The 121896-nt window shown below is 39.4% G+C and overlaps 11 protein-coding genes and 1 non-coding gene across 12 annotated transcripts; 7 read left to right on the top strand and 5 right to left on the bottom strand.

Moving 5' to 3' along the window:
- Positions 1 to 1011: 1011 nt before the first annotated feature.
- LOC130181447 (otoraplin-like) lies at positions 1012 to 2316 on the bottom strand. The gene is made up of 4 exons (XM_056395672.1): positions 2105 to 2316; positions 1797 to 1936; positions 1445 to 1555; positions 1012 to 1311 (listed from the first exon to the last, which is right to left on the bottom strand). The coding sequence occupies exons 1-4, from the start codon at positions 2217 to 2219 to the stop codon at positions 1288 to 1290; spliced, it is 390 nt and encodes a 129-aa protein (XP_056251647.1). The 5' UTR covers positions 2220 to 2316; the 3' UTR covers positions 1012 to 1287.
- Positions 2317 to 4054: 1738 nt separating this feature from the next.
- gtpbp2a (GTP binding protein 2a) lies at positions 4055 to 14400 on the top strand. The gene is made up of 12 exons (XM_056395011.1): positions 4055 to 4467; positions 5702 to 5728; positions 6158 to 6342; positions 6549 to 6657; positions 6782 to 6979; positions 7310 to 7484; positions 10639 to 10858; positions 11042 to 11177; positions 11288 to 11346; positions 11454 to 11625; positions 11961 to 12125; positions 12276 to 14400. The coding sequence occupies exons 1-12, from the start codon at positions 4270 to 4272 to the stop codon at positions 12456 to 12458; spliced, it is 1827 nt and encodes a 608-aa protein (XP_056250986.1). The 5' UTR covers positions 4055 to 4269; the 3' UTR covers positions 12459 to 14400.
- On the bottom strand, positions 8441 to 8523 carry trnal-cag (transfer RNA leucine (anticodon CAG)). Its single transcript has one exon. It is a non-coding gene; the product is annotated as a tRNA-Leu (tRNA).
- On the bottom strand, positions 13411 to 19473 carry polh (polymerase (DNA directed), eta). Its single transcript, XM_056395010.1, has 10 exons — positions 19246 to 19473; positions 18541 to 18675; positions 18170 to 18402; positions 17870 to 18048; positions 17655 to 17758; positions 17398 to 17517; positions 17042 to 17165; positions 16830 to 16895; positions 16515 to 16687; positions 13411 to 16410 (listed from the first exon to the last, which is right to left on the bottom strand). The coding sequence occupies exons 1-10, from the start codon at positions 19380 to 19382 to the stop codon at positions 15444 to 15446; spliced, it is 2238 nt and encodes a 745-aa protein (XP_056250985.1). The 5' UTR covers positions 19383 to 19473; the 3' UTR covers positions 13411 to 15443.
- Positions 19474 to 19568: 95 nt separating this feature from the next.
- LOC130181680 (uncharacterized) lies at positions 19569 to 28980 on the top strand. The gene is made up of 18 exons (XM_056396047.1): positions 19569 to 19760; positions 21107 to 21436; positions 21548 to 21877; positions 22199 to 22337; positions 22743 to 22834; positions 22919 to 22953; positions 23633 to 23719; positions 23859 to 23927; positions 24051 to 24101; positions 24932 to 25022; positions 25272 to 25592; positions 25735 to 26034; positions 26213 to 26327; positions 26570 to 26667; positions 26788 to 26822; positions 27072 to 27128; positions 27445 to 27516; positions 27710 to 28980. The coding sequence occupies exons 2-18, from the start codon at positions 21124 to 21126 to the stop codon at positions 27752 to 27754; spliced, it is 2250 nt and encodes a 749-aa protein (XP_056252022.1). The 5' UTR covers positions 19569 to 19760; positions 21107 to 21123; the 3' UTR covers positions 27755 to 28980.
- Positions 28981 to 31009: 2029 nt separating this feature from the next.
- LOC130181164 (CMRF35-like molecule 8) lies at positions 31010 to 34164 on the top strand. The gene is made up of 8 exons (XM_056395012.1): positions 31010 to 31613; positions 31774 to 32073; positions 32269 to 32332; positions 32584 to 32681; positions 32828 to 32862; positions 33098 to 33154; positions 33317 to 33391; positions 33590 to 34164. The coding sequence occupies exons 1-8, from the start codon at positions 31214 to 31216 to the stop codon at positions 33650 to 33652; spliced, it is 1092 nt and encodes a 363-aa protein (XP_056250987.1). The 5' UTR covers positions 31010 to 31213; the 3' UTR covers positions 33653 to 34164.
- Positions 34165 to 34313: 149 nt separating this feature from the next.
- Positions 34314 to 39591, top strand: LOC130181165 (uncharacterized). Its single transcript, XM_056395013.1, has 9 exons — positions 34314 to 34460; positions 34700 to 35020; positions 35175 to 35474; positions 35617 to 35674; positions 35970 to 36070; positions 36213 to 36247; positions 36518 to 36571; positions 37539 to 37619; positions 38353 to 39591. Exons 1-9 carry the CDS (start codon positions 34415 to 34417, stop codon positions 38413 to 38415), a joined length of 1059 nt encoding a protein of 352 aa, XP_056250988.1. The 5' UTR covers positions 34314 to 34414; the 3' UTR covers positions 38416 to 39591.
- A 152-nt stretch (positions 39592 to 39743) lies between these two features.
- On the top strand, positions 39744 to 42387 carry LOC130181679 (CMRF35-like molecule 5). The gene is made up of 6 exons (XM_056396046.1): positions 39744 to 39922; positions 40166 to 40330; positions 40482 to 40781; positions 41015 to 41123; positions 41393 to 41490; positions 41612 to 42387. The coding sequence occupies exons 1-6, from the start codon at positions 39877 to 39879 to the stop codon at positions 41653 to 41655; spliced, it is 762 nt and encodes a 253-aa protein (XP_056252021.1). The 5' UTR covers positions 39744 to 39876; the 3' UTR covers positions 41656 to 42387.
- Positions 42388 to 42935: 548 nt separating this feature from the next.
- Positions 42936 to 45894, top strand: LOC130181600 (CMRF-35-like molecule 4). Its single transcript, XM_056395918.1, has 8 exons — positions 42936 to 43497; positions 43655 to 43954; positions 44189 to 44297; positions 44567 to 44664; positions 44823 to 44854; positions 45316 to 45363; positions 45508 to 45570; positions 45725 to 45894. Exons 1-7 carry the CDS (start codon positions 43263 to 43265, stop codon positions 45523 to 45525), a joined length of 840 nt encoding a protein of 279 aa, XP_056251893.1. The 5' UTR covers positions 42936 to 43262; the 3' UTR covers positions 45526 to 45570; positions 45725 to 45894.
- Positions 45895 to 46439: 545 nt separating this feature from the next.
- On the top strand, positions 46440 to 52614 carry vdac2 (voltage-dependent anion channel 2). Its single transcript, XM_056395758.1, has 9 exons — positions 46440 to 46597; positions 47971 to 48042; positions 48160 to 48209; positions 48911 to 49063; positions 49186 to 49238; positions 50279 to 50506; positions 51115 to 51265; positions 51353 to 51410; positions 51622 to 52614. Exons 2-9 carry the CDS (start codon positions 47976 to 47978, stop codon positions 51711 to 51713), a joined length of 852 nt encoding a protein of 283 aa, XP_056251733.1. The 5' UTR covers positions 46440 to 46597; positions 47971 to 47975; the 3' UTR covers positions 51714 to 52614.
- A 1219-nt stretch (positions 52615 to 53833) lies between these two features.
- LOC130181501 (neurofilament light polypeptide) lies at positions 53834 to 57261 on the bottom strand. The gene is made up of 3 exons (XM_056395757.1): positions 56135 to 57261; positions 55888 to 56012; positions 53834 to 55548 (listed from the first exon to the last, which is right to left on the bottom strand). Exons 1-3 carry the CDS (start codon positions 57035 to 57037, stop codon positions 54243 to 54245), a joined length of 2334 nt encoding a protein of 777 aa, XP_056251732.1. The 5' UTR covers positions 57038 to 57261; the 3' UTR covers positions 53834 to 54242.
- Positions 57262 to 58556: 1295 nt separating this feature from the next.
- LOC130181517 (catechol O-methyltransferase domain-containing protein 1-like) lies at positions 58557 to 61671 on the bottom strand. Its single transcript, XM_056395781.1, has 7 exons — positions 61515 to 61671; positions 61296 to 61414; positions 60486 to 60591; positions 59672 to 59790; positions 59131 to 59185; positions 58906 to 59039; positions 58557 to 58787 (listed from the first exon to the last, which is right to left on the bottom strand). The coding sequence occupies exons 1-7, from the start codon at positions 61567 to 61569 to the stop codon at positions 58635 to 58637; spliced, it is 741 nt and encodes a 246-aa protein (XP_056251756.1). The 5' UTR covers positions 61570 to 61671; the 3' UTR covers positions 58557 to 58634.
- Between the last annotated feature and the right edge of the window lie 60225 nt (positions 61672 to 121896).

Here is a 121896-nt window from a genome sequence, read left to right as displayed (position 1 = left end):
AAGAGGTGAGCTGTTAAGAAGGTCTGGCCTGGAACACTTTGATATACTTCAAAGCAACTGAGCTTTGAGCAAAACCGCAGGTGCAAAAATAAAGCTAAATTATTACCATTCAATTAATTGCCATCTCCTATTTTCATATACAGAGGAAATAAGCATCATCACTTAATAAAAAACACTTTAAGCAATTTGTTTTGTAGATTGCTGTCATTTTAGTTTGATGAATGTTTAAGAAATAGCAATGTCAAAGAACTGACAGAGAGACACGAGTCATTAGTCTGGTTGGAAAAAAAAACCTCATCACTTCTAAGCTTCCTTGCAGATGAAGTCCCACATAAAAAAAAAAGGAAAAGGTGTGTCTCAGCTTTTTTTTTATGTATGAGTGTTTTACCAGTGTTGCTGTAGTCACTAGAGTTACTAAGTTATCTCATTTATCATAGATTCATCTCATTCCTGCTGCGCAATATATCACCATAACTCACCTGTATAAAAACCCCTCATCAGATTTATCGCAGTTAGTTCAGAAGGGTTTGTATAGCACAGTTAGTGTCTCCATGTGTTTTAGAATGAGTGTCGAAGAGAACAGCGCTATGGGCACATTTGTTGGCTACAAAATTAAAAAAAGAAAAACGATAATGTGTTAGCATGACTTGTTATTGTAATTGTGGTATTGAATGGATTTCATAAGCAAATGTGCTATTGTGCGATTATTTCCCTTGAAGATTGCATTCATTTAAAAAAATTTGCCTGCTGTTTTAGAATTAATCATAAACTTGCTGTGTGAAATGCAGATGGTTTGTGGTGTAACAAAAATGTTTCTAACAGCATCAAGAAACTTTGATTCTGCAATCAAAGGCTAAAAAGGCTATATCATTGAATTTGATGATATAGTTACAACAGGAGAGTCGATATGTCTGCAGATATGTAAATACAACTGCAATTACCAATCATGAAAAGTCAAAGTATTGATCTGGGAAACAAATTCCTACCTTTTCAAATAATCAACATTCTGGATTGATGTGAGAAAAAGGTTTATTAAGCAAAGTGGCCTGTAAAGACAAAGCAAAGGCAGATAGTACTAGCTCAGTCAACAGTAGGGGTGTCAGACTGCGGACTTTGAGGGGCTGAATGTGTCCCAGGTTTTCATTCCAGCTGGAGACAACACCACAGGATGTAATGGCACATCGTCTGGCACGCCGGCTCAATAGAAGAACAGTCTATTCTTCTTTATAAAAGCCAGAGTTACTAAGAGCAAGATTTGAGAAGAAAGAGGCTTCAGTCTGTTATGCTTTAATCACAGTAGAAGTCCATGCCCTGAAAGAAAGGCAAAAAACAAAATGCTAAATAAAATGAGATACTGTAGGTGTTGACCACCACCTATTACTCCAAAACAAGGAAAAGAGAATGAATAAAAAATATGTCCTATAAAATGGATGAAAATACTCACAGTTGTGGGAATCTTAACTGTGTCTTGTGTAAACTTGTGGGTCTCCTTCAGCACAGTTGCAGGGAAGTATCCAATGATGCCCATCTGGTCCACATACCGCTCGCTGTAAACCTGCCAGTGAAAATAACATGGCCTCTCTGAGATATTAACAGGCATCACATTTAACCTTCCTTACTAAAATAAACACGATTTAAATGCTTGTTCATTTGAGATACAATGAAATATTAACCAAAGACCAGAAAGTTCACATTTGTTTGTCCCAGCTGCTGCACATCCTCTGTGCGTTTAGTAACTGATTGCAGGTGTACAGTGCTACACTGCTAAATAACACGTAACAAAAATATGCACATACACTTCCAGACCAGAAGACTCCAGCGCCCTCCTCTGGTACGAGTTTAGAATACACGTAAACCATCTGACCCTTCTTGATGTTGATGAATCTGCAGTCAGGAGCAATGAAGTCATCCAAAGCTGTGGCCATGGAGAGAACATCTGATCAAGCACAGAAAAAAAAAGAGAAAAGGAAAAGCATACAATGAAAAACCTGAATATTTTAAGAGTTAACAAACACATTGCATTTTATTGCATGATTTTAATACATAATGCATTTCAGGACACATTGCATGCTCTCTCATGCTTCTCTTTCATGTTGTGACTTACGTGAGCATTCTGCATCTCCACAAATCTTGTTGTCTGCTAACTTATCCATGATGACGGCCCTCGCAGTCTGGTGCAGTAGTCCCACACAGAGGAGGATCACCAGTGGATAACTCATGCTGGCCAAAAGAGTAGAACCAAGGGAGTGTTGTGTGTGTTCGTGTGGATGTGAATGTGGACGTTTGATGGAACTTAAGGCTGTAAAAATCCCAAAACACTCAGCCAGGACTGAATGGGCTGAGCCCCTGCATCAGAGGTCGGCTGGCCAATCAGTGTTGAGTCTCTTTCTGGAACTATTCATTTCCCCACAAGGGAGTTGACTGACTTTTCTTTTTTTTTAACTACTCAAATCTTAGTCTCTCTGCGGGAACAAGCAGTCACAGTTCATGTGAGCTGTGTCTTGAGCTCTGTAAACTTCATGTGTACAAACACAACATGGTGTTCTTTCAACAGGTCTTTGAGTGAGTCGCATATTTTTGGACAGACTAAAAAGTCCTGTGGAATAAGCAGTGTAATAACTTCCAACATATTTTATGTAACTACAAATATAATCTATAGATCGTTTTGTGTAAAAGTGCAACTAATCTAAAATAACTGGAAAATGTTGTGCTGACTTACATTCAGCTCTGATGATCCTTTCATGTCACTCTAAGGGCTTGAGATAAAATATATGTCAAACTAAATAATTTAAATAGAAAAATTAGAAAATTGCAGACATAAAGATTTAAAAATAAACAAGCCCAGGTTTATACAGATTACAAGAAATCCCTCTGTACAGGATGTTGGGAAGTACACTACTTGAACCTGAAGAGCATAAGAATGATACCACCATTAACGACACATATGTGAATAACACGAGGAGCAAATGTAATGGAATGAAGTTTGCTGGTGACAACTGTTTCCCCTTGAAATCTAGCTTAGATCTGACTTTAACACATTTGCAAAACAAAGAGTCTTGAATAAACATTTGCATAATAAAATGGAACCAAACTTAGTCTAAGTAACATTTTCAAAAAGTCTGCACAGTTAGGAAATGGTTTAACAGACTAATGGAGTGAGACCCACTTTCAAATGGTGTCAAAAACTATGGACAATTTTGCAATGCAACCCTTCATGTCCTCTCAAGTAGCCCCAAAAAGTTTCGACCCGTATAGGAGTCATATTTACAATCAAACACCTGATGGCACTCTTGTCCCCTAGCTGTGGTCAATACATTGCACTACTCAGAATTCTGTTTAGTTGGTTGTTTTTGTGAAGTGAAAAAAATTATGTTCTGGCATAACCAAATATTTGTTATGTGTTTTTGTGGGAATTCCATGGGCTAATACTTTACTGTAATGCTGTATAAGAGATTAGGTAGAGGCATAGGCCTATTGTTGGAAAAGCCAATATAAACTCAATACTAAGGAATAATAACTTCAGTCTTTAAAGATGCAATGAATACTTTAAAGAAAGCCACATCAAACTGGTTGCAATGTCTTAATGGCGAAATAATGAAGCAAAACCTTATAATACGCCAGGTATCATTTGTGGCTATTAATGATTTTTTTTATTATAACACATTGCTGAATATGAGTATACAATTGAAGAAGTATTCTCCTTTAAAGCCTCTAAATACTACCGTATAGGTCAAATTCTATTCAAGGATCTAAATGTCGGTGATTTATTTTTCGCCTTGTTGCATCAGATTTTGTGAACGATAAGCTTTCTAAAGTCTTTGTAAACAAGCATGTAATTATTTCCTTTTCCAACTGAGGGAAAGCACTGCAAAACTGTATCTGTGTGTACGCTGTTATAACCTAGGTGGCTAGGCGGGCGGTATTTAAACCTACATACAATCTCGCGGAAGCCAGAAAGCAAAGAGAACCGCCCGCTTACGCTCTACGGCTGTTTAAATCAAGCACATCCTTTGTGACGTCTAGGGTTGTGACGTAAGCACGCTGTCAACTCAAAGCGATAGCCTCGGACGGTGCTGTTATTGTTCGGTTTGAAGAGTTTGGGGGTGGTCGGTGCTTTGGTTTTACTTTAGGGGGCCGTAAGCTACCACTGGCAGGCAATTACACTCAAATGCAAACACCTGCTGACCTATGTCAGGATACATTTGAGCGACATAGCATCATATTTATCCAGGTAGTGGTAAGCTAACAACTTAGGTCCCAAAGTAGCTGATGGATGCGCGGGTATCGGACTTATTCGGCTCAGGAAATGGACACGGCTCTGGATCTCCAGGTGTCGCCTCTAACGTCAAGCCGGGAAATGGCCATGGCGTAGCTCCCAAAAAAGCTGGTGCTAAAAACAAGAAATCAAAAGCTCGATTCTCTCGCACCTTCAAACCAAGCAATAACACCCCATATCTACCTCCAGAGGTAAGGAAGAAAATACGCGCACAATTTCCGCTAGCGCAGCATTATTTACGACCCAAAGCAATGTTCGCTAATAACAATGCTAACTTAAATTGGTGTTTGTATGCATGTTGTGATGTGTTAGTAATAACGTAGATGTCGTAGCATTTCCTGTCGTCGGAGTGAGCCTGACTCCTATTTGAACTTGCAGTGACACGTAGCTAGTCGGGAAACACAGCGGAAAATGAATGAGATGCTTACGTTCGGCTAACATTAGCAATCTAACATTTGATGTTAAATTAACAGTTTTCACAGTAGTTTTAACAACACCAAGCCAATGTGTGTTCAGTGAAAAGCTGCTTGCTATAGCTGGCTGGTGTTTTACTAGCTAGCAGAAGAGGAACAGCTGTGTTTGTAAATATCTAGCAGGGGGCGGGGGTATCCTCGGTCAACCCATCTAGCTAATGTTATTACAGTCTCTGACATATACTCAGCGAAGGACTGTTTTTTACACTGTAACGAAAGATTACTTTGATAATTTGGGGTTTTTTTATGTTTTTTGTTAGTTCTTTTTTTTTCTTTTATGTTTTTTGTTTGTTCTTTTTTTTTTTTTTTACAGTTGTTGCCTAAACTGAAACTTAACTAAGTTAATGTGACCATTATTTTTTTTGGAAACGCCAAGGAACGAACTGTGTTGACCTCAAGCTAATGAACTTAACCCTCAGCCAAATAAAAACCGTTTAGGTTCAGGATTGAATTGTGTTTTTAACAATAATACAGGTTAATGCAAGTTCATTAGCAATAATCACCACGGTCAAAAACTCCTGCCCTGTTACTGGACAAGTCTCAACATATCCCATGGCTTCAGTTGTTGTTTTAGATGATCTCTAGCATATAACCAGCTCCACTCTCTTTTAGTGATGATAACTGTTTGTATACATTTGAGATATCTGTCACACTTGTAGGAGTAGTGACTAGTTAACTTTAAATATATATTGACTCCTCCACACAAATTTATTTTGTCTTATATCACATTAAGTGGCTATGTATTAAGGCAAGTAAAGCAGTTAGTTGGTTTGTATAGCTCGCAGTGACTACCTATTCACAGTAGTGCACTGACTGCTCATTCAGTCAGATTGCCTTTCTTTGTGTCTTTTAACAAATCAATAGCTTGTTGTTTCACTTCTCTGTAGTCTGACAGCTGTTGTTTCTGTTCTGTGTCTGTCTGTCTCTCTTTGTTTCTCTCCTTGTCTCTTAGGCTGAAGAGGGAAATATAGAGTACAAGGTAAGCAAATTAGCTGCCATGTCATGTAAAGGACCTTGTTGTGTTCAAAGGATATTTTGGTTTCCTTCAGAATGAACTAGTTGCTTTAATATAACAACGCCTCTCTAGGCCAATCATCATTAACATAAGCTTCCAGTAATATATAGGTAATATGTCAGAATTTTTAAGTGCAGTCTCACATGGTCTCCGATGGAAAACCAACACTCCATTGGATTAGCAGGAGCTTTTTTAGTCTGTGAACAGCTGCTTCCCACACCATATCAACATAGCCTGTATAGAAGATATTTATTGCCTCAGTTCTAAAGTAATCCCCTAAAATGCTACTTATTTACATCAGAATTATTTATTTACCATTGACTAGACCCATTTAACTGTCCATGATCAAGGTTTAAGTTCATCACTGATGTCTAAAGTCTCTCCCTCCCACAGCTGAAGCTGGTGAACCCCACGCAATACCGCTTTGAGCACCTGGCAACACAAATGAAATGGAGACTGCAGGAGGGCCGAGGCGAAGCTGTCTATCAAATAGGTGTGGAGGATAATGGCATGCTGGTGGGACTATCAGAGGAAGATATGAGGGCATCACTGAAGACACTCCATAGGCTTGCAGAGAAGTAAGTGCAGAAAGTGTCATTATTTACTTTTTATTTAGACATTACATCTATTATCCCAGTTTTACAGTCAGCTATTCCCCCTTAAGCCTAACCAAAGTAATGGTAAACAAAAAATGTCAGTCTTTAGAATGCATAAGTGGAAATTTTGTAATTACACAATTTAAATACCACACTTTTTTTTTTTTTTCCTTTGCTTTTTTTGACAGAGTTGGAGCTGACATCACTGTTCTTCGAGAGCGAGAGGTTGACTATGACTCTGATGAGCCTCGTAAGATTGCTGAAGTTCTCATTCGCAAGGTGCCAGATGACCAGCAGGTGAGTGAGGCTACTCTGAAGGCATGCTGCTTTTTGGCTGTTGTTCTTTTGCTGCTGATCTGTTCATTTTTAAATTCTCAGCCTTTTTTTAAATTCATTTTTTCCCATGGTATTTTTCCCACAGTTCTTGGACTTGCGAGTAGCTGTACTGGGTAATGTGGACTCAGGCAAGTCCACTCTGTTGGGTGTTTTGACACAGGGTGAGCTGGACAATGGACGTGGAAGAGCGCGGCTCAACCTCTTCAGACATCTTCATGAGATCCAGACTGGACGCACTTCAAGCATCAGCTTTGAGATCCTTGGCTTCAACAGTAAAGGAGAGGTGAGAAAAGATCCAACTCCAGTGAAGATGTGTACACTAGTTATATACTCTTTAATATTTTGTCAAAAATATCAGTATAAGTTAATAAATTATGTTATGTTTATTATCACACTGTTTCCTTATCGAGATGTTCCAATAGATGAGACCAAAAAATATGGTTTTTCGTAATGATGTAAAGAGGAAAGAAAATTTCGCACAATGTAATGTTAATGCCGCAATGTATTATTCATTTAACTACTGCATCTGCAAGTGACTTGTAACTGTTATCTCGCCTGACCTATACTTTCAAAGTAATAACTGAGGAATATGTTGCTGTTGCTTTTCTTTTAGGTTGTGAATTATAGCGAGTCTCGAACAGCAGAGGAGATTTGCGAGAGTGCCTCTAAAATGATCACATTCATTGATCTGGCGGGTCACCACAAGTACCTAAAGACCACCATCTTTGGCCTCACCAGCTACTGTCCAGATTTCGCTATGCTGGTCGTGAGCGCAAATACTGGCATTGGTGAGTATTGATTGATTGATTGATTAATTAAATTTTCTGCTTATTTGATAAGAAGTTGCACAACATTGTAGGTCAGTTAAAATGTACTCGTGTCTCTATGTGTACTTTTTCCAGCCACCCACTTGACTGTTCCGATAAGAGAAATTGAAAGTAGCTCTGTCACAGGGACAATGGCTTGTTATAGACTTGCAGGGCCAGTCTGACAGCAAGCCTATGTTTGTGTACACCACACCTCCAGACTGTAGTAGTAAGCTTGACCAGCTTTGGGGTAGCAAACGTGATATCTGAGCTTATGTAACACACCACCCTCCCAACCACAGCCGCTTTACCCCCCTCCCCCTCAATCCTGCCTGCCACTACTTGTCTCAAAATATCTCAAATACCATCCATTCATATCAGAGTCCTCTGACCCACTAGAGGTAGTTCTGCGGTTGATCTCGTGCAGATTTGGAAAACCCGACACCTGCACATGGGTAAGTGAGCTACTGTGTATGTCAGCACTGCTAACTTTGCAGAAAGGACATCCACCTGAAGTTATGCCCCAAATACTTGCAGACTTTAATCTTTGCATAATTAAGTAAGGCCTGTTGATTTCTGAGATGAAATAGGCTGATTTCTTTTTTTTTTTTTTAAATGAAGCAGATCAATTTAGACTGCATTCCACTCACGTTTCAAGTTTTTGTGTTTCCTGCTACAAGAAGATCCTTGTAGCAGGAAACCACACTGTGTTTACCTCGTGCTCTGGTGGCGAGACAGAGTGCGAGAAGCTTGTACAACAATACTGAGATCAAGGAATGACATACATTGAAACCTGAGCTGTTTAAACTGGTGGGACAGGCTGGGCAGTTCTTTGCTTGTGAAGATATATTGTTTGATTACTTTTGTTCCTGTGAAAGAAGAACAAAATTGTCTTTAGTTTGTAGGATTATAGTAAAAAAAAAAAAAAAAAAAACTTCTGTCAGAAGTGGGATTCGAACCCACGCCTCCAGAGGAGACTGCGACCTGAACGCAGCGCCTTAGACCGCTCGGCCATCCTGACATATCAACACAGCTGTTAACCCTGTCAGATGACTGGGAGGAGGAGGGGTTTTGACAGCAAGCGGGTAGGCCCAGATAAACCCCCCCTGATAAAACCTTGTGACCTTCTCTAAAGAGTATCTGTTTTTGCTGCATTTTTGAAAGTAGTAGGTGTAAATAACATCATATTATGAGGAAATCTATAGCTTTGCTTTCCTTTTGGAAATGGCAAGGAGGCATGTGGAAGAAAAATTAGGCAAACTAAAATCAGCTGCTGTTAATGTATAGCTCCTAGTTCTTTTGTAAGTCATTTTGAAAACACACATCACTGAAACCCAGGTCCTGTGTTTGGGAGTTTGGTAGAAAACTTTTATTTCTAAACAATGTTATCTTCAAGTGTTGAGTTTTCCTCACCACTACAAACAGCCAAATTATTAACAAGGAAACATAAGTGATGATTTCTGCCAGTATTTGACTTAGTAGATAAACAAGCAGCAGAAGGTTTAAGAAAATTCAAGGCACAGCCAAAATATAATTAAAAGGTTTTTGAAACTGCTATGACTGGTTTGTTTTTACTGTTTTCAGGCATGTGAAGAAAGACCAATCTGTTGTTAGGGTACCTTTGACTTCAATAAAAAAGAAGTATTTTGTTTCATAATCATTTAGTAGTATTGGCTACCTCCAAAAGAAAATTACACCCACTGCTGTGAAAACTGGTCATTAAAGTAATTATAATATATATATATATATATATATATATATATATATATATAGACAGGGGTTATTTGAAAATAGGTTTCAAAGACGCTACAATCTGAAGTCTGAGAATGAAGCACAACCTGCAATGCTACACATCTTTTAAAGACTACAGCGTAATACTCTTTAATTCATATTGATTTATGTGTGATTCTCTGTACTCGTACTGTAGTCATTGCTGTGCTTGTGGTTGTCTGTTCTAAAGTGGGGCGTGCTGGGGGAAATGGGGTCAAGAATGAGGACCACCATAGCTACGCAGCAGACAGAAAGGGGACATAGCGTCTGCAACCCGAAGAGCTCCAGCTTTAATTATGAAACAGAGTAATGGATCTGTGTAATGCATAGGCCTCGTCTTGGGTTGTATCTGTGACAAGCCAAAAACCCCAGGGGGAGGGAATCTTCTCGTACCATTCTGTAATACATTAAATATTTTTGACACTTCCTCTTCACTCATCATTATTTACACAGGACGAGGAACTTTGAATTTTCATTTGCACTGTTACTTTGGATGCATAGAAAAGAACACAACTGGCAAAACGATCTGCAGCTCAGCTGACAAGGGGTCAGGGTATTTTGAGTCTCTGTAAATGTGTTATGGGTCAGTACCCTTGAACCCCCTGATTATGTAGGCTTATTGGAGACCTATATCCTATATCTGAGACATAATTTACTATACATATATATTGCTTTTTCTCACGTGCTGGCTCTGTTTACAAAGAAACATGATCCACCAGGCATGTATGAGATCACCCGGTTTAGAGTGGGTCTTACTTGGCATTCTGGATAGCCTAAGCATCAGTGATATAATTACTGTATGTGGTTGAATATTTCCTACCCTGCTATCCTATCTACTTCCTCTGATGCCATAATATTCATACGTCATGGGAAATTCTACCTGGCCTTATCAGTTCGCTTACGTGGTTTCTTGACCTTCAGACTGACATTAGGTCACGGCTTAAAGATAAGCAATGTTATCTTAGGTCACAACTGTCCTTCCAACTGTGAACTGAGGACTGCCATTGTGTTTGTACACAAGGTTTCTTTCTCTGCCTCTGACTCAGTATTGTATTTGATATCCTGAGTATCATATGAAGCACTGTCTAGTCATGTTATTTCCATAAACATCAAATAAACATTGGAGGTTTGAAGGCATTACTTTGTGCATCAATACTGTGCACTCTGCCAATGTTTGTTTAAGGAAGTGACTTTATCCCTTCTTGCTTATTTAATGCAAATTTCTCTGGATAGGAGCATCATATTGAATACATCAAACAAACATGGCCTTTTTGTGCTTGCATGTGAAAGCTTTTCATGTGAAGCAGTTCAAGGCACGATGTAACTGATATGTAACTGACATCCTTTCCTTCTCACCCATATCCAGCTGGAACGACACGGGAGCATCTTGGGTTGGCCATGGCCCTGAAGGTGCCCATCTTCATCGTCATCAGTAAGGTGGACCTGTGTACACGGGCCACTGTGGAGCGCACAGTGCGGCAGTTGGAGCGTGTCTTGAAACAGCCGGGCTGCAACAAGGTGCCCATGGTTGTAAGCAGTACGGACGACGCCGTCACAGCAGCACAACAGTTCGCCCAGTCACCCAAGTATGAAATAATTACATATACATAAGTAAATGAGTTTATGAACCTGATTCTATTTAATGTTGTAGTGTAATGTTGTGTAGTTAGTTCTGTTGTAACAGGACAGGGCAGAAACTAGCTGATGATGTGTGATATGTCTGTGTGTGTTTGCGTGTCCTGATTATGTGTTTGTGCTCTCCCTGGTAGCATCACACCCATCTTCACCCTGTCCAGTGTGTCTGGAGAGAGTCTAGACTTGCTCAAGGTCTTCTTCAACATCATCCCTCCTCTTAGCAACAGCAAAGAGCAGGAGGAGCTTATGCAACAGCTAACTGAGTTTCAGGTAGGCCTGAGATGAAGCGTGTTTTAGGCACGTCACATTCTTCCTCATGCAGCATAAATATATAAAGTCTTTTGACGCTGTGTTTGACAGCAGTGTACATCCTATTACAGGTGGATGAGATCTACACAGTGCCAGAGGTGGGGACTGTGGTGGGAGGTACTCTGTACAGGTCAGTGTGTTTAAATGCTTACTTCATGTTCTTCCATTCAGCTTGTGTTTTTTTGTTTTTGTTTAGCATGGACTCTCTCTGAGTCACTATTCTCTTTGATTGTGCAGTGGTATTTGCCGTGAGGGAGATCATCTTGTAGTAGGGCCCACAGACTCGGGCCAGTTCCACAAGTTGACCATCGGGAGCATCCAAAGAAACCGCTCGGCATGCAGGGTACTCAGGGCCGGCCAGGCTGCCACACTCGCCTTGGGAAACTTCGACCGATCACTACTACGCAAGGTTAGTCACTTTATGTTTGTGCCAAATTTAACTAACTTATTTATTATCTAAAATTATTCTAACTCGTATTTTTCCTCTATACCTCTCAGTATTTAGAGGAAGTGTGTGTTCCTCGTATTTTCATGAAAATAAATGACTGATTTGGTGCTCACCCATTTATATGGAGAAAGTAGAAGATATCAGTAGTTGGCATAATGTAGCAGACAGAAACTCAAAAAGGTTCTTCACATATATATTTTTAATATTATGTAGGTCACTATAACCAAAGAACATGTTACACACTGAATTCTAATCTATTTGTGTACAATGTCTTGTGTGTGTTTTTGCACTCACAGGGTATGGTGATGGTGAGTCCGGAGATGGATCCTACCATCTGCTGGATGTTTGAGGCTGAGATTGTGCTGCTCTTCCATGCCAAGACCTTCCACAAGGGCTTCCAGGTTACTGTGCACATTGGCAATGTGAGACAGACAGCCACTGTGGCAGCTGTGTATGGCAAGGTTAGTTAATCCACTTAGCTACAACTGTCTGAAAATTGCCCTCTATTTCTAAAACCTGGGCTTGTTATATCCCAATGTGTTACCTTAAGCAGATGATGTCCAACTATTCTTAGATTTCTTTTATTCTTATGCTACATCATTGTACCACAGGAGGAGCTGAGGACGGGAGAGAAAGCAGTGGTTCTCTTCAAGTTCATCAAGCACCCAGAATATCTTAAGGTAGGAGCTAAGGTGCTTTTCAGAGAGGGCGTGACCAAAGGTATCGGCCACGTCACCAAGTTGCAGCCCATCGCCCAGTACCAGCCATCCCAAAGCGAGGATGAGGAAGGCTGAAGTTTTTCAGACAACCACAACAGAAAACACCGTCCCACCCCAAAACAAGGTGCTTTACAAACCCCTCCTGCTCTCTCCAAAGGCTACTCTCCCCCGTTCCCTGCACAGTAAACCCCTTTCACAGGATTTTGTTGTGTTATCACCTTTTTCTAAAGCCTTGTTGTCACCTTCTTCATCCTTTGTCCTCTCCAGCCTTTTAAATAGCTGATGATATTTTAGTCTGTTTTCTGGTGAGGTTTAAAGAGTGTGACTTTTCATGGCACTAATAAGAGGAAATTCTCCAGCCACCTCTGTAACACATTCAAAACAACATCTACCAAAGTGATATTGAGTGTCAAGAACACATAGTTGCAATGCACGGATCAATAAGTGGCAACTAGTAATATCTAGGTTGAAGTGCTGCCTGCACAGTTTACACCTAAATGCACTACCTAACACACTTCGAAAAAGATGCACACACACTTGCACTGAAACATAAATGCCAGTGTTGATATACCTTTGGCAGATAATTGTTTACAAACTCAACAGCTGCAAGTATGAGATGCTTGGACATTAAGGTATTACCTGTTTCACCAGTGTCATTGTTGTCATCACCTCACAGCAGCTTGTCTGTGATACCAGCACAGTGCCTGACTAATAACGACAAACCTCTGATCTCACTATATTTGAATACTCTTACATCAATATCCTTTTCTTAGTAACTACTAATGAATTGTGTGAGATAAGTGTAGAAAGCAACAAGATGCATTTGTGGTTCTCAGACACATCTTGTCAGTCGTATATAAGCTTAGCCATCTTGCTTCAAGCTACTATTACTGACACAGGCACTTTATGAAGGTAAAGGAGAGCATTGCGAGGTATGCAAAGATAGAACTTGACTCAATTTGTATGTCGGCCTGCCAAGCTAACTCACATTGGCAATCACCTTATAACTGTCACATTTGTCTGTGAGAATTCTGTTTTTTTTTTTGTTTTTTTTTTACTCACAAATAATGCCTCACGATAGTGCAGTGAGATGGTAATGATCTCGCTGCCTATCTTTTAAGTGCTTTAGTTACTCAGGTCAGTGTCAATATTGTATTAGACAGCATTCCACTCTCACAGAAGTACTTCAGCGAATGTTTCTGTTGCTGACTTGGGGGTGAGGGGTTTCTCCCAAAGAGATGTGTTTGATTATGCATTATATAGTATGTGAAGCTGCCAACTGATGCAGCTTTGTTTAAAAGCAATTGTTTGTGGTACTTGATGTCGTCTCTTCACTTAAGTTACTGATGACACTAACTTTGAAGGGGTTTAACACAGTGCCTAATGGGGCTACCGTTTGAGTAGCCTTCCATTATACCCCAAAGTTTTACAACTTAGTAAACAAGAACATCTACTTAAGTCGGTGCTACTACTAGAAACAGTTTTTAATATCTAGAAGACGACTTTGAAAATGAATGTTAATTGCTACTCTGTTTCAGGCTGTTGGCCTTACCATCTGTTTTATCATTGCATGTTGATGTGATTTATACACACATTGTTGTCCCACTTACATCAGTGATACCGAGGACAACTGAAATGTCTGCCCTGTTTTGTTGCACCCACTTTGTTGTGCACAGTTTGTGTGCATTCAAAGATAGGAAAATTTAGAAAGCATTTCAACCAAAATATTTTATAGCATTTATGAAGTTATATCAGGGGTTAAAGTTTGTTTTAATGCATTTGAGAAGTATTTTATAGATTTCTAGAAGTTCTCGATTTTACAATTCATCCAAACACCTTTTTCACCGTTGCAGTCTTCTTAATCACACCAACGCAGCTTCACTTTTTTGAAATCACATTAAGACCTGTGTTCCTTTTAACTGAATTTTGATCATTATTTGGGTGAAATGCAATATTTATGTACAGATCCAATTTGTGTATCATGATGTACATGAATAAAACCTTTATTGTCTCTTTGGCAGATGTTTCATTTTGTTGTCTTCTAAGTAAAACAGAAAGTTACTCAATATTTTGAACCATGTAATACATCCAGTTAGCCATGACTCACAACACATGATAAAGTTTCATTTTCCTGCTACAGCTCCTCCTTATCTGCTCTCTAGCTGATGCAAGGCAACGCAAGAGTAATTTACTCCTTCAGCTGCCTTTCAACGCTCATGCACTACAGGAAAATCGGCTCACCTTTGTAGAGAAGTGAAAACAAAACAGGATGACACGGCCCTTAATGCTCATTCTACTGACAATAATATTAAAGGTCTCACAAACCCCTGGCTTTATGTAATGTATATCATTAAATCGTAAAACAATCAGGCAGATGCTTTTGTGTCACAGGACTTAGAACAAACATTTCCCTTTATAAGTTATTTTTCCCTATGTAGTTTAAATTCTGAAGTTAGTGGTCCCATGTTGTACCAATTTTATAGAAACTTCAGTCTCTTAGACAGTTCTGCAGGCCTTATCATCAGTGGGACTGGTGTTCTGTGTATGTCTGATTAGCTATGGTGTCTTGCCACAACTAAACAGAATGAAGAAATTTTACCAAACATTTTTGTTTTAATCCCTGAGACCACAAACTTTCCATTTGCATTTAACAGTATTTCAAATATATACCCTCTTGTCTTACAAACCATTTTCTGTATCTCTTGAGTTCACTAGAAAACTTCATGCTGACATTTGAGTGTGGACTTCTGCTTTATAATCAACTGACTAGTGGCATCTGCTGGCATGTCAGAATACTACAAGATAATAGACACTACTACACAATATAAAAAACATCTTTAAATAAAAAGCATATACAACACAAACATTCTTACAATATAAAGCTCACTAACCTCAATCATTTAAAGCAAGTCCTAGTGTGACCTGTAACAATATGGCTTCCCATTCTTTGAGTAAATACAAGAGCAAATCACATTGTCTTTACACATTTGTGTTATATACACACACACACTACCTGAAATTTGTATTTTATTTAATTTAAAAATGCTATTAGTCACATTTTCATTTCCTCTTGAAAAAAGAATCCAGAGTGCCCGTACTGCCACCTTGAGAGCAGTGTCTTTTCGGCTGGGGTCCTGACTGGCCTCTGGTTTTTGTCTTGCCCCTGGAGGACTGGGCTGTGCCTGCTACTCCCACTCTGAGAGGAGATGCAGAGGAAGAAGAGGAGGCAGTGGGGGAGGAGGTAGAAAGAGCTGCTGAACTCGTAGAGGAAGAGAGTGAATTCTGGAGGTCCAGGGCAAAGTGATAATCATTGTGTTCAGGCATTTCCCAGACCAACACCTCCTGGCCACAGCGTTGACACTTTAAGAGGTCTTCTCTGGACACACTAGGACGATTGCGATTTTCCTCTGCATTAATGTCCAGTTCATCCTTTAACTCTTCACATGGTGACTGGTGACATGTAAACTCTGAGCTATGTTTATCCTGCAGGCCTGACCCAAGAGCAACAGTGTCTTCCGAGTCTTCTTTTTCATTGACTGTTGCAGTTGATGTCGTTGATGCTGAGGCGTGGGAGCTTCTCTCAAGACTCTTCTTGTGGAAGAAAGAGGAAATGCCAGGATGGGGGCTGGATGAACCATTCTTACAATGAGGGGAAGGTGGTAAGGAAGAAAGAGGGCTATTGATACCTGACTCTTCTTGACTACCAGTTGCAGAGGGTTTGAAAGTGATGGCTGAACATGGGAGAATTCCTGTGGATCTTCTATCTTCATCCTCCTCCTCATCTTCTTTTGTTGCTTTCTGTCTTTGTTTCTCAGATGCCTTTTGAAAGAAGGACTGAATAGTGCCAGGTTGTTTGCATGTTGAGTTATTTTTCAGTTCAGAGAGTGGCTGTGTGGTGGACTGAGTGGTTGAGAAAAGGCTCTGGGTTGAAGTGACATCACTGGAAAGGAAACCAGCTATCCCTCCTGCTGATGGAGCATCACTGAATTTGCTGGCTGAGAGGTGTAGCAGGGTGAGGGGTGGAGTCCTGCGGACATGATTTAAAAAAAAAAAAAAAAAAAAAAGTGTCATAATCACAGAATTCCTTCAACCAATGACTTTAAATATTTAATTGTTTTATCTTATTATTACCATGTAGCCTGGTGGCTTCCTGCTGTGCTGAGACTCTTGATGATGGCAAAACTGTCACTGGATATTTTGGTCGCTTCATAGCGCACTAAAGCACAACAGCGAGAAAAGCTGCTCGGCCTCTTATCCCCAAGCTGACGTACACCAACTGTCAACAATTTAGCCACTCGACCATTCTGTAATGCGATGAGAAATCACAGCCACTAACATCAATCCCAGTTATATTTACTATAGATGGCTTCAATGTGAAACCCAAAAGATAAAGTTGTTGACCCTACTGTAATAAGGGCAAAGAAAAAAAACAAAGTTTTTTCTCACCACTTCTCTGTCCTTGGTCAGCCTCTCCTCCAACTCAAGAGCAAGTTGATGAAGCCAGTACTGTACCTACACAGAGGTTATCAATAATCAACATGAAAACAATAAAATATTCTTTCTAAATTTCAGTCAAAATAAGCCTAAAAATCAAAGTCAGATTAATACGTTTCCATCCCTGATGTAACACAGGGGTGGCAGAGACTGAGGGTCTGTACCTGCTCTTTTGTAGCCAGTGATGTCTTCCCAGGGAAGTTTTTACTGCAGCCGATGGACTTAGGTAGCTGTCTGGGTTTTACTGCTTCAAACTCAATCCCCCGACACAAGTCATACAACCATTGGCTGCAAGGCAAAGACATTCAGAGAGATGAATGCACTTGGTAATTAAGTATAAAGACAATATTAAGAATTTAAGTCCAGTTTATTTTTGGAGCAATTTGTCAAACAGGTTTGTCTTTGTAAGGAAATGTCAATTCCTTTTAAAAATATGATGATGTCATACTAAGCAAGACTTCTGTTTGCCAGTCATCTTATGAGACTTTTGACTTTTAAAGGAATATCTAGCTTGTCTTACCCTGTTTTTTCTCCAAAGTGCTGTCCCAGTTGGGCCTGAGAGAAGCGAGTCAGATCTCCCATGTTCTCAATTCCCAGAGTTTCAGTGATGGAGGCACCCAGCTTACCCCCCAGGTTACGGCTGCATAGATGAAATAAGCAATACATGAGTTCAGTATATTGCTAGTCACCTTCTGTTTTTAAACTTCTATGTCAGATTATGTGATTAAAAAATGTGATGAATACATTCTTTATGACAGAGTAATACTTTGAACTCACATCTTGCTGATGGGTAGAGAGTTGAAAAGTTCTGTTACAGAGTCCAGAGGCAGAACAGTTTGCCGGTTAGGTTTGTTCAGTCCACAAGCTAGCTTGGCTAGTACCTAGAAAAACAGACAATTATCTGTGACCATAGCAAAAATAATTATTGCTCTTTAGAGTATTGAACTAGCATTACACTATACCAAGAACAGAACAATGAGAGGTTTTCGTACCTTATTGTGTGATATCCCTGCTGAACAGCGGAAGCCTGTGTGTTTCTCCACGGCTGCTCTCATTTCCTCGACAATGAGTGCCCCCACAGTCAGCTGCAGATCTGCAGAGCTATGCTCCCCTGATGGAGGGGCAGGTAAGGATGCCAGCCACTCCTGGAGACCTCTGGACCTCAGCTCCTCTGTAGACAAACATGATGCTATTAGTGGGATACATCCTACCAGAGTTTGTGTGGTGCGCTTCCTGTGTCCAACACTGAAATGATTACTCGAGTAATCAGTTAGTTTTTGGTTATAGCCTACCTTTATCCAAGACAGCATCCTCTGCAGATGTATCCTCTTCCTGTGAACTTTGTGGGTACCCCTGGATGTAGGTTGTCTTCAGCAGGTGAGGCTCTATTTGTTTGTCCGTCATGGTTTTCAGCCGCTGCTGGACTGCAGCAGTCAGGTCCATGTAGGCTTCATCAATGCTGGCTCTTTCGATCACAGCAAAGCGAGACATCACCTCAATCACCTCCACACTTGCCTCCCTGTAACTACACAAGGAGTGAGTAGGTTATTTATCTTACAACTGGTCATAGGAGTGGAGGTATTAAAATAACAGATCAACCATTAATGCTATCAAAGACAGGAAGTGCAAGTGGTACATAGTACATACCAATACCAGCACTTACTGTGTTAGATCTGCCTTGCCATGAGACTCACGCACTCGTGCCACCTGGAGGTCTGGGCACAGTTTCTTTGCATCGTCCACCCACATGTTCCTGGTGACACCATGGGCCCTGGCCTCATAGCTCACAGCTATGATACTAACAGAGGATGATATTTAATTAAGAACCGTAAGAGCATGTTAACATTAAGTCCAAAGTGGTTATCTGTGGGAGATTAGGGCGGGTGAGTTGCCAACACAGAGACGGCCATTTAAATGGTCGATGCAACTGAACAGACACAAGTCGAGTATAGTGTCAATGTAAACACAGTGTGTGCTGAAGAGAGAGAAGTCTTTGCAGTCACAGTTAAGTCTCATGCTGCCAGGTCACAGCATCGACTGGAAGGTGTAAAAATCATTGACCAGGAGTCGGTGGACAGCCAAATCAAAGATGCTATTTACATCTAATGCCAGAGACCATCATTGAACCGAGCAGGAAATGGGGTTGCATAGTTAGTATGATCCCATCGAAGTTTCATAACTTGGTCACGTGATGGCATTTGACTGCTGTGGGTAGAAAAAGCTAGTAAATGCACCTTGAGTTCAGATTTTTTGTCAGACTACCATTTCTAAGTTAGCTAAGCAATGTCATCTAGCTATCCAGAGGCTGAACGACCGCGGTTTCAGTTGCATTAATCATAAAAACAGTATCTCTGTGTCAGAAACTCACCTGCCTCCTTTCCACGTCTTGTACTGGGCCACCACACAGGCAGTGTTCCTCAGAGCTGGATTCAGCCTCTGCTCCACCTGGACGTAAAAACAGTCCATGTCCACCAACGCCACCACTCTCTCTTTTCCATACTCCATCCCTGGAGAAGGAGCGTCGGTCAGCGAAAATAAAATAGACACCAACTGTGGATGCTCACTGAGGTTGAACCGGGCGCCGAAATATAGATGTTTCCGTTACTGTCACTTTCTATTGACGTAGACATCCGAATTTACATAAAAACGTCATCTAAAGTCGACGAATGCAAAGTTACAGGTAGGCCATTATGTCGGCCATAGTGATGAGGTCGTTTAACTACAGCTAGTAACAAAAAATAGTAAAGAAGTTAATGTTTTCACATTTAGGCTTGTACAAAACTCAGTTTGGACGCTTGGCTCTTAAGGAGTGGGTTAATAAGTGCGTTAATTTCTTATCATAAAGCTACAAACCTTAGCATGTCTCGATTTTACTGGATTTGGGTAAGTTTGCACATCAACCACAACAACATTTGTTAGATAGAACTATATTTGTCAAACAAATTGGGGTTATTCCTCATCCTGAAATTCTGTAAGAAAAAAAAAAAGACATTGTTCTAATTGTTGAAATTTTGACTCTATTTTACTTTTATATTATTTAATCATGTGAAGAACTGTGTTTCTTACTAAGATGGTTACTTAAGAAGTTGTACTTATTCCCAAATTCCTTCAATTAGATTTAAAATTTCTGCTTTATGTTAGGGACAGTTAACATTAATTATAAACAGTTTTAAACATCTTCATCTGCAACCCTTTTTCAGCTTTTTAATTAAATTGTCATGTATAAATCCAACGGTATAATGTTTACTACAGGCAGAAAGGAAGTAAATGAAATTCAGTTACTGCTTATGGAGTACAGTGCTGCTATTGCCATCCCTATCTTTCAAGAGTTTCCCTTTGATAATCACCATCAATAAAAGTTTGATTTAATTGTGTTATCCCAAAAGTGAGGAGCTATAACCAGAAAGCAGTAACATTATTTATTTATTTATTTTAAGAGAGAGAGAGAGAGAGAGAGAGAGCATGGGAAAACTACTGCCCTTCACCTAATGTTAAGTTAAATTATTGACATAATATAATTATAACCTACATTTGGTTTCTGCTATAATAGTACACATGTGGCCTCCACTTTCTCATTTAATAACATGCTAAAATGGTTAAAAATATCACTTATTTGAACATATTTTTTCATATTTGTTGGTCAGGCCCAAATTTTTTTTATTTTGTAATCTGGATAACTTTCCTGTCAGTAGGGTTAGCCTACAAAATTAGCAGTCTGATGGTTTGCGTGAACAGGATTGCATGGAATGTAGTCATATCCCCAGCCTTCTGTATTGTTTCAGTCTGCACCTGGCAGGGCCAAAAGAAGTGTTAAAAATGAGGAAGGAACTTAGTTAGTTACCCACAGTGATACTGAAAGAGCTCATGCACTTGCAATATTAATGCCAGTATGACTTCGCCATATGTTTCTCACCTTATAATACTTGCTGGACTGATGGGTAAGTCAGCTAAGCCTTAATAAGAATAAATGATAGTCAGATTTATGATTAAAACAATATAATTGGTGTTGATATATTGATGTCCATTAATAAAATTTGAGTTATACATTTAAAGTGACAACAAGGCACCAGTATTAATCATAAATATTGTATTAAAGTTAAGTAATGATAATAATTTGTAACAGATGTGTTATTTAGCTGTGACGCATGTGTAACCTGAAGCTGATGGTGTTATACTCAATATATCGGAAGCCATCACCATTGAATAAGTGTCTGCTGTTGTTTTGTCAGGAATTCACTGTGGAATTATGACAGTGAGTGAAGTGTCAGTCAAGACTGGAGGCTCCATCTCTATCCCATGTCTCTATGAGCCTCACTACAGAAACCATGTGAAATACTTGTGTGAAGGACATTTTTTTATAGTTTGCACAATAGTAGCTCAAACAGACCAACCAAAAAGCAGTTCAGAAAAGTTTTCAATCTACGATGACACAGACCAAAACATCTTCACGGTATCAATTCATGATCTGACGCATAAGGACTCTCATTACTGGTGGTGTGGTGTGGAGATTGAAAAAAACAGAGATGTTCGACAATACTTTCATCTGTCAGTCACCACAGGTAAAATCCCTTAAATGTTTTAACACATTTGAAATCCTTTTTTTGAATTTGGCGGGAGAAACACATTGAAACTTATTTCCTACTTAATTTCTTACTCTTGTTTTTTTCAAGGTATGTCAAGTCTGTATGTGGACCAACAGAAAATTACAGCATTTGAAGGAGGAAGTGTGACTGTTGCGTGCCACCATAAATATCCAAAAGTGACAAAGTGGTGCAGACTGGGCAGGAACTGTGTGACAGATCAGAGCAGATCAATAGATGGAACACCAGTGACCATCAATACAAGTGTCCCAAATGTTTTCACTGTGACTATGAGTGAACTGACAACAGAGAGCAGCGGCTGGTATTGGTGCGTCAAAGGAAAATTACAGATGCCGGTTCTTGTAACTGTTCATGAATTAACCTCAACTACTACAACTACAATGAGCCCCAGTACAGCAGGTAACACAAACAAAACCCTAAAATAATACTTGTCTTACAGTATAAAATCTATTCATGTCATTTACCTTGAAAGTCTCGGAGTTAAAGTACAATAATCCACAATATACAGTGTAAGAAATACCATGATATCATAGCTCTGTGTAACAATTATCAGTTCAATTTTCCATATGAAAAATGAAATACCGAAAATTTTATTGTATTTCGTAATGTTCCATGTTCCATGTCCAATGTTTTTTGTTTGTCAGATGAATGTATAGATTTTAAAGCCAACTTTCTTATTGACAGATCATCATTAATTAACCTGAGTTTTCACATTAATAGACTTCACAGGGACAATTTCAACCACTCACCAGCATTCTTCCTCGCTCATGAGTACTGAGCCACAAACAGCTCGTCCCACAAACACCATCATATCTGAGGGACCGAGAGACAGAGAGACCCTGCAAGATGAACACAAGAGGTGTGTATCCTTTACTTTATTTTACTTCAACAACTTAACTGGGTTCAGATCTTATTTCTGCATATGTTTCCCTCTCCACCCTTTGTGTTTCCTAATACTAACAAACAAATATGCTCTAATTGCAGTCACTTTAAAACACTAACAAACAACAAATGAGCATGGAAGATTATTCTGTCCATTCAGTCTTGACCACAGATTATGTTGTTACATCTAATAAAGCACATCATTTTCTTCCATGCAAACTCTGTAACTCAAGATGAAATAATTTGCATTTTTTATTTGTTTTAGATTTACAAAATAAAGCTTATATAACAAAACAACATTTTAATGCAGTGGCTAATTTCAGGCAACATTACGGCTTTATGTCATTTAATTAAATGTAACTTTAATCCACATCTTCTATAGGTCCACTAAATTGACAGTTCTCATCACCATCCTGGCCTTACAGCTGTTGGTTGTTCCTGCTGCCTTTTTTGGATGGAGAATGATAAAATGTCGTAAGTCTTTTGTAAACTCTGCTAAAACAAATCCAGGTATAAAATATCAGTTATTCTAAAATATCAAAAATTCATGTGTTTTAGAAAAGAGCAAACCTGAGGGGCCTGACATCACTGTGGTAAGATATAACCATGTATTTCCCACTATTAGTTTGGAATAAATACATGGTCACCTTCACTTACATATTTCTTCTTTGCTTAGTAAATAAAACATTTTACAGTATACTCCAAGTTCTCCTACTTAAAATAAGCAAGATAATAATGAGATCATATAGATAGTTACACTATTTAAAAAAAGGGCCTGTCCAAGATCACACTTGATGTGACCCATCAGATAATACGATACGATAGGGTCAACAATGGAAGAACTGTTAATATGTGACCCTTGTAGATACAAATAAACTATATAATATTAATATATAATAAATATTGGTATCAAAATCAAATACAGTGCAGTGACTTTTTCTCCTCCTACAGCTTCAATGATGATCTAAACTTCACAATCACAAACTATCCACCTTACTTAACAAGAATGTCCTAACATGATTTTAGATATCCTGTATATGAGTGCTCTTCACATGAGTAAACTCCAGACCATGTAGATAAAAATAGCTATACTTGTATTATAAGATGGCTTTGCAAGTATTGAGTATAACACATACATACGCTCTACAACAGTTAACTTCTGTAAGCAAAATGACCAGTCCAATAAGCAACCAGTTAAACAGGGTAAAGCAAATAAAAGTGACATAACATGATGAGATGAGATTAATGCCATATTTCAATTATCCATCATAGTGTTCAGAAACCGGGAGAGATCCTGAAGTGCTCTATGCTACTGTTGTTCATTATCAATGTGTGGCACCCTGGAAGAAAGTAAAACTGGTGAGTTAATCTACTTTTGTTAAAGACAGTCATAGAGAAGAGTGCCTAAAATGCATATTTGTCTACTTTTGTATTTATTCATTGCCCCCCCCCCCAAAAAAAAATGTATCACTTTAACTATTTACTGTATCTCATCCAGCAGAACCATATGCCCGAGGAGACCGTGCTATACAGTTCCATTGTAATAAAAGATAGTGTGCAACAAATGGTATGTAACTTATTTTAAACTCATGACCTTTCATACGTCAGTTAACTGTCAATAACTCAGGTGGATTATTATTGTCGTTATCATTAGTACGTAATTATTCAGGATCTCTTCTCTGCTTTTTAGGCTGAACCAGCTGATCGAAGTGATAATGAGCAAGATAGGATGAGAGAACATTAATTTTGCAAGTATGACGACATTGATAAAGTCATCCTGATGTTCGCTTTATTAGTTGTACCGCACATTGCCTTGGATTAATCAGTTAGTCAGTCCTGCATTGTGATCTGGAGACTTTTGGTCACAGTATTATTCTGTGCAAATCTGCACACATACAGTGCATCAAATATTTTTGAAAAGATAATATGAATAATATGTCAAAGATAACATAAATATATGTAATATAACATGTTTTGATTTTCCCACTAGTACATGCTTAAAAGTAAAAGAATTCAAAATGGCAAGTGTGGAAGAATGGTGTTAAGACTCTGTCTTAATCTGTAATGTAGGGAATTTGTTGCTGTCCATTTGATGCATTGAAAGCAACAGCTGAACCATGAATAGTTTGAAACAGAAGCCACTGAAACTGATCAAAGAAAGGAAGTGGCTCTGTGACTAGTGGTTGAACTCCCTCTATTCTCAATTATTATTCAGAAACAGCAGATTCAATGAGTGCATGAAAGGTATGATAATAATAATATTTTTCCCTATGTTTGTGTCTTACTTGTGATTTTTAAATGATTGTAAAAGATTTTGTAACTCAGGTTTCAAAAGTTTTAAGTAATTGCTGTGTACAGTGCTCAAATGTTCAAAGCATAAAGTAACAAGGATTTTCTTGATGTTTGTTTGTTACTTGTGATTTTCTTTTTCAATTATTGTAAAACATTTTGGAACTTTCAAGAGGTTATGCTCATAAGGTAAAGTAACTATGATTATGTGCGTCATCATCAAACCAATTCATGTAACTGCCTTAAAAGGAGGAGATTAAGAAGCTGCAATTGTGTATTTAGAGAAGTCAGGAAGTAAAGAAGTGTTATTTTGTCGGACTCACCAACATGACTGTTCATCTCAGCTTTCTTCTCATCCTCACTGGACTCACAGGTCAGTCACAGTCACATTTTATTTGTACTGACATTTAAGCTGGTCCTGTAAGATGATGATGGCATGAGTAATTTTTGTCATTAAATATCAGTCAAATTAGTAACACACAAGCTTTTTAATTTAATGACATTTGGAAACAATTGTGTATAATCTAAAACAACTGCAATAATGCAATAATATAGAACACGTAATATGAAAGAAGAATATTGCTAGATATGTAATAAAATGCTGCATTTGTTCTTGCTGCAGGAGTTCACAGTGTAACCACAGTCAGTAAAGTGTCAGTGAAGGCCGGAGATTCAATCACCATCCCATGTCTCTATGGCTCAAAATACATGAACAACGTGAAGTACTTGTGTAAAGGATATTACTGGAGCTCCTGTTCATATGCAGTTAAAACAAACCAACCACATAGTTCAGGAAAGTTTTCAATCTCTGACGACAAAAACCAAAGAATCTTCACTGTGACTATAAAAGATCTGACGAATACAGACACTGATTACTGGTGTTTTGTGGAGATTAATGGAGGGGCAGATTATAGACAGTATTTTCCCCTGTCTGTCACCACAGGTAAGACACCCTTAAAGCACCTTTAAGCACATTTCTATTATTTTCACTTTTGTGAAAAACACTAAGGATGGTCTCATTGTTTGCCACAGAGACTGATTAAGATTCCCACATTTTTATATTGAATTTTGTTTTTTCCCCAAAGATACACCCAGCCTCTCTGTGGATCATCAGGAGATTACGGGGTTTATAGGAGAGAGTATAAACATCAGTTGTAACTATAGAAACTCTGGAGAAAGGAGGTGGTGCAGGTTGGGCATGAACTGTGTGACAGGGTCATCAGGATCAATAGATGGAACAAGTGTGACCATCAGTGCGACAGTCCCCAATGTTTTCACTGTGACTATGAGTGGACTGAAGACAGAGAGCAGCGGCTGGTATTACTGTGTTAAAGGAGAATTACAGATGCCAGTTCATGTCACTGTTACTGAGAGACCTACCACTAGTAAGTACTATATTATGTAAGCATTAAATATATATTAAATAAATTAAAATTAATATTAAATAAATATTTCTCAAGCACAGCCATGTGTAATGTTTTGATATATATGAAATATAGATTAAATGTTAGGATTTCATTATTGTCATATTCGTCTATTTGTCATTGTCTTCTTTTGTATTAGCCACACTTGCCACAACAAGAGATGTCACTACCTTATCACCCACTTCTGAGCCTGTGAGTATCACCCCTACTTCTGGAGATGAAGTGTCTACCACAGATCAGCATGAACAACCCGGGTGAGAAGTTAAATATAAAGTGTTAAGAGAACTGTGGCCATTCAATTTAAGAATCTCTGTACATGTTTTTTTTGTATTACATAATAAATAAGATTGACTCTCAATGGCTAAGGTATACATATGTGTAGATTTGTCAAATGTGTTTGTAGAATCACATGATATTGCAGTATTGTTTGAACAAGAGCATTCTGTATCCTAATTCATTTGCATTGTGTGTTTTTATAAATTCATTTACGCTCCAGTGTTTCAGTTGCCCTGATGAGTTTCGTGATTTCTCTGATTTTGTTGATCTTCATTGTAATGGTGACCATTTTCGTCTGGTTCATGTTGAAAAAGAACAGTAAGTCAATGCTGGACTTTGACAAATCCGAGTCATTCCAATTTTGTATGTTAATATTTATTTTTTAATATAAGCTATTGTGTGTTTACATTAACTGTGTGTTTACTGTTTCACATTTAGAGCAGACCAAAGCAGCATCATTATCCATGACAGAAGTAAGATATGCTTTTTTGCTTTTTTCAGGAATATAAATAAGGCTTTAAGGATCCACAGTATGAAAATGAACGTGTCATGGTTATTGTGTATTTAAACCTGGCCGATTTGACCATTTTAAGCATAGTAGATAAAATCTAATATTGTTCTATTGTAAATCAAGTTTCACTGGAATTGTATAAAGAAAATGAAATGGGGAAAAATGTGTCTTCTTTGCAGTCCTCTGACATTTCTTTGCTCTTTCAACACAGGCTGAAGAGGAAGCAACATACGGCAATACTGAGAACATGAGGAATTATTCAAGACAGGTAATCCATGGTAACATTCTGAGAATCTACTATCTCTTTTCAAATCTGCAGGGTTGTATCATATTTTGTTAAATTTTTTTTCTGTTCGATAAAATACATTAAATCATATAATTTTGTCCTAGTGGATTTCTGTTATTAAGTAAAATGTAATTTGTATAGTGCACAATACAAGTACACTAAACAACATGTAGGCTAGGTACACTCAAATGTAATATATTATGTCACCATTCACAAATGCAAAACAAAAAAAAAAATTCTTAAAAAATTAAGTGTTTCCAGTTCTCTCGGTCATATCTGTCTCTTCTTCTGTACCCAGTCATATGCTGAGGCTGATGTGGATGTGATATATAGTTCTGTGGTTATCACGAGGCAACAAAGACAACAAAGGGTAAATTTTAAGAGAATAAAATCTCATGCTGAGATACTGTCACATACAGTACTGTTGTTCAGTGGTTTCTTTCCATGTTATTGATGGTCTCATTCAGTGTTGCCTTTAAATTGTCCACATTTCTCAAACTTACAATTTTTATTTCTATTCTTCTTTCCTTGTTGTAATTCTTACTTTTTGTTTTTTCCAACAGGTTGAAGCAAATGATGAAAATCTTACATATATTAATCTGGCTTAGAACCAGCACGGCTTAGCATCCATTACCCCAAAGTTACCCAGAAACTTCTCTCTACTTTCTTTAATTTAGACGCTTTACACCTTTATTCTCTTCTGCAAAACATTTCAAAGAAGCATTGACCTATTGGTTTGCCAAGAATTGGACAAGACTACTGAGGTTTTCTAAAACCTCACATTGCACATACAGTAACTTTATTGTTCGACACAGCCTTCCAACACACTATAAAAAAGTGTGTGTAAAAGGCTGCTGTGAAAAACAGCTGTGAATTTTTAGTTTCAATATCTAACCCTGTGAGGTAGGTGGTTGACAACATCCCAGGCTCGAACGTGACTGGACACTTGTTGCATGGGACCCACAAACCCGGCCACAAATTTTGCATTAATTCTGTGCTGTACGTAGTAAAGGCATAAAAAAAAAAATAAAAAAATGCAGCTGTGATCACTCAAATCAAGTGTTTGGTTTTAATATTGTTTGGGACGTTAGACAACCAATATGCACAGTTGTATGTTAAAAGTGTCTATATTGCCCAGACATGCACATACTGTACACGCATATACAAACACAAAGCTTGATTCTGCAGAACAAATGCTTTTATGTAATTGCTTTTATGACTTGTCCAAAAGAGAATATGTCTCATATTGATTTCATGTCTTGTTTTAAACTCATATTTTATATTTTATGTGATTAGGTTATTCTTCATTAGCACCTCTAAGAGCATCAAAATAAACTAAACTTTATCCACAAGCCGCCTTTAGACTTCACTTGAGACTAAGTACTTGATAGTGTGTAATGGAATGCTGACTAACTTCCTGTTAGCTATTTTGAGCTGAATTAAAACCTTGTCTGTGATTCTGTAGCTGTCCTCTCTCTCAGTCACCCAATGTGTCTACACAACTAAAGACTATCCCACAGCTAATGATACAGTGCATTCATGACAGAGCCACAGCAATGATCATACTGTATCCCATCTTTAAACAATCTTTAAAAAACCTCCTCTTGTATTTATTTTTCAATCAGCCCATAAACCTATAGTTGGACCCTATAGACCCTGCAGCTCCATCTGCTTGGTGGTTAGACTGCTGCTACCAAGATTTGAGAAATAAACACAGTATAATTTACATCTTACATCTCATAATTAATTTATATGTACAGTCTATGATATAAATTCAGTTGCCTGATGTGCGTTATATCCAGTGGAAACATTATTTTCAATTTTATGTTGATTCAGTTAAATACCAATGCCAGTCAACGATGCATAGTACAATCTGATGGTAAAAACCCACTGGTTGATGGTGCTCAAATAGATCTACACTTCAGTGATTTTGCAATTTCACCACAGACCTGGTGAATTTGACCCTTATTTTCATTAAATTATTAAAATTTAAAAGATTTTTAATTTTCAAACCCTAGCTTTTTTGCCTTGTTGGTCTATTCCACATCACAATTTTCCTACATGGCTATGAGAGCCGATTCACTCACATCCACGGAAAATTTACATTGGCATTTACACCTACTAATTTGGCAGACGCTTTTATCCAAAAGCGACTTACAAGTGAGGGACATCACTAAAGATCCAGTGCAGTAGGAAACCTTGGTGTGAGTGCTAAATACTACATCTATTTGATAGGTGCAAGGAGATAAAAATACAGAAGTGCACCAAAAGTGCATAATAAGTGGTAGTTAGGCATTTTAGAGACGAGAGACGAGAACAGTTTGCAATTGTCTTGTTTGGTTGGGTGGCAATGCCAGACGACATTTCTTGAGGGAACACAGTTGGTGAGAAGGAGCATAAGGCTGTATAATTGAGGTCAAGAAGATGGGCACAGACCTAGAAGTCACTCTAAAGGCAAGCATGAGTAGTTCGGGAGGCCATGGGTAGCCAGTGTAGGTCGATGAGTAGCAGAGTAACATGCCCTTTTAGGCTGACCAAAGATCAGACGGGCTGCCACATTCTGGACCATCTTCAAGGGTTTCACTGTGCACAAAGGAAGGCCTGCCAGAAGAGCACTGTAGTAGTCGAGACCATGTGACCAGTGATAACCATGGCCTGGACCGAGCTGGATGGCGAACTGAATCAGGTAAGGCCTGATTTTTCTGATTTTGTAAAGAGCAAAGCAGCATGACCGGGAGACCGATGCAACATGGTTAGAGAAGGATAATTGGTCATCAAACATGACACCCAGATGTCATGTGACCTTGGCTGTAGTAATGGATGAAGAGGCAGTTTTGATATTTATATCGTGATGAAGAGACGTATTTGCCAGGATGTCTAGGAGTTCAGTCTTCAAATTTATTTAATTTTCCATCAAAATTGCTGACCTTTTGCAAAAGACACACAAACCTGGCAACACTGCAGAGACCGTATCATTTAACCCTGTGTGGAGTTAAATGGTGAATCGTTTGAAAAAGTGTAGGGACAATTATAGGGACAATTCAGTAGCACCTTGCCACTGGTAGTGTGTTCATAGATCTATGTGATAGGACTTTTTCACAGTAATGATGATGGCTGAATTCCCTTTTGCTGATTCAGTTTCAGGGTCGTGTTATCATTCATGCTGGCTCACTGTCACTCTGTCATGACTTACTGGGACACTTGAATGGAACAGAGCCATTGTCAGTGTTATTACTAACACCGGCCTTTTTGAACTCAAAATGTCTGCTGTGAAAAAGCCCAGTGTTTCAAAATGATCCATTCTAAAGCAAGAGTTCAAAAATATGGGCCAAGATCAGGTTGTGACAGACGCCAGTAAAATTTACCAAATTACAGAAGTAGCTTTCACCTAACTGCTAAGTTGACATCTTGCCGTTCAAGACTGTGTTAACTCATAGAGAACCTCGTTTAATTTTTCATGCCTCATCCTCCTCCACATACCAGTATTACCAAAATAACTCTAATTTCCCACTATTCCTGATTATCTAATGTTTTTATTTATTTATTTGATCAGTGATCACCAGTACCTTTCAGTGTTAAATGTTAGATTTGTAGTTCCAGTAGGACAACCACCATCTCACTATAATGGATGGATGGAACACTTTCAGTGTACAATGCTCAATTGTAATTATATACCCAAGACAACAAGTGGCTGAATGCAATATTTATTTCATCAGCCAACTTACATAATGTAACTGTTACACTCAGGAAGAAGAGGTTTTTTCAAACAGATACAATCGCTTGTTGAGTGAAATTAGGAAGTAGAAAATCAGCCTTCAAGTGCACTGGTTCATATTGTTTAAACGCTCACTTTCCGACATGGCTGTTCATCTCAAAATTATTTTCATCCTCGTTGGAGTCACAGGTCAGTCACAGGGGTGATGCTAAAATTGTTTTTAAATGTGTTTATTAATCTTTGTGCTCCTCATGTCAGATGATAATGACCACAATTAAATGAGCCTTGTAATAACCTACCCAGTGTTTAATTCATAAATTGTGAAGCCAACGATAATTTGATATGAATATCTATGACTTGCAGGCAAAAGGAAGAAAGATTATGGTTGCTGAGTGTATCTGTTAAAATACTGTATTGTGTTCTTGTTGCAGGAGTTCACAGTGTAATCACAGTCAGTAAAGTGTCAGTGAAGGCAGGAGATTCAATCACCATCCCATGTCGCTATGGCTCAGAATACATGGACCATGTGAAATACTTGTGTAAAGGATCTCACTGGAAGTTCTGTTCATATGCAGTTAAAACAAACCAACCACGTAGTTCAGGAAAGTTTTCAATCTCTGACGACAAAAAACAGAGAATCTTCACTGTGACTATAAAAGATCTGACGAATACAGACACTGATTACTGGTGTATTGTGGAGATTAATGGAGGGGCAGATGATGGACAGTATTTTCACCTGTCCATCACCACAGGTAAGACACCCTTAAAGCACCTTTAAGCACATTTCAAATCCTTTGTGAAATTTGTACAATGTAGAATAAAAACACTAAGGAAGGTCTTAATGTTCGAACAGTGACTGATTGTTATTAGGATTCCCACATTTTTCTATTGAACTTTGTTTTTTCCCCAAAGATACACCCAGCCTCTCTGTGGATCATCAGGAGATTACAGGATTTATTGGAGAGAGTATAAACATCAGTTGTTACTATAGAAACTCTGGACAAAGCGGGTTGTGCAGGTTGGGCAAGAACTGTGTGACAGGGTCATCAGGATCAATAGATGGAACAAGTGTGACCATCAGTGCGACAGTCCCCAATGTTTTCACTGTGACTATGAATGGACTGAAGACAGAGAGCAGCGGCTGGTATTACTGTGTTAAAGGAGAATTACAGATGCCAGTTCATGTCACTGTTACTGAGAGACCTACTACCTGTAAGTACTATATTATATAAGTATTAAATATATGTTTGTAAAAAAATTCTCTAGTAAGTATTTCAAGTAATTATAAATTATAAATGTATGTCAAATACAACTATTTGTAAATGTTTGTTTGTATCCTAAGATAAATTAGAATGAATTATTATTATCATATTACTCTTCTAATGATCGTCCTATTTTGAATTATAGCCACACTTGCAACAAGAGGCTCAACCACCTTATCACCCATTGATCCCGTTATTCCAGAGCGCAGGTGAAAAGTCTTTCCATTTACACGCAGTATTTTAACTGTGGCCATTCAATGGTCAAATAATGCAGTCCTTATAAGGGAATCTCTTTATATATACTCGACTATACTTATATGGAGACTAAGATTTCTAAATGATAATTTACATATAGAACTCTAACATTAATAGATTATACTTTGTATAGTAGTATTGTTTAAAGAGCTGAATATTTACCATAACTAATGTGTAATGTGTCCTTAAAATGTATATGCTGCAGTGCTTCAATTAACCTAAAGAGCCTCATCATCCCTCTGAGTGTGTTGATCTTCATTGTAATAGTATCCTTGTTCATCTGGTTTATGATGAAAAAGCACAGTAAGTCTATACTGAAACTTGATAAATTGAATTCTTAACAAATATGTTTGTAATTCTTGAATATTTTCACTTTAAGTTTGGATTATTGTGCATTGTCATTGAAGGTTGAGAGTAATTAATAGGAGTTTTCACTGTTTAACTTTTAGAGCAAAGCAACGCAAAGTCATCAGCCATGACAATGGTAAGATATGCTGAGCCATTTCCTAATATACATCGATATATATATGTACTCTTTTTGTATGATGCAAAATTTAACATCTCAAAAGCTGTTAATTTTGGTTTTCTCTTATCTATATATTCACAATTTTAGCATACATACATATATTCCATTATATATACTGTAGTTGTGGTGTAATCGATGTATTCCTGAAACAAAGCTGAAATGCTCTGACATTTGTTTTGCTCCTTCAACACAGGCTGAAGAGGGAGTAACATACTGTAACGTTGGGTACAAGAGAGAAACTTCAGGCCAGGTAACCTTAACCAAAAAAATTATTAAATAATACAATTACACTCAAAGACACAAAATCTAACTCTTATTATCACCAAGTGCAGCTGAATAAAACAATTTGAAATCCATAAAAATCTCAAAGTGTTCCATTCTCTGTTTAATGTCTGTCTCTCCCCCCACACAGAGATCACATGCTGAAAGTGACATGGATGTGATGTACGACACTGTGGTTACCATAAAACAACAAACAGCGAAAAGGGCAAGTATTAAAACAAATGAACTCATTTGCACATTGATCCTCGTGTCCTCTATGTCAGTGGTTTTAAATCATTTTGTTCATGGTCTCAGTATGTAAGAAATTACTGCCCTTTAATTGAGACACTTAATTTGTTTATACATTTATTTTTATCTTTGCACTTCCTTCCTAATTGTCATATTTTTTTCTGTTCTAAAACAGGTTGAAGCGCAACATAATGATGTTACATACAGTACTTTGGCTCCGACCAGATCAGTCAATTAGTAGACAGTTTATTTTTTTAAGACTACGGTGTTGCAATTTGTTGTCTGCTGTTATCATTTTTGTGATGAAACTACTTCCTTCATTTTTGTCACTTTTTAAAAAATTCTTCTGCATAGCTGCAAAATGTTACAACTACGCATTGACCTATTCGTTTGCCTAATACTCAGCAAGACCAGCGACAACATGTATCTTGGTTTCATTGTACTTTTTGTTAGATGCAAAGCTCACATTAATACATATTCTTTTCTATACTAATCTTATAAAATACAACTGACTGTGGCCAAAAGCACAAGCTTGTTACAAATGTTACAATAAAAGTAAGAAGAGAAAAAAAACCTATCAAAAGTCATATATTGAATACAAGTAAGATGTACCACAACAGATGCATAAATAAGAAGTGTGAAAGTGGAATGATGTTTTCGTTTGACTTTTAGAAAAACATTAAAAAAAATCTTATTATTCAACTGTAACTACCTCCATATTTTAAATAAATGAACACATTTCAGTCCATACACCTGGAGTGCTGATCTTTCCTTTTGAAATTTTGTATTCACTGGGCCTTACATCCAAGTCTACAGTAAACTATTTTCTGAAAGTATGCTGTACATAATCATATCATAATCAACTAACCAATGTAATGCAACTTCCTTGCAATGAGAGGAAGGCAGAAGTGTTCAATTTCTAAATTTAGAAAGCTAAGGAAGTAGTTGATCAGTCTTGCCGTGAACTAGTTCATGTTGTTTAGTCTGCTCACTCACCGACATGGCTGTTCATCTCAGCTTTCTTTTCATCCTCACTGCAGTCACAGGTCAGTCCCAGGAATCATTTTATTATTGTGTACATATCTTATGTGAGAAGATGATACTAATAAAAACTGTCACTTATACAAGTAATTGCCTCCTGTATGTAATTCATAGATTTTGAAGACGATAATGATCTAATATGTAAAACAAAAGCTAAAATAATCTAATCTAAAATATGCAGATTACATGAAGGAATAATATTGTTCGTAAGTATATCCATTAATACTATTTGTGTTTGCTACAGGAATTCACAGCGTGAATACAGTCAGTAAAGTGTCAGTGAAGGCAGGAGATTCAATCACTATCCCATGTCTCTATGGCTCACAATACATGAACAACGTGAAATACTTGTGTAAAGGATATTACTGGAGCTCCTGTTCATATGCAGTTAAAACAAACCAACCACATAGTTCAGGAAAGTTTTCAATCTCTGACGACAAAAACCAAAGAATCTTCACTGTGACTATAAAAGATCTGATGAATACAGACACTGATTACTGGTGTAATGTGGAGATTAATGGAAGGGTAGATGTTGGACAGTATTTTCACCTGTCCATCACCACAGGTAAGACACCCTTAAAGCACCTTTAAGCACATTTCAAATCCTTTGTGAAACTTTAACAATTTGGAGGAAAAACTAAGGAAAGTCTCGTTTGCAACAGAGATTGATTGTTATTAGGATTCCCACAGTTTTCTCTTGAACTTGCTTTTCCCCAAAGATACACCCAGCCTCTCTGTGGATCATCAGGAGATTACAGGATTTATTGGAGAGAGTATAAACATCAGTTGTTACTATAGAAACTCTGGAGAAAGGAGGTGGTGCAGGTTGGGCATGAACTGTGTGACAGGGTCATCAGTATCAATGGATGGAACAAGTGTGACCATCAGTGCGACAGTCCCCAATGTTTTCACTGTGACTATGAGTGGACTGAAGGCAGAGAGCAGCGGCTGGTATTACTGTGTTAAAGGAGAATTACAGATGCCAGTTCATGTCACTGTTACTGAGACACCTACTACCAGTAAGTATTACAATTCAAAAAGTACGAAGTATATATTTATAAGTATTTCTCAAACACAGTCATGTGTAATGTTTTCATTAGATGGAGAAAACATTTTCATTATTGTCATATTATTCTACTAATCATTTGTTCTTGTTTTTAGCCACTTCATCATCACCCACTCCCAAACCTGTCAATACCACCTCTGATTCACTTCCCAGGTCAGAAGTCTTGGCATTAACATAAAGTATTTAGAAAAACTGTGGCCATTTTACAGACAACAAAAAGTCTTATAAAGAATCTCTATACAAGTTTTTATGGATACATGATAACTTAAACTTATATGATGAATAATATTAACTGGGAACTAATATATAAGACTAAGATAAGATATATCTGTTTTACATGATCAGGATGATGAGTAGACTTTAGACTATATTGTTGTACTGTTTAAACAAGGGCATTTTGTTTATTTCAATTCATTAATGCATTGTGCTGTTTGAATTTATGTTGCAGTGTTACAGCTAATCGAAAGGGGTTCTTCATCCCACTGAGTTTGTTGATCGTCATTGTCTTGGTGATCTTGTTCATGTGGTTTACATTTAGAAAAGTGAACAGTAAGTGTGTGCTAAATCCAATAATGCCAAAAGTATTTGCTATTCATATTCATAATATTTTTTGTTAAATGTCGACTCCTGTGCACTACTATCAATAAACACTGAAAGTCAGTAAAAGGAGATTTCGTTGCTTCACTTTTAGAACAGACGGAAGCAGAATCATCAACCACAGCAACAGTAAGATATGCTGAATCCTTTCTTAATATGATATTTTACAAATAACTCTCCTTACAAAGAAGGAGCAACAAGTCCTCCATCCAGTGTCACGCTCTGAAGCTGCAGGATTACAATATATCACTACAGATGAATGTCTAATAATTATTTTACCTAAAATACATCTTGATAATTAATACCATCTTTATATTTTGTTTTATAGGACAATAGTAATAGTTCTGACTTCTGAAGTTATTCATTTTCAGTTTGATGTTTGGATTATTTTTAACACAGGCTGAAGAGGAAGTGAAATACAGTACTATTAAACACAAGAGAAAACCAGGCCAGGTAAGGAGCTTTATGAAAATAAACTTTGTTTCACTTTTTTTTTTTTTGTCAAGCAAGCATCTAGTGGTTTAAAAAATAGCCACAAATGCACACATCAGAAGTGTAATTCCTCATGTTGAGAAACTCGGATTGGAATTGGAATCTGATGAAACATTTCACTTTACTGTGGTTCTGCTTTTGTGAATTATGCAACTGAAGGCTTGTACAAAAATGCATGAGAAAAATACTAATGTTACTCTGTTGTTCTTTTTGAACTAATAATACTGATATTATTGGCTCAAAAAGGAGTTGATTATGATAATAAATATAATAAAACATATCCCTGATACAAAGACAAACCTTTATGATCCATTGCATCTAAATCTCACAAGGGAAGGCTGTGTTCTCCCAAAACAGAGGTCTGATGACCCTCACTTACAGCAAAAGGAATTACTGAGTATAGGCCGCAGAATTGTAATGTACCATTTTGGATGGACATTAAATATTTGTATTACATCTTGTGCAATTTTGAGATTGTGGATTTTTGTTGAAGAGAAAATAGTAACCATTACCAGAACTTCAATTCAGCATTATTGTAAATATCCTAATGGTAATTCCTCTGATCACATGTTCCCCTTAAAAGGGAAATTAAATAGTTCATGCTTTTTAGTTTTCAAAAGATGGTCATGTTCATGTTATTAATTAACATTAATAATTGTGTAGCCTTACTGTAAATTACATCTGCTTTGCTCTTTCTTCAGGCTGAAGAGGAAGTAACATATAGTACTGTTAAGCACACAAGAAAACTTTCACACAAGATAGCCCTCAACCTCTGAAATCATAACTTGTATATCACACAATATAAGTAAACTGAAGTACATATTTAACTATAATTTTGTATCTTTACCATGTAAATTTCATAAAAGAAAAACAGGTTAAACTGTTGAATTAACGTCTGTTTCACATCCATCTCTTCTTTCTTCCCCAGGGGTCAGATGCTAAGAGTGATGGGGAAGTGATGTACAGCTCTGCGGTTAAGCCTGCTGTAAAACAACAAATGGAAAAAAGGGTCAGTTTTAAGAGATCCAGGCCCAAACTCACATAGTCAAACTTTTTTTTTTTTTTTGGGGGGCTTTTATTGGACAGGATAGTAGAGAGAGACAGGAACTGGGGAGGCAGAGAGAGGGGGAATGACATGCAGTAAAGGGCCGTCCGATGTGGGATTCGAGCTGGGGCCTGCTGCAGCGAGGACTGTAGCCTCTACATATCAGGCGCCTGCTCAACCCACTGCGCCACTCGACGCCCCACATAGTCAGTTTTTTTCTTTTTTTTTGCATAATTTTTTGCAACACTAGCAGCATGGCCCTACAGATGGCAATGTAAGTCTGTCTGTCAGCCAGTCCACCACTTTTGGTCCAGACTGAATTGTCATAAAAGCTATTGGATGGATAACTATGAAATTTGGTACAGGCACTCCAGGTGCCAAGATGATGAGATCTACAGATTTAGATTCTCCCCTGACTTTTCATCTAGAGCCATCATAATATCACAATATACAGTTTATGACTTAATACCTGCAAAACTAATGACATACTAATTAGCAAATGCTTCAAAAATTATGACGGTGAACATGGTAAACATACCTGCTAAACGTCATCATATTATCATGCTAAAGTTAGCATTCAGCTCAAAGCACCACCATGACTAAGTATTGCCTTACAGAGCTGCTGGTATGGCTATAGACTCTCATCTTTGTTCTTTCTTCCTAATTTTCTTTTTTTTCCTCGTCTGTTGCCCAACAGGTTGAAGCAACAGCTGAAGATGTTACATATAGCACATTGGCTCAAAGCAAGCAAAACCTGTAAATATTAAGCCATAACTAAATCTATCCCACAGGTGTATCATATTATTTTTAGATGTTGTTGTCATGGTTTTGTTTGGTTATAATGTAATTTTTTCATTTTTCATTTTTAAGTTTTATACCCTCTTCTTGTTTTTGATCCTCCTCCGCATAATTGAAAAAGGAAAAAAAAACAATGTTTGACATGACCATTGACAACACTGCTGTATTACTTAGTAAGCCTCACAATGGTAAATAATCACAACTTATACTTTAAAGATGTTAGTGTGTACTTCCTCTGTGCTTAAACTTATTTATTTTTCAATATTTGAACTGTCTTCATAGCCTGCTTTAATGTGTTTTTGCTCATATTGCATGATAAGAGAATACGTAATTATTAAATGTAGTAAATGAAAAAGACTAAAAGAACAAACTTACAGTAGGCCTATTGTGTAGTAAAATGAGCTGGGGAACAGTTGAGTCCTGAAGTGGTGTAAGAATTTCCTGTCCTCAAAGTGATGTCAAAGTGTGTCTCCTTTGGTTACTGAAAGTTCGCAAATAGAAATCACTCATAAAAATCTAAATCATTTTATTTCTACTCCTTTGAAAAGCCACAACGTAATAACATCTACCATTGTACATACTATAATATAGAACTTTCCTGTGAAAAACGAGCACATAGGTCGTTTGTGCAGCAGGTTATAATGACCCATAGTTATGCTTTGTTAGTGCTGATCGTTTCTTCTAAAACTTTGTTTCCACTGGACCTTGCATCTACGTTTACTGTAAACTTTATTCTGAACCCACATTGTAACTGCATAGATATTTATGTACATCACCTAACCAATACAATGTGACTGATTTATTTTCATCCACACTGAACTCAAATATATAACTTGTGAATCATACATGCTTAAAAGTCAAGAATTTAGAAAAGTAAGACTGGTATTTGTTGCTGTCAGTTTAACACATTGAGCCAGAGCAAGAGCAACAGTTGAAATAAAAACAGTCTGCACCAGAAGCCACTCAAGCTGACCAAATACAGGAAGTGACTTTCTGACTAAAGTGGTTTAACTCCATCTATTATCAGTGAGAATTCAGAAACAGCAGATTCAATTACTGATTAAAAGATATGACAATAATTATGCTTCTTTGGACAATGCTACACATTCGTGTTTTGAGGCTTACACTTCATTATTGTACAAATAAAATTTGACATTTTTAAAATATGTCTCCATGGCTGTTATTTTAATCTAAAAGATTTTCTTGATGTTTGTTTGTTACTTGTGGTTTTCTTTTTCAATTATTGTAAAACATTTTGGAACTTTCAAGAGGTTATGCTCATAAGGTAAAGTAACTATGATTATGTGCGTCATCATCAAACCAATTCATGTAACTGCCTTAAAAGGAGGAGATTAAGAAGCTGCAATTGTTTATTCAGAGAAGTCAGGAAGTAAAGAAGTTTTATTTTGTCAGACTCACCAACATGACTGTTCATCTCAGCTTTCTTCTCATCCTCACTGGACTCACAGGTCAGTCACGGTCACATTTTATGTGCATTGACATTTAAGCTGGTCCTTTAAGATGATGATGAGTAATTTTTGTCATTAAATATTAGTAAATAAGTAATGCACAAGCTTTTTAATTTAATGACATTTGGAAACAATTGTGTATAATCTACAACAACTGCAATAATGCAATAATATAGAACACGTAATATGAAAGAAGAATATTGCTAGATATGTAATAAAATGCTGAATTTGTTCTTGCTGCAGGAGTTCATTGCGTAACCACAGTCAGTAAAGTGTCAGTGAAGGCTGGAAATTCAATCACCATCCCATGTCGCTATGGCTCAGAATACATGAACAACGTGAAATACTTGTGTAAAGGATCTCACTGGAAGTTCTGTTCATATGCAGTTAAAACAAACCAACCACATAGTTCAGAAAAGTTTTCAATCTCTCATTTCAAATCCTTTGTGACATTTGAACAATGTGGAGGAAAAACTAAGGAAGGTCTCGTTTTTTGCTATGGAGATTGATTGTTATTAGGATTCCCACAGTTTTCTCTTGAACTTGTTTTTCCCCAAAGATACACCCAGCCTCTCTGTGGATCATCAGGACATTACAGGATTTATTGGAGAGAGTATAAACATCAGTTGTTACTATAGAAACTCTGGAGAAAGGAGGTGGTGTAGGTTGGGCATGAACTGTGTGACAGGGTCATCAGGATCAATAGATGGAACAAGTGTGACCATCAGTGCGACAGTCCCCAATGTTTTCACTGTGACTATGAGTGGACTGAAGGCAGAGAGCAGCGGCTGGTATTACTGTGTTAAAGGAGAATTACAGATGCCAGTTCATGTCACTGTTACTGAGAGACCTACTACCTGTAAGTACTCTAAATAAACTAAAAAGTATACATATAAAAGTATTCAGTGATAAATATTTGTGATTAGTTACAGCCATCCAACATGTTTTGATTTAATTCTGTTATTAGCAACAAGAAATCATAAACACTTGTGAAGTTAAGCAACCTCTTAATTGAATGCTAATATGAAATTGATGTTTGAGTTCATTATTGTGGTATTCCCTCCGGTAGTCAATGTGTTGTTTGAATTATAGGCGCTCCAAGAACAACAGAGTGTCCAACTAACATATCGCCCACTCTTGAACCTGTGCATCAGTCTTCTGTGTTCGCAAGCAAAGATCCTTCCACAGTTCAACAGAACAGGTCAGAAGCCTTCACATTAACATACAATGTTTAGAACATTGCCATTTTATGATTTTAAAAAAATAAACATGTAGGGAATATAAGGGAATCTCTTTCTTAAAGACATTAGATGAGATGTTGATATTAATTGTATGAACTCAGTATTTTCTCAAACTATTACAGTATAAGCAAGATGAGCAGACTTCAGACAACATTGTAGGACTTTTTTAACAATAGAATTCTCTTTATCTTACCTTATTTGCATTGTGTGCTTTAAATTTATGCTGCAGTCTTTCCATTCACCTAAAGAGTTTCATCATCCGTCTGAGCTTGTTGACCTTCATTGTTATTGTGGGCTTGTTCATCTGGTTTATGTTCAACAGATACAGTAAGTCTATGCTTAATCAAATTCATGTCCAACATTCCAGTTATTCTCACATATTTTGTTTGAAATGAAGACTAATGTATATTTGTTTTTTTTTTTTGTTTTTTTACTGTTTCATGTTAAGATGGAACCAAAGCAGATTCAACCGGATTCCTTTGTGGTTACTGAAAGTTCAAAAATAAAAATCACTCATGAAAATAAAAATCATTTTATTTCTCCTCCTTTGAAAAGCCACAACCTCACAACATCTACCATTGGACATACAGTATATTATAGAACTGTCCTGTGAAAAACGAGCCCATAGGTCGTTTGTGCAGCAGGTTGTAATGACCCATAGTTATTCTTTGTTGTTAGGCGACATCTAGTGGCCATAATAAATATGACAGGAGCAAAGGGGAAGGTGCAGTGACGTAATATAAACACCAACAAAGTATGCGTCAGGAGGAGGTTTGGTTGCATGTTGTTATTATTGTAACCATGACAACAAAGATCGTCTAATGTTAAGGAAGAACTTATTTTAACCCAAATCATGATCTTTTCCTAAACCAAACCAAGTGGTTTTAGAGCCTCAACCTAACCAAGCCATGACCGTTATTATAGTAACCACAGCCAGTAATCGGATGTTTAGGTTGAGGACTTGTTTTGTAGAAGTGTAATTTTGAATCTACTTCATGACAGTAGACTTCAATGCTTTATGATTTCTATTAGTGTTGGATATACATATGGGCTAAAAGGTTATATGTCGTGCTATTGTCATGTTTTAAATAAATGAACGCATTTCAGTCCATGGAGTGTTGATCTTTTCTTCTAAAACTTTGTTTCCACTGGACCTTGCATCTAAATCTACTGTAAACTTTATTCTGAAACCACAGTGTAACTGCATAGATATTTATGTACATCACCTAACCAATACAGTGCCACTATTTTATTTTCATCCTCACTGAACTCACAGGACTGTCACCTAACTCAAATATATAACTCATGAATTGAATCATATATGCTTAAAAGTCAAGAATTTAGAAAAGCAAGACTGGTATTTGTTGTTGTCAGTTTGACACATTGAGCCAGAGAAAGAGCAACAGTTGAAACAGTTGAAACAGTCTGCACCAGAAGCCACTCAAGCTGACCAAATACAGGAAGTGACTTTCTGACTTAAGTGGTTTAACGCCATCTATTATCAGTGAGAATTCAGAAACAGCAGATTCAATTACTGAATAAAAGATATGACAATAATCATGCTTCTTTGGACAATGGAATACATTTCTGTTTGAACTTTCAAAAGGTTATGCTCAAGTGATTATGTGCATCATCATCAAACTAAATTCATGTAACTGCCTTAAAAGGAGGAGATTAAGCAGCTGCAACCCGTAATTTGTAAAAATAAGGAAGTAGAGAATAAGTCCATCAGTGCAGTAGCAGTGTTATTTTGTCTGACTCCACTCACCAACATGACTGCTCATCTCAGCTTTCTTCTCATCCTCACTGGACTCACAGGTCAGTCACAGTCACATTTTCCGTGCACTAACATTTAAGCTGGTCCTGTAAGATGATGATGGCATAAGTAATTTGGAAACAATTGTGTATAATCTAAAACAACTGCAATAATGCAATAATGTTTAATGGACAGGTAATATGAAAGAAGAATGTTGTTAGCTATACAATAAAATGCTGCATTTGTTCTTGCTGCAGGAGTTCACAGTGTAACCACAGTCAGTAAAGTGTCAGTGAAGGCTGGAGATTCAATCACTATCCCATGTATCTATGGCTCAGAATACATGAACAACGTGAAATACTTGTGTAAAGGATATTACTGGAAATTGTGCTTAGTTGAAGTTAAAACAAACCAACCACGTAGTTCAAGAAAGTTTTCAATCTGTGATGACAAAAAACAGAGAATCTTCACTGTGACTATAAAAGATCTGATGAATACAGACACTTATTACTGGTGTTTTGTGGAGATTAATGGAGGGGCAGATGATGGCCAGAATTTTCACCTGTCTGTCACCACAGGTAAGACACCCTTAAAGCACCTTTAAGCACATTTCAAATCCTTTGTGACATTTGAACAATGTGGAGGAAAAACTAAGGAAGGTCTCGTTTTTTGCTATGGAGATTGATTGTTATTAGGATTCCCACAGTTTTCTCTTGAACTTGTTTTTCCCCAAAGATACACCCAGCCTCTCTGTGGATCATCAGGACATTACAGGATTTATTGGAGAGAGTATAAACATCAGTTGTTACTATAGAAACTCTGGAGAAAGGGGGTGGTGTAGGTTGGGCATGAACTGTGTGACAGGGTCATCAGGATCAATAGATGGAACAAATGTGACCATCCGTGCGACAGTCCCCAATGTTTTCACTGTGACTATGAGTGGACTGAAGGCAGAGAGCAGCGGCTGGTATTACTGTGTTAAAGGAGAATTACAGATGCCAGTTCATGTCACTGTTACTGAGACACCTACTACCAGTAAGTACTCTAAATAAACTAAAAAGTATACATATAAAAGTATTCAGTGATAAATATTTGTCAATTAGTTACAGCCATCCGACATGTTTTGATTTGATTCTGTTATTAGCAACAAGAAATCATAAACACTGGTGAAGTTAAGCAACCTCTGAATTGAATGCTAATATGAAATTGATGTTTGAGTTCATTATTGTGGTATTCCCTCCGGTAGTCAATGTGTTGTTTGAATTATAGGCGCTCCAAGAACAACAGAGTGTCCAACTAACATATCGCCCACTCTTGAACCTGTGCATCAGTCTTCTGTGTTCGCAAGCAAAGATCCTTCCACAGTTCAACAGAACAGGTCAGACGCCTTCACATTAACATACAATGTTTAGAACATTGCCATTTTATGATTTAAAAAAAATAAACATGTAGGGAATATAAGGGAATCTATTTCTTAAAGACATTAGATGAGATGTTGATATTAATTGTATGAACTCAGTATTTTCTCAAACTATTACAGTATAAGCAAGATGAGCAGACTTCAGACAACATTGTAGGACTTTTTTAACAATAGAATTCTCTTTATCTTACCTTATTTGCATTGTGTGCTTTAAATTTATGCTGCAGTCTTTCCATTCACCTAAAGAGTTTCATCATCCGTCTGAGCTTGTTGACCTTCATTGTTATTGTGGGCTTGTTCATCTGGTTTATGTTCAGAAGATACAGTAAGTCTATGCTTAATCAAATTCATGTCCAACATTCCAGTTATTCTCACATATTTTGTTTGAAATGAAGACTAATGTATATATATATATATATATATATATATATATATATAAATTATTATTATTTTTTATTTATTTTTCTACTGTTTCTTGTTTAGAACGAACCAAAGCAGATTCAACCACAGCAAAAGTAAGATATTCTGTACAGTTAGATATAAGTTTTTCACATGGAAGGCTGTTCTCACAGTAAAGATGTGCTGTCAGGATGGTTTACTTATCTAAGAGAGTTCAAGTGTCCCTCTCCAGAAGAGTATATGCAATAAAACACTGTACCACTGAAAATTAATATCTAATATTTGTATGAGATAAAAGTTTTGTCATGAGATTTTTGTCATTAAGAAAATACACCACTTTCAGAACTCAACTGACAATATCTGTCATCACGAAGCTACAATATAGATACTTTTAACAATAGATATTTTGCACAGGTATAGGACAGGTATTGTTAATAAAATGATGGCTCAATTCCATTTAACAATAATGACATTAAATGACCCATGCTCACTATGTTCACAAAGGTGGTGATTATCATGAAATCTACTCTAACTGTGCTCCATTGTAAATTACATTTGCTTTGCTCCTTCAACACAGGCTGAAGAGGACTTGAGACACAGTAATGCTGAGGAATACAGTAAAGAGGTAACCCTAAATGTAGACTAAAGTGCACATAGGCTATTCAAATGTTATCTTATTTGAGCATCCACACTACTAACCAAATTAAACCGATTTGAAATTAATAAAAAGCAGAAACCTATATCCCTGCTTCTCTTTTCTTACCCACAGGTTAAACGCAGGGAGTGATGTACAAAGAACATAAAGTTGTGTGATTAAAGCAACAGACAAACGGTAAATATTAGCCCATTTGGCTTCTGTTCTCACCAAGTCAAAATGGTGCTCTTTTACTTGGTAACTGAATTTTGCAAAAACTTGCATAATTTTTGTCATGTATTGTAACTTTGCTTTTCCTTCCTCATTGTGTTTTCTTTTGTTTCTTCAACAGATTGAAAAGACAAGGGTGTTGTGGTTTTTTTGGTTTTTTTCACCATCACCGTGCTTTTATATCCACCTCAGCTGCACTGAAGCAATATATAGTGTTCTCTGTTCTACTCTTCTACTTCTTTTCTATAATCCTGATTTATATAATACATAAAAATAAACTCATATTGTCTACCTGCATATGTTTTCATTCCATTGAAAGTTAATTCATGTTTATTTTACATGTTATATTATATATTACATATTATATTACTACTGCCACATGTCAGCATACTTGGAAACTTCTGTTTACTGTTGAAACTTTGGGTCCACTGACTTTGCACCAACTATAGATTACTTACTATTATTTGCAGTGTTGGGAAACCTAATTTGAAACTGTGGCTAGTGAAGATTAATCAACTCTTAAGTGGTGTTAAAGCACAACCACATTTTTAAGCTTTTTTAAGAAACGGGTACTGTTCGGCCATATTAAATAAATACAATCATTATTTTGTCCTTTAAGGTATATGGCACATAACGATTAACTCACCTGACACCATGACAACCAGCACTTTTTCCTTTCTTTTTTTTTATTGAAAAGTGTATAGTTACAAAATATATCAGCATGACACATACAATGAACAAACAAACAGGCATCACAACCCTGACAACCAACACTATGACGCACGCAACCATAGTATGACGTAAAAACATTTCTACTCAGGCACATTCGTGGCCGCCCTGGGTCCTGCGCCGGGGGTGTGATAGGTCTGGCTTTCGTTGCAGTGCAGTCTCCTTCAGCTCGCCCTCCAACCGGTGACGCCTCCTTCGGCCGTGTGGTGTGAGGAACATCTCTCTTAAAGTCACTTTAGTTTACCACTAGCCCCGTCTCCTCCTGGTAAGAGAACCATTTATTCAGTCTGACCCTGTTAATCTACTCAATAACAAGCAAGAATCGGTGTTCGAGCGTGTTTTAAACACACCGGTACTCTGCAGGCTATTACTGGAAGCTAAGCTAGCCACAGTCGGCATGCTATGTCTGACACATGTCAAGTTAAAACAAGGCAACTCTGCATCATATAATATGTCCATATGCTGCTGAGAAAGCAGCTTGTGTTTTAGTTAGTTACTCTAAGAAATTATTAACAATTTAATACATGTATGTGGGTGAACTTTTCGTTAACGTGCCTAAGGCCTAGTTAGCAGTAGTAAGCTGCTAATGCGAGTGAACTGGTTGATTAACACATCCTGCTAATTGGCACCGGCATGTGCCCTGCCACGCCTGGCTGTGCCTGCCAATTCACGTGAAGGAGTGGTTTTAATAAGAGCCAGGCCTGATCTGGGCACACACCGGTGCGGCAAAATGGCTCCTGTTTCACTCAGTAACCTTGTCCATCGGCTGTCAGACTCTTGTCATGTCTGTGACTACCTGCAGCACTGTAACGCTATGGCTGTGCCTGGGGTGTTAACTGAAAGTGAAATCAACATTGTGATTGTCGATTTGACATGTGTGTACATCAGCCCTATCCGCCCTTAACTTGATAAAATTAAACTGATCCCATATCAGATGAAGGGGGTTTGACAGTGTGCAGCAAAGACTGTATTTCCCACAGTTTATAGTATGAGCTGATCAGCACAGGAGACACAGATCAGTGTGCGCTGCTAGAAAGACTATCAGGTTATCAGAAGGATGGTACTAGAGAGACATGGGTTATAAATGTCAAACCCACTGGTGCAAGGCCTGCTGTAGCTTTCCACTCAACAGATGTGGATTAAATGCATGTTATATATAAGCATGTATTCTACACAAATCTAAGATTAAGAAGTATATAGCCTGACAACAAATTTATACCGATTGTGCACAAAAAATTGTCACAATATGTTCATAGCTTTATGGCTTTTATATACTCCAACCTCAGAATACAATACTTGAGGGCATAAGTGGTGCATTTATAACAAACAATGATACCTTACGCTTAAGCCCAAATATTGGTGCCCGTTATGTCATACAAAGACACTTGACTAGTAGCTTGATACTTAACAGGTTCACTGGCAGCTAGCATTTGCTTCTGTTTAATCAGTGTTATTCATATAATAACACTTAGTATAGAACTGTTAAATTGATTTATTGAATTCTGGTAAAATTATTGTGTATAATTTTTTTGCCCACATAATGAATCTTAGGTTTCTTTAAAATTGGACACAGACAGGTGGAAATGTACTTTAGTTGAGAAGAATAATTTTAGCATTTTATTGTGCTTCTGTCTACAGATACAATGGATGTGCCTCCCTCATATGCTGACCTGGGCAAGTCTGCCAAAGACATCTTCAACAAAGGCTATGGTATGGTTTCATATGGTTAAAAGTAGTACTGTGATGTTTTAGTTTTTCTTCTTCCAAGCCTATATGATATTGTTGACAAACTCTGAAATGTTTTTACTTTACAATTCCTCTCTTCAGGATTTGGCCTGGTGAAGCTCGATGTCAAGACAAAGTCAGCCAGTGGAGTGGTAAGGTCATTTCTTTGTGTTTTCAGTATAGATAACTAAAACTTACATCATAGTTTACAGCAAATTGTTTATGACATTTCCTGGCGCCGCTTTGGAAAGACTTTATGGCCAATGTCAGCCATAAAGGTAACAAGTTGGCACCCAGAATGATGACGTCCATTCACAAGAAATGTACCAGTCTTGATTTTTAACAACACTCAACCATGTAGATTATAACAACTTCAAGTAAGGATTCATTTTATTAACAAATACTCCATCCATTTTTGGTTTTAATCATTCATTTTTTCTCTAAATATCCTTCAAAATTTCCTAAAGCCCAAGGTGGCATTTAACTGCTTGTTTTGTCTGACGAACAGTCCTAAGTCCAGTGGTAATCAATTTACAGTGACAGCAAATGGAGGTGCACAGCCACATTTGATAGGCTGAAACCTTTTAACTGTGGCTTCTTAAATCACCTAATCAAACCTCAGAAATGCTCATTTCCTTTCTGTCAATGACCAAGTTGTTTCAGCTCTCTAGATTACTCGCATCTTTTTGATTATTAGGTTTCAGTGCAAGGAAATAGTAATAGCCCAGCCAAGGTTTGACTGACTGCCAAATATAATGAGAGCACTGAATGAGTCTCTTTTCATTCAATAATATGTTGCTTAGCTAGAAGATTTTTTGAGTGTTTGTCATCTCTTTAAAATTGTCTCTTGCAGGAATTCAAAACATCTGGTTCCTCCAACACTGATACCAGCAAAGTTGCAGGTAGCCTGGAAACTAAATACAAGAGGTCAGAATACGGTCTGACTTTCACTGAGAAGTGGAACACTGACAACACCTTGGGAACAGAAATCACTGTTGAAGATCAGGTTAGGAAAAGATTTACACATTTTCTGCACCTGTTATTTAACAGGTGTTTATACATTGCACATGACAGGACAACATTCAATGCTTTAAATGTCAAATGGGCTGTGTTCTCTGTTTCTCACAGATTGCCAAGGGACTGAAGTTGACTTTTGACACAACCTTCTCACCAAACACTGGGTAAGATCCTAGTGATAGTTTATTAATAAAAGTTGGTTTCATATGAATTTTACTTGAACTCTTAACAAATGTCACCTGCCCTGCCTATTGCCTCACCAGACGAGTCATTTTGGCAACCTGATCTGTGCTGCACATGCTTCTGACAAGTGTAGTTGCCGGACATGTGACCCCAGTCCCAGTATGCAATTAGTCTGTTATAGCACATTACTGTGACTGGCTGTTGGGTTTTGCACATTTGTTTGCTTAAATGATGTATTGCAGTTTGTTGTTCTCAGGGAGGAATTGCAGAAACAAGTTGTACCAGTGTGCCCATGAGGAATCGCATAAGAAATATGGCACATGGCCCAGAGGATGCATGTCCTCTTTCATATTGAGTGTTGGAAAGTTTGTGAGGGTGGAGTTGTGTGGCTACATTGAGACAGCATGTTCAAGTCTGTAGTGTCATTCTCCGACTTTGAAATTAACACCAGTAGCAAGCCAACTGCTGGTTTAAAAGTGGGCCTATGTGTAGAATTATCTCTGGAGGATCGTAAATATATTGCAGTGGTTCTTAAAGTACGTGCCGCTGCACCCTGGCGTTCCTTGAGGATGGGCCATGAGTGGCCCAAGATTTGTTCATAAATTTTTTTTTTTTTTTTTTTTTTTTTTTTTTTTTTTTTTTAATAAACATCTTGAACCATAGCAAAACAGAAGACACTAATGTCTAAATCAGGTGTGACAGAAACTCACATTGACTGAATTGCATGCAGTTGATGTGCTTTGTGTTGTAATTTGAAGCAGCAATAAGATAATTTGTGTTTTATTGTTTTGAGGTAAGACATTATTTAAGATGTTTTTTTTTTATATATATATATATATATATTTGCATGAGGTCTACTGTCAAGATTTTTAAATATAAAGGCTTTGCAGTCATAAATTTATTTTATGCTAAACTGCAGGGAACGTAACCTGACAAGTTACAAATGCCTTTTTTTATTACTATTCTGATGTGAATTGGATTTCAATTTGAGGTTGACCAAAGCCATGTTTCTCATCTACAGCAAGAAGAGTGGCAAAGTTAAGACCGCCTACAAGCGCGAGTACGTTAACTTGGGCTGTGATGTCGACTTTGACTTCGCTGGCCCCACCATCCATGGAGCTGCTGTTGTTGGCTACGAGGGGTGGCTCGCTGGATACCAGATGAGCTTTGACACTGCCAAATCCAAGATGACCCAGAACAACTTTGCCATCGGTTACAAGACAGGAGACTTCCAGCTGCACACCAATGTGTAAGTAGAAAAGCAAACCATCGGCTGCATAAAAAATGAAAATGAAACGTTCAAAAGATCAAACACAAAACAAACTGCACAACCCACTGTAGGTTGCTATGTGACACAAAAACCCAACAAACATATAACCTGAGGAGCTTTAACTTCCTGAAGGAAAAAATGCAGCACAGCAGCTTCTTCATGTTTAACCCAGCAAGAAACTGAATGGGAAATCTGTTTTCTTGTGTGAAACACTTTTTGTGACACAATTAAGAAAAAGCACCAATTTTTATCATCGTTGTTACAAGTTGATGAAACTCATTAACCCCTTGAATGGGTGTATGGGTGAAAACAAAGTCTATTTTATGATGTCCAGGAATAAGTCACAGGGAAAATGATGGATTCGTTAATTCAGCAGTGCAGTGATGTTAAACATCAACTTTCAGCCAAAGCTGAAGCTGTAACAGTAAAATGTTCAGTGTTTAATTCAATACAATCATATGCTATCAATTTACAACTTGTTAAGAAAAACTAGCCTGTTGCAGCAATGCACGAATGCCGACAATAGAACAATATTGTTTCCTGTAGCATGAGATCTGAGAGCTCTCTTTTGCCTATGCTGTTTGAAGTAATGATGGCGCTGAGTTTGGAGGTTCCATCTACCAGAAGGTGAGCGACAAGCTGGAGACGGCAGTCAACCTGGCCTGGACCGCTGGCAGCAACAGCACACGCTTCGGTATTGCAGCCAAGTACCAGCTGGACAAGGATGCCTCCATCAGTGTAAGTAGTACAGCAGAGGCATTCAGAGTTGGGTGAGTGAGGCAAAAGAAAATGTCACCAGCTGACTTATGTTTCTTTCCCCCATAGGCTAAAGTGAACAACAATAGCCTTGTTGGCGTTGGGTACACCCAGACCCTTAGACCAGGTAAGTTGGTTTCCTACAGGTTCATGGGCAGCTGAAGGATTTTACTAAATGTTTTATTTAATTACCTCTATTTTGGTACACACACTGCCACACACTTTTACTCTCGATTCTAGAATCCCTACAGACACCACTTCTGTAAATGACTTGAACAATTCAGAGTTTTGTGTTTGCACATGTAATTTGCTAATGTTGGTTCTTCTTGCCTGTGCAGGCGTGAAACTCACCCTGTCTGGCCTGATCGATGGAAAGAACATCAACGCAGGAGGCCACAAGCTGGGTCTGGGCTTGGAACTGGAAGCCTAAACTTTCCTCATACTGCAAGGGACTAGGGAATATCAGAAGAATCTGGCCTTAAATGTATGTCCAACTTAAACCAGCAAGGGAATATCTGGGGAGAGATTGATTCAAAGGCTACGACAACAAACTCTAACTTAAGTACTACTTCAAGTTGGTGCTTCTGTCATTTTACCTTTGTTGCTTTTTACTTTGTAGCTACATCTATTCAAGAGACAGTTGGTGGCGTACTATTTATAAATCATGTCATTGTTCCTGTCCAGCACTGCCATAATAATGAAATCCAATACAATCCCTTTGCCTGTCATCTACTCTGTGTGACTTTATTGTGATAATCCCAGACACTCCGTTTTATGTGAGACCATCAGGTAACGGTTTTGTGTGGTGAGCGATGTCATACCGTCTCTCAGATTTTACAATCATGACCATCTGATATTCCTTTGTCATCATTTGCAAACCTTGTTAAGTACACTAGGCTTTTTCTGCTATTATTTAAATACTGCTGCACCCTTCCTGTTCATGCACACAAGGACAAACTAAAACTCTGTAATGTTTTGTTTCGCGTCGGCCATCGGGGTTTGTGATGTTCTGTTATAGCTGCACACGTGACCTTCCCTTAAACAAGGCAGTTTTTGGGTTGGGTCTGTACGTTTGAGAGAAACCTGTTCACTTGGCTGACCAAGCAAAATTAGTTTTTGTTTATTCTGTACTAACAGACAACTGGGGGCACATAATTAATGTTCACAATAATGCCAAACTATCATTGTCCGAAAGAGGTGTAACTCTGTTGCACGCATGCACTCTTGGAAAGTGCTTCCCTGTTCCGGGCAGAGAGGGAGAGAGCCCACAGGAAGTCTTGGAGGTCCTTATGTGTATGTATACATTTTCAATAAAGTCTTTGAACTCCAAAGATGGACTTTTAAATATGTGATATTGAAGTGTCACTAACAACAACAACTTATTAACTAGCTTGTATGGTTTATATTGACCTGTAGAAGCCTCAATCAGAGTGGGATGTAATTACTAGTTAAATGGAATTTATATAATAGTAGTCATGAGTTACATCTACTAGCTTATCTGACATGTTTAAGAATTTTTTTTTTTTTTTTTTTTTTTTTTTTTTTTTCCCAAAGACCATGCAAAACAAGATAAGGACCCTAGAACAGCAGAAACCTTGAACAGTTTAAAAGTTTGTTTTGGCATATAGGCTTGTACATCAAAAAGAAAAGGAAAAAAAATGTTTCAAAAATCCTGCAACCTTGAAGTTATATTTTGGGAAGGAGGATGTTTTAGGAATATTTGTTTATACACATTGGTGTGACTGCACTCACATCCACCTAGTCGCCTGGCTCAGGTGTGTAGGGATAAATCTTTGCAATATGAAATGGAAGTTATAAGGGAAACAAAACCAAATGCAGACAAACGCATTTTCTCACAAAGCATCAAAAAAATAAATACAATACAGCTAATACACTGTTTCAGAAGCAACACGAGATAATAACAGACTAATGATCTAGAGACGAGTTGCTGTGAGCAAACGATGCTTCACTGGGAGTGAGGAGACCAAAAGTCCTTCAGAAGAGATGGAAGTAAATTAACTGAGTCTGTAATATCAGTCTATCCACTTCACCCCTTTTTCTAGATTCATACTTTTGAATGAAAATAAAACTATCAGCTATTTGTTTTGCTCACATACAGGTCAAACAAATTATAGGAAATATAGTTATTATATTGAAGTCATGAAGTCCACCTATGCCTGATGTGCCTTCATTTTAGCAGAAAATAATCTGTATCCTGACTCCTGCTGCAGCTGCCCTCTGGATATGGTCACAAAACATTTGACATACTGCCAAACATCTTTTTGTGTATGTGTGGATTGGTGCTGCCATTGGTCCATGTGTAAAATGATTTTTATTGTGATTAATTCAATGATCTGATCATGATCTACAGTTGTAGTTTTTTTAATTTAAAGGACAAACTGTCAGTTGAATAGAGGTTGTTTGGAAACAGTGCCACCATGGTATGGACCTAAAATGAAATCACATTTAAGCAAAGCAACAACACTACAGTTAGTGGACTGACTTATTGCAAGAGAACAACACATAACAACATAATTCGGAATCTCAGGATTATTTTCATATTGCATTTATTTGTCAGCGCATACCAAAGCAGATAAAGACAAATGCAAATTCAGGATTTACCTTGCATCATTTACATTCATGATTATATTTATGTGGTGAGTCAAAAGATTTGAATACATCCCAAGCTGCTTTAAAGTTCAAAGGCAGATCTGATGCAAACAGAAGAATCATGCTCTCTCTGTTTGAAGAGACATTACAGCAACAGGAGCTCTTTTCTTTGCTTGGCTTAGCTTAGACCTTGAATTTGCATTTGCATTAGTTAAGCCATTCTCTATTTTCAGCTTCACTCTCCCTTACATTTGCATATCAACTGCTGGCTTATTAAATTTAAGGTGCAAATGTCCCTCATCCTTACATCCTCTGCAACCTCAGACATCACCTCTGTTTGGTTTTTCTTTTATTTCTCTGACTTACTGCTCTCTACCTTCTCAGCTTTACCTTGTGGATCATTTGTTTTCTCTGAGCCTTCGGTCAGCTCTGGTTTCTGAGCCTGGCTGCTTTCTGCCCCCTTCTGATGTAACTCTTTGATTTCTGCACCGGTACTTGTCTTTTCATTTGACAACATAGTTTGGTCAGTTTCAGTCTTATCTCCACTGATTGGCTTCTGATCTTCCACTTCAGGGAGACTTTTAACATTAGATTTTAGCGACAACTCTTCATCTTGGCTTTTATTGCTGTCATGTCGAGGATCTTCAGTGCTGTTTGCTACTTTGTCCTCACCTTTTGCAGCCTCAGATTTATTGATTTCCTTTTGTTCTGCATGAATGTTTTCCCTTTCCTCACTCTTGAGTGTTGTATTTGAAGTTACTCGAGCCTTTTCTGAAAGCTCGTCTGTCTCTGTGGAAAGAGGGCTCTTTGTCTCTGTTGTAAAATCTGTTGTTTTCTTATCTTGCATTTGAGCAGCACTGCTCAACTCTTTGATTTTGTCTGATTTAGACACTTTAGACACTTGGGCCAAGGTCTCATCAACCGGCCTCTTCACTTGGACTGAAATAAAATCTTTCTGCGCATCTTCTTCTCTATCATTCACAGGTTCATCCTCCACACTGACCTCTGGTTTTAAATCATCTGCTTTTGGAGAGAAATCTTTCTGAACTGCATCTTCTTTCTCTTCTTTTGTCTTTTCAGCTACTTTTTCCTGTTGCTCACCTTCATCCTCATCACAGCTCTCACTTAATAACACTTTGCTTTGAGTATTTTTATCTATGCCATTGTCTCCTTCAGTGTCAACTGCTTCAGTCTCCTCTGACTCTTCTTTTCTTTTTTGACTTTGTTCACCATCATCCACCTCAACAGGACTTCCACCATCCCCATCATCACCTCCATTCACTAAATCTCCTACTGATGTTTCTTCATTCTGCTCACTGTGAGACATCTGCTCACTCTCTTCCTCTCCACTGTCTTTACTATCCTTCTCCTCCTCACAGCCCTGTCTATCTCTTTTAGTACAGTCCTGCTCATCTTTTCCTACTTCTGTCTCCTCAGATCCTGTTTCCTCAAATTCTGACATCTCAATTTCCCTGGTGGTCTCTGTTATGATCTCCTCCACAAACTTATACTGGGGCTCTGCTCTTCTGTGTGGGCCGCCTGGCCGGCTGAGGCAGGGGAGGGTGTAAACAGGGGACTGGTGGTAGATGTAGGGCAAAGACATGTGGGTGTCTGATACTGCAGAAAGCCGAGCTTCTTCACCACAGAGAAGTTTCCTGCAAGGTAGGAGACACATTTATCTTAATGCCTGTTAATGAAATAACAAACAAAAAGCATTTAAAAGAGTTTTAGTCTTCAGATGAATGAAATTTGCCTCTTGCTTTCAACAAGGAGCTCAACTGGTTTATTATTGACCATTTAAATACCGTGAATCCCAAAGTGTAGCACTATGAAAATTTGCAGCAGTATTGTGTGCAGGTTAATGTTAAGGTGAAAAGTGTGGATGATAAGGAAAGTTATGGACAATTAAGATTTTCAATAATCTTTGCACCTCAATAATGTTTGCTGAGAGTTGTCCCTTTATTTTAAACCCATCTAGATTCAGCACACCTCACCTGTAAGACATTATCTCCACATCCAAAGCCATCTTCACATTTAATAGGTCCTGATACTCCCGCAGGTAACCAGACATGTCAAATTTGCAATTTATGAGCTCATTTTCAAGTTCTTTGATTGTGTTCTGGAGCAGGAGAGGAGAGGAGAGGACATTTGTTAGTTATTGGATACCATCTTAGCAAGAACACTGAACAAGCCTTTAATTAGTCGTTCTCTGGTTCTGACAAAAAAAAAAAAAGGTCTTACGTGATAGTGGATGATTTCCTCCTTGTGGCGATCCTCGACGTCATGCAGTTGCTTCTCCAGCGCTTCCCTGGCGCCTTTAGCGCAGTCCAGTTCGATGTTTTTGGCCTGCAGGCGTCTCCTGTGCTCCTGAATCTCCTGCTGGGTCGCTTTTAAAGCCTCTCTCTTGGACTCAGCATCCTCTGTTAATCTTGCAAACTGAGATCGGAAAGTTTCCCCTACCTGCTGGACGTCGGTCACCGCATGACCTTCCAGCTGTGCCCTGATGTCCCGGAGTGCCGCAGTGACGCCGGGGTTGCCAAAGTCATGCGCCTTGACGGTCACCTGCAGGTCCTGGATTTGGTCCGATATCTCTGACACCTCGACCTCGTGGTTTCTCTTCAAGAAGTGGATTTCATCCACGAGAGACTGCGCTTTTTTGTCCAGCTGTAGTTTAGCCTGATAGGCGTCATTGATGTCCTTCTTCAGGACCATAATACTGCTCTCCGCATCTGATCTGCTACGCGCATCTCGTTCATGTTGTCTTCTCAGGTTGGATAGTTCTTCCTCTAAATTCTGATGCTCGATTTCAATCTGATGCTTCTGCTGAGTAATATCCTGAACCATCTGTCTCAGTCTCCTGAGCTCTGGTCCATACTCCTCCTCCAGGCAGGATGCGGGCTTCGCTTTCCCTCTGATCTCCTGGATTTCTCTCTCCAGCAGATGATTGTGGTGCTCCAGCTGGTGCACCTTCGCTATGAATCCTGCGAGGCGATCGTTCAAGCCATGCATCAATTCCTTTTCGTTAAACTTTCCAGATAACGGCTTGGCCCCCCTCATCACGTCACTGATATCTAACCCCGAACGTCTTGGTTTGTCTTGTAAGTCCTCATATTGAGTGATTCTGTGCGGCGTACTGCGCCTCATGTTGTCGGTGTGGGTCTACGGTGCAGAGACGCTTCACGCGCGCTTTTATAACCGTCGCCATCTGCTCGGTCTGCAGAACGGAGCTGTCCGCGGTGCTGAAAGGTGAAGCATCAGCTGATAGTTTAATGATGAGAGCTTCACTATTTTGTCGCAGTGAGCCAGTGACGTGGATCAACTGACCCAAAACAATTCATCATCATCATCATCAGCAGTAGCATCATCATCATCAGCAGCAGCAGCAGCATCAGCATTATTACTATTATTATTATTATTATTACCATTATTATTATTATTATTATTATTATTATTATTATTCACCATCAACCTGCTCCACAGCTTTGAGCAGATGACGTCATTTAAACCACGTGTCAGTTCTTTACAGACTTTTCATAGTAACTAGAGAGGCAGATTTAAACTAACCATCTATAGGCTATCTGTATTGTGCAGATTGGGATCCTGATCCAGAACAACAGCCTGACATGAAGCAATTGTGTTTCTTTCAGCAGCTGCAGGATTTACTGACTTAATTAAAACTTATTTATTTGTTGTTGTTGTTGTTGTTGTTGTTGTTGTTGTTGTTGAGTTTTCAGTGGTTGAATATAACTAAATACATGTAAACCTACTCAAAAAGCTAGGTGCACTGTATTTTAGTACTTCACTTTAGAAGTACTTATATATTTACATTTATATATCCACAACATTTTTGTGGAAAATATTTAGATTTTTACCAGTGGTTGAAGAAACACTCTTTTACTTATCTTACCTAAAAGTAGCAAAACCACAGTGTAGAAATACCTACTCTAACAAAAGTCCTGAGTAAAAGTTCAAAAATATTAGCATCAAAATATACTTAGTACCAAAAGTAAAAGCAATAATTATTCAGAATACTGTATATTATATTATTAAACTATAATCTTTGATTAATTGATTTGTACATCACTTTAGCACTGCAGCTGGTGAAGATGAGAAACACTTTACTTTAAGTCCCCATATTTAACATTTATAAGCACTATATAAACATTTAATAAATGCTTGATAGCACACTATAATGTAGTTATGCAGCTCTAAGTCTTTGTGACAATATAGTAAAACATAAAAAATATGTCTTGACAGGAAAAGGTATAATTGATGACAAATACTGTACATTAATAAACAATTAAAAATACCTTTATATCTGTTTAAAGAGCGTAACTATAGCTTCTTAGTTTCCCTTTAGTCCACTTGCATCATTTTGTTATTTAGATGAGCTGTTGTGTTGTTGTCACAATGTGTGGCCATAAATAGAGCTGATCACATCTGCCTACATTTTTCATGTTGTGATATAAAGACACGGAACCCACTTTTTGTGTTTTATTTAGATTTTTTTCTTCTGAACCTGAGGTGTAGCATACATTTATTTGTATATAAATACATTGTATTTGTCCTAGCACTTTTGTGACTGATGTAGAGGAAGTTGTAATGTTTACTCCTCTGCTAAAAGGGCTGACAGCAAAGTACAGAAGACAATGCACCCCACATATTATGTTTTATGCTTATATTTAATATCAAAATGAATGCGCTGTTAACAAAAATTAGGTTAACTTTTTAACTGGTGATTTTAGCGTTTAATGGCAATGGTCAGCCCATCGCCCACAGTGAGCATGCTCAGCTCAATCCTCTGGTCTTTGTGCAGCTTCTTATTGAGAGCATCCAGAGTCTGGGAGGTGACGTCGTCGGGAGCAGGATTCACCACCTTTCCGCTCCACAGCACCTTCAAATCAACAGAGCTTTTTCATTCTGTTCACAGTGAAAACATGCCTCTCTCCTCTCAGCACCACAGCATGTATTCTCTAACTGAAGTTCGACCTGCTCATGTAAGGTGTACTCACATTGTCAATTGCAATGATGCCCCCTTTTCGTATGAGTTCAAGCGATTTCTCATAGTATCCGTCATAGTTGGATTTATCAGCATCGATGAACACAAAGTCATATGTTCCAGCTTCCCCAGCTGCTATTAGGTCATCTGATGAAACAGAGGTCAACATTAAAATCTATGATGACTGAGTCCTTTTTTTTTATCAGAAACACTGACTGAGATTCATAAAAGCACTTACTCAATGTCTTCATGGCTATTTCATGTCTCACATCTATCTTATTTTCAACTCCAGCCTATAGAAAAGGTTACATTGAGTGAATTAATTAGTTGTGCAGGGCTTTTAACTATTTTTTCCTCTTTAATTGTTTTTTAAAGAGAATATTAAGGAAGGTTTAAACAGGAATTGATTTTACTGCTGGGCTTTGCATCTTTATGTGACACAGTTTCCTGAGTGGACACCTTTTTTCTCTCCAGCCTGCAGCAATTTGTGAAGACGGACTGACAGAAGGTAGATGTACAGTGTGCTGTCTGCTGCACAATTTTGCTCTGACAGAGGCAACAATCAGTCTCACTAAACTTGCAAAGTGCCAAATCTAAACGTTGCACTAGTGCCAGGAATTGGATGTTATGCACTTGTGTAATGTAACCTGTTCTAGATTAGGTGTAAGGTTTTATCAACAAATCCTAACTTTCACATTATTTGCCTCTATCTCTCGTAGACAACATTTTATGGATAGCTCAGTTTAAGTCATGCTGTTGAGAGAAAAAAAAATTGTCACCTCTTTAAAAAATGGTTTGGCGATGTTCACATAGTTGTCGTCTATTTCACAAGCCACCACACATCCATTCTCTGGCATGGCCAAAGCCATGCTCAGTGCATTGTACCCTGTGTACATCCCTGCAGGATAAATACAATACTAACTGTTAACAAACGTCACCTTGGAATTATAGTTTTAGTCCTTTCAAGATGATTGAAAGATAAGAGTCTCCTGTGGGAGCAAAGAAAGGCCTTATGTGGATTTGAATCTCAAAATCAACCAAATACCTAAGTTAACGTTGAAATTTGAAAACTGCTAAATTTATAGAATCACAATCTTCCAAAATTAATTTGGTTTGAATTGCCCTAGTTAAAATTTCTAGTTGGCAATTTCAGGTTGTGCAATTCCAAAAACTTATTTTCACATGGTCAGTATTGAAAACACTAAATTGAAGTTGCTGGAAATCAACTGGTCATTTACAGATCTAAAAATTATATTCAAGTCAGTTGCTTAAAATGGATTTTCATTCAGATACTTAAATTCGAACTTCAGTATCAAGGCTCTTATCAATAAATGGCTTTCAGAGTAAGATATTTTAGTTTCATAAAGTCAGTGGTATTATTTTCAGAATTCAGTATTCAGTAGTAGTTTAATTTCCCAATTATATATCTCAATTGCTTTAAGCCCTTTAAAATACACAGTCCCACCTGTGGGACACTTGGTATTCAGATGTTATTGAGGGTTTTTTCGTGGGGCTAAAAATCCAATTAGTTTGGCCTTTCGGTGCTTCCATAGATTATCATTTAATGTGTTTGTAAACCTAACATAACCTCACCAATTTCAATGGCTTTAGTTCCATTGATCAGTTTAATGAGATTTGCCATAAACTGGGCTTGTTCACTGGCAACCATCATGACACTCCATGGGTCTTCAAGGGTTCTCTGAAATGAAAATATAAAATCATTTCATCTTTATAAATCATTATATTGTGTGAGTAATTGGATAAACAACATATTCCTTTGCACTGGAGGTATCACCTTGTTAGACTGAAGTGACTCTGTGCTGTTCTTTAACATTGTGCAGCCCTCTAGTGGTAAACATTTGTACTGCTTCACTCTTATAGTGGTAATTCTTTAAAGTTTATTGTAGTTGCATACAAAGTGAAGATAATGAAGTGAAAATACCGCACAAAAACAGAAGCAGTAGCAGAGTGTTCCAGAGAAGTTTAATCCCGTGGTGGTGAAATCCAAGTTTTAGAAGCAACAACTTCAAAGGCACAATCATCTTTAGTTTTTTAGCCTGGAGCGCAGGATGGTCATCCAGCCTTCTGACCTAAATAATCTGCTGGTGGCTTCGGCATGTAGATTAATGTAGGAACGTGCCCGCCCATGCTAAACTAAAGGTGATCAAAAGAATCCTGAACTGAATTTGATGGGGACCCAATTTAAAGATATCAGCTTGGATGCAACATGAGATCTTTTGGGTTGAACATGTCAGAGGCTGTGCAGCATAACACTGAAACACTCAGTAAGCAATACAGGGATGTATCACTAAGACAACTAATAAATTAACAATAATCAAAGTGTTATGAAATCAGCGATTAAGTTATCATCCTCGTTTCCAAATGAGACTCTGGCTTACTTACCAGTCTGAGTTTGGTGAGGATCGGATCCTCCCTCAGAGAGTTGTTAACTACATACTGCAGCACCAGATCGTCCTTTCCCTTGCTGTGGCTCTTCCCAGTGAAGGCAGACTGTCCCACACCTGACCAACAGGAAAAACAGAAGAACAACTACTGTTATCACCAATCCCAGGGATCTCTCCCACCAAGCAGATTACACACCCTTCCTCAGTCGTCTCATACCTGTTAATACAACAGCAAATCCAACACAAAACAGCATATTAATGTCTGCAGCCATTATGGTCTGGGCTCCGGTCTTTGTTAAAAGAAAGGTTGAACAGCTTTCATTTGAAGGTGCTGAATCTGTGTCAGTCCTTTTTGTACAATACCATCTGTGTTTGTTTTGCTTAACCTTTGAGAGGGAGGTTCGTCTTATTGATTTCTCTGTTATATTGCAAAAGTAGGGGCATTTGTTATAAACATCATTTAAAAAAATTGGCCAACAATATTTTTCTTAAGCAATATATGACTTTTTAAAAAGTAACTTAAATTCTTGAAAATCGCAGCAGAGTTCAACGACAAAAGTCCTTCTTTTACAAAGGCACCAACACTGACCCAAATTTTGTTCGATGAGGCTGCTGTATCTATTTGCTGAAGCCCTAAATCTCAAAAGCACGTCACTTATTTTGCAATCCAGACACAGACACTTTGAACTGTTTTATCTGTGTTTGTTCTCATCATCCTCCTACACTATTACTCTGTGCTGTATATCTGTGAAATGTGGGCTATTTTATAAAGTTCATGTATTTTACAAGACAACACTGTCCTCACTGTGTTGTTAATTCCATCACATTTGGCTAAAGGTGAGCATATGGAGCTGCAGTTTGTTTTAAATGTGCTCAGTAAAAAATAAAAATCAACTACGAACAGTATCCAGAGACAAAAACGTCAGTATCAGCGTTTTTTTAATAAGCTTTAGATAAAAGCTTCAGAAAGCATCCACCATTCGTTAAGAACTATTTCTGACAGGGTGTATGTCATGATGAAACTGTTCAAATAAAGTTCTAGAAATATTTCAGCTTTAGTTTCTTTTTTAAAATGGAGTAAATGTAACCTCATTTTACACTTAACCTAACATAGGTAGGTTATGGTACAGTATTGATATATTTTTTTCACTAACTTACATCTTGCAATGCTGCCACTTAGTGGTAGGAGGGTGAAGGAGTTTTTTGTTTTTGTTCGTTTTCTGGTGTAGTTGACCCCAGTTGTCGAGTACTAAGGAGTGCTGCATGTTCACAAGCATCGACTGAACTGTCTTGAGTCAAGTGAGAGAGAGAGCGGGAGAGAGAGAGAGGCAACATGTATGGAGGGAGGTAACTGCAGAGACACAGTGTGGCTGTACAAGCTGTCAAACATGAAGTACCATGAGTGTGGAGCTGATTTAGTATAAAAACAGTCAGTAACTGATGATGGCAGATTACTTCTACAACTAACAAAAGCATGATGACTGAAGTATATTCATTCTGTGGCATGTGATCAAAGGTTAGGGCTGATAATGCCCCCTCCCTCTGAAGATTTTTGGCACAGACAGACAGTTCGTAGTTGCATTTGAGTTCACTTTCACATCTCCAGCTATCTCTATCTCTATTTCCTCAGAGTAAAAGTGGAATTGTGAAAGGAAAACCTCCTGCCAAACCACTCTGACACCTGACATCACTGACAGCCTTTTATTGCAATAAACCAATGTTGACAACACACCAGCTCCACCCTGAAGCAGACCCCACCTAACACGATGGTTCTGCAGAGGGTCAGCAACCAGCAGAGGGTGTCCAGCTTCACAACAAAATATCAAGCCTGTCACACCGCATCCAGAATGAAGTAGAAACCACAGTGATTCATGAGCGACTTTCAAAGGAGGTGGCAGTAGGGGTCTGGATGAACAGAATAGGGCAGAATAATAAGAAATTCTAAGTACAACACATCTACAGAGGTGTCAGTGACTGTGAACTGTCTTGTAATAGTTTTGCTAAGAAAGATCTCTCCACTTCAGCCGTATTTGAAGTATTGTTTTGCACCCATGTAACATGTAGATAACACAATCCCTCCATTGAATGTCAAGTTAGGCTGTCCGCAGTTGTTCATATGTTACAGTTAGCTGAGGTGAAGATGACGTTGTCTCTGAGACCCTCCACACTCTCCCCTCTCCCTCAGTCTCTCATTTCATCTCCTCCATCATTTTATTGTAATTTGGTTTTAATGAAGTTTTTTTCCCCCACAATCTTGCCATCGATGTGTTTTAAAGGCTGCAAAACGTATTTTCTTAATTGCCTTTTTACTAAAAGTGATGGAATTATGTACCAAATTAAATTACGTACCAAATTAGGAAATGATGCTGATTATTTCACGAGATATTGTTGCATTGTTCCCACTAGTGTCAAGTAGGCCGAACTATACAGATATTTTCATCTTACCAATCAGAATTTAACAATAGAAGAATCAGAATTAGAGTCTGATATCTGTGGTTGGGTTGTTTCCGTATGTTGCAATAAAATCTGATCAATCACGCACACTTCTGATCAGCTCATTCTCCAAAGTCAAAGTCTGCTGAGTTTGAAATTCTTCTTTGTGTTTCCTGACACACACACACAGTGTTTCCTTGCTGAGTTGTGGCGAAGCGACAGCAACATCACCATGGAAATTTTATCCTAAAGACACTGTAACCTTGATAGATGCTCACTTGATTTGACTTTATTCTCCCTCTCTTACAGTGTATCTGTGTTAGATAGGGATCACTTCACATCACTAACCAGCGTGGAGATAAGGATTACAGTGGCTGGTAAATTCCTACGTATGGTCTTATTTTTTGTTTTGAGAATTCCAAATCTATCCCTAAAGATTTTAAACAAAGTTTCCTTCTTCAATATTGGTTCTTTTTTAACATCTAACATTTTCTTTGAGCTTTATCTGTAAAGCAAGTAAAGTTTAATGAGCAATGTTTATAGAGCAAGAGTGGAAGAGCATTTTCATGAGCCGCACTTCAGATCATCTCGTCTTGCAACTTCAAAACGGGAACAGGGAAGACGGTAGCCAGGAATGTTCAAAAAGGAATTTTGGGGATGTGAGTGGGATGCGAGGTCTCTCCAAGGACAAGAGCTTCCTCTGTCTATTCCCTAATTAAGAATGCACAGATACAAACAAAAACACGCCACCGACAAGAGCCCATCAATTAAATGAGCCGTGACATGAACTGTCTCTAAAAAAAATGTTTGAGATGTGATGAGGAAAGGAAGGGGATGTCTCAGAGTGTGCACAGCTCAGCTAAGGTCCTCTCAGTGAAAATGAGATACCATGTTTTTCCACCATCGTCTCCCTCTCTCCCCCACCCCTGCTGCTTCGGGCCTCTGCTTATGTGACGCTAATTGTTTCTGCTACTTGTGCCAAGTACCTACTCTTCCCCAGCACATTCTACAGACAGGCCCTGGTCCCTCAGCTGCTTTTTGTGTCTGTTTAAGGAATGAAAAAATGTGTGCTGCCATCTGCAGCGAGCACACCACTGTTCCTCCTCCCGGCCGTGACTGTCAGAGTGCCACAATGATACACATTCACACACTCTCTCAGAGGTAGAAAAAACTATGTGGTAGAGAAACAAGAAAACAAAACTGACACATACAACTGCTAATATGAAACAAAATAATTCAAGAGGTTCCTGTTTTGATGCATTTAGCACGTGGGAGGGAAGACACTGCACATCTGAAAAAGGCTTTTAAATTTTGCAAACCATGCAGAGAAGAAATGTAGGTATGTAGTAGATTTAAAACCAAGGCCGTCTCAACTTATGTGCAGGTCTGTAATTGGTTTTTGAACATTAACTACAAAGACAAAGCTCCTGATAAAAGTCCCCAAAAAACATAAGTTTTTAGGCCTTTCAGCACACAAGTTCATTCTAGCCGCATTTTCCCTTTAATGTGTTTTTTGGTACCTTCATGTGACCAGCAAGTGGCAGTGTTGTTTAGCTAATCCGCAGTCTTTTCCACGCAAACACAAGCTCATGGCACAAAGAGAGCCAGGCCTTCACTCCCCTGTCTGAGAAGTAATATCACTTTCCTCTTGTTGAATTGACCTGTGACACCATCACAGAGTACACGGGGCGGCACATATTGACATGCTTGTAATGCCACTTGGCTGTTACATCATCCATGTGTTTATCACAGGGAGACTGCGTGTGATGCGCTCTAATAACAGCAGTCAGTTTGGCACCGTCTCAGCAGTCAGATAAGCGCGCGTGAATATTAAGTGATGCTAATCACAATGGAGAGACCGACGTCAAGACGACTGACAGACATTTCTCAGCATTCAATTGACATCTTCAGATTTGTCCTCTGTTTGACAGCAGCGTCTCCCAACATGACAAGTCTGTTTAAAGCTTCCGGAAGAGGCTCGCATACGTGCACGTTGCACCAGCACGCACGATTAGAGATGCACTGACACTGATTTTACTCAAACTGGGCCACTGTGCTGCTGTGCTAGACCAAACAGTGTGTTTCTCAACATGCACATGTGTACACAAAGAGTATCCACTTATGTAGGCCACTCGCAGGGCTGCAGAATGTAGATGAGGATATAACAAAAATATTTTTAAAAACTGCTTTTCAATCATGGAAATCTGGATTTATCGCTGCTATATTAAACTACAGTGTATTTTGAAGCGTGAATGTGGAGGATAAGCCATTCAATTCATTATCATCCTCTCTTTGTGTATTCAAGCCGCACAGAACAAAACCATGGATCTGCCTCTGCGAAAATAATAATAAAAAAAAAAAAAACAGAAATGAATGGCAGGTGTGGTTGTTTGACTTTCAAATCACTTAGGCATCTATTCTATTAACCTGGTGTGTAAATAAATACAGAATTCAATTTCCATGGAGTCACGCGATAAGTTGACAGTCCTCAAAAAGATCAAACAGGCTGTTCTGGGGCTCGTGAGCCACCGTGAAAAAAATCTTGGGTATATGAAAGGTGTTGACACCTTGAGCAAGCCACAAAAAGAGACAAATGTCATATCCTCTGGAACAATTACTGGGTGAACCACTGGTTTTTAAGCCAGCAGGTCTGCAAGCTATATTATTCTGTATACAGAAGAGCTGCTCCCACAACACCTCACAGTGGTTGTCAGTCAGTGTCAGAGGAAAGATGTTCTCTCTTTGTACCTATACTGAATACTAATATTTTAACTGCCCATTTCCTCCTTTGCAATGTACTTCCTATACAGTTTTGTTTACAGCAAGTCACATTTTTATTTACTCATCTCCACAGAGACAAATCAATCTCTGCCTCAGTTCCTGTCCACAGTCACTACATCCTCTCTTCCTATTAGTGTCACTCTCATCTGACTGCCATGTCCCATTGCGACCACACTGGAGGCACTAATGATAATGTTATAACCCAGACCAATTTGCTATGGCAATCAGACTCACTTAATTGAGTTGATTATAAGCTCTCCATCTGAGATGACCCCTCCGGACTCAGAAAAACGGATCTGAGAGAGAAGGAGGGTGTGGATGGATGAATGGAGGGTTTCTTCAGGCATTCCATCACTGCGCAGGAGACACATGGGATATGACTGTTTGGAGGCATGAGAAAAGGCATATGTGTGTGTGTGTGTGTGTGTGTGTGTGTGTGTGTGTGTGTGTGTGTGTGTGTGACAATTCTTCATGTGTGGGGTGTCTGGAGATGGCGTGTAGGGCAGAGCAGGCCTTCAGGGAGGTGTAAAGGAGGAGAGGGGTGGGACAGTGGCTAGAGGAAGAGTGGGCGGCGGGGGGGTTGGCTGGGGTAGCTTGGGCTCCGGGTTCGAAATCACAACACAGCCTCTGTAATAGACCCGGACACACACCACATCTGAAGTTAATCCAATCAGGGAGAAGCACGGCGCTCCCATTCGCTCAAGACACACAAACATAAGGTCAAGAGCAGCTTGTATTAGCGCCGTGATGTCAGGGAGAAGTGGTGTAGATAATTGACTTTCAGCATGTTTTAAAAGGCTAAGAGAGAGATAGAGAGATGAAGGAAAGCAGAGGGTTTGCAGCAAGTCCAGCCAAGCAGATGTAAAGTGAAGGCCAAATGAGTCAGTATCTTATAGCAGGTCGAAGCCAACATTATAGACTAACTTTGACTGTTTTATTATTTGGTTGTTGCAGGTTTTCCCCCTATAAGGATTGAATATCAAATCTCACTTCCTTGATACTGACTGAAATGTACCAAGGGCATCAAATGTCTGGTGTGATTTGAAATTTTATTGACTCTTTCTTTGCCTAAATAAAATAGAAATTTGGATTTACATCAGCCACTGAATAATCAAAGTTCTTGAATGGTGGATTTTAATATTTATGGACTTTCCCTTATATTGTTAAATAACAAAAGCAAAGAAAGGAAATTAAACATTTTTTAAAATTTTGATTAGCAGAATGGCTAATCCTCTCGCAACCCCCAAGTTAGGAACGTCTGATTAAAAAAAAAAGAAAAAAAAAAGTAAAGTAAAGTAAAGTAAAAAATACAGTACAAAGAGACAGGAAACATTTTTTGTGTGCTTAGTCATCGACCTTACCGTAAAAAATAATACGAATATGACCGGGACCTGAAACTATCCATCCAATGTCATTTTGCTGAAGATGCTTTTGTTCATTTAATTTTGTAGTATATATGTATAACACTCCTACATGCAACCATCTGCCACATTTCATACAGTACTGCGTTAGCGCTAACACTAAAAACGCTACGTATCTGAATGTGCAAATGCTTGTATGGAACATAACAATTGGGGACAACCATGGCGGAGCTGTGCTGAGAATTGTTTTATTTACAGTAAAACAGGGCACACTAATAAGGGACACAAAGCACAGTGCTGTAATATCTGGGGATGGAAAGCAAATGTGCTTTTGAGAGCCAAGTATACTGGTCCCTTTCATAGGCGACTTGGTTCCACCCATGATCGAATGCAACATTCTAAAAGGACTATTTACTCTTTTCATTTCCTCTTGTGTATTACAGACGAAGGAGCGTGTGGCTTGCTGTATGAAAACAGGGCCTGGCCTAATGTTGCATGAAGACCATGGTGAATTCATATTGATGGGAAAGCAGCCTCTGAAGCCCAGCAGCCATGATTTTTTCATAAGCCACCGGGAACAAGAAGTCAGTCAGCTGACAGGTGCTAACGCCGCCAATTGTGCTGTGGATAAGAGATGGGACATGGAGAAAAGAGGGAGAGAGAGAGAGAAAGCGAAGGCAACAACTAGCTCCTCTTTTCTAAGCACTTCTGTGTGCAGAATGTGTACGTGCTGCGTTGTGTGTGCTCCCTGCACCCTGTTCCCTTCTATAGCTGGAGAGGATTTTACGGAGGAGACTGTGTAAACACCAGAATGCATGTCAAATATGATGAGTCTTGATAGCTGTAAAACATACCCAAGGACTGCTCCTCACTTATTATCTACAACCAGAGCCCTGGAGCTATGTCTGCATCCTTCTGCCTTCCCTCCACGCATGTCGCGCCACAAGTCCCTCTCTGGAAAGCATTGATTATTTTGGCATGAGCCAAGGAGAAAGAAAGGTGTGATTTCTTTTGTGTTTCCTCAAGAAAAAAAAAATCAGCAAAAATAAATATTTTTGAGAGCATGGTGCAGCCACAAGAAATATATAAGCACATTGGGGAAGAAATAAAGATGATGGATTTGCTAGCTGACGTGTGCGTATGCTTGTGTGCCTTGTGGAAAAGAGTGTGTGTGTGTGTGTGTGTGTGTGTGTGTGTGTGTGTGTGTGTGTGTGTGTGTGTGTGTGTGTGTGTGTTTGGGCTCTGCAGAGTTTTTGGCTGCTACAATTGGTGCATTGTTTTTGTTCATGTGCATGTCATTTCCTGAACTGTACATCTAGAACAGTATTATCTGTATGTAATTGTGCGCCCCCGTTTGCTATGTCTCTGGGCTTGTTGTGTGTATGTGAAAGAGCATGTGCTGGAGAGAGCGACTGAAGCTGCAGGCAGTGTGAGGCTCCAGGGAACCACTTGAGATTGCAGGCAGAGGGACTGATAAGGCAGCTAGCCATTCATCAGGCCAAATGAAGGCAGTAAAGTTGACTGGAGGAACCCAGGCATCGCCCCAGGATGGCAGTCGGCCTCTCAGTGGAGACCTGTGACTAACACGTGCGAGCAGGCATGCATGCATGTACATACACATACAAATAGCCAAAGAATTGAGAAAGTAGGAAGAATGAATGGACAGGGATGAGGTGCGGGACTCCGGATTCGGGCTCAAGAGGGAAGCAGGATAGAAGTGTATTAGACCTCCAGGAGCAGAGGCCCCGTCTCCTCAGAGCTACACCGAGCGACTGAGGCTCCCGTCTGGAGCATACGTGGCTCTCTCCACTCAGAAAACATCCATCAGAGAGATACTACTGTAATCCAGAGGTGATACATTAGCTTGTGTGCCAGGGGGACAGTGTGTGCTGGTGATGGATACCTCTAGAGCTCTCTGCCGTTGTCACAGGGGCCTCTCAGAGAGAGAAGTGCCGCTGCTCAGCTCAGCACAGCTAACGCTTTCCTGCTTTATGTCACTGTTTGAATTTATTCCATTGTAATGCTCTTTGTATTTTATTCTTAATCACACTACCCAGAGGATGGAGACATATTTCCACCAAAGAAAGTGCTACGAAGTTGCACACTTATGAAAGCAATACATTACTTAAGCACTTAGGCCAGCCAAGGAGGAGAGATGAAGCTACTTCAGAGTGTTGCTGGTGTGTTTATAAGACTATATTAGTGTCTCACTGGTGCTTTGATAGAGCTTGTACCATCAATTTGCACAAAGACTCTATCTTTGCTTACATAAATCCCACCTCAGGGTTATTATGAATCTGATTTATTTGCTCCGCTTATGTTTATTATTGCGTTTTATGGTTTATATTCTGTGTTAAACGGCATCAATAGGACTGCAGAGCATGTGTGTCTCATCCTGCAAGGGATGAAAATGGTTTATGGAGCTGTGAGTGCCAATAAACAGGCAGCCACAGCCTTTTGGATGTACATCTTTAATGTTTTATGCATGATGAACTCAATAGTTAGCACAGGTTCAAGGCCAAATGGTAAGCGCTGACAGGACTTCCCCAAGGCAGCTACACCCTATAGGCACAGGACACCGATTGAGCTATGTGCTTGGGTAGGGACCTTGTCATATTTTTGTTGATCTGGCTGTATGTGTAACTGCCAAATGGACAGAGCCAAACAAAACATACATGTTGGCAGGAGAGGCCAGCAGCTCCTCCTCTGCCTGCTGCGTCCTGTTGTGGTCCAGTCATCTTGACACAGTCATCGCGGTGCTGTCTTGGACCAATAAAGAGGTGTGGTGTGGGAACTGTTGGCCATGTAAGTGATCTGTCTCTGGCTAGATGAAAAGCAGACAGTCCACCAAGGACAGCAGGACAGATTGATGTTATCACCAAAGCAGCGTGCAGTGACACACACTCTTCAAAATGCTCTGTAGCAGGCAATAATAACAAAATAAAAGCAACCAGTGTGGCGTTTTCTCTTAATAGATCACTGCCCAATCGATCATGATATCGACCATTGGAAATATACGACTGCACTGCTTTCTATTGAAATGTTTGCCCTGCTGAAGTACTCTGGGTGCATGACAAACTGGTCAAACCTGTACTGCACAATGATTTGTCACTTGGAGCTGCTAAAATTGGCCAAAGGCAAACAAACACAGCAGATCTTTAGAGCTATTGTTTGTGCTGGGAACAGTCACGATTTGTTCCATGGCTATGTTATGTGTCTCCACTAATTTCACATAAACCCCTGTACACATGATACTTTTACCGATGGCATGAATGTAAATGTATTCATTAATACATTAAAGACCAGTAAAAAGAGCAACATTTAGTTTTCATAGCTGAAGCCTTTTTCTTTTACCTACATTTATAACTGCAGACATGAAAGCTGATTATAAAGTGAGGCATGAAAATGAATGAATTACTGAAACAACTAAACAAACAAAGCAAGTGCTAGAGGAGGATATGCACCAGACAAACAGATTTGCAACCTGGCAAACTAAATGTTGTTCTGAAGCTTTCTACTGATCTATAAAGTGTTTTTAACCATTAATTTTCTAAAGCAGTTAGTTACAACTACTAAACCTTTTATCAAGTATACATTATTAGAATGTGGCACCATGTAACCAAAAGCAGGAGGGAATCCAATCTGAGCTGAAATTTATATTCCCAAACATTTATTAATACTACCGGCTAATATACCGGCTACATCATCATTCACAGACCCAGATTTCACAAAGTTTATAAGGTGTAAATGAGAGATTGTGTGGATTTCCTCGTGTTTCCACCCTGGCGCCTGTCTCTGCTGTGAGTGAGTCTTTGATAGCTGTTACACTGTGAGACAGACAGGCCTGTGCCAAGACGATGGCATCAAAAAAGCCGACGATTGACAGCTACTGACAGCCATCTTCCTCCTAAACACACTTCAGGTCCCCTGCGCTCCCTCCCCCACCCCCCACCTCTCTCTCTGTCTCTTCTCTCTCTGTCGGGGGAAATTGAGGAGACTCAGAGATAAAGAGAGGGATGTCGTAAACTGGCACCTGTCATCATGTTTTGTTTTGGTCAGGGCACAGAGAACATTCGTAAAGTTTTAAAAGACATTTTGAAGGATTTAGTACTTTCACAGCTACAATTTGAATCTCAGGTGATCTACACAGCCCTTCACACTGGGTTATATCATTTTTGGGCCAAAGCCCAAGTATAAGGTGATGGCTAAATAAAAATATATGTGTGCAACAATTCATAAAAGCTGAAAGGATGACAATTTTCCATGCAAACAATCAAACAGCAATTCATTTTTGACATTAATGTGGCTAAATATGCTAAGACAAAGTATTTGCTGGAGGTATTTAGCCCTCTTAGCTTTGTTTTCCAAGACATGCCACCTCTATGCAAAATGCTGTCACTGAGACCGAGGCGCCTGACATGAAACACAAAGAAAGTGAGATCTTTGGCAGGCAGATATGTACAATCACGTGCACACACACACACACACACACACACACACACACACACACACACACACATACGTAGACACTCAAACACAAACACAAGCATTGCGTTCATGCGAGCACGTGCGCAAACACACATTGAAATGACTGAATGCATCTGCATGAACACACAGATAAACATGCACGCACCTGGATTTCTCAGGTTGTTGCTGTGTTTCATCAGCTTCAGTCGGAGCCAGTGCTTCTTCACCATGTTCAACCTGTGGAGCCATTATCTCCTGACACACTTATCCTCCTTTAAATGATTTCTCTTCATCTTTCGCAAGTCACCTAATCAAAGTTGAAAGCTTAATGCCATTCAGAGATCCCACTGCTTTCAACTGCATTCACTGTCATTATGAAAATGAATGGCGGCAGCTGAGAACTCAGATGTTCTTTCACATCTTGACAGAGTGTCTCTTAATGTGTCTTGTGATCTTTACCGTTGCTGCCTTTGAATGAAGGCCTTGGTTGGGGAATCGACTAATCACATTACACATCTTATACATTACATTTGGTTTCTGCAGCTGCTCTGGGTCTCCCTTTCTCACCTCTGTCTCACAAGCATATGTGCTGCTCATTCAGATCATTAGTGCATGTTGAATAGAGCTCAGACAGAGGGAAAAAGTAAAGTTTCTCTCAGCTTGAAGAAGGTGTTCTTGTCATGTAATGGCAGAGCATTGGCTCCAAGGAGTCTAATAAGATGAGAATCATCGGACAGAGGAGGAGGAAGGAGAGGACTTGAGGTAAATGTCTTTCTAGGCACAGATGTTCTCAGATGTTACTGTAGTGTTACATGTCAGCACTGCAAAAACGAAATCAACAGTAGCTGAAAGGAGTGAAGTGACTGGCTTATTTTGAGCCATTTACAAGGATCATCTATGAGGTTTTGCCTGAGAGTGTTCCATAAATAAGATGATATTATACTGAAGTTAAATGATCTCAATATAAGCTAAGTGTGACACGTAATTAGTTTTTGAGGTCATCGTGTTTTTGTTGAACAGAGGCGTTGACGTTCGTCAGGGCGACTCTGTGAGTTTGTCGTTGCGTTTTCACTGCTGCAGTAACTTCTGCACAGTGGAAATTTATTTGGAGACTTTTTTATTGAAAGAACCTATCACCAGCTGTATTTTTTTCAGAGTTATCTTCCAGATGTGCCATTGTGAGGACGGGATGACATCTCCATCTCACCCCTAATCCGCAGCCGTCTGCTTGGCGTGTTTGCTTAGGTTTTATAGGTGTTTACAGAGAATGTAATTACCTCTTTTAGACATGCAGCTGTTAGAAAAACTGATTTTATGGATCATGGCCATTGCCAAAAAATGTAAGCTCCCTGGGCTTAATTTGTCAATTATTAAATCATGATTACATTTTCTTTAAAGCCATTAGCTACAGGGCTTTAACAATCATTTTGTGTTAGGCTGCTAACTTTTTCTGTGCTTTTCACAAAGAAAAAAATAATAATTTACATCTCAATGATGTGTCTGGATTCTTTCCCCCAATTTAGCTAACAAAGTGCAGAGATGATTCATGGCAGATGAAGGCATACTTCGTAATTAGATTACAGCTTGATGGACTAGAATTTATTAACGATGAAGACACACACACAGAGCCTCTAATGCAATATTTCTCCACACTTCCTCTTCTCCCTCCAACTTCATCGGCACATTGCTCACTCATCTGTAGTCAGCTGCTGGGTCGAGTTACCAAGTTGTGGTAACACATTGTTACAACAAATTATGCACGAGCACGGACAGGCCAGCCTCTAAGTGATGGCCGCAATATGCATTTGCCTTTAAAACTTAAAGGGTGGGTTTAATTTATCCGGGGTGTCACATGGCAGGAGTGAGTAATTATTCCCAACACCCCTGTGGACCACAGTGGTTAATGTATTCCAGGGCCCTAGGGGGAGCTGTCAGGAGGAGGACACCCTTGCTGGCTGCTCTGCTCACTGACCATGTTGGATGGTTCAGCACAAGATTCTCAATATACAACCACAAATCACTCTCTGAGGGTATGTAATTGTCCTTTTTCCCTCCCCCCGGTTCTCAATGCCTGCAGCTCTGCATCAGCACTGAAGTATGGATTTTATGTTGTTTGGGATTTGTATGGGAAAGTTTCTAAGAGATACTTAAACCTGTTTAAGAAGCGCAGCAATTGCCTGATAGTTTTACACTCCAAATGCTGAAGAGACAATCAGAGATGTTTGAGTCGGTTTTGCTTTTGTACACATGCTTTTACAGAAAGGGAAGGTATTATAGATTTGCTGTTGGTTTTGAACTTCTGAGCCATCAAACATTTGTGTTTATCACTTGAGAAAAGCATTGTTTTGTTGACTTCCTGTCTGCTGTTGAGTGTGAGTTTCTGGCAACTGGTCATTTCTTGTCTGAGCAGCTGTTGACAATAACTTATCAAGCAGGAGAATTCAAACGTTTCCCTTTGATCCCAGCATTGTTTTGGGAGACGGTCAGTAACTGGGTCAAACTGTGTTTGTGAGCAGGTCTGCTTTTCTTGTAACCCACTTATTGTGCCAAATGGGTGGGGTCTAATGCTGAGTACAGCGATTCAGCAGTATCTTTTTTGTGTTGTTTTTGTCGGCTCCCTTTGTTGTTATTTTGTTTGGCCACAGCACACACACAATTTATGATAATCATGCATTTTATTATATAGGCTCTTTTCACAAGTTTAAAGCTGCTGTGATCAGTATTTGTATATTATCACTGGATCCAAAGACTATGTGCATGTGAAAGGTGTCAGTCATAGCAACAACTGGACTTACATTCATTGATTGTGTGATCAGAAAGACAAATCCAAATAAATACTATTGTTGTTCCATGTCTGTGGGATGTTTTATAAGATTTATATGTTAGTGCTGGGTCCACAGCTGGTCCACTGCACCAAAGCAGTTAAGAAAATCAATTAATTTTATAATTAATTTAGAGACTGCAAATCCACACTGTTGTGAATTCTGTTCTGCACAAGTGTTTAAAAAAAAAAAGTCCTATTTCATAATCTCAGATAATCTTTTTAAAAATCTTCCGTCTGCACCAAAAACAAATCATTGTACGGTCTAACCAAACCAAAATTTTACTGAAATTTCTTGAGAAGGTTTTGTGATATTCTGCTCATTGGAAAACAAACTCAGATGCTTCTTTTGTGAAGATGATGATTAATTTTAGTAAAAATGCAGAATCTCTGTGAAGCCACACAAATCAAAATTGAGCTAGTCCTACCACACAGGGGTGCATTTCTTTTCAAATCAGGCAGTAATGATAAGTTTTTGTTCATTAAGTCATGGAACAGTCAGTCAGTCAGTTAAGAACTTGGTGTTGGGGGGCATGTGTTTGGAAACACTGTGAAACCACTTTCATAGGGTTCAAGCAAAGTGTAACTTTTATGTTTAGCCTCCACACTAGCCATGAGTGTAACTTGAAGACAAACAAGAGGCCTTGCTCTTTTAAACAGCACTGATAATAACCGTGCCTTTAGCGTCCATGAGAAATCTCCCATTATCTATTGATTCAGTCTCACCCTGTGTCTCGGTGACTTACGCCTCCCTCTAATTCCCATTACCAGGAACACTGTACCCTTATCAAGGGAAACAATAAGCCACTTGTCAGCACAGCAAGAAAATATGAGGAAGCATCTGCCTGGTCCAGAGGAACTCATGACTCTGTGGTGAAAAAGCGCTCCGCCTCCCTCCTTCTGTCTGCCCTCCCTCGCTTCAGCCCTCCCCCTCTGTCAGTCCTCCCTGTGACCTCTAGGAAACTGTGGTGGCAGGGTGGCGGCGGTGGTGTGCAGGCAACTGAACAGCAGAGTAAATCTGATCGTCAGAAATTGAATTCTGCTCTCTCCAAAGGGGGCGGGGTTTTCATGTGCCGCAGTTTGGGGATATGTCTGGGTTGCACAGGTGAGGAGTCAAGGGAGGGGTGGACTATAGTGGAGGGGGACACCCACGCTTCCTTGTCTTCCACCCCCAAATAGAAGCCCTGCTCCTGAGCCGTAAACCTGTCACAGTGATGTGTCTCTGTTGATGATGGCATCCGACTTTTTTTTTTTTTTGTCAGCTATCCCTGTGCTGGGCTGTTATCTCCTTCCTTCCCGCTATGTCTGCCTGCTCTTTAAGACAAAGGGTAATAAAGCTATAAATTGTGTGGTCTGCGGAAGGTATGGACATTCTGTCTTGGAGACGCTGTAAGAACTGCTATAAAGCACCCTCAAAGTCATAGCTAAAGATTTACAGTTATTTAACATCCTCCTCTTCCCCTAAATCACAGTGATAAGAGAATTAAGTGATGGCTATAGGTTCTTTGTCCTTAGTCTATTGATTTTCTTTGCCCCTCAGAAGGATCCTGAACATTATAATTATTGAGCCCTGCAGTTTGATGCAGGTTTACAGAGTGGGAGAGGCGCCCTCAGTTCGATTCTAACACGGTTAAAACAAAAGGTACCCGTTTTTCAATTTGGTAATGGGCTTCCAATTATGCTTCATTTACCTTGCTTGGCCAGAGAATGGTTTATCCGAGGCCTCTGTGCTATAAACAGCTTTTTTTGTGTGATGACAAAACCTCAGTAACAGCTCTATTTATCTTGAATCCTGGGCCCTGCTTCTTCAGCTACTATTCAGCCGTGTGGATAGAAGGTTTTTTTCTAGCACATTTTTTTCATTAAGGACGTGTCTCCCATTGTTAGTCATTTTCTCAATAAAGTGATCTGTGGCATCATGAAAACATCTAAAGATCAACTGATGTGTGTCACTATTTATCCCCACATTACAAAAGCTTTATCCTCATTACAAACCGCTGGTCTGAAAGTAGAACATAATATTGTCCTTCTGCCTGTGTGTGTTTTTAGATACTTATTCACCTAAACCACGGCCCGATTCCTCCTGAGGTGTTGACTCTGATTTGTTCTGCCAGTATATGTTTTCACCCTAGACAATAATGTTTGTCACTTTAAATGTGCTATATATAAGTATTTTAGTGTAAATTTTAAAAGAAATTAAATAAAATCATCAACAAAAGCTGAAGAAATAGCAGTTTTGACCTAATGTTAAAGACATGTGTTGCAGAGATATCTGCTGAAGTTAGCATGCTAACCAGCTAGCCCTGCCCTGTCCCTTCTAGTAATACCACTTTGTATCTCAAGAGGCAACAGTAACTCACTGTAGCATCCAGTCTACCCTCAGTCCAACATGAGAAGTAGCAACAGCATTTTCCCAAAGCAAAGTAAAACACTCTTATTTTTTTCTTTCATTATTGTCTGTGATTTAGCTCAGCACTACTCAGATGAATAAGCGTCCAAAAAGTCCTCATACCTCAGATAAAAACACAGCTAAAAGGAGAGCACATAGTGGGCTTGGCGAAACACAAATGCTAATGTTTCTCTGTATCTGGTGGATGTGTAAATAGGCATCAACATGTTCATCATATTAACTTTGTAAAATGATAATTATAGAAATGTTTCCAGCTTGCTCAATGGCCCTCAAGTTGTTAAAAAAATGAACTAATGAAGGATTAAGGTGAGGTTAAGTTTTGGCAGTTGAAACTAGTTGGTTACAGTTAGGGAAAGAAAGAGGTCGTGGTTCAAAGAAATCATAATGATGACTGTTGGTGAGAGACAAGATGTGCAGCCTCTGGTGTCACAGTCAGACCCTTTGTACACCCAAGAGATTTAGTGCTGTAACAACGTCACACTTCTCCTGCTTTTTCATTCTGACAGAGAACAGTCTGTTTGACTAAAAGAGGTCACTTGTCAAGAAAACATAAACAGAGGCTGTGTTAAGTGTTTTGTAAGAGTGAAAAATTCCGTAGTGTTTCTGATGAGGTGATCTCAAACCAGCTAATACACACACCACAAATTCATTCTTTACACAGATACTCTCTTCCTCTGTTGTTTCCATTGTCTTTCTTTGTTTTTTATGTCAAAAAAAGACACACACACAGAAACAAAAACATGCACATAGTCACCAATACACACACACACACACACACACACACACACACACACACACACACACACACACACACACACACACACACACACACACACACACACACACACACACACACACACACACACACCCACACACCCCTCAGGCGTCACAGAGGGCCACAGCCCCACTTACCACTGCGTGACAGTTGGCTTCTTAACAAAGACGCAGGGAATATAATTAAATCATTTACCTTTGATACCCAGCCAGCTTTGTAATTAATTAATTCACCCAGGGTGTGCAGGAATTACATTCAGCAAGAGACAAGGGAGGAAGGAGAAAAAAAAAGTCTCTCCCCTGCATACTTTGGGGACAAAACCCAACACTGTGCCCTCCCTTTTCTCTCTCCCTCGCCTACCTTGCTGCAGCAGTGTCCTCAGAGATGGGGAGTAAAGAAGTTAAGTGCTTCTCTAGTTGAAATAATCACCCTGTGCTGATGTTTAGGCCTCATCAGCCAGAGTGCCTGAGGCCAGATCAGGCTGTGGCAGGAGGACAGGCCTTGCTTACACATCCCTCTCATTTGGTTTGACCTTTGCGGTGGCTGTGATGTGGGAAGGCGATTGCTGTCAACATCATCAGTGTCACACGGCACCAGAAATAGCCTCTGTGGGGATCAGCAGTACCTTGGAAAGAGCAGGGCATAATGAACAATCACACGGATACAGGTTATGATGTAAAATCCAAATATCCTGTCAAATGTTGCAAAGCTTCAACCACAAGTGACACTATCTCTGTGGGGCACTGCGATTGATAAAACATATCACCATCATTAAATTTAAATGAATAGTATCATGAAGTTGTTTCTACAATAGAAAAATATTGTGTTTGCAGGTAGAGTATGCAAACAGAGCCTTGCTGGTATGAATAAGTGGAGTTTTTTTTATTATTATTGGAGTGTACTTTGGGCTGTCTGTTAGTTGTTTGCCTTGGGTGTGTTTTTGCTGAAATGATTATCGCACTTTTGCACTGGATGTGAGTCAGAGTATACCTCTGTATCGCACTCTGTAAGACATTTAGAAGGCAGCCTGAAGCAAATTCTTCAGTGTCATCATTTTGCCTTTCCAAGAACATCAAGCATTTGAATCAATGAGCCTTCATCAGCTATCTAATTTTTTACCCCTCCATATCGCTTAACTACTGCACTGCCAGTCAAGTAGAAAAAATACAGCAGTGTTGTTTTCATTATTTTTTTCCCCCCCCTCTCGGTTTGTAAATTACTGCCACGGCAAAGTTAAAAGCATCTGAAAACCACTTCTGTAAATTATTGTCGATAAATTGTAATGAATCATATGGACCTGCGAGAAGTTTGATTTATAATTTGGGGCTGACTGAGTGAGGATATATTGCCCTGAGAGCTGCTGGGAGGATTTGGTGGGATCCATAGGCACATTCATCATTCTATACTGGAGTGATTTTTTTTATTTTTTTATTTTTTTTATATGTGTACCACTATTAGGTCTTGTACTGTTCTACCTATAATAGGATCATATACTGCCTCCTGACTCAGCCTTTCAGTCAGCTGTAGTTTCAATAGTATTTATAGTGTGGTCTCTTTCGAAATCTGTCAAAAATCTGTTTATTTTAAGATGCCTGGTGTGTCTATCATGTGTGGCAAAAATTCCCTTGATATGCAAATTTTTTTTTTTTGAAAAAAAAAAAAAATTAACTAATTTTCCACTCTCTAACTTCATGGTCTAAGAAAAAAACAGGGGAGAACTCCATCCATTGATGAAGACTATGAGACTATGTTATTTTAACTACTAATGTATGTCAAAGGTTAACAATGAATCTCCATGTGCGATCTTCCATTTTGTTTCCTTTAATTTGTAAAAAATATTGGTACGACTTTATTTTATCCCCATCCAGTAGAATAACTGAATTAAACATTAACATTATAGCCAATTTTAACATAGCTTTCAGCACATTTAAGGATATATTTAAAGTGTTAATACATTTATTTATAAACATATATGAATGCAATAACACATTATGATATCATTATAATCACCCTTGTACTCAGATCCTATACTAGAATAAAAGCCCCACTACAACAATGTAAAATTTAAAGATCAGCAAAATGTACTTATCAAAAATAAAAGTAATTGTTCTGCATGAAAAAGCCCCTTTGATTTATTATTATATATTGTGTGATCAGTATTAATACTTTTTCATCAGTGCATACTGTAAGCATTTTATTGCTTAAGGTAGTTGAGGCGTTGTTGGTTTTGAATATCTCATGTACAGTTACTGTCAGCATTTTAGTCTAGTGATCCCTGACCTAGACGTCGGGCCCCTCAGTGGGTCACAAGATAAACCTAAGGGGTCGTGAGAGAATTAACGAGAGAGGGAAGAAGAAAAAAAAAAATGTTCTGCTTCACAAATCTGTTTTCATATCGAGTAAAAAGATTATTTTAACTGTATACTACTATATTTTAGGTTATTTCTAATCTGCATAGTATATCATTTTCATATACAATTTTCATCTGAAAATTAACTGGTATCAGTCAATTAAATGTGTATATATAAGGATATATTTCTTAACAGCCTAAAATCCATTTTAAACCTACCTGGAGAACTCTACATAAAGTGCTGCTTTGAAAATCTCTGACTTGATTTTCTTTGATCACAGTTGAACTGTAATAGCTACAAGCATCTGTCTGTTAGAAAAGTACACACTCCTCCACCCAAGCCTCCAGGTCAAGATATTGCATGTATCAGATGGTTAAGAACGAGGGCTTTCATATCCTGTGGCCATTAGCAGACCAAGGACAGTCATGTGGTGACAGTATTTACATCCCTCTGAGATCTAAAGAGCATTTACCCAAACCATATGCTGCCTTCATAATGGTTAGTGATATTTGTGTGAACGCGCCACACAATTAATAAGGGAGAAATGGGGCTGGCGTTAACCTCTGGGTATTCGCTCGATGTTAACACCCCTCTCTCTGAACCTCATCTCTCTCTCCGCCTGCCCTTCTCCCTGCTCCCCTCATCTAACTCTCTCCATCCATCTCATCCCCCACCTCCATCCCTCTCCTCCCCTGTGCTTGAGGTCCAGTGGAAGTGATTTATCTTAGCGTGAAAAGACTTGTGATGACGCCGAGACAGGAGGCCCCAGGCCCTTGGCATTGAATGCTTCGATGGCGTTTGCATGAAGTTCACGGCCCCGGAGCCACGATAAATGTCAAGTGCAACAAACGTCCTGTAAATAAGATAGAGCACTGCCAAAGCCACAGTCTGCTTATTGACTGCCCGAGCAGAAGGTGGTGTGTGTGTGTGTGTGTGTGTGTGTGTGCGTGTGTGTGTGCGCGCGTGTGTGTGTGTGTGTCTGTGTGTGTGTGTGTGAATGTATAAACCCAACCTTATCCTCTCTCAGAATAAAAAGCAACAAATCTTGGATTTCATAGACACAGGCTGTACTCTCAGAGCGGTTATGAGGGATCCTCTGCAGGGGTTTTATTCAACCGCGATGTAAAAGTGAGGAAATGTGGAGGGTGAAGACCGTTATAAATGTGTCATTAAAAGACTGTGTGTCCTGCACATTGTTCAACATAAAATCTGCTTAAAGGAAAAGCCTGACTAAATAAATGGAGAAACATAACAAATGCAGGTGCACAGATTGCAGGAGCTTCAATCCCATAGACTGCTCAATAATGTTGCAATAGGAACAGTGAATAAAGTGCATTTAGATCTATGGGATCAATACATAGGCCGGAAATACTGTAAGTCGACAGCTCACATTTGATGACTGTGATTCTCGTGTATTAGTGCGATTGTTGAGGAAAAACATAAGAGCAACTCTTCATCATATTCGCGGGCGAGTGCAGTGCACTGCAGGCCTGAATGTTTGACCCCTACAGTGAGGGGATCCAGTGGCTCTGTTATGCTGTGAGGGGCATTTTGCTGGCATGGTTTTGGTCCACTTGTCCACTTGTCGCCTTAGAGGGAAGGGTCACTGCAAATCAACACAAAGTTGCTCCAAGTGATCACCTTTCTCCTGATGGGAGTGGTCTCTTCCTTAGTGCACGAGGGGTCACTGAATAGTTTTAAGAGTATGAAAATGATGTGAATCATATGCTGTGGCCTTCACCGTCACCAGATCTGAACCCAACTGAATCCCTATGGGAGATTTTGGACACGTCGGTGTTAGACAGTGCTCTCCACCACCATCATCAAAACACCAAATAAAGGAATATGTTTTGGACGAATGGTGTCCATTCCACCAGTAGAGTTCAGAGACTTGTAGAATCAATACCAAGGGACAGTGAAGCTGTTTTCACAGCACGTGGTTGACCAACACCTTACTGAGACACTTGATGCTGGTTTTTGCTTGAATTTGTCAGTCATCTGAACGTCCATAGGAGGATTTTGTATCACATGTTACAGAAAACTGCTGCTAGACATGTTTTCTCCTTCCTTGTCATGAATAGCTACTGGCTATAATCAAAATCTAAATTTGTTTTTATACTTGATTTGTGAAAACAAATACATCTCTTTAAACAATAGTTTTACAGAAACACCTCCAATTTTAGGTCAGTGCTCAGTGCTGCCACCCCAAGGATCCCAGTTGGATGTAACTCAGTAGATGAGGAAAATTAAAAAAAAAAAAAAAAGTGTTCACCTTGACATGCATTTAAATTACTGTAGGGATAAAAATCAGAACGCCTCTGAGATATGATATTTGTTGAAAGATTACTGCATGATTTTTCCAAATCCAGAACATAATGTGGGCTACATCCAGTATGGAGCTGCATCTGTAGTGTATAGTTGTTGACACACATACTTGTATGATTAGATAGCACATTTATAATACCATGTGCTCATCCTTTCTCCACAAGCGCTCATGGCCTGAGGCCAATAGACACATGTTGGCCTTGGCTATAACACACACCATGGCTGTTCTATTATTACGCAACACTCTTGTTCGTCCACACTTCCCTGGCCTGTGTGTGTCTGTGATACACTTTCATTTATAAAACTACAGCATGAAAAAAACATCTTAAAAAATGTTCTTCAAGAGAAGATACCTACCAGCGAAAGAGGCTGCCCCCCTTCCCTTTTTTTTTTTACTGAGATGACAAGGTGCCTTTATTTAATTCTGAGACGCTATTTGAGGACTTGGCGCCGTCATCGTGGGACTCAAGCGTATACTTCAAAGTATCATTTTATTTGATCATCCTCTCCTACTTCAGGAATTTCCCTGTTGGTTGAAAACGAGGAACAGAGCAGGAACAGGGCTTCATGCTATTAGAGTTATCTGGGGAAGTACAGTCCTGAATATATCACCTCTGCCGGTGTCATCCCCAGTTGATAAACTGCATTTCCTGTCAGTGGAGGACACTGAAGGTTACAGCTCAGATTAAAAAGAACAAAACAACCTCCCATCTGGAGTGGTGACACATTCTACCTGCTGGAACTCCAAATCATTTTGATAATTCAGATGAGCAGTAGTGTATGAACCCTTGATGAATCCTCCAGTGGTCCCTAAATATGGATGTAATGACAGCTTTTAACATATTTGAGACTTCCACATGAGTGAGAGCATCCAAGCATGGGGACATGTGCTCACGCACTTACGTCTGACATAAAACATGCAGCAATATGCAAACATTTGCCTACATGCACTCAGCTGATTAAACAGACGCATAAATTATTGTTCCTTGTCATTTTTTGATATAAAGGCATTGGGTTGCTCCTCCCTCTGTTAAATTGACTCACAAACATCACCGGCAGCACTCAAGAGTTGGTTCTGCCCAGGGAGCGTGGCCTGCTGTATATCCACTCTCAGCAGTGACCATAAGCCGCGTTTGTTCACCAGCTCCAGACACACTGGGGCAATTTATGAGCCTCTGGCTGCAGGCTGATTAGAGCAGTGCTTGTAAAATGTATTTTGGCATGTATGCAGGGTTTTACTGGAGCTCCCCCTGTCACACATCACCCATACATCAGCACTGAAAGAGAGAGGTGAAACAAAAGCAGCAGCGGGAGGGTGGTGGAGTCAGTGTCGAAGGAGGGCATTGTTTAATCCTCAGGAGCCTCCATTTTAGAAATGGTTTTCCTCAAACTCTCGACAGCTCATATTTTTCGTGGGCAAACACTAGATGAAGTTTGATAATTATTGATTACCTTCACAGTTCTTCGGGTTCAGTTTTAAATACTGTCCTGTTTATTGTTAGCATGAGTTGTGTTTAGATGGGAAGGTTGTGAAATATATCTCTTAAAACATCCAAGATTATCTCATAGCCCTCCACAAAATCAATGTTTCCTATTCTCAATAAATCCTCTCTTTGAAATCGCATCTCTTCCTCATCCTCAACAAAGACTCTGCGGCTCTTGATTTTCAACCAGACAACACAACAGTATGTGCAGCCAATCCCTGGCCTCTATCCAAAACTTGTCTGAGCTCCTCGGAAAGTATCCATGAGCTCTGCTACCTGTCACCCAACTTTCAGCATGATTTGTGACAGCACCGTCTGACCAGAACAATTGCATTAACAAGCGCCAGAAGGCCCTGCCTGTCAGGCTCCGCTGATACCATGTGAGATCTGTATTAAATTACAATTATGAGACGACAAATCCTCTCATTGTTCCACCTTGTGGACCGTGCTTGGACACATGCCACCGTCACATGAACACAGGGTGAGTCATTTCTCAGGAATGGGTCTTTACCCTTCTGGCGTCCTGTCCCCCATAGCAACAAGCCTCCTGGGCAAAATATGAAGTGAGTACATGGTACGTCGAAGATAATTATATTTGCAAGAGAAGAAAATTCATTTTCTTGGACTAAACCATATTTTTTTGATCCCATCATCTTGTACACTACTTATTTTCATTAGTGATAATTTCACTTTCAGACAATTTCAGTGGTAAGTTAGATCAATGTGATTGTCACAGGACAGTTTACAAAAAATCTTGTCTCAGCAGACGTTCTGAGTAGTTCCAGGGTCCTCGTTTTAAGCTGGTACACTGTCATGGCTTCCTGGGACATCTAATGTAACTGAGTTAAAGTTGTTACAGGTGTTATTAGTAACACCTATGCTTTTCCAGCTGGCATGTCAAAATGTCTGCTGTGCATTCTTCTATGCCAGGTCTTTGAAAAGAGCAAAATTGTGTGAATGCCACAAATAAAAGGAGGACAAATTTGAACCAGCATTGTGCTGAGAACCAGTCAAATGTGAGGCATTCAAAACCTCCTGCTGATTGAGCAATCAAATATGAGTGAAAATAGATGCTAACAGCCTGGTATTGGTTGTGTCTGGTTTCACTCACTCATTTCACTCATCCATTCACTACTCCCTACTCACTATCCAGGGAGTTCTATGTAGAAGACTATATAGTGAGCTCATCAGCAAAATGGAAAAACGCTTTTGGACACTACTGGGGTCATTTTCTCTGCACTGTTTTTCTGTCTTTCAGTGCAAGCACAATGCATGATAGTCTACATTTCTTGGTTAGTGGCCATCGGTTGTACACAATTTTTATGATGTATTGTAGGATACTATGAGTCCACTATACATTCAGACAGCCCTACAAACTGGCAAACTCACTATAAAGTGGACTACATAGGGAGTAGTGAGTGATTTTGGACACTGCCATTTTAAAACAAAACAATACTTACACTTAACAGTAGCACTTTACAGTTTACTTGACACTTTACAGCACTATAGTGTTATTTGTCTTTAGTTAGTTAGGGTGTGTGAGAAGACACATGCCTGTCAGCACTGACATCAGATATGTTGGGGGGGGGGGGGGGGGGGGGGTGTAATAAAGCCACTAGGCTGTATAACAAATTGGAAACTTTGCCATCCACCCTTTTAATAAAACTTTCTGGACTGGTCAGAAGGCTACTTTCACCACCAATGTTGTGGGAGGATGTAGCATAACATCCTCGTAGCCAGGCTCTTTGCAAATTTCCAACAGCTAGCCAGTATCCAAACAGCCATCTTAAAGTTTCTATGTTCCGGACTTACTGATATTGATTAAATTTCATGAAATGGACACCAGTTACACTCATTTAAAGTCGATTTAAAACACCACTTGACAGAAGTGGAGTACCTGAATATGCAAGTACACAAAAGAGAAGTTCTCATACGGTCAGTCTGATGAAATTCGAAGCTAAACATTGGAGCATTCATTAGCAATATTGTCAAGCAAGTCCTCTACAAAGCAAACAAACAATTACTCTGACTAAACCACCTTGGTGCATTAGCGTTATTTATGACCCTCGTGTAAATATAAATTGAGGTGAATAGGAAATGAAGTCCTCTCTTGGGTGTCATTCAAGTCTGGCAAGCAGTAATTCTCAGATGCAGAAAACAATACTGTCTGCATATGATAATGCCTCTGGTGGATAAAATATGCCTGGTACTTGGCATGTGTGTGGGCTGAGGCAATCACATATGCAGAGACGCAGCAAGCGTGCTCCGGAAGGATCAATAAAGCGCATAGGATTTGGGATTTATGATGACGTCCTATCGATCAATTAGGAGCTGACTGTTCGAGGCACTCAGAGATGCCAATGGGTATTATAACTAAATCAGAGGTTAGACAGAATTACTGTATAAGAGAAGATAAAGTACAGCATTTTACTCTGACAATTGCTGTCGCACCTTTTGAGAGGCTGATGAGTGTAGACAAAGACAAACTGAGTGTGATCCGGCACTGTCTTCTGAAGGTGAAAGACACTTTGTTTTGTCTCCACAAGTTTTTTATGCGGGCTAGTAAAATGTGTTGGAAAGCTGGAAATCCTGTCCCCTCATTGTTAACCATATCTTATGCACAAACATGCATGTTATGTATGTAATATGAATACCTATGTTGCATAATATGCATAGGCCTATCTTGATTTAAGTTCTCTTCCGTGAAACTTTGTAGGTTTTTAGTCACAGCGTTTCTACTCATCTTCAAGAACATACCTACAAATGTCTAAGAGAGGGCCAGACTGAGATAGACAGAGATAAACAACCCTCATCCTGTGACTTCTCTGGGGGAATTCAGTCATTTAGTAGATTTTTCACCATGCGCCTATCACTCAAACCGAGCTGCTTTCACCACAGAGCTGATAATCATACATATTCTATGCGCCAGAGCACCATAAATCTGTGTCCCTGTTTCATCCCTCTGTCATTCATCAATCACGCTGGGAGCAGGATGAAACACCGCCTGCCTGAAAATATATCATATTAGTACCTGGGATGTTTACCAAGATAATGTGAGACAACAGCAGAGGGTGAAATATAGCACCACTGCATTCCTTAAATTAAAACCACTCCTCCTCCCCTTCAGACCACCCTCTGCTGTGGGAGTCTCATGTCTACAGGGAGTCCTGAAGACTGCACCCAAGTGTCCTTACCCTTCTCTCACCTTGGTACATAACTAACTTTTGAGATAAGATAGTCAAACAAAAACTGAAGCGTCTCTGTTCAGCTTGTGTGTTGCGTTGAATTTACAGGCATGTTTTGGTTAGTAAGGGTGCTAAACCTGGCATATATTGTACATGAACATGAGATGATGTCAAATCAAACTAAATCTAGAAAACAGTAGATTAAAAACCTTAATTTTAAACAATTTGTATTAGTTTTGTGTTCATGGTTTGTGACCGTTTTGTTGCCGGACACTCATTTCAGAGCAGAGTGGGTTACAATAAGCCAAGGATGAGAAATGAACTTGGCTTGATAAAGGCAAATGATAGAAAGAGTTAGTGGTTCATTGGACATCAATATTCAATATCATTTACCACACTTGCAATTAGTCATCAACATTTCAATAGACCTTGGATACTGTACATCTATGATTCGCTCTGCTTTCCTTTCTTCCATTTCCTGTATGGCTCCCACGATGATTCTTTCTTTTTTCATTATCAAACAACTTGAATCTACAGTTTCACTGAACTTTAACTTGCTGTCACGCCATCATTACATAAAGTAGTCTGTTGAACCGCAATGTCGAACAGCACATTACCTGCCCAAGTGCAACCTGTACAAGTTTCTTTCACACCCACATTAGGTGTGCTACAATAATGAATGTATTAAGAGAGTTGGATATGATGAGGTAATTTTCCCAGTGGCCAATTGCTGCATGAAGTGCTGCTTTGATTGTCTTCCGGCACTGCAGTTAGGGACCATGCTAAAGTGTTTCTGTAACATGTAAGACCACTTTTACATACAGCAGGGGATGTAATACAAGCGTTGCTACAAGTATTGTCTACTTCTCTCCTTTGACTTTACAATCTTACAAAAAGTGGTCATTGTTCAGTTGGTGTATTGTAGTGGTCTAGCAAGTAGGAGTCCTTACTTTCAATATGTTTACATGACAAAGAGCTACACTAAGAGACAGGGACGTTTGACATCTCTACTGAGTTCGCCATTGACAACATTCAGGGGACACTGGCAAATACATATTAGACATTGTGGGACTCTTGTCAGACACTGTGAGCAGGAGTCAGTTCTCTGTTAGTATGAAGTGTGATAATCTTATTATAGGTTTAATGGACTACATAGACCACTAACACAGACTATGTAAATTTTTTGTCTTTAAATCCTATGAGGAATTTCTCTCTATACATGTTTTACCATGCGAGCACCATGTAAGCAGAACTTTTTTATTCATTTCAGTTGACAAATAAGTCATTGAAACATTGGCTATATTGATATATTGGCATATATCATTCTCAAAATCATTAGCAGCAATTACCTTAGGCTGGCATATTTTATGTACCACTCACCTATGTGGAAAAAGATGGAGGCTGATTGTACCACTGTGAATTCAGTGTAAACCTGGCCACATATTTAACCAAAAGTTAATTGTATGTGTTACTTTTTTCTTTTTTTAAAATTTAAATTCTACATAGATTACACAGTGCCTTGATTTCATCTGGATATTCGAGAATATTAGTTCTTCAAATATTTGGGATTTTGCACAGGTTTGTCTGCATTAAAGCTTAAGCAGGACAGTAAGCTACAGGCTGTGTACAATACTCATACTGAAGGTCTTTTCCCTCTTCTAGTTTATCCCCTTTTTAAATTAGAAATGTAATTTGGGGAGATGAATGCATTCTATTCCAGTTTGCTGTGATCAGGAGTACTGCTGTGCGGAAAACAGCATTGCTTCCCGATTATTGAATTTTTATGGCCAGGTAATTAATTGCAGATTCCCTGTTTTGTTCTATTTCTTCCTCTGTGACATTTTAATTTCGACAAAAAGCCACGGTCTCCACACGGCCCTTCTCTGGAGATCCTAATGGCCTATAAAACATGATGACTTATAGATATGGCAGAGACTTCACTTCGCCAATGATTGTTTGAAACCTTGCTGATCACACAGAATTTAGTCCCCCTCTTGCTTCCTCCCTCCCACCATCTCATCCCTGCCTCTCCCTCCCAACCTCCTGAATTCATTTCTTGTCAATTAAACTGCAGCTACAGTGTCCCATCTGAAGAATAGGAATCTATCAATGTGTCATCGACCGGGAATTCATTATTGGATGCGGCCTGGTAACTTTTCAAAAGCAGCATTCGGGCCATTATTCCTTAAAGACGATTGTCATTACTTGACCAGGCAGGCGAGTGTCCTTGGCTTGCATTGCTAGCACTGCATTTAAGGGCAAGGGGGAATCAATCGTAGCGGAGGGTGACAGACACCATATCTCAAGGCAGACAGGTTTGAATGCTTATATCAAATCAGAATCCTTTGCTGGCACAGGGAACATTAGTTACCCTGGTGTCAGGAGCACATGTAGGCCACAGCCAGCCATCCAGGAAGAAAGAGGGGGAAGGCAGTTTGTTATTTTATGCAGGTCTGCTAAAATGTCCTGAGATATTGATGAGCTACTATGAAACATCATTCCCCTCTTGCATAATAAAAGCATATTTAATGCCTTGGCTTTTGCAAGTTGTGTAAGTTTATTTTATTTTTTAATAACAAAGGCATGTTTTTATTTTTATATACTGTATGTGATAGCGAGAACTGGCTTGCAAATTTAAAAAAAAAAAAAATCTTTCACAATAAATTGGTAAAATACTGTGTGCTATAATGCAAATTCAGCAAGATTATGCAAAGGCTATGGCTCATTACATTATGCACTGAACAGACTGCATTAGCATTTAACAACACACTCCCTATTACAGTGAGATACAATAGAAAGGTTGATATTAGTCCTTGGTTGAAGCACTATCTTACTTGTGCTCCCCGCTACTCCAATATATGTCCACAAGATATCTATCCAGGATGTTTATTTATCATCCCTCCTTTCCATCTTGCTCCTTTCTGCTGTCCCCTCGTCATGGTGCTCTTTTCTGCTGTGTAAGCACAAGTCCGCACAACACATCACTCCTGGAGCGTACCCCCTCCTAACCTTCAAGAGTTCTCCCTGCACAATCTCCACGGCTCTGTAATGGCTGATGCAGTTACCATATTTCAGCCCTAATTGGGTTGAAGCTACAGAGCCAATTTGAGAGTGTAGTTTGGAAAAGAGTTCCTCTGCGACATTGTTAGGCATTGGGATGTCTTCTGTGTTGCCAGGTGTGGACTGTAATTGCCATTGAATGAAAAGAGCACCTCAGGAGTGGAGGGCCGTTGTGGTTTGTTGGGGGTATGAGGATGCTCCATCCACAACAGTGTTTTCCTCTGCTTCTGCTCAATAAGTCAATACAGACAAGTTGAGATTGGGTGACTTGTCTTGTTTACATCTTTTAGGTTTGTTTTTGGGGAGCTCTGTTGCCCTGAGAGAACAGCGTTTGTTCTATGTAACCAAGTTGCGCACTCATCAGAATGACAAATTATTTACCTAGCACCAACTGTATTCTATTTTCTGCCTTCATCCCATTTTCTCCTGTGTAGCAAATGTGCTATCTCGTCCATGAAGCATTGCTCAGAGATGAAGATGCGTCTCACTGTCTGACCTTACATGCTGCTCCTCAGAGTCGGGATCTATGGCTGCCATTTTCTCTCTAGCCAGTCATGAAGAAGCAAGAGATGTAAATGTCAGTCTGTGTCTCCTTAACACTCCATAAAGGGCTGGGATTGGGCCCTCCGCTCTGCCAGTCGATTGGCGATCTAATGAGGAGAGGCCTTACCATAACTCTACAAGATTCACTACTGTTTGTGTTTCACCAGAGGCCCTAGCACAGTAATAATTCCAAGTGGATAAATGTTTTCCCGATAACAAGCTGAAATAACCTGTCGGGCTGAAGTTGATGTAGACAAGAAGAATCACACAATTAGCGATCAGTGGGGATTTATCCTGGTAGCGGGAGATAGAAGGCAGGAGGAGCTTAGTCCTTTTCTCTGTCTGGCAAATATCAGGGCTATCTCGCTCAGATGTGCGCTTTCTTCTGTATTCCCTCAACCTATGTGTCATCAGTCACAGGCTTTACCTTTGTGGCAGCCCTCTATGTTTTTACCTCCAAATGCCCCCTCACACCAGCATTTAGCTTGTTAATGTAATTGAAGTCACTCTGAGGGAAGGTGTTATGGATGATGCTCTCGCAATGAGACAATGCTCCCCTAATCTCCGTTTATCTAGAGGCTACTTCCCACCTTGAAAAGGAGAGGTAGCACAGAAACCCCATTTAGATTTGTTGAAACGATAATAATAAAGATGGTTTTAAATCAAAGACATCAGTTATGTAAATGGTTCAACCTACAACCGTTTCTTGCCTGCACTGATTATGCAAAAGCAGACAAAACCGTCTTTCATAGCAGGTTATTTAAATTTTTGATTGCGTTTGTTAATTGCCACTTTCTCTGCAATAATTTTCAAATAAAGGGCTTATTTAAGTATCCTAAAAAGACAGAGATTACATTGTGTCAGATCATTATACCTTTCTACATCTTATAATGTTACAAAGCACTCTCGAGTTGATTAATAACAACCAATTTCGTCATAAAGAGGTAGGACTACTGTAGCTATTGTAATTAACCTTTAAGTGTGATGGACTTTATCGCATATTGCCCATTTCTATTACTGACCCACATATATCACACCAGAATTTGCAGCCTTTCCTTGCGTTCACGGCCTCCCAGGAGCCACAGCGAACACTATGTGTCCGATGACATCATATCCCCAAGGGGGTGTGAATTATCTTGTTTTCACCAGATCTCTCATATGTATTTTCTCTGCTGTTCTTGCACAAATGTATCATTTAAACCATTAGCGGCACCTAGCTCTTTCATTAGAATGAACTATATCATCCCCTCCCCAAAGGCACCCGCAAGCCACCAGACTGTGAGAATACATTTCACTGAGAAGGAATATTGAAGGCGGCAACATGCCTAGGTAAAGTATTACTTAATTTATACTGCTAATGTATAACATTGATTCTCTGTGGGGAAAATAAAGGACAACATATTTTCAGGGCCCACATCATTAAGGTTTAATAATTTAGACCCAGTTAGCGTGATAATAAATATAGTGCAGGGACTTAAGTGAGGGTTTTGGTGATGAATGCAATTAGGAAACGTTGCACTTACATAGAAGAGTAATATGAATGGGGTGTAGAAATTAATTGGAGTTGGAGCAATGGTGTGGCCTGCGGTGTTTCACGGGAGGAATAAAAAACAGCCTATTTTTCCAAGAGCCCTATCCAGAATACTAACTGTCCTCTGCATGCTGAGTTTCCTTATCGATATCTACTTAACTAACAAATAGCTGCCCTGAAAAATGGGCTCCTGCTTCTCTTTTCCAAATGCAGGTCTGCTCTCTGAAATTAAAAGACGGTGATAATGTGCATTTGGAATTCTTATGAAGCGTTTCATTTTATTGCTGTTTGGACGCATGGCTCTATACATTACCCATCGCGCTTCTGGTGTATCATCCGCTGGGAAATAATGGGATAACAGTCACTGCTGCATATGCAGACCCTACAAGATTCTGAGATCTCTTTATGTTGTGTAGTTTCAACTCCTTATAATGAAGGTGCTACAGAAATATAAAGAAGCGAATAAAGCCAAAGTCAAAATCAAAAGCAAAGAGTTTAACGCAAGTCATTAGAGTTGTTTCGACTTCCATCTACAATTGTTTATTTAACATTTGTAAAACAAATGCCATTATTTTAAACCAGGTCCTTAAGTTAAATTAAATAGCTTTCTTAAAACAACGTGAGAGAGTCTGTAAAGTGTTTCCTAACAAAAAGTGAATTAGGACTGCACAATGTGGTCTTCCTATAACATTTGTGGTCACGTCTCAAAATTTTGTCACTGCACTAATTGTTTAGCCATGGCTAAATCTGTATTTTTATTACAAATGAAACCTCTGATGTTACTGCTAGAAACATAAAAAGGCTTCATATTCAAAGGTTTTCAAGCTTCCCAATGAAAATACTTTACATTTTAATAAAAAGCTCCTGGTGCCACTTTATAATTAGGAATAGTTCATATAGGGTTTGAAATTCATTATTTATTTAATTATAAATCAATGCCATACAGATCAGTAATGAACCCAGCTTATGAATAATCTTTTTGGCTGGTGTATATTCTTCCCTATACTACAATCTGTTTTGAGTTTAAGTTAAGTAATATCAAGGCGGCCCCAGGACCATCATGCATTACTGGCACATCCTAGAATCAAATGAAATGTAGCTTCAGCTTCTTAGAGGCTTTCATGTCCTGGTGTGTACAAAAAGGTTGAAACTTTGTTATCCAAATCATCACAGTGTAGTAATGTTTTTTTGCATTTAAGAAAACGTTGAAAATTATTACTTTTTATGATTAATCATAGTCATCAGATGCAAAAAGTTGCATTTCTGAAATTGTTTACTCACTGACTACTCCACACCAAACAGGCCCTTCCAAGGAGACGATGGTATGAGTAGTAATATGCGCAATATAACATTGATAATGTTCCAGTCAAAGACCTTGCTCTTCTGTAAAAAAAAAAAAAAAAAAGAAAAAAAAAAAAGGTGGAGAGCTGGCAGGTTTTTGAGAGCTTTCCAAGAGCCAGTTTTTACACCCCACCAAAAGATTAATACTGCGCCGCCCTTGAAAATTGAAAATCAAAGATATCAAAAAGCTCCTCGGGATTAGAGCCGGGGAGTCTGATATCAAGCCCAGTTTACTCTTTATGATGTCATTTTCTTTTTATGGGGGAAGCAGGGGGTGAAAGCTCAAGGCAGATATGGGATCCAGGTTTGGGGGTAATCTCCCATATACCACAGTGCATAAATCTGCCCCATTGATTTCTGGAATCATGCTTCTATTGACAAGAGCGAGCCTCTCTTTTTGAAAAGGGATAAGTGCGCAGGGCCGTCCCACTAAACATTTATGGATGTCATTCCTGCCTTGGTCTGGGCCCCTGCTCTGTAATAGCTTTTAGCGTCATGTAACACTTATACGTGTGAGTGAATGCACAAATGTGTCTGAGACCCTGCTGAGTAAGTTTACGCTAGCCGTTAATCATTGTCTGGGCCAGCTGGCTGTAGCCACTGGGCAGGTGGGCCTGTCAGGTTGGTAGCCTCAATCATGCAGCACTGAAACCAGAGCCCTCAGGGACGACCATGCCCCTGGTCTCTCTCAAGTCTTGCATCAACTGGTGCTTACCAAGTGCTATTTTGACTGATACTTTAGATAACAGTCCAGTGTGTTGAACTTGCCCAAGAGCGGTAATTAAATCCCAATAAACAGACACATAAAATTGGAAAGGAAGACATGATGTTTTTATTTTGTCTCTGGTTTCGTAACAGTGAAACATTAGATGGATTAATTCACTGGCCCGTGGAATTGGATATCTTTCCCCTGTACTGTAAATGTGGTCTTGACAGAGTGCTGTACTTTTAGGGAATTTCCGGTATTTGTCAACCTGGCTATTACTCTTGTATTTCTGTGTTCATGATAACATTTTATTCCATTGTACAGATCAAAAAACAATATCAACAGGGAGTTTCAGACTCAGAAAAAAGCTTTAGCTGCTGCTTTCATGCATGCATGTTGGTTGTGGCTTGCTTTTGAATTAGAGAAGTTGTAGCAAACACAAGGCATTGATTTGTATAAACAAATTTCCAAATTGACTTAATTAAATTAATTAATTAAATTATCCAAATTGAATTAACACATTCTACAGTGTTCGGAGACATCGTCTTTTTGGATTAAGCTACCTCATCAGAATTGTTCTTGTCAAAATCAGCATTTCCTAAATATCCAAAACAAATGAGGTGATTAAAAATGTTATCATTATCAATAGTAATAATGCGCAAAAAAAACCCAGATAGAAAAATACTGATATTTTCCATTAAAGCTACAATACGCAAGTTCTGGAAATCAAGCTAGCGCGCGCTAGTACGAGACTCAAAAGTGGACCCCTCTGTTGCTCCAACACCTTCCTCTGACTCTTCCGTTACGCTCCGTTCAGCCCTTCATGGACATTGTCGTCGTTTACTCAGTCTAATGCTTGCTAGCCTTCGAGTCAGCCATAGCAACGTCTTACTGCAGCTAAAGATCCCAAAGACTCCCTCATGTAAAGGTCCTGTTCTCAAACCACCCTGACATTTAACTAGCTCATTGATGGACAGAGGGTCAGAGGCGTTTAGCATTTTCCACTGTAAGTTAACACTGAAGAGAGGGAGAGCACTATGCAACCTGTTCTTCCATCCATTGCCCTGAGGGGGCTCTGACAGGCAAGCATCTGTGCCCCCAGGAGCTGACAAGTGTTCTGTGAACCAGAGAGGAATGCTGGGGCCTCGGATTAGCACTGTGGCCCACGATGAGGATGTTCTCTGGGCTGTGAGGTTGAGGACAGTTTGGGGCACTGTGGGGTTAAAAATGGTCAGAGGAGGGACTAGGTTCAATGACTGGGTTCTGTCACTCACATTGTCCCAAATCAGAAATTTAATGCACATCAGACTGAAACAGATGCAGATTTAACTGTTTAAAGCGCTCACGTTGTTAATTTAGATAATATTTTTTCCAAAGTTCAAGAACTGTGCTATTTAAAGGTCATGACACACACTAACTGTTGTTGTTTAGTACTGTAGTTCTTCATTAGCAGGCTACTGCTCCTGTCTCTTCATTCAGTCATTAAAGAGTCTCTGTAATTAAATCAGAGAGTAGAAGGTGGATGTCTTATGTCTTGTCTGTTTAATCCATGCAAAAAATGCAAAGTGGTAAACAAGTCGGCTTTTTATGGAGCCCTGGGTCGGGCATCGTGACTTTTGGGAGTCTTGTTGTCATTGTGTGGTTGCCAGGCAACCAGTGGAGATTTCCCTACTTTTCATTTTTTCGTTTAATTTTTGTACAAATTAAACAAACAAGATAAAACATGTGTTTGAACGTGAGACAGAGCCAGACTAGGTGTTTGCTTGTAGTATTTATGCTAAGCTAGGCTAATTGCCTTCCGCTGTAGCTTCATTCTTAACAGACAGGTCTGAGAGTGGTGTCAATCTTCTCTCCTAACTCTCAGTAAAACAGTCAAGTATTTCCCAAAATGTCAAACTTCTCCTTTTAACCAACCAAGCAAATGCTCTGTAGCATCTGTGTGCTACTTGAGCTGTTATTCACCTAGAGTAGATGAAAACAGTACGTAGTCTATACAAACGGTCTGTAACACACATGAAAACGCATTACTGTGTTGTGTTGTGAGCAAACGCAAGATGAGTGATTTAAGTCAGCAATGAATTAGCAGCTCCAGTGTTCTGGGGGCATGTTGGTACAGTTTATAAACGGCTTGAAAACAAACCAGCTTGGCCTTTCTTGAGTTTCACACGGCCATCAAACTGTCAGGTCCAGGAACAGACATCTACCCTTTAGTGTCTCCTCATCCCTTGCTGTGCCAGTAAATTCTCTAAAGAGCAAAGACTTCTTTACTGCAATCTTTTAGCGTTACACTGACAGCCATCACAGCCCTCCTCTTTTTCTCAACTTACATGCATATAGTAGCTGCTCTTGTAAATCATTAATTTAAGAGACATTAATTGAACAGTCAGGGATTATGTGACTCTTTGGGCTACTTTCAGTACTCCGTGTAATTTTGGTTGAGAAAATGCTGAAAGAGCCCTTGATGAATAAAAAAAATCAAGGGTTTGGACACATAGAAGTACGTATGCCTCTGCACAGAGCTTCTTCCTTCACCCACATTTCAGCATGAGTTCTCTGCAGCTCACAGCAGTTATAACTCACCCTGGGCTTGATATTATCTCCTGAGCCCAGTTTCTCTGCAAAAGTTTCACTGAAATTTGTGATCCTGTGTAATGAGAGTTGAGGGTGCCACAAGAAATCACAGTCATAAAGTTAGGTACTGTAGATTATATTGACAGCATACACACATGCACATTGCACACATATTCACATCACTCACAGCTCTGTTTCCAGTCCCCCATTTGGAGCTGCGTTCCTGCGGGCAAGATTTATAAAAACGCCAGTGACAACACATCCTACTTGGCCTTTAAGACCTACATAAGTGGTGTTGTGCTGAGGCCAGCTGGGTATTAATAGTTGGCATGGGAAACATAAATTATTGCTCTCTTACCAAAAATGTCATTCAATCCCTACCTCTAGACTTGTCAGGGTTGTCCTCTTGAACTGCTCAGTAAATCAAACCATATGTTTCACCCCAAGAAATATTCCAAATCCACAGGCTCAGCAATTGCCAAATCAACTTATCAATCAAATCCCATGCTTATCAATCTGGGTAGAGGAAAAATTGTTTCTCTAAAGGGGTCTGTGTCCTCCATGCTGTCCTCTATTCTGTAACCAGCGTCCACTTTCTCCAACTATTTAATAAAGACACTTTGTGTCTCTGAGGCATTCATTAGCTGCCACATCCTGTTGTCCAGTCTGTCACAACACCGGTGTTAAAAAGAGACACCCATCGCCTATTTTGAGCTGGGATGACCTGGGGGCCAGTTGAGGATGAGGGCAAAGTTTGAAGGAAGGGACTGGCATTGTGTGAACATCAGATCACCATGCGACTAGGATGGCCTCAGCTGCAGCTCACACACTTGGTCCTTCAGTGATTACAGTGGCCAGACTGGAACATGAAAAAGATAAATGTTGGAAGTATATTCCACCTAAATCAGCCAATTCGTGTGTTTTTATGAAACCAAAATATAATCAGATGTTATGGAGAAGACTGATTGACAGTGTTTACTAAATATATAGCTATATATTTCTTTTTTAATGTTTGCTATAAAGGGAGGAGCTGTACTAAATTGCCACCGATTGCATCATCAGCATCTTCTAAAACTAGAACTATGTCTGAAATTAGCCATAAAACACATTTTTCTGAATTTATCCAAAATGTCAGCATTACAATAAAAATTTTAAATACATGGAAAACATGGTCTTATCGGCTTTATGATCATGTTGCAGGTTGTATGAGCTCTTAAAATCATTACTTTGTCAAGTACAGAGAGATCAAGAAGGTTAATATCTGTATCCCTCAAGAGCCTCCGCTCCCTCCAAACTGTTTTAAAAGATCCAAGCATGATCTGGTCCATGGGAAACGAGGGGTCGTTTTAAATGCAGTTAGTACTGATGACACCCTGGGGAATTCTTTACCTAAATATGATTTAGTGATAAATTAACTCAAATGTGTCGTTGTCCTCTGCTCCATGTGTAAATCCTCTCGGCATCACCGCCGAAGCGGTCACGAGGATAGGAACGGATTCCCTCGCTGGCCTGTGAACATCTGCTGGGCCATTTAGCCAGCTAATAGATCAGCCTGGAAAGAGAGAGAGAGAGAGAGGGAGAGAGAGAGGGAGAGAGAGAGAGAGCAGAGGTGCAGGTGTTCCTGGCCAGAGCCAGAAGACATCAAACCAAAAGCCCAGGCCAAATCCACCAGAGCACAAGTTGAATGACTCACAGCCTCTCACAGATAATAAAACAAGCATAAAGTTTGCTTAAGGTACAGGTGGGGGTATTTTGCACCGTACTCAAGAGAGACCAGGCACCGGCCCGGTACAGGGAGAAAGGTAATTGGATGCATATGGGAGGAGGTAAATGAAAGAATTTTGAGAATATCTCTGTGGAATACCTAATGGGGACAGGACAGAAAAGGAAATTAAAAATTATTTGAAGCAGATGGACTGTTCTTTGAGTTTTTCAGGGAAATTTATTAGTGCCGTGAAAGAAATGTGTCTGTTTATTTTGTACTGCCACGAAATGAATGGCCTGCTGAGTTGTGCTTGTGTTAGTTTATGACTGCCTGGTCATTATTCATAATTTAGAAGGCATTTGTTATCGATTCATGATGTAGCGTGATTTATTGGTGCACGTCAGGTTTCATTCAAAACTCCACCAGTTTTATTTCAGCAGCAGGCCCAGAGTTTATGAAAAATATAAACAAAGTTGGGCGATATGCGGATACAGTTTCATTTGTACCTTATTACATAACAGCCTTGGCTGGATTCAAATGGTGCCTCACTGTAATTCATTTGTTCCTGTTATTTCCTTATTGCCAACAACAATAAAATGAAATGTTCTAGAATACAATATCAGTCAAGAAACACTTTGTAATGGAAATGTTGATGGGAAAACGTCAAAATCCCTCCAAGTTCAGACACTGTTTAAAGTTCAGTGTGGTCAGGTAGGAACATAATATTAACAATTGATCAGGAACAGCAGTTATGTATTATGAGCCAACCCCAAGAGGATTTGTTAAGAAGCTGTTTTGTTCCTACAGCAAGCATCGTTAAATCTACTGGCTCTGGACGTCTGGGAACATAAAGGTTAGCACTGATATTAACCCAACATATGGTTCAAATTTGAAAGAAATATCTCAAGATTAAAAGTCTCACAATATAAAAGGGTCAGCTCAATCTGTTCTGTCATAAATTTAGCCCTACTTATGCGTTAACCTTTAATTTCCCCAACATGGCTGAATCTGTATTGACTCTCAACTCAGTTCTGCATTGTTTCCTCATGAAGATGAACTAAAACAAACACTGTCGCTGATGCAAAGCAGCCAAAACCTAGCTCAGCCAATATAAACAAGTTGCAGATCCAGTAGTTTCACAATTGTTGTTCAAAATCAACTTGCATCAACAATTGGTGAGAAAAGTAAGAGCTGCAGCAGCTTAAAACTGTAGCTGTAGACGAGACGAAGGACGCCATCTACAGGCAAGGAAAACAATACAAGCTCTAAATAAAGCACTTGCACCACCTGCAGGCAAAGAGTGATACAAGTGAACATCTGTAGGTTGGCGTCATCAGCATGCCTTTATCTGCAGGCTTGAACTGCTGCTTCCTTTCCGGTGGCTGCTACAGATTTGCACATGCAGGACTGTTCTGACAATAGGTCTTTTTCACAGCCGACATTTTGACTTAATGAAAAGCACAAGTGTCACAAATATCATAAGCGATGGCTCCGTTCTATTCAAGTGTCCCAGTAAGCCATGACAGTGTGACAGTGAGCCAGCAGGCGCAATACCAGGAACCTGAAACTGAAGCACTTAAATGGAATTCAACCATCATTCAGTTTATTATTTCCACCTGTGTTTTTCCTATTGTGACGTGTCAGAATGTCTCTGGCGAAAAAAGGTGCCTGATCCGCTGCTCCCTTTGTCAAGAATCTGCTGCTGAACATGACTGAGTGAGTTTATGAGTGAGATACAAACTACAAACCACAAACACATTTGAACTGTGCATTGTGCTTCAAGTTATGATGGCGTTTGTGTTGTGCTACTCTTTTCTTTCTTGTTAGATAACAAAGAGATACTCTCAGCTCAAGATTATGCCGTAGAATTCGAGGGAAGGGGTTAACCAAAAACATAGCACACACCTTTGTTAGGACCTGATGTACTATTGGCAGTATGAGACCTTAAAAGTCTTCATTTCTTAAAAAAAAAAAATGCACACATGAAAAATAAGAGACAGGCAAAGATGTCTCAGTCTGAATCATTCGCCTCCTCTTCATATGTGCCCCTCAGAGCTACAGGCCAAGAAGGGAGATATGTTGTGCGAATTGTGAGAACAAAAACAATTCTCACCTTGAGATAAACAAGAGGCATCGCCGAGGCCTGCTCCCTTCCTGCTGTGCTCAGCGAACAGTTCCATCCAGGACAACCAGGAATTAAACCAACAGTGGAGTTCACCCACTGTCAGTATAAATAAAAAACTAGATCCAATGAGTCCTGAAACAGCCGCGCGTAATGGGATTTGATGTCTGTGGGCGTAGATGAGAAAACAAAGTTGGAATCAAAAGAACAAATAAAACAGATATTTGAAGCAAATATCAAAGAGAGGAAGAAATCATAAACTTGTTTGCATAGTTGAAGAAAAGCTTTGTTATCCTGCAAAACAACAAAAACATCCAAGCCTTATTTTGTTTTGTGATGCCCTAAATGTCACGCAGCCTGAAATAGTTATGCTCTTAGGAACAATTAGCATTTCACTTATCAGACCCAAATTAAGTTGGGTAAATGTAAGGGCAGGTATAGACCTGCGGCTTGACATGTGCAATTACGTACTTGTGCGATTATGCCTACTGTGTGCAGTGAGCAGACACACCCTCACATCACTGGACCGTGCCTGTTTCATCTGGATCTAAATCGAGCCGTACCTTTCAAGTCTCAGATCGGCACAACTGACGGAAACAAACAAAACCCCTCCTGACAGCTCAAAAGCCTTTCTGTGTCTGTCTGAGGTTAGTGACGCTCCACGAGCTGACACATGGTAGAGGAAACAATTGCTTCATTAACAAGAGGTGAAATAGTTTCAAAAAGACCTCGTTCGCTGCACTGAGAGGGAATTAATAGGCTTCGGATTGCTGTTTCAACTGAAGTAAATTAAGTTCATAGCTGACAAAATCATGTGGTGATAGAGCTTTTTCTCCGTATTTTATAGGTATTTGGCATCACTGACCGAAAGAGCAGCGAATATTACGTGTGGATTGACCCCCATTAGAATATAAAATGATGAAAACTTGTTTAATTGGGGGTAAAGCACCAGGGGCTTGTCAAATCAAAAACTATAAATATGATCTGACATACCACATGTTACTATACTGACACTTACTGTGGAACAATTGGCATAATTGCATTTACAATATTTAGTTTAGATGAGAGGCTCAAATGCAGAGCTGTCACAATATAAAAAAACATGACTCTATGCTATTAAATTAAAGTTATCATCCTTCTTTTAATTGTTTCAAAACCCCATTTTTGCATTCATTGCACTTGCTGTTACCACTGGAAACCACAGTTGGTGCCAAATCGACCAGAGCTGAAACTGCCTGACAATGTGTATGAGAAAGATATCTCTCTTCTAGTGACAAACCCCGAAAATTATCACCCAACTAAACAGTTTGCCTCAGCTCTAGGGCCCATTTTAGTGTTTTTCAGCTCAGTATTTTTGGTTTTACGGCCCACAACTTGAATGTATTTTTTCAGTCTCACCTCTTTCATCAGCATGTTTTCTGCTGTTATTATCATATGCTCTGAAAGTCTTATTCAATTAGTAAAGTGTCTTTGGATGTACTGGATGTATTATAAACTCACTCCTCACTACCTTCCCAGCATTGAATGGAAAACAGACAAAGTTAGAAACCAGCTGTTGAACTAACTTCAGTAGAAGAAAAAAAGTGATAAAAACAAAAGTTAAATGAGTTTGATGCTGAACTCACGATGTTTCTTCTAGGCTGGTAAGTAAACAACTGTTGATGCTATCGTTGGTTATGAATCAATAGCAAAACTTGCGATAGCTCCTTTAAGGATGAGAACTTTCATGTCATTTGGTGACTAATGACAACTTTTTCAACACTACATTTTCTCATAGGCCACAATTACTTGACACCTTACATTCACATTACATAGTACATACAACTCACAATTTTCCAAACTTGATCTAACAAAGTGAACAAAGTGACATCTTACTAAAAGGATATCAAGCATCAAGTTAAGAGTTAAAGTTTCACCAGGAAGGTTGCAATTAGTTACAGTATGTGCCACCCCATATACACAAACACAGCCATCACTACCCAAGCTTCCCACTATCCCATAATGAATGAGAGGCTTGCTTGAATTGAAGTGGCATGTCAGTGGGAGAGCAGGGCTTTGTCACTGTAATGGATGCCAACATACTTAACCCCACCATTTTAGACATTAGCTTCCACCACTGGAACTCCAGAGCAGGCAGCTTCTGGAAACACTTTTCATATCCAGTCCGCTTATAGCCTTTCCCTCTCTCCCCCCCTCGAACGCTTGGCAAAGAAGAAGATCTTATGATTGTAGCAGCTTTTGTTTTTATCCCGACTGTGCTTGGATGGGTTTGAATTTCTAAGAAGTTCAAGATGTGGCAGGCAGACAGGGAGATAGAGAGACGGAGTTAAGGTGAGAGAGAAAAGAAAGCAGAGTGGGGAACAAGACTGTTTGAACTGAAGAGTGTAATGTAGTCAGGATGGAATCTGTCACTCAGCTTATTGCATGTTGATGACTCAGGGTAGTTTCAGCTGTAAGCAGCTCCTGATTTATGGACAGTCAGTGAACTCCTGCGGGCAGCGAGGTAGGGAGGAGAGGGAGATCACAGCCTCACAACTGCAACAGGACCTTCTTTTTTTCAACAGAGCAAGGAGAGAGTGAGAGAGGGGCTGAGAGAGAGAGAGAGAGAGAGAGAGAGAGAGAGAGAGAGAGAGAGAGAGGCAGGGCCTGCATTTTTCCCCATCATGCCAGACTGCTTTGCACGGCAATTAGCTGTGTCCTCATTTAGTTTGCCCCGTCCCAAAGGGTAATGAAAGTCGTACATCATCTTCAGGGCCTGCTAATTATCCAGCTCAGTTGCAGGTAAGCTTTGTAACCATGAGAAGGCCCTGTCGCCCAGATATTTATTGCTCTTCCAATAAGCGGGTAAAAAATACTCTCTTGAAAGGTTGCCTGTACCAGGCACCTCACATCCTTGACATACCTTTTCGCAAATGTGCTAGTCAAAGGGGAAATGTCTTCATTCCACATAAATCATCTCTTCTGGTGTGGCAACAAGATGTCCGGCCAGAGCTGTGTGCAAGTGCTAGAAACCGGAGAACATAAACATTTTGGGGGTCAGCTTGTCTGTGTTGATTTACATATGGATGGCTAATGGAGGAAACACAAGTGAAATACTGTACTCTGTAACAGTATGTCTGGTGGACTTTGCCTGCTCCTGCTGTTTCCATTATTGAGAGACATGCGTGTTTGGATTGTGCTGCTCAGCCTTGAAGTGCAGCACAGTTTCCTTGTCACACTAAATATACTTAGTTGGATAACAAAACCAAATATTTATAGGTAATCTTGACTTGATGCTAATGAAGACAAAATACTACAGAATATATATACACCTGGATTTAGTTTGAATAATTGAGAAGTATAAATACATTTTCCACAAATCTGGGGAATATTTCTTTTCTCCAAATTGGTTCAAAAGCAATGAGCAAAGTGGAATATTTTCATTGTATGATTAGCTCCTAAATGGCTAAAAAGATACAATTAGTCACAGACTAAATTTTATAAATGAGACCTGGTATGACTAAGAAAGACGGGCAGGAGATGATGAATGAAAGAGCACCAGAAGGCAGAGTATTCACTGCCATCCTGGCTAAGATGACAGTACAAAATCCAGTGTGAGTGATGCCCTGACATGTTTGGATGTTTTGGCCCACATCCTCTGTCACCTACATATACAGATATGGAGTCTGTCTCGGTCCACTGATTGTGGCCTTCATTCCGTCCTGCCCTCGTGGTGTCATCTTCACCCCGCCATCATATCCACCCTGAACCTGGCAACCTAGTGCAGTCTGGGTATTGGAGTCAGGAGAGCGCAGGGTGAGCGCTAGAGGCAGAGAGGAGACTAATTGTCAAGGTTATGCCTCGGAAGATGATTGATGCCAGGCTGGGCTTTCCTGTCAGCCTGTCAGGAGGCAGGAATGTTTAATGTTCTCATTATTGGTTACGCTGTTGTGTATATTTCTCTGTCAGCGCCGCCGAGCCATCTGAACTGCCAAAGCACTTCAAAGGCCTGCAGGTCATTTATCTTCCCCTGACGCTCCCAATGCTCAGCCTCAGCTGAGTGCCAGTGATTTGTTATGACTTGAGAGCTGGCTGACAGACAGGTCCTCTGTACGGAGGGGGGAAAAAGGAATCCTTTTTGTCACACTGTGAAAACATCAATGTTCCCGTAATGGGCTACAACTGTCAGTGGAGGCCAGCACCTGACAGTTGTGTGGCCTCACTAATTTGCAGTCCCAGTGACTTGCACTCTTCCCAGTTTAGATTTGGTTGTGGTGTCACATACAAACAGGCCGCCATCTGTTGTTCACCGCCACAGGGAGGGCGGAGGAGAAGAAGAGGGAAGGCTATGCTAATTGAAGACACCTCGTCATTTCGTATTAATCATCAAGCCTACCCATCCTTTCTTTTGAAGTCAGGGCCGAGCGATGACGAGAAAAATAACTCTGTCTCACAAGAAGACAGGGAGGAACATACGGCTCAGGAACACTGTCCAGAACATGGGTGAAAATAGAGAGAAGGGAAGGCAGAGGATAAGAAATAGAGGAAGGAGGTGGGGAGGAGGGAGCTCTTGCAGAGGGGATGAGAGGAGGCTAGAGGGGAAGAAAAGGAAGAGGTGAGGAAAGGGGAGGGGCATGGGTGCAGCAAGAGAGAAAGAGAGAGAGAGAGGAAAGGGAAGAAAATCAGATCTTTGTTTCCTTTCCCAGGCCATGACATGATTAATCGTTTTCTTCTGATCTAATTTTGGAACATGAAAAACAGCACATTTGTCTTGAAGAAAAATGATGTGCCGCACTGTGCAGATGGAAATTTCAAGCCCTGAAAAAGATTAAAGTGAAATTCCACTCCTTAGACCTAATCATGAGTTGTACATTATACTGTCGTCTTAACCAGATGGTGAGTTTGATTCCCCGGACCCTTCCTCATATTAATGAATGTTAGACTGTTATATTTGACTTTGGTAAGTGAAATGTCTATCAGGCCTAATGGACTGCCAGCCAAACTAACACACGCTGCACCACTTTCTGCTCGTCCTGCATTTTTCATGCCGTAGACTGGTGCTCTATGTAGAACATTGTGCTTCCCCTTCCATTTCTCACAGTGTTGTCGCCCGCCCTGCCTGCTAAATATTTTCACACAGAGGGTGGAGAACAAGAACAAACTTGTGTCCACAGCTAATTTCCTCCCATAGGTTAGGGCCATAACTCTGGACTTACAAGCGTCACCTGGGGCAAGCAGGGACGGGAACTCAATAGTAATGTGATTAAGCTTCCAGTCAATATGACTGCATACACGGCAGTATGTTAACCAACCTAATTATGAGAGGGGTGATAAAAGGAGAAGAGTGGGTGGCCGGGCATTTCATCTCAGCACACATGCGGTTGCCCTGTGGCACTGTCCTTTTCCTACCGGAGACTCTCACACACACACGTGTACACACACGCACAAACACACACACAAAGAGTCCTGTATTTCCTTTCAGGTAAAGCCTCTCTCTCACTTGCCACAGACAAATTGGGTTGTTGTAGCAAACTACGCACCGCAAAACTGGCACCTGTCTCTAATGTTGTTATGAAATTATTTTCCCATCAGAGAAGGATGATGACAGAGCACAGTATTTATTAGGTAACACTGATACTAATTTGAGGATCTGCAGGACTCTCTAAGCTCAACTTCAAAACAACTGACATCAGCTTTATTTAATGTTGCTATCCATTATTCTTTTACTCCATCTGTTTACCTTAGGGGAATAGTCCCACCTCATGAAAACACAGAAACGAGACTTTGGATAGTTGTGTGGGTTGTTTTGGCTGCTGGTGGAGGCCTTTTACATCCTTTTCATGCCTAAGCTAATGCTGCTTACATGTTGTGTCATAAGGTAAATCCAGTGTAATGCTGTCAACTTTCTGCTCCCACTGCAGCTTTCCTGTGTGTTACTGAACAGCCGGAATTGTAAAATCTGGTAGTTGACGAACTCTCGTGGCAGGCTGCCACTCTCTTTGTTCGCTAATATAGAAAATGCAAATGCTTGGAGGAAAATCTATGAACAGGGAAAAGACCAGGGGGAGTAAAGGGAGAGAGCCAGCACAAAACTTTATTCATGAATATGCCAGACGCATACTCAAAACAACAGCCCCCTGAAACTTGGACGGCGTCGCAAAAACCACGAACATGAACGGAGGGAGACAGAGAGAGCACAATGCCAATATGTCACACGCTAAATAGTTTTAAATTAGAGCCTGTATACGCCTGTTGGAGACTACATTCATCATACTCAACCTTGGTCTGTTTCTTGCAAACCTGGCAGTAAGAGCTTCCACATGCCAGTGTCGGCGCTGGGGAGAAACAGAATCGGGTTATCAGCAGAAGTTTACTTGTCTTTAATCAGCCTGTAGCTAATTACCAGGCTTCCACACAGCGTGGCCATAAGTCATTAATCATACAGGGCGTCTGGGAGCTCTCAGCTTTGTCCTGGACCACTGCTGCAGACAGGAGCTCCCTTTTCCATGATGGAGCTCTTTCCCTCTCTCTCCTTCTCTCTGCGTCTCCTTCAGAGCGGCGATGCCTATAGCAGCAATGGCGTCGCCCATTAGGGTGTAAATTACAGGCCTCGTCGTAGATACCCAAACAAAGGCCATCTGTTGTACTTCCTGTTTCTCTTCCCAGCGGCCTTCTGTATGCCTCTTTTTTTTCTTTTTTTTTTTTTTTTTACAAAAGATAACTTCAGCATTACTTAAACAAAACTCACAGTGAAATGAATGGGCGCACGCCAAAATGTGCTGCGTTTTTGTGCTGTAGTGGGCATGTTCAGTCAATCAACAAATCAGCACTACACGGTGATGTCAGTGTTTTTGTGGCAAAATCACTTGCAAGTTAGCTGACTGACGTTGGGTTCCATCAAAAGTTGCCATGGAGAAAAGTGCGCTGGTAATATTTTGCAGTGAAAGTAGAGGTGAGAAATAAAATTGTCATTTAGCCAGACCAGGTGATACATCATTCTGTCTGCGCTGCAACACCCTCGCTCACCAGTGACTAAATGGGTCCAGGGCTGTTTTCAAATTACAGCACAGAGGTGCCGAGGTCTCGACAAGGATCCATCCATGGCACTCTGACGGCAACATTTTTAATCTGCCGTCCATACAACTGAAAGGTTCATCTACGTGACAGTCAGAGACAGATTACTCTGTTGGAATGTTTCCAATGATTACATCTAACCGGCCAACACCATGTGTAAAATAACAGGACAACAAGAGGGAGAGGGAGATGAAGGACACTGACACAGAGAGAGAGAGAGAGCAGAGAGGATGTCTTCTTCCATCACTCTGATCCCTCGGACAGCTCCATTCACCGTCCTCCATCACTCTTTGACAGGGGATATTTCCTGCGACCCAACTCTTTTTCCGTGCTACTGAAATTCCACGCTCAAATGTACACACACAAGCATCATTCCAAAGAAAAAATATCTGAAAGGAGCTGGCAACTGCAAAGTGAAGCTTTCAGCTGCTTTTCATGCTACTGCATGACAAACTCCCATGGTTGGCTGAATGTCTCCATTGGCCAGATGGAACAAAACATCCCTTTGTGCACCTTGGAGGTCAACCTGTTTCCCATCATGAATAACACACACATGCAACACACAAAATACCTGGTGTTAAGTGAATTTTTTGGTGCGTCGGATGCACACACTCTTGACAGGAACGGAGAAAGGTTGCGATTTCTTCCTGACTCTTCAACTATTTGAGCACGAGGTTTTGAAGACAGATGGTGGGCCATGTAAAAGCAAAAGACTGGCATCAAATGAAAGATTGTTTAAAGTCAGAACTGCCAAAGCTTTATGCCCATCATTTATCTTGTTACCAATAGATCAAATTCACTTCATGGCAGAGTCATAAAAATGTATGAGAATGTAAATGGCTGAGTGACCCATTCATCTTGTTTAAAGTGGCAAATGTAACATGCTTCCCATCCTGGGTGATAAACTCATACTTCACTCTTTTATGAAGGATTCATTGTTGATGGTGAAACGTCCTGAATTTCATTACAGCAGCAGGTAGAGAGGCTCTGTCGAGGTACTCCTGTTGCAGTACAGTATGTGTAAATCACTCAAGCTGTGTTACACAGGGGACAGACCAGGATACAGTTTTTTTTTTCTTTTTTTTTTGGAACAAACTAAAATCGGACCTCAACATTTTCTCCTGCCATTTTTTAAAGCTTATAGCATTTTATCCAAAAGTCAAACTGAATGCTCGCTATTCAAAGCCAGTTCACCCTTTCAAAAACCAGGATACTATGTGACATTTTTACTTTACGTATTTTCCTTTGATGTTGTTTCCTGAAAAATAACATCAATCATTCTGATTTCCTCTTGAGAAGAAAAAGTACATGTGAGTGACTCCCATTTGGCTTCCCCAACCTGAGAAGTTGTATTTCAAAAAACCTCAGAGGACAAAAAAAATGCAATCATGCCACTAAAACTCAATATTTCTGCTGGACACAGTGAGTGGTGAGTGAATCAAAGGGCAGGTTTTTCCCTCACACCAACCCACCCACACACACATACACACACACACACACACACACACAGACACACACACACACACACACACACACACACACACACTCACATTCAAAGTGCTTGCATACACACAAATACAGATACACACATGCTCCTAGACAGAAACATACACACATTAGTCGACAGGGCAGTACACTGAGGTGGTTTATGCTTCTTGTCAGTTGGAGGGCGTGATGAAGTAATGATTAATATGGGGGATGTTTGGAAATGTAAATCTGTGCTGCAGCACAAATAAACCGGGGGGGTTTCTGGGGATGATTAAATGGACATTTCACAGTTGATTGAGCATGCAAAAAGTCATCCATTTCCCGCTAACTCTGTAAACAGCAATGGCTACCCCGTTTCCTGTGAAGTATATGATGGTCGTTGTGGTTTTATATGCACACACAGGCCATTGAAGACGAATGAGTGGCTGAATTTATATAACCACTGGGATCTCCTGATTAGGTAATTTATATGGAGGACAGGTTTATAACTGCTAACTCACCGTCATGTCCCGCAACAATTATTCCTGAAATCCGGCTGTAAAAGCAGACGGTAAATTCTGCATTTCTCTTTTGCTGTCATCAGGGCCCATAACCTGAGATCTGATTTTCAATAAATCTTATGGAGGGCAATTACATCAAGGGAGGGAGACTTTCAAAATTGATCGGAGTAGTGAAGAGTAGCATGTATAGTGTCTGTCTAAGATTGCCCTCAGTGGCCTTGGCAAATCTAAAAAGCTTCCAATTTATAGCATGTCCCACATATTTGAGAAAATGGAGTATCATCTCTTAATGCGTCAGGAACTCATCTACTGAGGGTGAAGGTAACAAAACATGTTAAGACAGAATAACATGAATTCACGGAAGACGTATCGGGTGAAATGACTGAAATGTCAGTAATCTGATCAATATACTGTATGATAAATCAAGTGAGAGAGTGACAAAGAACTGAAACAATAGGCGTAAAGAAAATCAAGTCCAAATTACCATCAGATGTCATGTAAACTCCTGCTACCTCAGTTTGCATACACTAATAAACATACATTACAGCTAAGCTACAACACTGTGATCGCAAAGCCAAATATAATCACTGAAAGTATACATGGCTGTCAGGTAGTTTATTTTGCTGTTGACCCAGTGACAGAGATTCATGAGAGCTTCACTGTCATTGTCTCCAACAAGGAAATTACAGCTGCAGCTTCAACCAGGCACAGAACCATCCAGAGATATAGAAAGAACAACATAAAAGTTTAAAATATTCAATATCGGATTTAACAAGGAAGAAAGTCATTAATTAAAAGAAGGTAGTACACAGTGCTGTGAAAAGTAAATATAGTGAGTTGTGAAACATAAACATGGCAATAAAAATAGAAATAGAAGTGTGAAATACTGTGTATACAACTGACATAGTACGACAGCAGCTGAAAATCACAAAGTCAAAAGGTCATCAATGAGTGATCTTGTTGACAGAACATTTGACTGTAAGGTGACAGTGGCATAAGCCTGTGTCTTTAAGATCCAGGGGTGTTTGGCTATAATACAAAGTATAAGATTTCCAGGTTTTTAATGTCTCATGATTTTGGAGAGGCAGCGTAAAACTCAAAGACAAGGGGAAACAGTTAGCTTTATTGTACTATTTCATTTCTATTGTAAAGCGCTTTGAGCTACAACTCTAAAATACTCTTTAAAGAAAGTAAATAAATATTAGCTTATATTAGTCTGTTAGTCATTAGACCAATAGCCCATGAAGAAAATATTCAAAAGCTACTTTGTGCTATTTTGTGTGTTACTGGTGTGTTAAGTGTTGTTACTGTGGAACGACAATGGGCCTATTACAAAATCTAATTAAAACTTAAATCAAATTCTGGATAAAAGCATTAATATTTTATTCAATATTTATTTTTGCTCTCATTAGCCGTCAGATTGTTGGAAAGTCAAGACAAACAGATCTTGGTTAGCTTACTTTTCAACTTCACCAAATGTACAAAGTTTCAAATATAATCACTATATTATCGCTATATTACTTATTTAAAATAAGGTAATAACATGGGGAAATTTTCTCTTCTCAGCTACTTTCTCGTTTATTGTATGATGGCGCCAGATGAAAAAAGGGAAAAGAAAACATGCAAGTTACATTAAAACTCCTTTAAAGTTTAACACTGTGGCCGAGCATTCATAGAAAATTGATTTCGACATCTCTCTCAGTGTATGTTGGTTTGCTCTGGACAGCATCTGGTGAGAAGTGGATGTGTGCTATTAACAAGTCCTCTGGTTGAGGTCCCACCCCAGCATGGCTGCTTGTAAATGGCACTCTCTTATGGAGACAAATCACCCACTGGTTAGGGTTTCAATGAAAGGGGATACAGTTAGAGTACATAAATATAGCCGTAGGAAGCACCACTAACCATGTGATACTCAAACGATAGACTTTTTGTGGCCAAGAGCCAGGTTTTACTCCAAAGAGGCTCAGCTACCAGAACAGCTAAAAGCTCACAGTATACAGTGTGAATGGAAATTATATCTGTAGCAGAGCCTGGGCCCAGATAGTTTTCAACAAGCACATTTAGCTGAACAGATGAGATGGATGAACCATTAAATAGCACACAGAAAATACAGGCACAACTGTGTGTTGGCTTTACGATGTGTGGAGAGGTTGCAACTTTCTCCTGGATTTTAATGTGTATTTCAGCCAAATAGAGTCAAAGAGACGTCTGTAGAGAGCTTATTAAAACCTGACACGCAGAATCATGTATATGTGTGTGTGGTTGCGAGGAGTGAGTCGAGTGTGAGCGGCATATCATGTACAATTAACCGGTACAGAAACACAAAATAAAAATAAAAAACGAAGAGAAAATGTGAGGAAGTTGCATCACTTTCGCCTGCACAATAAAGAAACTATAATCCCAGATTGAGTGTTGTAATGATAATTGTTATTAATCAAAAGCACTTTTCTGGTTGTCTTTATATCTGAGTAGATGCCTGCAATGAAGCCAGTGTGATGCGTGATGTATAGTGTCTGTCCTCGGGCGTGATCATCTCGAAAACTCCTAACCGACACACTGACAGACAGTGGAGCACTTTACCATGAGACAGTGTATCACACAGCTCGTGCATCAAATTAGCAATTACAGCTTTGAAGTTCACAAGATTTAAGAAGAAGACAAAAAAAAGAAGCATTTTGCGTCTCACATGCTTGACTGCCCCATCATCTTCATATTTGTTCACAGCTGCCACATTGATTCTCTTTCTTTTCGCCGGGAACAAGGGGATATTGTTCTATCGTTTCAGAGTGAAAGCATGCAGGCACTCAACCTGTCGAAACCATGCTGGGCTGTGTTGAGCTCTGAACTGGAAAATGCTGGCTGCCTCCCTGCAGTTTTGGACTGTCTGAAGCAGTGGTTCTCAAACATTTTCATGTCACACAACCCGAGACAGACACACATTAGGCCATAGACTCTGCCGCCAGTGAAATTTCCTCTCCTTGACTCCCATAAGGTAAAATCTTAAGCCATTGATTCACTACTGAATTATATAACTGTCTGCAGGCTGCTTGCTACAGTCCTTGTTCTGATACCCCCTCTACATGAGATCATTACTAATGAGTTAAAATATAGAAGAATTAACTTCACCAGATGCACCAAAAACTAACCCTAACCCTCCTAAGCAAAGCACTGGTCTAAAGGCAGATGAAATTAATGCCAATAGCAGTTGCGAGTGGAACAAGTCAACATACGTCAAAAGAATGGGTGGCTCAGTTCTTATCAGAGCACATAATCAACAGGTGTTCTAAAGTAAACACTGGGATGATTAATCGTTTGGATATCAAGTCGCCTTTGCCACAAGAAAATGGTCAAAATTCAATTAACTGCCAGAGACATTAAACATTAACAGAGTGTAATATATTAAAAGAACAATGCCTTTTGATTGGCGGCGTCCATGAAATGAAGTTTAAATCACAGTGCGATGAATAATACTCTTTGGCTTTGTTTGCAGACCAATAGACTGGCTGCCCGAACTGACGGCGTGTTTCTTTGAACTGGCATTTAGACTGACAAACACAACACAATTGCCAAAAAAAACAGACCCATTCATTTTTCATAATAGGGCTCTCATGTGAGCGCTGAGGGTAAATCCCACATCAAAATTTAAAACAGATCTATTTTTTATACGCGCCACTACATCAGATCACCCGCATTACCTGTGGAGTCCTGGACCCGAGGCCCTTTTTCACAAGCGCATACAAAAGCACACAAAACACTCAGCTGCACCTTGGCTGCTGCTGGTGATGCAGTGTTTCATGGCACCCTGTTTGCAGTGAAGTACTGAGCAGCTTATTAATCAGTGCTGAGAGGTCTCCCATCCATCCAGGCATATGGCTGCTTGCCTGTGGAACATTTTAAAGGCAAGCAGGTCTATACAACAACCATTAAAAGCACCGAGAGCCATATCCTGTAAATTATTTAGCTGGGAGAGGGTAGTAAATCAGTGTGAGTGTCATATACTGAACATGGCACATGCTGCAGTGAAAAATGCATACAGAGCGACTATTCACACATGGCGCTGAGCATGGCATTTAAAACCCTGTGTCGTCCGCCATCTCTCCATAGCCCTGTCAACTTCAGTCACAACTAATTCATTGAAGTTGATTATGAATGATCCATTTTGGGAATTTGTACAATTGCACTGTGCTGACTATTGAGTTTATGTACACTGGAAGCGGGGGATTATGTTTCAAATCAGTGCTTTTCTGCATTGTTATTTCAAAGACTGAGGCAAAACAAAAGATTTCCAGGAAAACTATGTTCAGTCTATGATGAACAGAATACTGACTTGAAGCATTTTGGGGCATTAATAGTTATGTGAGGAAAGCCTTGCTGCAATTGTATTTTCAGAGATGCTAAAGCCTCAACACTCCAAACTAAACATTTTGTAGTTTAGCCATAATCAGTCTTCCTTCACACAGCTGTTCAAATATTCCATTTGTAATTTTTGAGGCAAGAGTTATTCCTGAACGTCTGTGCTTGAGATCTGGCTTGTCGACAGGCTTCACTGTGACTGACACACTCATCAAAATGAGAATCCTTCTTGCCTGGGGGAACTGTGATACCTGTCAAATGGTGGATATCTTTTAATGTTCCTGTCTCAAATGCATGTCAGAGCAAATGCCAAGTCATAACATCAGTTATTACCTGGATGTTCAACGCCTGATTCCTCTTATTTACCTAAGGTTTCAAAAGATCCCTTCACTTGTCTTTCCCGCTTTCTTTGTGGTGAGAATCCTCCTTGTGACAGTTTCTCTATCTTCGAATTTTCAGTAGATTTCATCTGTTTATTTTTTGATTGACTCCTTGGGTTTGCGGCATGTGTGCATGTGTACGTTAGTGTGCTTGTTCTCTCATAATATTTAAAGCCCTTAAGGTTGATAGCTTGCATTTGCCAGCTTCCATCTTAAAGAAAATTAACTGTAACAGACTTCCACATCAGACACACTCTGCAGGCTCCTGTGTGCTGTGTGACTTCCAGCTTACTCACACACTGTCTATAGGGGGAGCAGTTCAGCACATGACTGTCACAACACTTTTGGCTTTCAAAAAGCTCTGTAACCTCAAGTCACATAGTAGGGAGAGTTTCTTGTCACATTAAAACAGTTGCACTTAATCCAAACTCTGGGGAACGTCAAACATCACACATACATCTATGCTGTTCAAATACTGTGCATTGTACGATATGTGTGTATTAGTTTTTAACTTGTTATTTTCAGTGCAGTTGGTTAAATTAAATCAAAAATACTGAATTATATGCTATGCCATCCCAGCAGCCTTGCTCCTATACAGAGTGTTACTATTCAGACAACACAAGTAAATCTGCAGCTGAGTAGTTATATAGTTTAAATTGCCATATCTTTCCTTTTTGCAGTGGCATAATGTTCCTATGATAATTTTTTTTTTAAATAATATGGCTCACTGTTTTAAATAAAAAGCTTATTTCAAAAGGAAAACAGATAAACTTGCTTGTTCAGCATATGGTCGCCTATAACATTTTCACTACACCTTCAGCAGGGCAGACAACAACAAAAAAGCGAAAAAACAAATGGATTGTAGGTAATTTTCGGTTCAGTTTCAGAGTTAACACTAAAATGCATTAAAGCAATAAAAGTGATGTGAGCCACCATATTTCCTGGGGCTGTGTTGCTGTATGTCTTGCCCAATTTGTCTCCCAGTCAGGCCCATTAGTCTACTACACTCCCTTCTTAATACGCTCGGCTCCCCGAAATGCCTCAGATCAATGTGTGATACATCGCAGCATCATCATTTACTGCATGTGGATGAGCTGAGAAATGTCCTACTCTCCTATTATTTCCTTGGAGAAGTCTCTATTGAAAGTCACATGGGTACAGGCAGGGAGAAGTAGTTTGGTTTGGGGTTGCTGGTGTAGAGGTGAGGGAATTGTTTGGTCCACTGACATGAATGAATTGCTGGAGTAATGTGGAAGCTGGTAATAGTTGAATAGTTTATATCAACTTGATAAATATAGCTCTCATAAATCACATAAGTGTTATATATTGCTGTTTTTCACACTTGGCTCCAACCAGGAAACTCTGGAGAATATCACAATGGATTGTGCACTTCTTTTTTTTCTGTATAGGCTACATAAAGTTCTGGGTCTTCAGTGGTTCCTTAAATTGGATAATAGTCCTATGGTGCACCACCATACTGTAACACAAGGAACTATTAATGACCCCAGATGGTGCTTTACAGGTTTGCGACTGATTGTGTCTTTTTGAAATAAAGGCGGGAAATTCTGCTCAGTGGTGCAATGGAGGCAAAACATAGCCATGTCTGCTTAAAATAGTCACCTGTTACCACAGAACTTGCTCGATAAAAGAAGCATTTCATAATGGCATTATTATGTTTTATGTTTCTTTGTTCCAAATGTAGTCGCCCTTTGTATCTCGAGGGAGGCCTGACAGCAAGAACCTCTAGCATAATCAAGCTCTGATCTTACCTGGATGTGTCTGAGATAGTGCCGTTAGCTAGCTAGCAAATATGCTAACCTTAGCTGACTTTCTTTATCATTTAATGGTGATAATAAACATTTTCACAGCGGATATTTTGGCATCTCATAGCAGGAGAAGCAAAGGTTTAATTGACAACATTTAAAAAAAAAGACTGCATTCCATTTAGGTGAGCTAGTTCCAGGGGCCAGGTATTAGGCATGCTAGTTTACTGTCATGGCTTGAGCTTTTCCTGCTACAACAGGTCAAATTGACTGGCTGATTTGTCTTAAATTATGACTTTAATGGAATTTGCTTCATGATTTATCTTAATGCATCAGGCTCATGTTGGCTAACAAAACTTTCAAAACAGCATCTGTAACAAGTTTCCACTGTTATATGGTGTAATTGGGCCAAAAAATAAAGCAAAATGATGAAAAGGGGCAGTGTGTGAGAAAGCAAAAGTTTTTGATCTGCAGTTCGATGTGGAAACTTTTGAAAACATAAAAGGGCAAGAGAAGTTAGCCATTCAACCAAGCTCCCCATCCACCGGACCCCATGGGCACCGTTGCCAGAAATGTGATGAAGTTTTGTAATGTAACTTTTGGTTGTATCCACTTTCCTTCAACTTCACTCAATCTACGCCCACATCAGTTTGTGATTTTCTTTGAGAATCCCTCTGAGAATGTGTCTGAGCTTTCTGCATCCAGCCATTAGTTTTTACACGTAGGTGGATCAAGCAATGACAACTCCTACGTAGCAAGATTTTCCACTAAAGAAAAGGTTAAAAAGGCAAATAGTCACACCCTTCCTCAAAGCCAGCACATATTGTGGTTATACAGCACTGTTATTCACAGGTGGTGGTACAAATGGTATCTACAATGTATTTCTCACAGAAAAAAATTCTCCATCGAAGCATACTCCAAGCAATGCCTGGTACACTGGAAATAATTTAATTGTAGATTTGTCTTTTAAGAGTTACAGTATGTGATAGCATAGACTATTAGCTGTCGGTTAATGTGTTAAAAATATTACTTGGTGGTCTTGAGGGTGGTGTGAACTGTTTTAGTGTTAGTGGTGAAATCACAACGTTCAGTGTAGCAAGTGTCAAACAACAACATGTACAAATCTGTATTTCATTTCAATGAAAACTCCACAGGGTAAATTCAAGCAGCGTTTCTACAGAGCTGAGTTACTAAGATGCTAACTACTAGTAAACATTTTGAGGTTTTAGCAAGACTGCTCTGGGTATTTTCTCATGTTTGTGTGGTTTCTGCTTAAGATGTGAATGACAAGTTCTGTCCGATGTTGCCACGTAAAATACAACAAATGGAAATTATGTTTCAAATCTTACTTGCAACCATCTCGGTGTTATTTATTTGATATAAATTATTTATAATTTTTAAAAAAGTTCCATACAGTCTATGCTTCATTTAAAATATTCCATTCTCTCATGGTCATTTTTATTACCATGTGTGCAAGTGCAATATTTATTTCAAAACCAGCTTTATTCAGTTATGAGCATTGTTATTTATTCATTTTTACAGGATGCAGTATGTTTCTTATAATGTATCTGTTGCCAGTTATCAAAAATTAAGAAAATAAGATTAAGTTTGTAAAAGATGTTGTTACTCTTGAGCATTTGGTTTGCATTTTAGTAATCAGATGGTAAGAAATTTGAACATTTAAGGAGGTGCCGATGTTGTGCACTTCTCTATATTTCTGATGGAATGATCAGAAGGATCTGGGTTTATGTAGTCAGTAAGCATGTGAGTCATGGTAATTGGCAGCCCACACCCATGGAAATGACATCATGTACTCATACTGTCATGTAGGGCCGGTGACACACCATCAGGATTTACTCATAGAAAGGAGAGAACAGCAGAAGACAGCAATTATGTGGTAGACTGAAACCTCAAACCTGTCAAAAAAAAAACTTGGAAAGCAAATGCCTTTATCTCAAATTAAGTTGGTTGACTGTCTTTGATAGTCCACTGGGTGGCTACACACAAAGACACATGCTGTAAGATGTCTTATACTGTATTCACCCAGCTTCAAACAATTACAATAACCTTGTGATTGTGTGCGGTTACACCCTGAAGATTCAGTGCTTAGGCATTGCTGATTTCAAATGAAGGCAAAGAGCCCTTTGGAGCCGGGCCCATCCCTGACATTTTCTCTGCTTTTTACATTTATCAGTGACAGACAACAACCTCATCAGCTTGCATACTACTCCAACATACTCCATTAAGGTGCCTGGAATAAGGGTGCATTTCCATAAAATATTCTTTGTCAGGATCAGAAAATGGGCAAATTATCTGAACACTAAAACACCCCAGCGCACCATAGATCCCAAAGCAGACAGAAATGACCTCAATTAGGCTGTCTAAGCACAAGAAAGTGTCTCACTGGTTAGAGATCTGAGTGGCACAGATAGATCAACACTGCCACTTCTCTCACATCACCTGGATGAGCACTTTACATTTGTAAATCAATGAGCAGGGTAACCACATGTAGAAGAGCTGGGAGGGATTCCTGTCTGCCTTGGCACAGATTTTGAGAACCAAATTACCTCTATTACAGCTCTCAGTTGGGGCCTGCATTCTAGGATCAATTTGTCAAAAAAGGGTGCTTTAGCATTGATGGATACGACACGTGACCAACGACAATGTTGATTTTTTTAATCTCCTGGATAATAGGCAGATTTAGTGCAGATTTTCCTGGAGCAGTGGATCTGTTTACGACCACCGAGTCCCTGCTTTGTTTCATGCTGCTCACTTTATGGCTTCATTACTACAATCACAAAGCTGTGGGCACCTCAGCAGCCCGTATCACCATAAATCACACTGAGATAATGGCAGTCGGGTGTTTCCAGCTCGGATGACACCTTTTACTACGACTGGAGTGCGAAGGCATATTTGAGATATAGGTGTATGTAATGTGGAGTCGTAGATACACATGAAGGCTGAGATGGTCACAGACAGAGGCCCTTCTCTGTGGTATCTGAGAAGTGGATGTACAATCAAAATGTATTTGAAAAGTAGCAATCTATTCTTGTAAAACATAATTGCAAGTAAGAAGTGCCCATAAACAGTGTCTTTTTCCCATCACTGAGAACTTCTATATTGTAATCGCCATACACACATATGCATAAAAGATAATAATTGCTCTCTGACTTATGTCTGGCATGGGGTTGAACATTATAGCAGCTTCCCCTTATTGACACAGCTGTTACCCAAACTATAGACTTGCCACTGCAGACGACGGCATGTCTTTATATTGTGCCACACACCCACTAATGACAGCTTTAGTGGCGGTAATTCAGTAGGGTTGAATATGGGGTTAGGTGTGTGAGTCACGTCCTGGGCTCCCCCCTTTGCCAGATGTCCTGCCAGGTTTCCTGCAGTGTCTCTCCCTCTCTCCCTCTCTCTCTCTCTCTCTCTCTGATGATGCAAGTATGTCCCAAGAATTTCAAAATGGCTGCTTTGGGTCTTGACGAAAAATCCAAAGAAGAACAGAGTATTTTTTAAGAAATTTATTTTTTCATACCTTTTACATGTTTTAATAATTTAGTGACTGGGTTTTGTGTTGTTTGAAGACCGTACGCTCAGCAAAACAGACGAGAGCAATCTTAAGAATATATGTAACTTTAAATGTCAACTCCCTAAACCCATAAAGTTGCACAGTAAAGTTTTTGCCTCCGCCGTGCAGTGTTTACAAATTCAAATTCGGACCAGTTTTCATGTGGAAACACTCTGAACCGATGTAAAAACCCTTGACCCAACAGTGTTAATGTTTACTTCGACAGACTAGACACTTACACCTCCCTTAAACTTCAGCTCACTGACCTGTGTGCCCCCTCAAGACCTTCACCACACTATTTCTTAATATGGTTAATAAGACTCCTGTTAAATCCATCAAATAATATCAAGCAGATTTATCAATAAAGTCAAACTTAATTTCACAGCTTTTTAATTATATATAAATTATTAAATGACTAAATTTAACACTATGCTGTGGTTTGATGTATACTTCTGTTCTGCAGAGCTCTGCGCGCACCTAAGGACTTTTCAGGCCTTGATGGACAAAGTGAATATGCAGTTTAATAGTCTTGCATACTCTAATCCCCTATGTTCTCTCTCCTCTGTGTCAAATCTCCTCAGTGAGAGGGAGGGCTGGGTAGGTGGGAGGGTGGGTAATTCATGCACACATGTGCCTGCCTGTTCCTCCAGTGACAGGGCCAGGGGGAGGGGCACATGATAAATTGCCTTCCACCGGGGACCTCCGAGCACAGCCACCATGATGTGGGTAAAAATGGAAATTGCTCCCTTTCACCGTCATTACATCAGTTTAGGACGCGTGTGGGCCTTATACACACTATGAGAGGAGTTTGTGTCGTCTGACTAACCGCTGCGCCATAGACAAGGGACAGCACAGCCGAGGATCTATTTTAAATAAATAATAATAACTGTAAAACAGCTGGGTCAACATTATGGCCAATAGAAGTGAAAGACACACTTGATGCCGTTTAGAGTCGATGATAGCAAAGCAAAAGATATAGGCCCCTTTTCTTGTTATGTTGCCTTACAGCCATTCACTATGGATAATTAATTGTGGCTGTGTGAACTCAATCATCTGCCCAAGTTTTCTATATATTAAAAAGCAATAAAGCTCAAATATGCAGCTGATCGAGTGTCATAAATAAAAATCATCTGTAACATCACATGTCCATCGCCGTCATCTGTGCAAGAAAAAATATTTATATAAAAAAAAGACAAAAGAGAAAAATTTAAATTATTCATATGTGATGTTATTTGTATATAGGATTTTGATATCACGAGTTGTGACTGTTTGTATCTGCATGAAGATCCCACAACTTTGCACAAGTCCGATCTTTTTTTTTTTTTTTTTTAATAACAAACTGAGTGCTCTGTACATTAGATTTACAGGTGGATGAGATTATCAAATGCAAATTAAATAATGGCATCCAGGTAATGATCATCCAATCAAAAATAGCCCAGACTCATGTTACACATAAACCAGTTAATGGCCTCCACGTCGAAATTTCACCCATGGTGGAGCAGCAGTCTTACTC

This window comes from Seriola aureovittata, chromosome 14 (assembly GCF_021018895.1).
Source record: "Seriola aureovittata isolate HTS-2021-v1 ecotype China chromosome 14, ASM2101889v1, whole genome shotgun sequence".
Taxonomy (NCBI): Eukaryota; Metazoa; Chordata; class Actinopteri; order Carangiformes; family Carangidae; genus Seriola; species Seriola aureovittata.
This window is presented reverse-complemented; position numbering and strand designations above follow the sequence as displayed.

Bases quoted from the DNA above. Each gene is read 5' to 3' on its own strand.
- gtpbp2a (XM_056395011.1), top strand. From the start codon at position 4,270: ATGGATGCGCGGGTATCGGACTTATTCGGCTCAGGAAATGGACACGGC. The intron at 4,468-5,701 runs GTAAGGAAGAAA...CTTGTCTCTTAG, and splicing joins CCCCATATCTACCTCCAGAG to GCTGAAGAGGGAAATATAGA. The intron at 11,178-11,287 runs GTAGGCCTGAGA...ATCCTATTACAG, and splicing joins AACAGCTAACTGAGTTTCAG to GTGGATGAGATCTACACAGT.
- LOC130181165 (XM_056395013.1), top strand. From the start codon at position 34,415: ATGGCTGTTCATCTCAGCTTTCTTTTCATCCTCACTGCAGTCACAG. The intron at 35,675-35,969 runs GTCAGAAGTCTT...TTTATGTTGCAG, and splicing joins ACCTCTGATTCACTTCCCAG to TGTTACAGCTAATCGAAAGG. The intron at 36,572-37,538 runs GTAAGGAGCTTT...TTTCTTCCCCAG, and splicing joins ACAAGAGAAAACCAGGCCAG to GGGTCAGATGCTAAGAGTGA.
- polh (XM_056395010.1), bottom strand. From the start codon at position 19,382: ATGGAGTATGGAAAAGAGAGAGTGGTGGCGTTGGTGGACATGGACTGT. The intron at 18,403-18,540 runs GTAAGTGCTGGT...CTCCTTGTGTAG, and splicing joins GGCAAGGCAGATCTAACACA to TTACAGGGAGGCAAGTGTGG. The intron at 16,688-16,829 runs GTGAGAAAAAAC...ATCGCATTACAG, and splicing joins TGACCAAGGACAGAGAAGTG to AATGGTCGAGTGGCTAAATT.
- LOC130181447 (XM_056395672.1), bottom strand. From the start codon at position 2,219: ATGAGTTATCCACTGGTGATCCTCCTCTGTGTGGGACTACTGCACCAG. The intron at 1,937-2,104 runs GTAAGTCACAAC...GTGCTTGATCAG, and splicing joins TGGAGATGCAGAATGCTCAC to ATGTTCTCTCCATGGCCACA. The intron at 1,312-1,444 runs GTGAGTATTTTC...CCTTTCTTTCAG, and splicing joins CAGTTAAGATTCCCACAACT to GGCATGGACTTCTACTGTGA.
- LOC130181600 (XM_056395918.1), top strand. From the start codon at position 43,263: ATGAACAACGTGAAATACTTGTGTAAAGGATATTACTGGAAATTGTGC. The intron at 43,498-43,654 runs GTAAGACACCCT...TTTTCCCCAAAG, and splicing joins TCACCTGTCTGTCACCACAG to ATACACCCAGCCTCTCTGTG. The intron at 43,955-44,188 runs GTAAGTACTCTA...TTTGAATTATAG, and splicing joins TACTGAGACACCTACTACCA to GCGCTCCAAGAACAACAGAG.
- LOC130181164 (XM_056395012.1), top strand. From the start codon at position 31,214: ATGACTTGCAGGCAAAAGGAAGAAAGATTATGGTTGCTGAGTGTATCT. The intron at 31,614-31,773 runs GTAAGACACCCT...TTTTCCCCAAAG, and splicing joins TCACCTGTCCATCACCACAG to ATACACCCAGCCTCTCTGTG. The intron at 33,392-33,589 runs GCAAGTATTAAA...GTTCTAAAACAG, and splicing joins AACAACAAACAGCGAAAAGG to GTTGAAGCGCAACATAATGA.
- LOC130181679 (XM_056396046.1), top strand. From the start codon at position 39,877: ATGACTGTTCATCTCAGCTTTCTTCTCATCCTCACTGGACTCACAG. The intron at 39,923-40,165 runs GTCAGTCACGGT...TTCTTGCTGCAG, and splicing joins CATCCTCACTGGACTCACAG to GAGTTCATTGCGTAACCACA. The intron at 40,331-40,481 runs GTTCAGAAAAGT...TTTTCCCCAAAG, and splicing joins TAAAACAAACCAACCACATA to ATACACCCAGCCTCTCTGTG.
- LOC130181501 (XM_056395757.1), bottom strand. From the start codon at position 57,037: ATGAGGCGCAGTACGCCGCACAGAATCACTCAATATGAGGACTTACAA. The intron at 56,013-56,134 runs GTAAGACCTTTT...CTCCTGCTCCAG, and splicing joins AGGAAATCATCCACTATCAC to AACACAATCAAAGAACTTGA. The intron at 55,549-55,887 runs GTGAGGTGTGCT...CCTACCTTGCAG, and splicing joins GTGGAGATAATGTCTTACAG to GAAACTTCTCTGTGGTGAAG.
- LOC130181517 (XM_056395781.1), bottom strand. From the start codon at position 61,569: ATGGCTGCAGACATTAATATGCTGTTTTGTGTTGGATTTGCTGTTGTA. The intron at 61,415-61,514 runs GTATGAGACGAC...CCTGTTGGTCAG, and splicing joins ATTTGCTGTTGTATTAACAG to GTGTGGGACAGTCTGCCTTC. The intron at 58,788-58,905 runs GTGAGTACACCT...GTTGATTTGAAG, and splicing joins GCATCATTGCAATTGACAAT to GTGCTGTGGAGCGGAAAGGT.
- vdac2 (XM_056395758.1), top strand. From the start codon at position 47,976: ATGGATGTGCCTCCCTCATATGCTGACCTGGGCAAGTCTGCCAAAGAC. The intron at 49,064-49,185 runs GTTAGGAAAAGA...TGTTTCTCACAG, and splicing joins AAATCACTGTTGAAGATCAG to ATTGCCAAGGGACTGAAGTT. The intron at 51,411-51,621 runs GTAAGTTGGTTT...TTGCCTGTGCAG, and splicing joins CACCCAGACCCTTAGACCAG to GCGTGAAACTCACCCTGTCT.
- LOC130181680 (XM_056396047.1), top strand. From the start codon at position 21,124: ATGACAGTGAGTGAAGTGTCAGTCAAGACTGGAGGCTCCATCTCTATC. The intron at 22,954-23,632 runs GTAAGATATAAC...TATCCATCATAG, and splicing joins AGGGGCCTGACATCACTGTG to TGTTCAGAAACCGGGAGAGA. The intron at 27,129-27,444 runs GTAATCCATGGT...TTCTGTACCCAG, and splicing joins TGAGGAATTATTCAAGACAG to TCATATGCTGAGGCTGATGT.